General features: G+C 44.4%; 2 protein-coding genes and 1 pseudogene across 5 annotated transcripts; 2 read left to right on the top strand and 1 right to left on the bottom strand.

Moving 5' to 3' along the window:
* Positions 1-48413: 48413 nt before the first annotated feature.
* On the top strand, positions 48414-99333 carry Spin1 (spindlin 1). Of its 4 annotated transcripts, XM_075969660.1 has the most exons (7): positions 48475-48551; positions 50156-50266; positions 70237-70443; positions 74826-74874; positions 86760-87013; positions 91112-91345; positions 95736-99333. In XM_075969660.1, exons 3-7 carry the CDS (start codon positions 70392-70394, stop codon positions 95933-95935), a joined length of 789 nt encoding a protein of 262 aa, XP_075825775.1. In that variant the 5' UTR covers positions 48475-48551; positions 50156-50266; positions 70237-70391; the 3' UTR covers positions 95936-99333. The 4 variants fall into 4 exon arrangements, with proteins under 4 accessions (XP_075825774.1, XP_075825775.1, XP_075825776.1 ...); XM_075969659.1 differs by lacking the exon at positions 50156-50266 and having other exon boundaries at positions 48414-48551; XM_075969661.1 differs by lacking the exons at positions 48475-48551; positions 50156-50266 and adding an exon at positions 48908-49074.
* LOC142848760 (small ribosomal subunit protein eS27-like pseudogene) lies at positions 67615-67921 on the bottom strand (annotated as a pseudogene).
* Positions 99334-112352: 13019 nt separating the features above from the next.
* On the top strand, positions 112353-117656 carry Nxnl2 (nucleoredoxin like 2). Its single transcript, XM_075970945.1, has 2 exons — positions 112353-113009; positions 117112-117656. The coding sequence occupies exons 1-2, from the start codon at positions 112708-112710 to the stop codon at positions 117278-117280; spliced, it is 471 nt and encodes a 156-aa protein (XP_075827060.1). The 5' UTR covers positions 112353-112707; the 3' UTR covers positions 117281-117656.
* Positions 117657-144179: the final 26523 nt, after the last annotated feature.

The raw sequence follows: 144179 nt of genomic DNA, 5'->3' as shown, positions 1-144179 counted from the left end.
GAGAGAGAGAGAGAGAGAGAGAGAGAGAGAAAGAGAGAGAGAGAGCGCTCTAAGCTGAAGAGCCTAGCGCAAAGCATGAGTTCTCCGTTTGCTCAAAGCCAGTGTGCTTTGTGGAGTGGATAAAACTACAACAAGATAGACCAGAAAAGACCACAGGAATGCAAAGTAAAATTGCTGGATGTCTTCCAGCCACGGAAGTGTGGAGGCCGCTGCTGCCCTGGACTTCCAACCAGCCTGGACACGCTGTGATGCTCACTCTGCCTGCTGCTCCTCTTTGCTCTGTCTCTGCTGGACTGGCCTCCTGGTCGCCAAGGGGACCCAAGCCTCCCTTCAGAAGGGCTCCCTTTGCTGACTTCGTAGCAATTCTCCAATTCAGGCTACCCTAGATGTTACTGAGCTAAGTAACATCTTGTTCACAGCTAAGCCTGATCTAGGATTTCTTACATTCGTTTGTTCGTGGGAGGGAGGGGGTCAAAGGCCAACCTTGGGTGTCATGTTTGAGACATAATTTCTCACTGGCCAATTAGGCCAGGCTGGCTGGCCAGGAAACTCCAGGATCCTCCTGTCTCTACCTCCCAAGCCCTAGAACTACAAGCCTGTGCCGGACCCAGATTTGTTTACATGGATGTTAGGAATTGTACTTGGGTCCTCATACACGTGGGACACATGTGTTATCATCTGAGCCAGCTCCTCAGCCCCTTTTTTCTTTATCTCAATTGATATGAAATCTTTGTGTTTCTCAGAAGACAAATATGCCATTTGACTCAGACCCTGTGTTGTCCAGACCCCGTGCAAGTATTTAATTTAATGAGACCCGCTACTCACTGTGTTCCTGAAATCTGAAAGCTACACATTAGTGAAACGCTTCTAGTCCACAGGTCAGAGAAGAGATGGTGAACACCCAAGCCCTTTGCTTGCTCTGTGGGTGCACTCACCCTGCCCTGGCTCATGCCTCCATGGTGGAGGTCCTACTGCCCTGCATACTTCCAATCTCCTTTTGGGGACCACTATCTCTGCCTCTTACCACCAGCAAAGGCACTTTCTGATTGCAGCTAGTGTTCTGACGCCCAGGACCACAGGCTAAGTGTCCAGCTCACAAGACTACATCATCACAGACACCAGTTGCAGGTCCCACGGAGCACACACACTTCCAACCAGACGGCAACTTTGTGCTTCTCACAACCATCTCCTCCGTTTGGATAACTTGCTGCCATGAAGAACGTTTTACTTACATTTTCGTATGTCAAAGATCAAAATGGACAAGTTCAAAGATGGTCACTGGCTTTTGATTATAAAATTAAGCAACATTCTAACTCATAAAATACAACCAAGCTTCCACTAGCTGTGTAACTAGGCAAGGGCAAAAAAGGAGGCTGGTCACTTTAAAGTTCCAAAACGACTTTCCTTCCATGACAGAGATAGAGAGAACAAGAGAAAAACAGCCAGTTAGGGAATGCTGGGCTGCTTTCCGTGAGGGTTAGAGCACGGGGCTCCATCATCCTGCCAATGGGACCTGGGAAGCGGCGTGGAGTTCTCCTCCTGGTTTTGTGTGTATGGGCAATGAGTATGTTATGTGTGTAGTGTGCGCATGCATGTGTGTATGTGTGTAGTATTGTGTCAGGTGTGTGCATGCGTGTGTGTATAGTGTGTGTGCATGCATATGTGTGTTATTTGTGTGTACGTACATTTGTGTGATACCTGTTGTATTGTCTTTCAAGCCAAAAGACATTAAGGGAAGAGCAGCTGAGATATCTCAATATTGGTGTTGTGGGAAAGCCCATCAGACAGGACCACTCGGGTACAGGTTTGAGCCAATAGGAAGTCTTTATTAACCAGCTGGCAACTACACTGGGTATTTAAGATCCCAGTATAACCTCCAAGCCCTTCTCAGGGTGAACTTTTAAGCACAAAACCACATCCTGAGTTGACATACTTCAGTTAATAAGAGCAGTTAGACAAAAGCAGAACTGCAGATGCCAAAAAGCAAGGTTAGTACATGCAGGGACTTTCCCAGAACCATGGACATTGATGGATGAGGTCTTTGTTTTCATTTTGGCAGGTGGTGCTGTCTACGTGCTGAGTGTTACAGCCTGAATGGAACCTCCATCGGGGCATCAGCTATGCTAATGTCTAGGGACCTGCTAAGGCCTGGAGGCCTGTTACATTGGTTTTTGCAACACCCCTTTCCACACCCCAAAAGGCACTTGAGAGTCTATAGTCATTGACTTAAGCCTACAGTCCCCTTGGATCCCAGAGTCTTGCAGACAGATTACTCTCTGATGAGACTGCTCCAGCAGGACAATTGTCTCATAGCGCTCAGTTTATAAGGACTTCTTGGACCCACCAGAATCAGAACCAAGACAAGGATCTGTAGTGATATTTTGTTTATGATCTAAGAAGGAAAGCTTGCCTGAAGATCAGAGTACAGAGCTAAGCCAGTAGAGGCTGGGAGGGGTGGCACACACCTTTAATTCCAGGACTCAGGAGACAGAGGCAGATTTCTGTTAGTTCAAGACCACCCTGGGCCACACGAGACTGAATATGTCTAAAAGAGAAACAGTGCTCATACAAGGGTGATCCCAGCACTTGGGACCACACATTTAACCCCGGTACTAGGGAGGTGGAGACAGGAGGGATACGGCTGGGCAGAGAGAGAATTATAAGGTGGGAGGAGACAGCAGCTCAGGGCAGTCTGCAGTTTGATCGAGACAGATGCAATCTGAGGACAGGATAGCCCTTTCAGTCGGGCACTGGTAGAGGTGAAAACTCTCTAGTGGCTAACCTCTGCCTCTCTGATCTCTCAGCTTTCACCCCCTAATAGCTGACTCTGAATTTTTATTATTAAAACCAATTGGAATTCGCGCTACAAGGTTCAAGCAGACTACAGTTTGCCCAGGCCTGCTGAATTCTGCATACCTCTTGCCTCTGCTTCATCCTTCCTCTAGCTAACCTGGAGCAGGGCTGAGGACATAGCCCAGGGGCAGAGCACTTGCCTGGTATATACAAGGCCCTGGCTCAGAGCCCCAGCTCCATGAGAAAGCAAGAGTTGGCCAAACTGAAGCTCGTGGCAGTAGTTTTAAGATGGGTCTGGGGCCATGGAGCACCTGATCTGCTTTTTGTCCAGTCTCACTGATTCAATTTCCTTTCTCTGCCTTTTCTCATGTCTAGTTGCTTTAACCAGTGTGTTGGGACAGGAGGCTGAGCCTAGTTTGTGGAAGTTCAGTAGTGAGAGATTTCACCCTAAAACTCTGGTAACATGCTGTGATGGTATATGCTTTTCCTTCGCCCCTACCCCTCCCAGCCTCTACTAACTAGTCTCCCACACTTAGGTAGGCTTCTTTTTAGTTTCTGCATAAGAAGGAATGTGTGGTATTTGTCTCTTTGTGACTGTCTTGTTTCACTTAACATTCCAGCCCCACATATTCCGCTGCAATGTCAGTTTAATTCTTCTTCTAAGATTTATGTATTCCTATTTTATGTGTATCAGTGTGTAGCCTGTATTATATATGTGTACCACGTATGTGTCTGGTACCCATCCGGGCCCGAAGAAGGCGTCAGAGTCCCTGGAACTAGGCTTACACTTATGGGCTGCCTTATGGATATTGGGAATCCTGGGGTCCTCTTCAAGAGCAGCCAGTGCTCTTAACAGCTGAGCCATCTCTCTGTCCCTGAGTTTCATTCTTTTTACTGGCAAATAATATTTTATTGTATAAGTATAGCATGTTTTCTTAATGTGTTCATCCACTGATGGGCACCAAGGTTGACCCCGTTTGTCGGATATTATGAACAGTCTCCCAGTAAATGCCAAGCCACAGTCGTCTTTCCTTTTTAGACTTCACTCCCTTTGGCTACACCCAGAAATGGACGGCAGGTCTGTTTGGGTTTTAAGGGTTTGTGAAACCCCTCCCTCCCATCAATTCCTTCTTCTCTCCCCTTATTCCCTTTTCCTCTCCCCTTGCACTCCTTTCTCCTTTCTTCTTTTATTCAAGACAGAGTTTTACACGGTTAGAGACCAGGCTGTCCTGGAACTCAGTATGTAGCCAAGGCTGGTGTCAAACTCCAAACACTCCTCCTGCCTCAGCATCTTAAGTACTGAAATTACAGGTTTGGATCACCTGCTTTCTCCCCCTTAAAGAGATGCTGTCAAGGATTAGCTGAAGGAGCTGCGTGACCTGGAGCAGCCGTACCACTGAGGTAAACCGTACAGTTGACTTAGGCACCTAGGAAACCTCTCTGGCATTGTGCAGGTGTCAAAAGATATTTAATTGTGTCTATGATAGTATAGACAAGAAATTGACAGTTTCACTGGAGGATGGTTTGGTTTGTTTGTCTGTCTATTTTGGCTCAGGTCCTCTATAGCCCAGGTTGGTACCAAACTTGCTAACCCTTTTGCCTCTAAGTGTCCGAATTGTAGACATGTTCTACCATACTTGGTTTAAAACAGCCCTTTGTTTAGGTTGGAGTTTTTGGTTTTGAGATCAGGCTTTACTCTTAGCTCTGAGTGAATTAGAACTCACTATATAGCCTAGGCCAGCCTTAAATTTTCAGGGATCCTCCTGCCTCAGCCTCTCAGATCCTGGGTAGATCATAACCACTCCCAACTAGATTTTTTTTTTTTTGAGACAGGGTTCCTCTGTAGCTTTGGAGCTTGTTCTAGAACTAGCTCTTGTAGACCAGGCTGGTCTCAAACTCACAGAGATCCACCTGCCTCTGCTTCCTGAGGGATGGGTTTGAAAGTGTGCGCCACTACCGCCCGGCTCAGAATGTTTTTTAGTATAGCTGTCCGGAACAAGCATGACTTCTACCTGTACCTCTGGGAGTAACTGGAACCCTTTTGGGAGCCTGGCAAGAACCCAGGCCTTCACACCTTCCTATGTTAACTCTTTCCACTCATGAGGTAAGGGGTGGGCTGTGCTTTCCAAGGACAGCTACAGAAATCCCCCCACTGGTTACTCCTGTCTGGGTCTGGATATGCAGGTCCATTGTTAGCACACTTGCCTAGCATGCACCTTCAGCCCTGCTTACACTGGGTATGTACATAGCTGCAGTATCAGTACACGGGAGGAAGAGATAGTAGAAGCAGAAACTCAAGGCCTCCCTGGGCTACATAGAAAACTTGATGCCAGACTGGCCTACATGAGACTGTCTCAATGAAACGGGGGAGGGAGGACGTCTGTTTTCCTGGGTGTCCAGATTTGCACAGAACACTCCCAGCTACAAGGCAAGCTACATGCAACTGACCTATAGGTAAACCATTACGGTTGGGCGCCAGAGCATGTGAGTTGAGGACACATTGACCATCAGAACTCATGGGAGAGGGACCGCAAGCTTCAAAGAAGGACCATAGCAGGGGGAACTTCCTCTGAGTTTGGCAAGTCAGCCATGTCTGGAGTTGTCATCATGAACATTAAGCTTTGGAACACACAACCCAGAGGATCTAGAAAAGCCCAGTCTCCTTCCTCCACCTAGGGCTGTTTGCATATTGTGATATAGGGATTCTATTGGAATCGTTCCTGCTCCTGGGACCACATAGGATGGGGACTGGAGGTCAAGGGTGGATGCCGGCTCTACCACCCTCAAAACATATTAATGGAGCTTCTGCCCGTTTCAGTAGCTCGTCAAACATTCTGATTCTCTGGTTTCTGGGAATTCTTGGATGTAACATACTCTTGAGCATGCCTCAATTTATGGATGCTGAGACTGACTGCGGGGAGGCTCTGGGCTTGGGACAAGCCCAGTGTCAAATAGTAAGCAGGCTTTTCCTTCTCCCTGCAGACTCCCATCTGCAGTTCTGGTTATTTCACACCCAAATTGTCCGATCCCAGAGATCCAGAGAAGAAACAACAGCCAGTAACATTTAGGCTTTGCTCCTGCAATCTAAATTTAGTCCTGCAGGTTGCCAGCTGATGTGTGCCAGGTGGTCTCCAAGCAATACACCTGTGTTTCCCGTCACACCTTTCATTTCCATGGTTTCCACACTTTCCCATTTTGGGGACCAATTTCATTACCATGTCTAAGCGATTTTAGCATTAAGCTAAAACCAAAAAAAATCCTGCTAGAATATTCACAGTGAAAGTCATAGCATTCAGAATCTAATTTAATTATCCTCGTTATACATTATCTTTCCCAAATAAGAGGAGGCCTGACTACAATAGATTCCCGCACATGAAAAAAAAAAACATCCCTGGGATACACAGTGATGAGACTTTATTGAAGTAAGACATCACACACTAATAAAGCTGACATTTCCATCAACACAGGGGATGCTTAAGAACTCAAAACTATTAAATTATTCAGAGCCACGGGACAGCATGAAGCACGCTGTCACTGTCTGTTTTCAGTTGGCATACCCAAATGTTTGGGACCTATTGTTTTACAGAGAAGAAAGGTTTGTGTGCTCATGTTCCCAGTGGCTGAGAAGTCTGAGATACTGGCATGTAGAGAGGGTATTCTCACTGTATCCTAATATGGGATGGGCATCCCAAGGGGAGAAAGGGAGGGATCACCACCCCAAGTCCCTTCCTTTTCTTCTGAAGCCATAATGCAATCACAAAGGGCCCATTCTAATTCTAGTTACCTCCCAAGGGCACAGTCTCAACAAATACCACCAACATTTGGCATCCCACACATGAAATTGGGGGAATACATTCACATCATAGGATACAGCCGTCAGAGAAATGAACAATGACTTCTTGTTGACAGTCTCTTTTCTAAGCAGAGACAGAGAAGATGGAGAGGTCTGGTGTTGGGCAGAGAAACACTTAAAAAGGGGCAACTGGTTCCATTAGACATTTCGGGTCCTTCCTGAAGCTCGGGGTCATCCTTCTGAAGGCTGCTGGTGAGCTGTTCCACACTGATGATGATCTCAGGGGTGAAAAAGGCATTCTCTGCAGCCTCCGTCTCACGGGAGAAGTGAGGTTGGTGGGAGGACAAGCACCCAGAGTAGATGTCCAGGAGAAATCTCCACAGGGACCGACAGAGACAGACAACCTCTTCACTCCCAGCATTCTGTCTTATTTATTTATTTATTTATTTATTTATTTATTTAGTTAGTTAGTTAGTTAGTTAGTTATTTGGAGATAGGGTCTCGGTGTAGCCTTGACCTCCATAAGTAGTTGACCTGAACTTCTGATTTTCCTGCTTCTACCTCCCAAATGCTGGGACTGTAGATCAAATCATCAAACCCCTGGCGCTGGGGAGTAAGAGCTAGGCAAGTAGTCTACTAAATGAATGACATCCCAACCCTTTCCCAACATTCCAGATACTCCCCCATAGTACCTATGTGAAGTCACAGCACCCAGTGCCTTTGACCTGCATCTTTTAATCAGCTTTTATATATAGATGAAACACAGAAATCAAAAAGGCCAGGGATCCTAGATCCCTGGAATAGCTTTGTTTGGGGGCTAGTAGCCAAGCCAGTTTCTTTCCTTGTGTCTCTAGGACAAGGAGGGGTCTCAGCAGCTCCAGCAGAGTCCACTCCTGTTCCTTCCCCCACAGCTGAAACATTCCCAGCCCCCAAACCAAATATCCAGAATGTTCTAACTCTGACATGTTTTCAGTACAGACACAAAACCACAGATCCTGTGATTCAACACACATAATTTTTTTCATGAACAAAATCATAAGAAGAAACACCTTCAGGTACATATGTGAGGGGCACATGAAACTTAAATGACTTGGGTTCCTGCTTGTGTGTGTGTGGGGGGATCCCTGCAAACATCATAGCCTGTAGCTAAAAAAAATCTGGCTGAGGTTAAGAATGAAACTAGACCCAGCAAATCTTTAGCTGGTGTCTTAATTAAGGTTTTTATTGCTATGAAGAGACACCATAACCACGGCAACTATTATAAAGAAAACATTTAATTGAGTCTTGTTTACAGTTCAGAGGTTCAGTCCATTATCATCATGGCAGGGAGCGTGGCAGCATGAAGGCAGACGTGATACTGGAGCTGAAAGTCCTGTGTCTGCAGGCAACAGAAAGTTAACTAAGACCCTGTGTGCTATCCTGAGCATAGGGAACTTCAAAGCCTTCCCACCAACAAGGCCATACCTACTCCAACAAAGTCATATCTCCTAATAGTGACACTCTCTATGAGAGTATGGGAGCCAATTACCTTCAAACTGCCATTGTTGGTAATGGGCCAAAAAGCTGAACAAGAGGCATATATATATATATATATAGATATACATCTATCTATCTATATATCTATATCTCTATATATATTTAAACACAGTAAAACTTTGGGAAAGAGTAGCCATGTGACAATTATCACAACAAAGCTTTAGGTGTGGCTACATCAAAACTCCCCTGCAATCCCTCCCCACCTTATATCTCTTTAGCAAAGCCCTTGTGAGGCTGGGTTGATTCTATTGACCAAGAAATGGAGCTCAAGAGTCTGGGCCTAAAGGGGAAGCATTTGTAATAAGCATAAGATGGGGTCGATTGACTGACAGACAAGGCTCAGGATTCTGGGGGATTCGATGAAGGCTGACTTTACAGGAGAACAAAGATCACCAGGTATTAGCATTTCCATCCGCAGCTTTCCAGAAGGAAAACAGGCCTGCTCATCCCTTCCACTGACTAGAAAAGCCTGCCTGTCTGACAGTGCTGAGTTCTCTTATATATTTCTGGTTGTGAACCTTTAAATGGCTGAGCTGTCTCATTCTGATGCCTCCGGCTGTTCTCGCTCTCATATCTATAATCAAAAACCTTACCCCTAGCCATACCATAGGGCTGTCATGTCATCAGTTTATAGATTTGTGAGGTGTCTAAACTGGGTGTTGGGAACTGAACTCGGGTCCTCTGCAAAACAGTACTTGCTCTTAACCACTGAATTGCCTCTTTGGTTCCTGACCTGACTATATTTTTATACTCAACTCTCTTTCTTTTTTCTTTCTCTCTTTTTAAAGGCATCTCTCGGGGGTGGCGTTTCAAACATTCAGGAGAATGTGTGAGGGACCCCTGGCTAAGAAAGAACCCATGTGAGGCCATCTCAGAGATTCCACTGAGACCTGGAAGGACTCTCTTGGTTCAAAGTGTTTCTGAACCAGCCTCCCCTGATTGATGGCTTATGTTTAGCCTGAATTAAATAACTTCCAGAGGCAGCTCCGGCTCTCAGGGGAGCAGGACCTGCCAGCTCAGCAGTATTTCTACATCCGATAAGGTGGGGAGCATCATCGGTAAATAGCAGCTATTGATTGGTTCTAGGAAGCCTTAGCATTTAGGAAGAACTGGGTGACTGTGTCTGTAAAACACCAACCAGCTTGCTGCTTCAGTTCCCTCCCCCATCCCTTCCTCTGCCCTGTCCCACTCTGATTTTTTAAAAAATATTTATTTATTATGTATACAATGTTCTGCCTGAGTGTGTGCCTGCAGGCCAGAAGAGGGCACCAGACCTTATTACAGACAGTTGTGAGCCACCATGTGGTTGCTGGGAATTGAACTCAGGACCTTTGGAAGAGCTGGGATTGCAGTCCCATGGCACTGCTCAGTTTCGTCAATTTCGTCGCTGTCCACTTTACTTCACTGTTCTAAATTTTGTTTTATTTTTGACACATGGTCTCACTGTTTCCCAGGTAGGCCTCAAACTTAGAATCCTCCTATTTCATCCTCCTATTTCACACTTATACCCCAGAACATGTGGCGTCATTACATAGTCTGAAGCAGTGGTGTGGCCTCAGGATGGCCATGTGGGTGAGTTTAACATTGCACTACTGAGATCTGAGTGTCCACACCATCCCAATGTCCCCGCACATGATGGAGGCTTAGGGTTTTGCCTTCCTTCTCCTTCTCTCCCCCTTCTCCCTTCTTCTTTGTCATTTCTTGAGAGGAACCCTCCTACACTGGGCTTTCCTACTTTAGCCTCTCTTCTTTTCTGTGTTGTTCTTGAATCTTCTATCCTACACCTTCTCTCCTGTATTAAGTGACACATCTTTTTTTTATTTTTCTTATGTTTATCTGTTTATTTTGTGTGGCAGTATATTTATGCTGGTAAACGGTTATGCACTGTTTGAACTGAAAGCCTCGCAGGAGGTCCTGTGACCTGGCACCATTATTGAACTGCTGAGGGTGGACTTGGACTACAAGATGGGCATGATCCATGATGGATATTTGCAGACCATTCTGGAGGAGAAGCTCAAAAAATATTGAGCTAGCTGGGCGGTGGTGGCGCACACCTTTAATTCCAGCACTCAGGAGGCAAAGGCAGGAGGATCTCTGTGAGTTCGAGGCCAGCCTGGTCTACAAGAGCTAGTTTCAGGACAGCTAGGACTGTTACCCAGAGAAACCCTGTCTTGAAAAACCAAAAAATAAATAAATAAAAGTGTTGCCCTAGAATATGCTGCTTTGATGTGAAGAATGTTTTGAGCTGAACACAACTGAGAGGAGAGAGAGAGAGAGAGAGAGAGAGAGAGAGAGAGAGAGAGAGAGAGAGAAGAGAGGCTCTCTGCCTCCTCCTTGTCGACTGTAAGTAGGACATAAACTTGTTCTTTCCCTTCTCTAAGAAGGACAAGCTCATCCCAGACAGCTGTAGACAGCATTAGAGAGATGTACACAGCTAATCTTCTTAGCTGTAAATTGTCCTGTGTTGTCTGAGTTCACTGAGAAGCTGGCTCTGGAAGCAGAGGGCCCCTTCTCCTGCTGACACTTTACACTAAGTATGTTTGTCTCAAAGTGTCCTCAAGATTATCTGGAGATGAGTTGGTCCCCCTAGTTCTGTGACAGTGCACCCTTGAGAACAGCTGGGAAATGATCTGTTCCCAACAGGTCGCTCTCGTTTATCTCGTGGTGTGAACGCACCTGCAGTGAGAGAGATGAGCCTGAAGCTCAGCCATGGGAGACTCAGCCATCAGGAGAAAGCTCAAATGTGCACTCTGTCTGACTGCCTCAACTTCCCCAGTTAGTATCTGCTGGCGTAAATGGATGACGTAATTTGTTTTCTTGGAATTTTTTTCTACTGTAATTTGCTTTACTTGGGAACCTCACCTAAGTGGGACACTCTGCTCTGCCAGGGACTCTAAGTAGAGAACTCAAGATGGTTGACTGAAAGGGGCTCCCATAGTCCATTTCTGCTCAATGTTTGAACATTTGATTTGATGATATTTTGTAGACCTGTCTGTCTGTCTATCTATCAATCATCTATTCATCCATCTGTCTGTCTATCTATCTATCATCTTGTAAAACTACACCAGTTCCATTCCACACTCTACTTGCTAGCGCTACGGAAATTAGGCTGGAGAGTTAAAATCATACAGACACACACAGACAGAGACAGACAGACAGATGGGGACATGGGTCATCCTTGATACAAGAATGCCCACTTTATTGTCCTCAGGGGCAGCTTATATAGGGCTCTGGCCACACCCCAGCTCTTTGGATCTTTCAGCTGCAGACTCATCAGAACCCAGCCCCCTGCCATCAGGGTCTCGTGCTCAGAGCAGCTGAGGAAAACAAGTTGTTTACAGGAAATTCAGGGTCTGGTGGTCCGCATTCCCCAACATTATCTATTCATCCATCTACCTGTCTGTCTATTCATCTATCTATCTATCTATCTATCTATCTATCTATCTATCTATCTATCTATCTATCTATCTACCTATTTATCACCTATCATCTATTCATCCATCCGTCTATCTGTCTATTCATCTATTATCTATCTATCTATCTATCTATCTATCTATCTATCTATCTATCATCACCTGTTCATCCATCCATCCATCTACCTATTTATCACTATCATCCATCTATCTGTTTACTTATTTGTTATCTATTCTTTTACTTTGGCTTGCTATATATTTAATAAACCCATTCAAAACTAAAAACACGACTAACACCAGCCCACTCTCTGGCTCATCACCAAGCCCCAACCTTATTGTCTTTTAGTTTCCCCACAAGAACTTAGTCTTTTTAAGATTTATTTATTTATTTATTTATTTATTATGTATACAACATTCTGCCTCGATGTATACCTGCACGCCAGAGGAGGGCGCCAGATCTCAGTACAGATGGTTGTGAGCCACCATGTGGTTGCTGGAAATTGAACTCAGGACCTCTGGAAGAGCAGCCAGTGTCTTAACCTCTGAGCCATCGCTCCAGCCCCAGAACTTAGTCTTTCATTTATGAAAAAGTCTTGTCCCAGTAAATCTTTACTGAGTTGGAAACACCATTCTTTGGAAATGCATTGAGTCTACCTGGCCTAACACATATCCTAGCGTAGCAACAGGGAGTAGGGATGGAATATTGGTCACTGTTAACCTCTGTGACCACGCGGCTGCTTCAGAGCACATGAAGAGCGTCATAAGTCTATCATAAACCGAGACAAATCAAAATCCTGAGGGGGTCCCTGCAGATGTCACATAGGAATCTAACCTCTGAAGAGAGGAGAATGAAATCCCAGGCAGATCAACTTCATCAGCCTGGATCAGACTTCGAGGAGTTTAGTGCCAGGCGGCTCCTTGTTGCCATATTTTAAACAGTACAATTTGGGGAAGGAAAGGTTTCCAGGCAACAATCAGTCCAACCGTCCAATTCTAGGTTCACAATAAAGCTTGAGGCCTGACTACATCAAGACTCTCTGCACCGTACAAGTGACCACGAGGATGGGCTCTGTAGCTAAAAGGCCTAGAATCTAGTGTGGTCTCTGACCGATAGCATAGAGGTCAGCGGGGCATAGAGCACACGTGACATCTCCCCTAAGGAGGGGTAATGGTTTAGAGAGGGAAGAGTCTGGGACAATCGTTCTGGGGAATTTGGGTGAGGTCTGCCTCTATAATCAAAAGGCGGGCGAGGTCTGCCCTCACAGACAGCCAAAAGGTGACCCGGTCGGTAACAAAATTCACTCTCAGCCTTCAGTCTTCAGGTCGGGAAAGTGGGTATTTTATCTCCTCCATTGAGAAGAGGCCCCTGTGTGTTTAACATTCCTGGTTGCCCTAGTGATCTATGGGCTCAAGGACCTATGTGCTGAAAATAAACCCTAAAATCAGAAGTCCAGTTTCTATTTAGAGCACGCCACTTCCACTGTCTTAAAGCTGAAGCATTGTACCTTAAACCACCAGAAGCTGGCAACTGTCTGTGTTTGCATCTGTTTTCCAGGGTTCTCTACAAAAAACAGAACCAATAGAATTCTAATAAAAACATATTAAAAAGGAGAGAAAAACAGAATCAGAGCCAAAACTGTATTGAGACAACGGTCTGTCCATTTGGAAACAAAACAAAACTTACAGCATTTTGTTTGTTTGTTTTTGTTTGGTGGCTGGGCATTAAAACCAGGACCCGGGCCACCACTGAGCTCTACACCTAGTGCCCTTAAAGTTTTCATTGAGGACCTGAAGAGATAGCTCAGTGGTTAAGAGTGCTGACTGCTGCTCATCTAGAGAACCTGAGTTCAATTCCTACACCCATATTGGACAGCTCACAACTGCCTATTATTCCATACTCAAGGGATCCCACTGACACTGTCTTCCGGCCTCTTGGGCACCCACGAACATGGTGCTCACTCACACAAACACATATGTATGTGAAAAATAAAAATAAATCCTTTAAAAATTGTGTTGAACAAAGCCCTAAAATATATTAATTTAAAAGTAAATTACAGGGGCTGGAGAGATAGCTCAGGTTTTAAGACACTGAGAGGACCAGGGTTTGATTCTCAACACCCACATGGCTGCTCACAACCCTCTGTAAGCCCAGTTCTGGGGAATCTGATGCCCTCTTGGGTCCTCCACCGGGACCAGTACCTACATCCACATATTGCACTACACTCGCGTAATTAAAAATAAAATAAAGCTTAGCAACAATGGAAAAACACAGCCCGGTAGGAATTGACACCCTAGGAAGTGAGGAAACAGCTCAGATAACGAACGCTACAAAAGGCCCACGGGTGGGCGCGCCTTAATCGCCACGGGAGAAATATGCATTAAAACAGTGAGCATTGTTTCAACTAATTAAAAGGGCTAAACACTGAAAATGATCGCAAATGCAGTGTTGGCATGGGCATGTGTATCTAATTTATCCCTTCCAAGCACAGGTCTCACCTCAAAGAGAACAAGACAGAGTTTATTCCTGAGTTGCTACAAGTGATCACAGCCAGGGAGCACAGATTCAAGCTGACCCAAATACGTGTTGCAATGCGGAAGCTGGTTAGGGAGAACTTTACAGTGACAGCCCAAAGCTATGTGAAGTTCAGTGTGTAACAGGATCCAAGTGTATTGGTGGAGATAACAGGCCAGCAAGTTCCAGAGCAAACTGGGAAATCTCTGGCTTGGGGGCCTTAGAGGCTATCCCAGGAAGTTCCTTTAGGACAGCATAGCTTTAGGGCTGGTTGTCTGTTAGGACACCTCCGGTCGGAAAGATCTTATCTGACAGTCACAAAGGTACTAGACCAGACACAGAGGTAGACAACGAATAGCTGTTAAGGAGATTTAAAATAGCCCCAGACTGGCTCTGTACGTTTCAACTCTGCACAATCACTTACTTTCTAATTGGTCAATCTTCTAGACTCCACCTCAGTGGCTTTCTTCAAGGAACTTCAGTTCACAGTCTTGCATGGGGGAAAAGATCATATGCTCACGCAATTTTGATAGGAATGAATATAGATTCGTTAGCAAAGTTATTTGGAGGTATTAGCTTTATATGAATATATTTGATGAAAGCAATTCTATTCCTGCAGAGGTGTCACATAGAAACATCCATCTGCGTATCACAGGTGACTCTAGAAATAGTGTTCATGACATAGGACGAGGGAAGCAATCAGCGACTAGTCTCTAGGACACCAATTAAAGACACCAATAACGGGGGAAGGCTGAGAGGAAAATTATCCATTGTGGCCACACTGAAAAGAGGGACCCCAAGATCATATTCGAGGCACTGACAGATTTGGTTGAATACTTTTGTGGTGCCGAGGATCATACCCAGGCTTCTGTACCAGGTTAGCACTCTAGTTCGGAGCCACAAGCCCAGAGGAAGCTTGGATTTAAATAGAGAGCATGCGGTTCGCACAAGTGTCCAGCCCTGGCCAGGTGATGGTGCAGCCCATGGTTGACCTCGGCTCCGCTCTATCCTGCCACGTGGCCAGAGGAGTTAAGTTGTTATTGTATTAATTGCTGAGGGTACATTGTTTGTCTCTGTGTCCTCGATTAAAATGCAGGCATGAAATTTCATCTGCTGTTAGACACCTCGTGGACTCAAGTGAGGAGTCGATGGTTTTAGCAAATGCAGCTTGTAATGCTTGTTTCAGCTGATGGCATGCATAGCATTATCAGGACCCTCAATTCCAGCCCCAGCACATATCCATGTGAATGAAACCTTAATACTTATTGTTATAACCTGCTGCTCTGGTCTGTCACCTGGGTACCCTGTCCCTTTAAGAGACAAGCCCCGCCCTCTCTCAACCCCTCCCCTTAAACAAAGGGAAGCAGATATCCAGCCTCCTCCAGCCTGTGCTCTCTCTTTTTCAGTCTCTCTCCTGGAAAGGTAACTTTTGTGCTCTCTCCTCCTCCTCCTCCTCCTCCTCCTCCTCCTCCTCCTCCCTCCCTCCCTCCCTCCCTCCCTCCCTCCCTCCCTCCCTCTTCCCTTTCCTTTTCATTACCCACTGACTAAACTCTATACTCAAACTCTCTCTGCATGATGTATCTGTCTCTCACCCACTGCTATCTCCCACCTGCAAGGCCTCAGGGGACTCGCCGAGGCCTGGAGGACCCACCAAGGCCTGGGGTCACCCGCCGGTGGGACTGCCACCCCTCGTGGGACCAGTCTTTCCACCTTATATGTTTAAAAAAGAATACCACTTATCAAAAAGGATGCCCAAGGACTGGAAACTGGCTCAGATGCCAAACTGTTTGCTGCACAAGCGTGGGGACCTGAGTTCAGATTCACAGTGCCTATGTAAAAAGCCAGGCAGAGTGGCTATAATCTTGGGCAGAGGCAGGTGAGTCCCTGGAGTGTGCTATCCAGCCAAGGAACAAAGAACAAGGTAGAAAGCCACTGAGGAAACCATCTCGTGTCAATCTCTGGCGACACAAGCACGTGCCTGCACATTCACATACACGCAGGCACACACATGTACATACATTTGAGAACACACACTGAACCTTTAAATAAGCTATGGCATCTTCAGAGAATGGCAAACTGTGGAGTGGTTTAAAAGGATATGTCAAGTTCTGACTTGTGGGCTGGGGCAATGGCTCAGTGGATAAAGCACCTGCCACACAAGGATAAGGACCCAAGTTCAAGGATGGGAACCAACACAAAGCCAGGCACAGTCGTACATATCTGTGCCCCAGGCTCCTGGGTGAGGAGAGAGGAGAGACAGGAGAATCCCCAGACTCTAGTAGACCAATTTCATTCACAGCAGCAAGTAATAAGGAGATACCGTCTCAAACACACACACACATGCACGCACATATGCACGCACACACACATAGGTTTAAAAAGAAAGAATTCTAATTGAGGAAAGAAAATACCGTGTCCTCATCTTTCGTCTTCCTGAGGCTTCAAACACAAAACTAAGGGTTCTAAGTCACAACAGGAGTAACAAACCCAAGGCATGGGGGTAAAGGTGCTTACCAAACCAGAATTGATATAAAAGCTTTACTTAATATTGAATATACACCACAGATAAAAACACAGTGGATGACTTTTGAGAAAAATAGGGATGGGGGGGGATGGGTCCTTTCACAGCGGTTAAGCAAAGTGACCCAGCCCCACCTCTGGACCATTTGAGAGAGGCTGCATGGTGAGAAGAGTTCAGGAGGGGCACTCAATATCTCGAGGAAGTAAATCTTTCTAATGGCCACTTGTCCTCCTTCACTGCGGCCATTTGGGGTGAGGCATTAGGGGCCATTAGGAGTCAGGCTTTACAAGTCACGGGGTCAGGCTCTGAGTGTGAGGGGTTGGCACTAGGCAGTAAGGAATTTTGCTTTTAGGTCCTTTTGTTCTCGCCTCTTTGTCTCTACGATATTGAAGCAAGAATGAGGTGTCAGGACACAGAGGAGGGATGAGCAAAAATGGGAAACCGAGGAACTGCAAGGATTTGCAACTGGATACAAAGATGCTGTGACTGACAGCTGGGTACGACTTGGTGATGGGGTACGGTCTGAGGAACATCATTGGTTGATTCATTATTCTATGAACCTACTGTGTGCTTCCACAGACTCAGGTGGATCCAGATTTCTGCATAGTGGGAATTTCCAGCTCTATTCTAGTAATCTCATGTGTGGGTCTGCAGTTGACTAAGCCACTATGGGGTCCATGACTCAAGTTTTAGTGAGGTGATCTCAGAGTGAGAGACAGGATGCAGGGTGCAGGAAACACGAACTGCGACTAGATAGGAGAGTCAGCTGCTCTGGCTGAGTCTCTCAGTTGCTTCTCTTCCTACCACGGTAAGAAACACATGACGCATGATGGGTGTTGTCTCTTCAGGAGCAGGAAAGAAGTGGGCATTGGGGTTTTAGCATGTCACTTGGGTTACCTGGGACTTGCTCTTTAATTTGCACGGGCTTTGGACTCACTGTTCCCTTGCCTCAGCCTCCTGCATGCTGGATAACAAGAGTTTGCCATCATTCCTGGCCAGACAGTCCTCTGGAACCTTTGAATATGGGCTGGCAAGATGCTTGCCCCCAAGCCTGATGACTTGATTTCCATCCCTGGAACCCAACAGTAAAAGGAGAGAACCAACTCTAATACATTGACCTCTGACCTTCACACATGTGTGCCCACAGTCACACACACGTGCTCACACACACAACACAGTTTTTTAAAAACAGACATTTAGTAACAGGCAAAATTAGGGCTACAAATTCAGGTGGTGTTGGTCAGGAAAATACCACTTAATTTGTGACCCCCTAGGAACACGCCTGTCGGAGACCAACTTTAACAAGGATACCACTTACCAGGGTAGGTGCATGGGGATTAGAAAAACAAGTGAAGAGGACGAAAACAAGAGTGAAATAATAAAACAAGCATAGGATAATGTCAGGAGGGAGATCCAGTGAGTACTGAAAACAATGCTGGCAGTTAACTTCCCTTTGCTTAAACACCCCCACCCCAAAAGGTAGGAGTAAGATAAAAAACTGCGTTACCATGATACAAGGAAATAAACAGACCAGTTGAAGGATTATGGGCTATATTCTTAGTTGAACAATCTGTTGCCAAAACAAGACAAGGAACCTCTCACCTAAGACCAAAACATTCTGTAGGCAAAGGACTCCCTAGGTGGAGTTGATTGTTATCTCAGTAAGGGGGTAGGAATCTAGTTGGATCCTTGGATTTTTGTTTGAGGTAGAAACAGATCTACTTTCTCAAGCGGGGGAAATACCAGGTCGGGATATTAGCCACACCTGTTGTCTGAACTGTTGACAACAACCTTGAAGGAACTGAAGTAAGTTCCAACTCTCTGACCTCAAGGTAGAATGGACTCATTCCTATGGGCCCTGTCACATACCCTTTGGTGATGTCTGCCACCAGTTAGTGTGTGGTTCCCTGAGCCCCCTCTGCAAAGATGGAGCATGACTTTCTTACAAAACAATTCCAGGGGGCTAGAGAGATGGCTCAGCGGTTAAGAGCATTGCCTGCTCTTCCAAAGGTTCTGAGTTCAATTCCCAGCAACCACATGGTGGCTCACAACCATCTGTAATGAGGTCTGCTGCCCTCTTCTGGCCTTCAGGCATACACACAGAAAGAATATTGTATACATAATAAATAAATAAGTATTTAAAAAAAAACAATTCCATAAACTCCTGAGCCAACTTTTAACAGCAACCAAGGATCACCACACACAAAAGATGGAGAGGCGTGGAGAGCATGTACCAAGAAGTGGGGGCAGGGAGGAGAAGAGAACACAGGCGAACTTGGGGAACTGGTGGGTTTAAGACTCTCTGAATGCTTATCAGATTTTTCATCATAAGATAAAGCCAGGGTAAATGAGCAGTTTCTATTTAATAAGGGTAATATTTTATTTGGGCGGGGGATAAGACTACGACATCTCCAGAAGACACGGGTGGCAGCATATGCCAAACATCTTGATTTGCCTGAAACCTCTCTTCTCCTGAGACCTCAGCATGGAGACAGAACTGCAGAGGATGTGGGACCTCATGGAAACAACCCTTCTGTGCTGTCAATTTCTGCTTTGTATCTGCCCTCCCAGAACACGAGTGACAGCAGAAATTCTCCCTGTCCCCCTTCTTCTCGCACATCTATCTTTGATAAGATAACAGATAGACCTGATTTCTAATCACAGAGTTCTTGCACACTCCCAATGGGCATGCGCATCATGTGTGTTAATGTCCTTGTTTTTCTACTGCTAATCAGTATTTTGTCAGGTTAATTTGCAAGGCCCCAAGTGAAAAACCAAAGAGTCAACCTTGTTGACTGGCGTTTCTGTCCCACCTGGTCCTGCAGCTGTTCAGTCCCAAAGAAACATACAGAGGTCTACATTAATCCTAAACTGGTTGGCCTATTAGCTCAGGCTTCTTTTTTTTTTTTTTTTTTTTTTTTGGTTTTTCGAGACAGGGTTTCTCTGTGGCTTTGGAGCCTGTCCTGGAACTAGCTCTGTAGACCAGGCTGGTCTCAAACTCACAGAGATCCGCCTGCCTCTGCCTCCTGAGTGCTGGGATTAAAGGCGTGCACCACCACCGCCCGGCTAGCTCAGGCTTCTTATTAACTAATTCTTACATCTTAAATTAGCCCATAATTCTTGTCTGTGTTAGCCACATGGCTTGGTACCTTTTATCAGTGAGGTGCTCCCATCTTGCTTCCTTTGTGTCTGGCTTCCTCTGTGACGACTGTAGACTGAGCCTTTATTCTTCCCAGAAATCTTCTGTTCTCATCACCCTGCCTATACTTCTTGCTTGATTGCCCTGCCTATACTTCCAATGTGGCTACTGGCCAATCAGCGTTTTATTAAAACAATACAGTATAAGTGACAGGGTACAGGACCACTGTCCCACGGCAAAGGCTGAAGGAAAAGGCCTTTTTCCTCCTTCACACTGCAAATGGAGAGGCCACTGAACCACCTGTCAACAATGGCGACAGTGGTTCCATTTATATTACAAGCGTTTTATATTAAATTAATTTAAAACAAAACAGGTTATGGCCCTGGGAATTATAGCTCAGCAATAGAGAGCTTTCTTAGTGTACAAAAGTCTCAAACACTGCAAAAAGACAGACAAATATATACTTTAAAACGGTACAGTGGGGATATAACTCAGTAGGGTGCTTGTGGCAGAAACAAGGTTTGGTGCATTCTGCAATTCTATAGGTGGAGACAGGAGCAAGATATTTAAGATCATCTTGGGCTATACTGCAAGTCTGAAGCTAGCTAAGGTCATATAAGAACCTGTCTCAAAACAAAACAAAAGCCAACCAACCAACCAACCAAAAAATCAGCTCCTCCCTGTGTCTTCTGCAGGTGGTTTCAACAGCTATAGGGGACCTGAGGAAGCAATAGTAAGGCAGACGCCATGACCAGGGTGCTGAGCTGAGAACCTCTACCAAATACGTTATCCTAACTTTTGTTTTTTTCAGACAGAGTCTTACTGTGTAGTCCTGGCTTTCCTGCAACTTTCTGTGTAGACCAGGAAGGCCTCAAATCCATAGAGATCTGCTTGCCTTTGCCTCCCAAGATTTAGGAATAAAGGTGTGTAACACCTTGCCCAGCTTTTCCTAACGTCTTTTGGGTGTCTCTGTCACCTTTGAGCATGCTGGTATCGGTATCTAGATGCATGCCCGTTAGCCCACACCTGCGTCTTGGGTTTTCCCAGCAGCACTTCAAAAACACCTTAGCAGAACACTGCTGTCAATCATTTGTAAAATGCTCAGACTATTCTCAAGGTTCTTTGTTTATTTATTTAGTTAGCTGGTTACATTTAAGTGTGTGTTTCTTTGTGTGTGTGTGTGTGTACATGTGAGTACAGGTGCCCTCGGAGGCCAGAAGAGGCATAGGATACCTGGAGCTGGAGTTAAAGGCCACTGTGAAATGCCCACCATGGCTGCTGGGAACAGAATTGGGATCCTCGCTAGAAGGGCAGAGCAGTAACTGTCTTAACCAATGAACCGTCTCTCCAGTCTTGGGTTGGTTAAAATTTATACCCAACTAGAACAACAACTCCAAGACATGATTGCTCTTTAAAGACCAGCAAAAGAAAACAGGCCCAAAAAGGATTTCAGATGTCTAAGAGCCAACCCTTCTGGACCCTTCTATTGTGGTTTGGATTTAAAATGTCCCCCACAGGCTCATATGTTTGAATACTTAGTCACCAGGGTTTGGGAAGATTGTGGAACCTTCCGAAGGGGGAGTTTCACTGGAGGAAGTGGGTTAGTGATTTGTGCTTTGAGATTTGTTAGCCTAGGCCTGTTTCCTTCTGTTCTCTGCTTTCTGAATGCTGACCCAGCGTAACCAGCTGCTTCATGCTTCTCTGACCTCTGCACACATACTGTTCCACATGCATGGCCACATACACACACACACACACGAGAGAGAGAGAGAGAGAGAGAGAGAGAGAGAGAGAGAGAGAGAGAGAGAGAGAGAGATTTAATAGCCATACACTGTACCAGCTGTGAAAGTGGGAGCCTTCTATTCTATTAGCTGTCCTCCACATTTCTGAGACCAGGATTTGGGAGATGGAGAGAAGTTGGGTATAGCTCAGTGGCAGAAGATGGGTCTAGCATACAGAAAGTCCTGGGTTTGAGTCCTAATATCCTAAACAACTTGGACCTATAAAAACTAAACATTTATCAAGGTTTCAAGAGCTCACATCCATGCTTGGCTAGAAAGCCCAGTTGCCTAGAAATCTTTTCTCAGTAACTGCAAGAGGGTCTTTGTCCAGGAGAGAAACATCTGGATGCTTGACTGTACTTTATTTTCTTTCAACCAATCTGATATTTATAGCTTTGCCTTTTCCCCGACAAAGACTGTGGTTTTAAAATGAAAGCTGTGCCTCTTCTGTAGCTGCCTCTACTTCCCTTTTTCTTGCTTTTCCTTGACAGTTAGGATCTCTCTCCCAGTCTTTGGGTCAAGATGAAGTGACACTCACCAAAATGTAAAAGAACACTGGCCTAGCATGCACAAGCCCCTGGGTTCTATCTTAGCATCACATGAAATCCATCTATCCATACATATGCTCATCCATCTGCACATGCATACATTAAGTTTCAGTTCAGACATTTATACTCTGGTAATGGAGATTGTGCAAGTTGAAGACAGGCTGAGAAGCCACCCAGAGAAGAATGTTCATGAGCAGTGCACAGTATAATTTGCTTGCACAGAGGATCAATCTTCCTTAGCTGTGAGCACTGAGTGCCCGGACTTCATAGAGACTTAAGTCAGTGTCAATATTTGCATCTGATACACACAGCTTCGCTTAATTGACTGATCTGCATTACTGAGCACCATTTGGATGGTGGATTATGAAGGTAACATTGACATATCTATACCTGACTTGTGTCTGTACAGTAATGAATCCATTTTTTTATTTCTTTCTTGTCTTTTTCTTTGCAAAAGAGTTGTTGAATTTTTTTTCCAAGGGGGAGCAGTTGGAAAACTCTTCCCCATGTAATAAATCTCAAACATGGAGAGCAGCTGAGTCAGATGGAATAAATCTCTCCATGTCCACATGCTGGCAGCATAAACCCGGGGACTTGTTGTGCAGTGCACATGCACACACACGCATGTCGCTTGTACACACACGCATACACACCGCTTTCCCCAGCATAAACCCGGGGACTTGCTGTGCAGGGCACACGCACACACATGCATGTACTCACGCTTGCACACACACCACCGCTTTCCCCAGCCTTGAGTCTCCCCCACCTCCTCTCTCTCCAGCACCCCAGGCTTTACCTCTGACTCAGAATGAAGAAGTAAACACTTCAATTTGAACTTCCTGCTCTCCTACCAACCCCTTTGGGGATAACCACATCTGCCCTCCTAAATGCATTCTTTGCCCACTCACTCCTGGGACAGGGCATAGAAAAACATAAGAATCCGAGATCCATGCTCACTTACTGAGTAAAGAAACAGGCAGCTTTCTCCCCAAAGTCACATTGCTAGTGGTCAGTCAAGGGAATGAACAGAACCAGGAACACAAGCAGCCATTTCCCACTTCCTTCTCAGCCATGTGAAAGGAACATTATTCCAGTATGTAAGAGGTATACATATAGACATATATGGTACACACACACATATGAAAGAGAGAGGGGGAGAGAAAACTGTGTATTTGTGTGGGTTGTGAGAGGGAGAGAGAAGGTGTGTGTGCACGTGTGTGCCTGTGCACATGGGCACGCCAGAGTCTCTATCAACCCAAACTGGATTCACACTCAGGAATCCTGCCTCAGCCCTCTTAGGTATTTTTGGATTTCATGTGAATAAGGAAAACTTACTTTTCTTTTTTACAGTGTGTGTGTGTGTGTGTGTGTGTGTGTTTTCATGGGTGTATCTGTATAAGCATGTGGGTGAGCATGGTCAATGTCTGGAACCCTTATAGCCTTCACATTATTTATTGAGGTAATCGAGGTAGGCGCTCTCAACCAAACGCAGAGTTCTGGCTTGCCAGCTTGCTCCGGGGATCCCCTTCTCTGCCTTCCAAGACTGGAATGACAGGCAGACAGCCAAGCCCGCCTGGCATTTACATGGATTTTTGGGATGGAGTGGGGGTGGGGTCAGAACTCCAGTTCTTATACCGCTGCAAGCGCTTTAACTGATGAGCCATCTCCCCCGTCCCAAATATGGAATCGTTATTTAGGAGTATTGCAATAAGGAAGAGAGAATGGGCTCAATTCCCAGTTAAACAGAGAGCTCTGGGGATTTATAGCCAAAGCTCAGGGTAGGGGGAGGAGAATGGAAAATTCCTAAGAAGAGCCCTCAAGTGTGGGAGGCTTCTGCTCAGCTGCGCTGCTACGACTTGGGTGCTCCGAAGACCGGCGACTTACAAGTTTGTTCTCCAGGCTGTGGGGCTGCTGGGAGCGAGGGACCCCTTAGGATACCTGGCCTAGTCAGAGAAAACTAGGTCGTTGGAGCTGAGCCCTGAGGGGAACTTGGGGACCGGTGACTCTTCCTCCCTTTGCTTCCTCTCAGCTGCCCTGAGGAGAGCAGCCTCCTCCACCGCGCCCTCCTCCGTGTGCTGCCACCGGTCCGAAGACAAGGAGCCAAGAGACCGCGAACTGCACCTCTGACCCCTTGAGTCAAAACAAGCCTTTCTCTCTGCAAGTTGATTACATTGCTTTTATTGGAGGCGGTTGTTTGCTTGTTCGTGGTGGTTTTATGGACTAATCTGGGGCTTTCTGAATCTCTGGCAAGGATTCTACACTGTCAGCTCTTGCATATGTATTTTTCATTATTTTTTAATAAGGACTTAATTTAAAATATATTTATTGCATTTTATTTATCGTGTGTGTGTGTGTGTGTGTGTGTGTGTGTCACATTCCACAGAGAAAACATGGAGATCAAAAGACAACTTACAGAGATTGCTTCTCTCCTTCTACCTGTGGATCCCAGGGATGCAATCCAGGTCCTCGGGATTGTGTAGTAAATACCTCTACCCACTGAGACATCTTGCCTGCCCAAACCAACTTTTAATATTTTTTTTACTTATGTGTTTTTATATTTATTTTTATTTTATGTATGTTCGTGTTTTGCCTGCGTTAGCTCCAAGGTGGACTCTCCAAAATTTTCTCCTCCTTGCAATACCCAGCGTCCATTTTTGGAAGCCCCCTCCCCTGGGAGTTGCCTTGGCCCTGACTCCACCTCCAAAAAAAAGCCCGCCAAGCATTGACTCCTCCCAGGGAGGGTCAGAACCACTCCCACAGGCTATTTAGGTTGCTGCCCAAAAAAGGAACCCGTAGTCTTTGGGTTTTAGTGTTCCCCCGCCCCTCCATGCTCTCCCGGCCAACCGGGAGCACTGCAGTAAATGTGGGCATCTTTTATTAGGTCTAATTTGGTCTGATAGGAATTATTTGCGACGGCGGAGAGGCTCGTCTTATGATTATTCCTAACATCGCACCAGAGATAGCCTTGGCAGTTTGGTCCCTAACAAACCTGTCTTTCTGCCCAGAGTGGTCTAGCTCAGTGGTTTCACTGTGCCGGCACTTAGAGCCTGCGCGTTTGTACGTGTAACACACATGTGCCTGGTGCTCGTGGAGATCAGAGGAGGGCATCAAATGCCCCAGAACTGGAGTTACAGATGGCTGTTAGTCTTCATATGGTTGTTGGGAGTCAATCCTGAGTCCTCTGGAAGAACGGCTAGTGTTTCTAACCACTGAGTCACCTCTTTAGGCCCTTTTTATTTTAATAATAATGACAACAATAATTGTAGCTTGTTGTTAGTGTGTGAAGACAACGTTGTGGATTCGGTTCTCCCTTTCTACCTTAAAGTGGATTCTGTAGTCTGGACTCAGTTTACCAGGCTTGCGCACACAGCAAGCCCCTTTATCAACTGAGCCATCTCATGGGTCCCACTCTGGTTTTTAATACAGGATCTGGCATAAACCTCAGGTTGGCCTTGAATTTACAATCCCCCTGCTTCTGACTATCGCGATCACAGGCATATACTACCATATCTAGCTATTTTGGGTGTTTTTTCAAAACTGACATAACACACTGGTCCAAAAGGAATCTTGCCAAAGTCAGGCCAAGAACTTAGACCTAGAAATACCACTTCGCCCAAGGTGGGACTTGGAGGCTTGATCAGCTAGCTGTCGGAGTGGAAGGATTCTTGCTAAAGCGATGTTCTTGGCTCTCTCTCATTTTTTAAAAAAGATTTATTTATTTATTTATTTATTTATTTATTTATTTATTTATTTATTATGTATACAGTATTCTCAGTACTCTGCCTGCAAGCATGCCTGCCGGCCAGAAGAGGACACCAAATCTCATTACAGATGGTTGTGAGCCACCACGTGGTTGCTGGAAATTGAACTCTGAATCTTTGGAAGATCAGGCATCTCTCCAGCCCTCTCTCTCATTTTCTTTTTTCTTTTCTTTTTTTTTTTTTGGTTTTTCGAGATGGGGTTTCTCTGTGGCTTTGGAGCCTGTCCTGGAACTAGCTCTGTAGACCAGGCTGGTCTCGAACTCACAGAGATCTGCCTGCCTCTGCCTCCCGAGTGCTGGGATTAAAGGCGTGCGCCACCATCGCCCGGCCCTCTCTCTCATTTTCAAAACAAGATCTCTCTCTATTGGCCAGGCTGGCCTAAAACCCCCAGGTTCCAGTGATTGGCCAGCTTTTCGAGAATGTGTACCCACAATCCCTGCACCATGGGTCCATTTCATTAGGACCTTGGTGTGGGTTGAACAAAGACTTGTGTGAAGTATGCAGGTAGCCTGAGCTTGTTAAGAGACGAGTCCTTGTGAAAAGTAATCAGACAATGGAAGGAACTGGTGTGGCTCTGATAGCCCCCTGCTCAGTCCTGGAAAAGGCTGTAGGCTTAGAGGATCAAGACCGGCCCTCCCTGGCCTCCCTGGCCTCCCTGCCTCCCTGGCCTCCCTGGTCTCCCTGCCTCACTGGCCCTCCCTGGCCCTCCCTGGCCTCCCTGCCTCACTGGCCCTCCCTGGCCCTCCCTGGCCTCCCTGCCTCCCTGGCCTCCCTGGTCTCCCTGCCTCACTGGCCTTCCCTGGCCCTCCCTGGCCTCCCTGCTTCACTGGCTCTCCCTGGCCTCCCTGACCTCCTTGACCTCCCTGACCTCGTTGGCCTCCCTGGCCTCCCTGGCCTCGTTGGCCTCCCTGACCTCGTTGGCCCTCCCTGGCTCTCCCTGGCCCTCCCTGGCCCTCCCTGGCCTCTGTCTCACTATGTGCTCTCTCCCTTTCTGATGTACTCCCGTGACTTCATCCACCATGAGATTCCCAATAGAGCTGAACCAATGTCTATGTCACGTCCTTGAGCCTCCAGAACTATGGTCTAAGAAAATTTATCTTTTTTATAAGTTATTCAGCTTCAGGTATTTCATTATATGTGTGGAAAATCAGGCAAAAAGCATATGGCTAGGGAGCTCATGGTCCCCTGGGGTGAATATACTTTTGTTATATGTGGTACTATGCCTAACAGACATAGTACCACTACCCTTTAACTTCATATCTCTACACCACAGATTAGCGCAGCTCTTAGACCTCATCAGAAAGGTTGCTTTGTGTAGCGAATGGGGGTTAACTGGTTAAAGTGCAAAAATAAGTGACTGTAGAGTGCTCGGTCACAAGTGGGACATCTATATGACATCACTGCCCAAGCTCAGGGACCATTGCAGAAGAGAAGGTGGAAAGACTAAGAACCGGAGATTAGGGAGGTCCAGGGAACAGCAGGACAGTGTCTTCTAGACATGGAACAACTGCAGCACCCATGAACTCAGAGTGCTGTGAATGCCTGCACAGGACCCACATGGGATCACAAAGGAATTCATGGGTCCCACCTCTAACTGAGGGGCTTTGAACAATTTATGGTTTCTGGAGGAAGCAGAGTTGGCTTCCTTCCTTCCTTCCTTCCTTCCTTCCTTCCTTCCTTCCTTCCTTCCTTCCTTCCTTTCTTTTTTTCCTCTGAGATAAGGCTTCCCTGTAGCTTTGGAGTCCTGGAACTAGCCCTTGTAGACCAGGCTGACCTCAAACTCACAGAGATCCACCTGCCTCTGCCTCCCAAGTGCTGGAATTAAAGGTGTGCGCCACCACTGCCCTGCTAGAGTTGGTTTTCTTTAAGGTCCTGATAGGTCAGTCATGCCCCAGAGGACAGTCCCACACCCAAAGCATATGGACACTAAAAACTAGAGTTGATGAGTTATTAAATAGTAATTTAAACAGAGGACATAAAATTGAGAAGAGTAAGGAGATAGGGATGGGCCTGGGAGGAGTAAATGAACTAGAGGAGGGTGAGTATTAAGAAAATAAATTGTATGTATCTGACATGGTAGGACGCTTTTAATCCCAGTACTCAGGAGACAGAGGCAGGTGAATCTCTATGAGTTTGATCTCTATAATGAGGTCCAAGACAGCTAGGACTACATAGAGACTTTGTTTCAAGAGTGAAAAATCCCAAACCTAAACATACATAATAGAATTCTCAAATAACTCTTAAGATATTTTTTCAAAATGATTGTAAGGGCCAGAGGTTAGGGAGGACTTCTACAAAACAGAATTTTCTGGACCTACTAGGACCATTGCACATCACAAATTCACAGTGGCTGTGATTGTATATACAAGACATGTGCAAGATCAAGCCAGCCAAGCTTCTAGCATAGAGGAGGGAGGGATGTGTCGGGGACCGGCCTCCAAAAAGATACCGCTTGCCAGGGTAGAGACATGGCAACTTAGAAATATAGCAAAGTATCAGAAGACAGGAATGGAAATAATAAAATGGGGAAACACGGAATAGTATCAGGAGGAAATTCCAGGGAGTACTGAAATTCACCCATGTTTAATTTCCAATGGCTTAAAATACTCCTGGTCACAAAAGGTAGAAGTAAGATAAAAATTGCATTAACATGATACAAAAAAATAAAGAGACCAATTGAATGTTGCAGGCTGCACCCATCCATAGCTAAACATTCTGTTGCTAGAACAAAACAAGTCACACTTACACCCTAGACCAAAACATTCTGCAGGGTAACCACTCCCTGGATGGAATCCATTGTTATCTCCTTAAGGAAACTAGAACTTAGTTGGATCCATAGACTTTTATTTGAGGTAGGAACAATCTCCTTCTCTATTCCTAGAGCACAAGGTCTGGCTATTAGCCACACCTGTTGACAATAACCTCGAGAGAGCAAATCTCTGTTGTAAATCTAGGTGGGACCTTTGAAACACAATAACCTTGAAGGACTAGAGGTAAGTTCCAACTCTTTGACTTTTGATCTAGCCCTCTGGATATCTAACTTTAGAGAAACAGTTTCACTAGACATTTAAACAGAGATGTCTATGCTTAGCAAGTAGTGACCCTGTTTATGCTTTTCATGGATTTTGGAATAGGTCGTTTTCAAAACAGCATAGCTGGTGTCTTAGCTTGGGTCTCTATTGCTGTGAAGAGACACCATGACCACAGCAACTCTTCTAAAGGAAACCATTTAATTGGAGTTGGATTATAGGTTCAGAGGTTTAGTCCATTATCATCATGGTGGGAAGCATGGCAGTGTGCAGACAGACATGGTGCTAGAGGAGGGGCTGACAGTTCTGTCTCTGGACAGGCAAGCAGCAAGAGAGGAACACTGAGCTTGGCTTGGGCTTTTTAAACCCCAAAGCCCAATTGTAATGATTACTCTATCTCTTTAAGAGATAAGCCACGCCCACTCCCTCCCCATCCGCTGAGACAGGCTGATTTTCAGCTTCCAGCCCAAGCTTGCTTTCTTTTCCGTCTTCCTCTTGGAGAGGCAGCTTCTGCCTCTCTCCCCACTTCTCTGCTTCCCCCTTTTCTGTCTCTCTCTCCTCTTCTCTCTCTCTCTCTCTCTCTCTTTCTCTCTCTCTGCTTTTCTTCCCTTCTCCCTTCCCCCTCCATAACCTCCTGAATAAATATTCAGCCTCACTCTGCATGTCGTGTCTATCCATGTCTCTGTCTCTTGCCTGCCCGCCACATGTCTCCCTGCCTAGGACCAGCTACCGCTAGGGGACCAGCAGCCATCTCTGCCTGGGACTGGCTGCTCTCAGGGCCCACTGTCTGCTGCCACATGGCCCGCTACCAGCGCTTGGGGACCTACAGCATTTCTGCTGCCTACTGCTGCTGGGGATCCTGCAGCATTTTTAATTTTTCCATAGCACCAATGACACACTTCTTTCAACAAGTCCGTACCTCCTAGTCCCTGTCAAGGATCTCCACTCGCTAATGACCAATTATTCAAATATAAGAGCCTATGGAGGCTATTCCTAGTCAAACCTCCACAGTAGGGCAGGGGGCTCCTCGGTGTCTCACCACTTCATAGCTTGCTTTCTTTTAGTGAAGAACAAATAGTCTTTTGTTGGAAACACTGACTGTTTTTACATTGAAAATTACCTTACAAGGTTCTCTTTCCTTAGCCTTACAGAAAAATGTGCGAGAAACTAGAGGTGCCTTATTAGTTCCTTTTCTCCTCGCTGTGACAAAATTCCAGATGAAAGCAACTCTAGGAAGGGTTTATTTGGCTCCCAGTTCATGGTCTAGTTCACGGTAGCAGGGAAGGCATGGCAGCACCAGCTGAGGCAGCTGTCACCCTTTATCCAGAGTCAGGAAGCAGAGAGGTGAGTGCTGGTGCCCTTGCTCCTCCTGGGCCTCCAGTCCATGGTGCCACTCACACGCAAGGTCAGGCTTTCCCATCTCAGTTAATCTGTGGAAGCACTCTCATAGGCATGTGCAGAGGTGCATCGCCTCAGGGAAGCGAGGATTGGTCAGTGTTGCAGGAGAAGAATGCTGTACTGTAGCTCATGTGGAGTGTGTGTGAGCCTTAGGGAGCCCCCGTCTCTGTCCCCAACACCAGGGCTATAGCTAAGGATGCTGCACTCACTTTGTCTGTGGTACTGGGGATCCAAACTCAGTCATCCTGCATATTTGGCAAGCACTTTACTCACTGATCCATACCCTTTGTTCCTTTTCCCAATATTTTTTTTCCTTTTGGTTTTGCAACACAGGGTTTCTCTGTAGCTTTGGAGCCTGTCCTGGAACTAGCTCTTGTAGACAAAGCTGGCCTCGAACTCACAGAGATCTGCCTGCTTCTGCCTCCCAAGTGCTGGGATTAAAGGCGTGCATCACCAACACCCAACAAATAATTTTTTTGAAGAAGAAGAAAGGACAGAGTCTCAGGTAGCCCCAAACTGGCCCCAAACTCATTATGTAGCTGAGGATGACTTTGAACTTCTGATCCTTTGTTCTCTATTAAAGGATATTTCTGTATTGTACACCGCACCCACTTATAGTACACTATGCAGTGGTTGTTGACATAGCTGTATAATGGCTTTGGCAGTGCGGGTATTGAACCTAGGGCCTCAAGAGTGCCAATTACCAGTGAGGTCTAGCTAGTCTTTTTATTTTTTAAAATGTTTTTTTTTATTTTTTAAAATGTTGAGACAAAAATAACTATGTTGCTTAGGCTGGCCTTGAGCTCTTGACCTTCCTGATTCAGCCTTCTACGTAGGTAGAATCCCAGGACTGGCCGGTGATGGTGGCGCACGCCATTAATCCCAGCACTCAGGAGGCAGAGGCAGGCGGATCTCTGTGAGTTCGAGACCAGCCTGGTCTACAGAGCTAGTTCCAGGACAGGCTCCAAAGCCACAGAGAAACCCTGTCTCCAAAAAAAAAAAAAAAAAAAGAATCCCAGGACTGCACCACCAGGTCCAGTTACACCCAGTTCAAGTCTACTACTGCAAGAAACTTTAGAAATCTCTCTGTTACAGATTCCTTATTGGCCAAGGTCACAGCTGAATTAAAAACTAGTTGTAACAGCACAAAACCGTGACTCCAAGAGTCCCATCCTATGCAAAAAGTGTCTCTACCTCTACCTCTCCCCATCCTGCTCCACAATCAATCATCATCTATGAGTCTGTTTTCAGCCTCTGTGCGATTCTCTTCTCATTCAGGGATGTGCACTTTCTCTCTCTCTCTCCTTTTCTTTTTTGTGGTTTTGTGAACAGAATCTTAGGTTTGCAGGCAATAGACAAGTGTCCTACCCTGACTTCCCCAGCTACCTGGATGATTTCCAAGCTTATTCAGGTTTTTAACTCCTTGTAATGTTTCAGAGTTTTCAAGAATTTTGTACTTTCTTTGATGATGATGTGTGTGGGTGTGGGTGTGTTTCTGACACAAAAGCAAGTCTCCTGCCTTCATTCCTTAAGTGTGGGATTACAGACATGAGCTGTCATGCTTGTCTTTCATCTGTTTAATTTATTGTTGCATAATTTTATTACTTTGGAATTTATTAGTGAATGGAGCTATCTTATAATTTAATTTTCAACGTGCTCATTGCTACTGTGTAGAATTGATTTTTTTTCTGTATGTGTGTGTGTTTTGTCTTTTAAAAAAAACACGGGAACTAACTGTGAAGTCCAAGTTGGCCTCAAGTTTGTGGTTAATCCTACTGCCTCTGCCTCTGCCTCTTGAGTGCTAGGATTATAGGCTCACAGCCTGCTTTTGGGGGGCAAGGGGTGTTCTGAAATTGATTGTTGTATATTGATCTTACAGAGCTCAACTTTGCTGAACTCATTTAATAGTTCTAATGGCTTTTATTGGATTCCTTAGGATCAAATGACTTCCGCTTCTATTTTTTGTTTGCTTGTTTGAGACAAGGTCTCACTATGTAGTTCCGGCTATCCAGGAACTTCCTTCATAGTCCAGGTCGACCTCAAGCTCACAGAAATCCCTTTGCTTCTGACTTCTGAGTCCTGGGTTAAAGTTGAGCACTACCATGTTGGTCAACTTTCACTTTTAAGCGTGAAAAGAATGTGGCTTTTTATTGTAGATTTTTTTTTTAGGACAGCTACTCATGTAGTCCAGACTAACCTCAAACTCACTGTGCCATGAATTCCTGATCCTCCCACTTCCGCCTCCCAATGGCTGGGATTACAGCGATGTAGCACTAACCTCAACAGATTTTGTGGTTGGTGGTGTTGTGTGGGAAGGATGGAAGCTTTACATGTACACGTACCAGGCTTTGCCACCAGCTGGTCCCCAGCCCAATTCCTCACCCTCACCTCTTTGGTGATGGGTTGGTCAGGATCTGATATATCCCCTGCTGCTCTCTAGTAAGCTATGTAGCCCAGGATGACCCTGACCTTTTGATCTTCCTGTCTCCACATCTTAAGTCCTGGAATTATGGACATGCACCATCACACTCCACAAAAAACTCACCTAGCCACTGACGGAGAACTGACATTTTGCTAGCATTGTACAGGCACCTATTAAAGCAAATACTACCTGAGAAACTCCACTTCCAGTGTCAGTAAAGAGAGCATGGGCCGTGGGCAATTAGGATGTCCACACAAGATTTGTCCTTCGAATATGTTCAGGTTATTCATACAAACATTCCTTACCATGCTGTGCTACCATAGAAGCTATGCAAGCATCTCACCAAGCCAGTGACAGCTGATTGAGCAGGAAAGATGCTGTTCGGCGTTTCCACTGGAGAATCTGTGAGGGTTAACCAATGGCTTAGCAGAGCAAAGCCAGGTGGAAAATCTGAACAGAGATATGTAGCTCAAGTAGGCAGAGTCAGAGAGATGCCACACAGCTGACAAAGGAGACAGACTCTGAATTCTTACCAGTAAGCCACAGCCTCATGCCAATATACAGATTAATGGAAATGGGTTAATTTAAGATGTAAGAGTTAGTTAATAAGAGGCCTAAGCTATGGGCCTAGAAATGCTGTAATTAATATAATTTCTGTGTGATTATTTGGGCTTGGGCGAACAGGAAACAAATGAGCAGTCTACGCTCTTATGAAATGGCACCCAGTGTGGGGCCACTACATCCACATACAAACTGAGAGAGTGTGGGAAGGAATCCTAGACACAAAAGAATAGAGCTTTTGTTTTTTTTTTCCCCAAGGGCCCAAAGCAGTTTCTTTATTCATTAACCAATGAAAGCAACACACAAACAGAAAGAACTCCTACACCATTTCCCCTTTCCTGTTTAAACAAAAAGGAAGGCTTTAACATAGTAAAATTACATATAACAAAACAGGTATAAAGCAAAAACTACAGTTACAATATTTATATCTATTTTATCTTTTATCATAACTGAGGAAAACTATAATAATAACTATTCTTCAACTCCATCAAAGACCCCAGAAGGATATAATATTACCTAAGTAAACAGGAAGTGTATTGCAAGCAACTTCCAAAATTCTAGAATTGACAGAGACATCTTGCTGCCTGGACAGTCACCCAAAGTTTTTCTGTAGCATTGGGGCATCCATCTTCAGCCTACAGGCCCATAGTATCCAGCAGACTTTTCCATGAAATAGGAAATTTCAAAGACAGTTCCGCCTATATTGGCAGTTAGCCAGTCATTTTCTTCTGTATTCTGCAGAATGTCTTGCAGACTCTTTCATGAAGCAGCAACCCTGAAAGGATCATGTTACCTTTAGGCAAGTTCAGCAGTCATTTCTCTGTGGGTACTGCATGTCCAGTGAAGCAGTCCAGGGAAGAGCAGTTTCTTGCCCAAAAGGCTAACTAACTCCATAAGGAGCCTCCTCAATGCCCATCATCCTTATGAAGTAGGCTAGACACAAAAGAATAGAGTTAAGCACAGCTTCTTGGTAGCTGCATTTTTTTTTTTTTAGGTAGACTCTTTTCTAGAGGCAAGCAGAGGCACAGCTACTTTAAGAGAATTCTTCCTGACTCAGTGTTAGTGGTAAAAAAAAAATGCATGGCTTCTTTAAGATCCGGCTTCCTGGTTTGTGCTGGTAGCACAAAACTCTGGCATTTTAGGAAGTCCTGCACTTAAATGGGGTTTGTGAACTGCTTGCTACTAATTGTTTAGTGGTGACATAGACCTTCCTTTTTATTTAGACAGAAAAGGAAAGATGATGTTGGATGCCCTTCTGTATATGTATTGCTTTTATTGGTTGGTGAATAAAGCTTTTTTGGCTAAAGGCTTAACAGAGGAAATCCAGGTGGGAAATCTGGACAGAGATATATAGATAGAGTAAGCTGAGTCAGAGAAATGCTGAAGGAGACAGACGCTGAGTCCTTACCAGTAAGCCACAGCCTCATGCTCTTACACAGATTAATAGAAATGGGTTAATTTAAGATGTAAGAGTTAGTTAATAAGAAACCTAAGCTATTGGCCAAAAAATGTTGTAATTAATATAATATCTGTGTGATTATTTGAATCTGGGCAATCAGGAAACGAATGAGCGCTCTATGCTTACACTTTGGGAAGAATTTGAGAAGCAGGAAATTTGCCAGCAAGATGTGAAGGAAGTCAGATGTATGCAACTGAGAAGTAACAAGCCACATAGCAGAATGTAGATTAATATAAATGGGTGAATTCAAGTTTTAAGAGCTAGTTGGGAGCAACCATAAGCTAAGACCAAGCTTTCATAATTAATAAGAAGTCTCTGTGTCATTGTTTTGGAGCTGGCAGTTCAAAAAAAGACCTGCTACAAGAGTCACCGGGGTAGTATTGGTTTCAAAGGCATGAAGGGTCATGGAGAGCAGCTGAGGCTCGACACTGTACAGAATGGCTGACGTTCCTAAAGAGAGCCCAGAAGAGGGACCCCATCCATTTCGGGGATGCTGGTGCCCCGTGATGGCCACCAGGAACAACAGACATTGTGAAATGGAGCAGGTTGGGGTCTGGAAGTCAGGTGGTATGTGCTGCTGAGGGTGGGGTCTGAGAGGTGACCTGAGCCCCCTGGGGCAGAGCAGTGCATTGTGAGTGAATCTCAGGTGTTGAGCACTGAGTTGTTTGCACTGCTGGATTTTTGTTTTGCCTTGTCCGGACTATAGATGTGCCCTGTTTCTTCCCTCTTGTAGTAAAAAAGGTACTTCATTCATTTTTTGATACTGTAGGAGCCCACAGTTGAGAGACTCTAAAATTTGTTTTTTTGTTTGTTTGTCTTTTTGTTTTTTGAGACAGGGTTTCTCTGTAGCTTTGGTGCTTGTCCTGGAACTTGCTCTGTAGATCAGACTGACCTTGAACTCACAAAGATCCACCTGTCTCTGCCTTACAAATGCTGGAATTAAAGGCATGCACCACCACTGCCTGGCTGACTTGAAACATTTTTAAAAAGAATTTTAGGGTTTTATAAAAATTTAAATTAATAAACTGTATATTTTCTTTAAATATTTAAATTTACAAGGCTATGGAACATTTTAAAGTTTATAAAATGTTTTATATTATGATGTCTTTATTAATCCGTAATCTTAAAAAATAAACAAAAGGCTGGAGAGTTAGGTCCACAACTATAAGCACCAAACATTAAATACCAGAAACTGGAATATTCTGTAATGGCACACTATGAAAGGTTAAGGAAAGTAAAGTTGCCTGTTTCCCTACGGACCGTGTTCACAATTTACAGTTTTATTTTGATACTAAAAGAGCTTCAATTCAAAAATGGTTAATTTTCTTAAAGATACTAACTTATAAACTGCTAAAGATGATGAAGACATGCAAGCTCATGATCAGTCAATTCATACAGGACCACATTCTTTCCAAGACAGGGTTTCTCTATAGCTTTGGGGCCTCTCCTGGAACTCACTTTGCAAACCAGGCTGGACTTGAACTCATAGTGATCCACCTGCCTTTGCCTCCCGAGTGCTGGGATCAAAGATGTGCACCACCACCGCCCAGTAGGATCAAATTCTTTGATGTTCTCGGAATTATATTTATAGTCATGTGAAGTACAAATGTAATTAATTACGGGAGTAAGCTTTATTTAACCTCCTGTACGTTTTCCAGCTTACAGCTGAAGTAAACAGCAGCAACATCAACAACAATAAAAAACAAGTGAAGGTAGGTTGTTTAAAATCATGCATACTTAATCCTTGATCCTCATTGGGTAATCATCCAGGTAGATGATAAGTCTCTATCATTTCAATTGATACAGAGACCATTTGTTTTTGTTTGTTTTTGTTGTTCGTTTGTTTAATTGGTTGGTTGGGTTTTTCCTGCTATGAGCTATCCTTCTCAGATATCTGATGGTGTTGATGGCTAACTGTAGTTTTGTCAGTTTGGCAGTGGAAGGCACCTAGCTCCTTCAGCAAGACTGGAGCTACCTTGTTAGTTCATGTCATATGTAAAAATCAGGGCTTGCAAGCCAGGCGGTGGTGGTACATGCCTTTAATCCCAGTACCTGGGAGGCAGAGGCAGGCGGATCTCTGAGTTCAAAGCCAGCCTGGTCTACAGAGCTAGTTCCAGGACAGGCCCCAAAGCTACAGAGAATCCCTGTCTCGAAAAAAAAAAAATAAAATGCAAAAAAAGTAAAAAAAAAAATCAGGGCCTGCTTTTTCTAAAGGGACTAGGTCTCCTGCTGAGAAAGACAGACAAGTTTGCCTTACTAATAGGCTTCATATTAAAGAATAAATAGGTTTCGACTTTAACTTTTTTAGTACTTTATTTAAAGAAACTTGCTTTGCAATTATTGTTCTCAATAATCAACCACCCGTGTCTCACAGTAAATATTGTACGAAACAGGTTTTAAGTTTATATAAGTTCTGAGGTTCTATGAAAGCCTTTTAAGGTATGTAAATGTAAGCTGTAAAGGTATAAGAAAGTGATTTAAGCTAATAAAAAAATGTTTCAGATCCCGCCCCCATGATATTGCTATACTAAGACTTCAAAAGTTCAGTTTTAACATTAATCAGTGGAGTTATGATAAGCTATTAATCTAACCCTGGTAGATCACTGACTATATGATAGTCAAATGCTCAAAATTTCAAATTTCCTTTAGTTGTTTTCTAAGTATAAACTTAAAGGTGCTTCTCACTGGGCTAAAACATCTCTGTCCTGTTAATATATCCAGTCCTCTGGACAGAGGAAAGAATGTTCGTACTTGAGTCTCCTCCAACTGTTTAAAAGACAGTTAGCTGTTTTTTCTATAATGTGGATTTCAGTACAGATTATAAAAAGTGGTAATGATAATATACCTAAAACTTCTATCTCTTTTTGTAAACTAAAAAAATTCATGTAAGTTTTAAGAAGTCAGGGGAGTTGTAAGACCTGGTACTACCTTTCACAGGTGAACAGCCTAAGTTTCCCCATATTCCTATTCCTAAGTGTAGGATCTCTCTCTCCTGGTCTTGGGACTCCTTCCCTCCCCCAATTACCAGGAGTATGGGCCTGGAAGCGCCAAATGTAAGATTTCCTTTAAGTTCCTAAACTTTAACTTCTGTCCCTAGTCTATATCTGGTCCAGCAGATTCTACCTGGAACATGACAGACACCATCCAGGAGACAGATGCAGACTACAAACTGCTCCAGATCACTGTGACCCCTGGACTTGCTGAAAGCTGATGCGAACCAGTACAGCTGATGCGAATGCTCCCTGTCTCTTCATCTGGGTCAGTGACCCAGAGGCTGCTGCTGAATGCCTCACTGCCTGAATCCCCTCCTGACTTTTGACTAGCATCCCAGACTTTCTGGGCCCTGACAGTGATGTCCTAATTTCAGCAGGAAGTAGTTACAGAAGAGAGTACATTGCCCCGTATCCTCAACTAAAAGCTTGAATTATAGGTCCAAAGGAAACTCCCTGGCAAAGGGGAGAAAATGCCTACCTATAGTGCCTATTGGCATAGCAGGACTCATGTTGGCCTCTAGGCTGATTATCAGAAAGGTACCTGTTAAAAATGAATAGAACCCAGGCCTATCAACAGGTAGATTCATTAGCTGAAGTAGTTCTATAATATGATAGAGAACTTGACTTGCTCTTTGCAGAAGAAGGTTATATGGTTTTAAGAAAAAATTGCCATTTCTATGTAAACCACCTGGGAATCATTAGTGATAAGTTGGCTGTAGTTAAAAAAAAAATAAAATTGCTAAAACAGGATCTGATATAAAATAAATGACTGTTCTCCATTCTCATTTTCAGGCTCCTCCTGGAGGGTAAGTCTAACATCAGCCATGGCAGGGACTTTGACCCTTCTGTTTCTGCTAATTACTGTTGGCCGTTGCGTCATTGATGCCTTAACTGGATAGATAAATCCTGTCTAGGTGCACTGACCTGATGATTATTAGATCCCACTGTAAACAGGGTCCTACCACACAATCAAGGATTTGACTCAGAATACAATTTAAGGGGAGGGGGTGGGCTAAAAGTATGTATCAGGTTTAAATTACTGTGCTTACCTCTGGTGACATTTCATCTGTATTTTAAAAAATAAAGCTTATCTGAGGATCAGAAAAGAAAACCAGTCACACTGGCCCGCCTTACAGACAAGACAGCAATGGCACACACCTTTAATCCCAGTAGCCACACTAACTTGCCATAGAAACCAGGCAGTAGTAGTGCACCTCTTAATCTCAGAGCTAGAGAGCATTATAAAAAAGGAGGAGACAGCTCTCAATCTCAGTCTCATTCTGAGGTTTCCCGGAGGCAGGATCATCATTTCTGAACTGACTTTGAGGTAAAAGCCAGTGGCCAGCTGGTTTGCTTCTCTGGTTTTCAGGTTGAACCCCAGTATCTGTCTCTAAGTTTTTATTAATCATGCTTCACTTAAGAGATCTATAAAACAAAAATGCCTCTAACCTGTAAGCCCCACTAACTGAAGGACAGGTAACTTCCTGGAATACTGGGGGCTTCTGTTCACGTAAAATAAAGTCACCTTTCCCCTTCTGTAAACAAGGTTGATCATCCGAACTGCACAGGATGTGCTGGATCACACACAGGCGGGAAGTACGTCAGGATGTATGTTTACCCTTACTGGACAATGGAGGGAAGTACATAGCCTTGTGGGTCTTGCCTTTAGAAGCTCTGTCTAATGAAAGTTGGTGCCATACTCTGGGAATCCTGGGTATGGCGCTAACCAGTATCGGGGGAACTGGCTAGTATTTAATAAAGCTTGCTTCAAATTTGGCTCAAAACTTGTGGTACTGGTCTTAGTCTCGCCCGGTGGGATTAACAGTCTTTGGTGAGAACCCTTCAGAAGCTTGCAGGCTTGGCCTATGTCTGCTGTGACATCTGTGAGCTGTGGCAGGATGGGAAGACGGCATACTGATGGTGATCCAAAAGTTGCTAGTGCTGACAGGGCAGCATATGTAAGGCCAGTGAAGATGCTGGAACTTCAGTGGTCGCTGCCATGACCACATAAAGAGGCCAATCGCAAATCCTCTTGCCAATGGGTATGACCACAGAGATTAGAGGAACCTTGTCTTGGGAGTGTGGTAGTGTGATCCTAGAGACCATTTCCAAAGTTTTAATGTTGGTATCCTTTCATTGGGCGGTAGCTTTGTGCTGTAAGGGTTCACAGCGTTGGGTTAGCTGACTAACAAGCATGTCATAGCCACCTTAGGTTAATTCATTAGCATATCAGGGCCTGTCTTGGCTCTCTTGCCTAACTTTTTAGCAGTTTTCAAATCCAGGCTAACTTCAGATATTACAGAGCTCAAAGGAAAATTGTTGACAGACAAACCTGATCTTGGATTTCTTGTGTGTGTGTGTGTGTGTGCGCGCGCGTGCGTGCGCGCGCGTGTGCACCTGGGGAGACAGGGGTGTCAAAGGTCAACCTTGGGTGTCATTCTTCTGGAAAGCCACCCACCTCATTGTTTTAGACATAGTTTCTCACCGGGACCTGGAGCTTGCTGATTAGGCCAGGCTGGCTGGCCAGGAAACTCCAGGATCCTCCTGTCTCCACCTCCCAAGCGCTAGAACTACAAGCCTGTGCCATGCCCAGATTTGTTTACATGGATGTTAGGGATTGTACTTGGGTCCTCATACACGTGGGACAAACGTGTTATCATCTGAGCCAGCTCCTCAGTCCCCTTTATCTCAATTGATATGATCAGATAGGAGAGAGGCAAAATAAGCCAAGAGAACGTGCCTACAATAGCAGTAAAAAGAGGTTGAGTAGTTGTGAGGAAGGGGAACCCTTGATCTGGACAAGTTTAGGGTAGGGCCGAACCCTGGAATAGTACTTGTGATACTGGGGGAGCCTGGGGGCCAGCATGGGCTTTGCTGTGCTAATAGGCACCACCGCTAGCCATTTGTCCCTTCGGCCTTTTGGAATTTGGGGAAAAGGAGTTTCCTTTGGGCCTGAAGCGTATGCACACACATAAAACAATAGGCACTGTGAACAGAAACACAAAGGGTGTTCTGTATGGTGTGGAGAATGACCTACAACAGCCATACTTTGTTTTTTCGAATGAGTTTATTAGGTGTACAATAAGCTGAAGCAAGAGAGTAAATAAAAGAGCTGGGGAGATAGCTAGGTAGACAGACACATTGGGCATTAAGAACATCCCACAGACATCAACAGAGGAAGCCTCATGGAGACTGCCAGCTGGAGTTCACAACAGAGAATCCCCAGGCAGAGCAGTGTCCCTGCAGGGAAGCTTCCAAGGAAAAGAACAACCAGCACTAGACAGAGATAATCTCAAACCCTGTGCTCCCCTCTCACAGTAGAAGCTGACTGGGGGAAGCTGAGGCAGTTACCTGAGTTTCTAATTGAGTTTTCCCCTCCGTGGTTGGGCTTCCCAGGGGCGAATTTCTGCCCCGTCCTCCCTGCAAGTGTATTTGTAACCTATGCTAAACAATAGTAACCTCTGTTGGATGGTTCACTTTCTATCTCTTCTCAAGGACATAATGTTTTTAGTTTTGGACTGTTTTGCTCTTCTTTCTCAGGTTGGCCAGCCTATCCCTAGACAAGTGGCCTTGAGGATGCTTTCGGTCCAACCCGCTTAAAATTCTGGAATGGTGAACTTCTCGGTGAGCACAAACAGTGGTGACAATGACCATGCCCACCAGCTTGCACTTGGGTGCTGAGGACCTGAACTCTGGTCCTCCCACTTGTGCAGCAAGTGCTTCAGCCACTGAACCGTCTCACTAACCATCTGAACTTTTGATATTTGATGTAACTCCTTAAGAGTGAATAAGAAAAGCTTAACCCAATGTGCACTATTTTCTTAGGCTCTATGGCCTAACACACCCATGTGACTGGGTATTCCCAGCCATCTATGACAAAAGGGTTGATTCCCAACTGCTGTCTAGGGAGTGGACTGGCAATAAAACCAGATTTCATGCCTGTTCTTTGACCTTTATAATGGGGTGAAGGCCCAGGAAATAGAAAAGCAAAAAAACCCAAGGCTGGCATAACAGATGGGATCATTGCCATTCAATATAGGTAAGAGAAGTGGGGAGGGTGAGCTAATCGTGTGCTGTCAGGGGAAGCTTCTCTAAGGAGAGCACTTAAAAGCATCTGTGTGTGTGCTATGTAGAAGTAGCCCGGGTGGTGGCAGTGTATCAGGGGACACGTAAGGAAGTCAGCTTGCTGTGGGAAGGGCTGGACCATGCTATTGTTGTGTACATCTTAGAGTTCTCCTCCACTCAGTAAACATCCCCACCACCATGTGACAGTCCCTGAACACAGCAGAAACATGCCTGAACATGCACACTTAGTGTCCCCTACCAGGGATGGTGCCTCCAGATCTCTTGTGGTTCACCTTGACATATGTTTGGCCAGGATGTGGAAGGGCTGTGGCTTTCTTTATTTAGCAGTGATGCTGGGACAATGATGGAGGAAGGTCATTGGTTAAATAAAAAGAAACTGCTTGGCCCTCATTGGTTAGAAGATAGGTGGGAGGAGTAAACAGAACAGAATGCTGGGAGGAAGAGGAAGTGAGCTCAGACTCCACAGCTCTTCTCTCGGGAGCAGACGCCTCAAAGAGACGCCATGCTCCCAGCTCCCAGGCAGATGCACGCGATGAAGCTCTGACCCAGGATGGACATAGGCTAGAATCTTCCCAGTAAGCACACCTAGGGGCGCTATACAGATGATTAGAAATGGGCTAAATTAATATGTGAGAATTAGCCTAGAAGAGGCTAGATAGAAATGGGCCAAGCAGTGATTAAAAGAATAAAGTGTCCGTGTAATTATTTTGGGGCATAAGCTAGCCGAGCAGGCGGCCGGGGTGCTGGGAACGCAGCCCCGCCGCTCTTATTACTACAAATGGCGCCCAACGTGGGGCGACATCTTAGGGTTTCTGTTGTTGTAAAGGGACACCAAAACAATGGCACTCTTAGAAAGGAAAACATTTAACTGGGGCTGGTTTAGAGGTTTAGTTCATTGTTATGGCAGGAAGCCTGGTAGCATGCAGGCAGATGTGGTGCTGGAGAAGGAGCTGAAAATTCTGCATCTTGATCCATAGGCAGCAGGAAGAGAATTGAGTCACTAGGCCTGGCTTGAGCTTCTGAGACCTCAGAGCCCACTCCCAGTGACACACTTCCTCCAATAAGGCCACACCTCTTAAGAGTGCCTCTCCTGAGTGACCAAGCATTCAAACACAAGTCTATGGGGCCATTCCTATCCAAACCACCGCAAAAGGGAATCCTGGAGGGGTTGGGAATTGTATCTGTGTCTGCACAATGTCTAATAGCCAGACATTTGAGCTTTGATAGAAAATGACTGTTTTGGGCTGGGGATATAGTTCTGGTGTGAACCGCATGCATGAAACCCTGAGTTCACTTCTGCACTGCATCCACCAGGTATGGTGGAACACGCCTGTGATCCAACTCCCTCCATAGCCCAAACCATGCTAGCAGGCAAACTGGGGCAGAAAGCTAGCCTGTCTTTTATTCTAATGCAGGTGAAGGTTGTATCTGTTTCCTATAGACTGGGGTCTGGTCTCCCAATCTTTAATGACCAGATAGCTTTAAAAGAAGCAGCAGAAAGGATTAGAAGGAAACTGGGGGGACCATTAAATTCCAGGGGTATGGCAGGCCTAAAACAAGCTTTACAAAATGGGAGAGATTTATGGAATATTTGCTATGTTCTCAGCAGGCAGGGGAAAGAGGCTCCATTTCCTTCCCATGTCCTTCCCTATGGTTCCTTATTTTCTAACTTGCCTCTGCTTCTGTGGGATATACCTGAGGATCCATCTACAGATTCTAGCTGGCCTTTAGTAGTCATCAGTGAACCCTTTTGTTACCCAGTTTTGTCCCCTTTGATTGGAAATGTGGATCAAGATCAACTGAGTAGCAGAGAGACTGTCTCACACATCAAGCTCTCAGCCCTTGGGGTGATAGGCTAGTAAGGGGAGGAACAGCTATCTTTCTGGAAATGGGGGGACATTTTCCTAGCATTCAGACCCTGTTCTTTTTTTCTCTCCTTGTAGTTCCTTCCTTGTTGTCATGGCAATTGTCGACTACTGTGGCTTTGGAGGTAAGTCGTCTGCATGCAGACAGGGTTATAATGAAGTTAGAAGTTTCATGACGTCACCCTGGCATCCATCTTAGGCTGAAACTAGTTTCAGTCAGCCTACTTGAAGAGGAACTTGGGCTCACAGGCATCCTGTTCTCAAGGATGTGTAAGATCAGGGCTGGATAGTGTTACTGTCAACTGAAAGGCTGTGGAGTCTGGGAAGATTTGCCCTCTGTGGGTCACTGCTCTCTCTATTCCTGACTGTGACCACCAGCTTCAAGTTCCCTCCACTCTGACTTCCCCATCATGGTGGAACTGCACCTCAAACTGTCAAAAAAACAAACCCTCACTTTCTTCAATTGCTTTTGCTGGGATGTTTTATTATAGCAACAGACTAGTAAGACAGCTGCTGGTGGGGGGATTCAGGGTTAGCACCTGCTCTCAGCACAGCTTTGGTCTGGACACTGGAGACATCGCAGAGGACAGAAACAAGGGTGCTTATAGGGAAAGACCTGGGAGACAGAGGCCATTAATCCCACTGGGTGAGAATAAGACCACTACCACAATTTTGAACCGAATTTGAAGCAAGCTTTATTAAATACTGGCCATGATGATGGACACTGGCCAGGTCCACACCAGGGATTCCCAGAGAACGGCACTAACTTACATTAGGCTTATAAAGGCAAAGCTCACAAGGCTACGCACTTCCTGCCTTTGTCCAATCAGGGGCAAACATACATCCTGACATATCTCCCACCACATATGATCAAGAACATTCTGTGTAGTTGTGGCAATTGAGCTTTTTACAAAAGGAAAAACAGGTGACTTTTTGTTACCTTATGTAAACAGCCCCCACATTCCAGGATGTTATCTTTCTTGGGCAAGTGGCGCATCCAGGCTAGAGGCATTTCTGTTTTATATTTCTCTTAAGTGCAGTAACTGAAACATGAAACATAATTTTAGCCTTCAGTACACATCCTAACCTCCTCCAGCTTCCTATGATACCAAGAGTGACAGGCACCTGGAGAGAAACTGCTAGGGGTGGCTATGCCCAACTATGTTTGACCTCATTTTCTTACACTGCAGCCTTCTGATCTGAGATCTAATGACTTTCACCTACTCCCACCTCCCATGGTGCCCTTGTAATGAGTGTTAGAGAAAACTTGAGTTGCTAAAAGTCAACAGCTAAGCTGACAGTCCTGGGATCCATCCCCGATAGTGAACACACTTGCTGTGGTATTGTATATCTGTAATCCCAACACTCTTGAGGGTAGAAGCATTTGCAATAGAAATTCAAGTTCCTCCTTGGTTACATAATGAGTTGGAGGCATAGCCTTAGACTATGACACTATAGTCAAGCAATCAAGCAAGTGGTCAATGAGCAAGACAGAAGTTCTAAAACCAAGCACCACTCTGAACCAAAGTTGCTTTAGTATGCCTGGCCCTACCATATATCCACGTTATGCCTGTGGCTAGAGAAAAGGCAATGACAGACAGAAAATACCTTAGTAACTCAGAGTCCACATTTGCTTTATAGAGCTTGATGCACTCAGTAATCTGCAACCAGCAGAGGCTCAGCTGGGATGCGGCTGAGATTCGATTGTAAACAGGAGCGTGCTCCTGTTAGGTTAGACCTTATTCACACAGCAAGGGTGCAGTTGACTATTTTGGAGGCTGTTTTAGGCCAAGCTTTATTTATCCTTAGTATAGAGGTAGTTTTAGGCCAAGCCCAATTCAACAAAAGTGTATTGGTTGTGGGCTCTAAGAATTCTGTCCCTAGTATCTGTGCAGGCCCAACAGAACTGTCTCTGTCTTTGTGAGACCAGCTATACCAAGATCCTCTAGTGAGAGCGGCCTGACCAGATCAGTACACCTATAGCTGCTGGTGCCAGTCGTGGAGTTAGCAGGAACTTTACTGTAGGTCACCATTTAACTGTGAGAATCCTTGTCAGCAGGCAAAACAGCCCAGAATGGCTGCCAGCAGCCCGAGGAGTTCACTAATCCTCAAGAGGCCCTCAGGAATATAAAGCAGGATCCTTGACTTCATTGTAGAAGACAATTTTAAGAAGAGTCAGTAGGAAGCAAAGCTAGAGTTTATTAGATTTTTAATAAAACATTTTAGATTCTGTTTTATTTGGGTTGGTGTGAGTGGCGGAGTGCAGGTGTGGCGGTCAGGTGACAACCCCCAGAAGCTGTTTTTCTCTTTTCAGCATGTGGGTTCCAGATCAAACTCAGGCTGCCTCCACCTCCTGAGTGCTGCTGTTAAAGGCATGTGCCACCACCACCCAGGAAAGTTCAAGCTGAGTTGGATGTGGTGGCATATGCTTGTTATCCAAGCTCTTAGGAGGAGGAAGCAAGTGGATGAAGAAGGAGTTCAAGATGGTCTTTGGCTACATAAAGTTCAGGCCAGCCTGGGCTATATGAGATCTTGTCCCAAACAACCAAACGTCAAAAACCAACCAACCAACCAACAGCAACAACAACAACAACAAAAAAAAACCCAACAAACTAACATTGTCCCCAGATCCAATTTAGGCACCCACAGCTCTAGGGTGTGGCTTATATATTTTTGACAGTTTGCTGGAGATCACCAGTAGAGGCAAATTTAAATCAGGGGTTGGGAAAACAGGGGAGAAGTTTGGTTGGCCAGTATTGAGGAGAGTGTCTGCTAGTGGCCTCAGATGGGTAGAAGCCAGGGATGATGCCATCCTACAGAGCACAGGGCAATCATCCTTAAACCCTGTCATCCAGTCAGGCATTGGGGAGGCTTACACAGGAAGACCTTAAGTTAAGGCCTACCTGGGCTTTACCTAACACATCCTAGGTCAGCTAGACAGTGAGACCCTGTTTCAAGCAAAACAACCCAAAAACTCTATATTCTTCCCAATAACCAGGTCCCAAATAATCAATACTGCTAGGCAGATGTGATGTCTATTCTTGGTTGTCAATTTGACTACATCTAAAACTAAAAGCCCCACATGTCTGGGCACACCCAAGAGGGATTCTTGCTTACATCATTTGATTGAGATCTTTGAGGCGAGAAGATACAATCTGGATCTTTTGAGGTAGGGAGATAAACCTTTAATCTGGTGGCACACCTGCCAGCTGTCTATTTAAAGGACACGAAAGAAGGAAGCGTGTTGTCTTTGTATGCTTGTTCTTGCTCTCACTAGCAAGTCCATTGCTTCACTGACATTAGATCCCACTTCTTTGGGCTATCAGTGTATACTGACGACTATCAGCCTTGTGGACTGAACAACTACTGGATTGCAGGACTAGCTGGACCACAATCTGCAAGCTATTCTCATAAATCATATATATGTACACACACGTACACACACACACACACACACACACACACACACACGTTCCTCTAGAGAACCCTAACACAACAGAAACCCAGGAGCTTCACCAACGAAACAAAGTGTTCCAGACTAACCACTTGAGCCTTTTTCCCATCACACTCTTCCTTGCTCCTGTCAGCCTTCACTATCAAACATTCAACACAACAACAAAAGGTAATCATCTCTCAATGCTCACGAGGCTGGCTGTGTCTTGACTGAAATTAGCTCTCCCGTTGGTCGGTTGACAAGGTTGCTTCTGACAAGAGTGTCATCTGAGACAAATACTTTAATTTGAGCAGGCACGTATCAATATTAAAGAAAAAAAAAAGGTGCCCAAAAGAGCACTGCGAACTAACAACCGTGCTGCAGATTTGTAGTGCGCTAAGGGCTTTCCAATAACGTCTTGTAATTCGACCTGACAACACTCTGGCTTATGACAATGCCGCAGTGCAGGAGCACTCGAGGAACCAGGACGGGGACCGCCTGGCTCCAGAGACTCGGCTAGGGGTTAGGAGACAGGAGCACGCCAGGCTGGGTGAGATCCAGATGAACCACCAGGTCCCCACCCGCTCCAAACCAAACCATTCTGGATGTTTCCTCTCTCTCCCTTTCTGCACACAGCCAAGCAGATCTTCAAAAGGCGTCTTAACTCGAACCGAAGTCGCACGGATTTACGTGCGATCGGGCGAAGTCTTGGCTTGCTGCCTCGTGAGGAGCTCGGGGTGACTTCTAGGCCAGTGGCTGCAGCGAGGCCAGGCCAGATGTTTGGAGCAGGTGCTCTCAGCAGGTGTTCGCAAGGAGGCCCTGGGCTTTGCAGCTGAGCCGAGCTTCCAGGCCTCTGCGCAGTGCGGCGTGCAGTGAGGCGGTGTCTTCGAGGGAGTTTGGCGAGCCCATCCATATTTTTTAAAGGGCTCGCGTCCTGCAATCCAAAACTGCTGCTCGGCAGGGTCGAGGGTGCACCTGCGCTGTGCACGGTCACGTGACCCAACCCCCTGCATCTCCGCAGCTAGCCAGACCGGTAGACAGCGAATGTAACGTCCCAGGACAAAGAGGAAGGATAGTTCCAGAAACCCGTTCGGCTGTGCAAGTGCAAATGCCGGCGTCCGGACACCGGCGGCTCGCCGTACGCCTCCCTGATCCTGCTGCGCTCCTAAGGGAGATCGGGTCTGCGCGCGGCCCGCGGTTTCCCGGCGCGCACCTGGCGGCCACGGGTGCGCGCCCCACCCTCCAGGTGAGCAGCGCCAGGCCCCGCCCTCGCCGCAAAGCTCCGCCTCCTACTCGCGCCTGCGCAGTATCTCCGGCGGCGCCGGGCGCCGGGGCGGCGCGGCCGTAGCAGTTCGGCGGGCGCAGTGCGCGTGCGCCGTGGCGGCCGGGGGGCGGGCGGCGTCCGCGGCGAGGAGCGGGGGTGGGGAGGCGCCGTCTGGCTCGGGCTGGGCCGGCGGGGAGCACGAGCGAGCCACGGCGGTCCCGTGGGCAGCCTCTGCGGCCCGCAGGTGAGACGGGCGTGGGGCCTGGCGCAGGACTGTGAGGGGAGAGCGGGTGGGCCTCGCGGCGCGCGGACCCAGGTGAGCGCAGCCCGCGGGCCCCGGGCGCATTGTCCGCGGGCGGCGCCCCTCAGCGCCCCCTGCCGGCCGGGCTCGGCGGGGCCGGGGCGCGGCGGGCTAGGGCCGGGGCGTGCGCGAGTTCCTTTGTTTGTCGCCCCCGCCCGGTCCCACCCGCCCCCGCCAACATGGCGCTGGTGGGGTCCCTGCCCCTGCCCGGCGACCGCTTCCCGCGCGCTTTGTTCCGCGCCGTGCGGGGAGGCGGGGGCGGCGGCATTGCGTAACCGGGCGGGGGAGGGGCGTGGCGGGACCCCCGCGGCGGGTCACCCTGGTGACGCCCTGCCTGGGGGGCTCGGGGCTGGGGCCCGTGTGACCTTGGGTTTGCCTCCTCGTCCGCGCCGGGGTGAAGCGCGCCTCAGTGCGGGTGCTGCGCAGCGCTGGGGGTCGCGGTCCCTGGTGGCTTCCTGCACGGCTGGTGCGTTCTGGGCCTTTCCGGGAGGAGGGGGTGTGGGGTTGAGAAATGGCTTCAGTCAACCACGTCGTTGCCTGCGCATCACAAAGTTTGTTTACGCAATTGTTTTTATATTGATTTGGTTTTTATAATCAGCGAATTGGGTTTCGGGTTTTGTAAGGGTTATTCTGTTTCAAGTCTTACTCCTGGCTTAAAGGTTTATTTATCATCGTGTGCATCCACAAGCCGTACAAGGTACGTTTAAGTGTAAAGGATTTCAATGTGTCTAGTGCGGAAGATGGGATCCGTACCGAAATGCGAATGCCTCAGTAACTTTGCTTGGAATTTTCTGGAAGAAACTGCAGCCTGAGAGGATTGATGGAGAGTAATTGCCTTCTGCGTAGCTTTTGTTAGGCTGTGAAAATGAAACCCGATCTTAGTCGTTTTTACCTATATATCTTGAGCATACTTTTGAGGTGGTGAAATTTTGGATAGAGGCGAGGAGGCTCGTCTTTAGCCTTCTTTTTCACCCCTTCAGCATTCACCGGAAAAAAAAATCGATGTCTGATTTATAGGATGTTCATTAACAGGTTTGATAACAGTTAACGTTACCTAATAAAATTATAAAAATGTGTGGTCTTTTTTACAATAAGTAAAATGAAATTAGCTTAAAATCTTACTAAAATGCCTATGAAATGGATCAAGCAAAAGGGATTTCAGTCTAAATTAATTTGTATGAAGTCTCTTGTACTCTAGACTGAAGACTTAAACTCAATATCCTGTCTTGGCTGGGAGTACAAGCCGCGCTGTCATGAGGGACCATATTTTTATGCTTAGGGATTTTGAAATATATGTGAATGGGGTCTTTGTCTGCATATTTGTTTTATGTACTGCATGCATACCTGGTGCCCAGGGAGGCCAGTAGAGGGCTCTGATCCCCTGGGACTGAAGTTAACAGTTTGAGTGCTATCTGGGTGCTGGGAATCAAACCCGGGTCCTTTGGAAGGAAGAGCAGCCAGTGAGTGCGCTTAACCGCTGAGGCCTGCTTAAGATTGTTAAAAAATACTTTAACTGATTTGTAGACCTTGTCTGATTCCACTTTCAGTGTTCAAAGGAGATGGGGGATAGCTCAAGACGGTAGTGTGAGGTTGCTGTCCTGTGCTCCACATCTAGTCTTTACACTCGGTTGTGCCATCACCAGACCTAGCAACAACAGGCAAGTAACTCCAAGGACTGGTGGCAGGGGTGGGAAATTCAAGGCCATTTTGGGTAAAAGTCGGAAGGAGGCTGGAGGGGAGAGCTCAGTGGTAGAGCAATTCCTACCTGCGTGGTGGACTCCTGGTTCTGCCTCTGGGAGAACAAAGTGACTACCCTGTAGCTCTCTGGAAGTAGTGCAGATTGTTTAGGGAATGAAGTAGTTTCTTTCATGTTGTTGACCTGCCTCCTGCCTGCTCCCCGTTCCCATCGAGAGGGACTGACTCAATAGTGCCCTTAATTACGGGCTCCAAGCAGACCACAGTACAGAATGCCAGTCACACTTTGGGGGAAGTGTGTGCTCGAGGTGCCTGTCTTTCTTAGGGTCACAGTTCACATTTTCATTTGGGGAACTCTGAAAAATACTGCCGTTGTGGGCTTGGAACTTACTTTTATGGGACACAGAAGGGCTGAAAACAAAAGACAAGGGGATTGGTGGATTTTTAAAGTTACTTCCTCTGCTAAGTGGAAAGCTGGAGAAGTCAATAGAGAACCTACTACTACTACATCAGATCGCTTCAGGGCAGGGCTTACCAAGCTTTAAAACTGAGGGTACCTCATTGTGCAGGGGCCTGCTAGGGGAAATTGTTTTTTTTTTTTTCTGATTTTTCTGAAGGACATATAACTTAGTTTCAGTTTGGCTAACTTCAGTAGGAGTGACTCCATTTTGATTTGTAATCTGGTCTATTGAAGCCTAGTGCAAGATTGAGCTTGAAGACCATGGTGTAGTGACATTTCATTTGTATTTTAATAAATAAAGCTTGCCTGAAGTTCAGAGAGTAAAACAGCCTGCACTGATCATCTTTACAGACCAGGCAGTGGTGACACACACATTTAGTCCTAGAAGCCACACTAGTTTGCCATAGAAACTGGGCGATAGTGGTGCTTGCCTTTAATCTCAGCACTAGAGAGGAGTATAACATGGGAGGAGACAACTCAGGCAGAGTTCCTGGAGGTTCCTGGAGGCAGGATCACCATTTCAGACTGAGGTAGAGGTAAGAGCCAATGGCTAGCTGTTTTGCTTTTCTGACCTTCAGGTTGAACCCCAATTTCTGTCTTTGGGTTTTTATTAATCGTGCTACATTGTCTCTTTGTTAAAATTATTTTTTATTTGTTTTTAACTGTCTTTATGCTGTATCTTAGGCAGTAGTGCCTCCCATTACTTGGGAATGGTGGTGTTGGGATTGATATGGTTGTGTGTGTGCCTCTCTTGTTTTGTGGGTGATCCCAAAATTTACCCTTACCGGTTGATAAGTCAGTCTCCTGGGAAGAGTTTTCTTTTGTAGAGTCTGACCTTTGGGGTAGCTAACACAGTTATACCTGAGTTAACTGCAGTATTAATTATTTGCAGTATTTTTTTTCTAGTATGCTAGAAATACATGAAGGGAGTCAGGCGTGGCACACACCTCTAATCCCAACATTAAGGGATGGAAGAGACAGGAACACTAAAGTCTCAGGCAACATAGACCTATTGTGGGGTATTTAGAGGTTGGAAATGTCTGCATGCCCATTAGTAGAATCTCAGTTTGCTGAGGAACGTTTAAATACAAATTTTCAGCTAAATGTATATTCTTTTCCTCTTTCTAAATGAGAAGCTGCAAGATGCTGTTTTAACTAGCTGCTTTTTTCAGTTTGGAAGCCTGGTGTCATGAAAAGCATGTTTTGGAGTGGTGTGGCTGGAAGTCAGGATTTCCCCCTCTTGTGTTGAACTCACCTCTGCAGTACTGGTCAAACATGTGGAGTGGAGACTTTAAAGCCTTCAATTCCTGAGCTGCAGACTGGGAGGAAGCCTGTCCCAGTGTAGTTCCAGAAACACAGCTGGACAAGTCAGTGTTGATCCTTTTCCCTTCCTTCTCCGCTCTGCCACAGTTACTAGTGCCTTGTCTTTATGAGGAAGTAAACAGCTTGTTTCACACCCTTGTAATATTGAATCTAGTTTAAGTTAAGTCCTTATTGGGTGCCTAACTTAAAATGTTCCTAAGTCAGACCTGGAGAGGTGGCTCACTGTTAAAAGCACTTGCTACTCTTGCAAAGGACTCCTGTTTGGTACCTAGCACCCATGTGGCAGCTCAATGAGGTTTGTAGTTCCAGTTTCAGGGACTCCACTGCCCTCTTCTGGCCACCATAGACACTGCTTGCACATATATGTACATACAGGCAAAACACCCATGAATATAAGATAGAAGTAAATCTTTTTAAAAAAAAATGATAGATTGTATTAGGTTCTTTCCACGAGTCCTTTAGGACTTACGTACATGATAAGAAATGTGTCTGCAGTATAACATTTTTTAAAAAAAAATAATTTTATGTACATTGGTGTTTTACCTACATGTCTGTGAGAGTGTCAGATCCCCTGGATTAGAGTTACAGACAGTTCTGAGCTGCCATGTGGGTGCTGGGAATTGAACCCAGATTATCTGGAACAGTAGCCCATGCTCTTAATCTCTCCAGCTCCCAATCTAATAGTTTATTAGGAAGGTGTATATGCTTAGTGTGTGTGATGGACTTACACGTTCACAAATACCTGAGAAGAGAAAGATGTGTTACACAGGACTAAGAGTATTTAAATAGGAAAGAAAAGAAGTCCAAATAGTGGGTGGGGACAGAAAGAGAGTTGACATTGGTAGGAGTTAATAGTTTGCAGTGGGAGAAATTTTTCCATCTGTTCAGGCTTTGAATATTCAGCTAAAAGTTAGATGTTACCTTTTAGGAGGCATAAGTACCTTATCAGGAATAGGCTAAAGTTCATAACAGTTTATTCCTTGTTTTCCTGTCAGTTTAGTGGCTGCACCTTAATCTACTTATATTTTAACTACTGTCTGCAGTCAGCACCTGGCTGCTCAGACCATGGCCTGGTGAGATTTCCTGTCCCACTAGCACTGGCTCAGCACCAGCCACCAAATGTAGGTTTTAGTTAAGTCTGTATCATTTGTTTACCAATACTCAGGAGTCACATGTTGGGGTGAAAACCTACTAGATCAGAGAGGCTGAGAAGCAGTCAACTGGCCTTCCTTTTTGCCAGAGACCCAGCAAGAGAAACTCTCTCCACTCCTCCAAACCAGAAAGATTTAAGCAAATCCCTAAAGTTTTTCCCTCCTCCTTCCTGTGTTCTCTCTGTTCATATTCCTGGTTCCTCCATCCTTCTATCCTCTCTGGCTGATTCCTGTCAACTAGTTGCTGACTCTGCCCCCAGAGTTTAATTTTATTAACATAGTCTCGGGTTCACAGTGCCATCAAATATCCTGCAACAATTTTGTGGACACTGAACTGCATCATCACCTTTGGTTTCCTGTGGCTGATTTGTATGAGAATAAATTTGAAAAAAGATGTTGAATACCATATTTCACATGAATGTAGTTGTTACATATTTGTAGTAGACAGTAGTTGGTATTATTTGAGATACTGTCTCACTATAGTGCTGGCTAACCAGGGACTTACTATATAGACATTACTATATAGGGCTTAGAACTCAAAGATCTGCCTGCCTCTGCCTTGTAAGTGTGGGAATTAAAGAAACAAGCCTCTATGCATTGCCAGGTGTTCATTATGTCAGGAAGCCATCTTAATGTAGGACCAGTACTAGACTTGAGTTCTAGAGCAGTGTGGGAAGTGGGTTGACCTCTTAGGCAAGTGGTGAAGCCTACTGAAGTCAGGGTTTATCATACTCATGTCATTCCATGTGGGCCTTAGCCACATTTTGGCAGATTAAGTGGAAAAACCAAAGGTTATTTTTTCCAAGTGCTGAAGATCAGGTTTTGTGTTGGACTAGTAACTATTTAAAAAAATACTCTTTGAGATTTTTTTTTTAAAGATTGTAATTGTCTTTTTTCTTTTTCTTTCCTTTTTTTCTTTTCTCTTTTTGACAGGCTCCCATGTAGCCCAGGTTGGTCTCAAGCTTCTTTCCCTCCTACCACCACTTCCCAAGTGCTGATCCCAGGTTTGCACTGCCACACCTGGCATTTTGCCTGTAGTTACATCCTTGCAAGATCCAGACTTTATGTTTTTATGTTAAGATTGTATGCTGAAATTGCTACAAGTAGCTTGAGTTGGGTCCTAATGTAGGTGATAAAGAATATTCTTTTTCCTGTTTGTGATGGTTCCTGTGAATTGTCACCACGACAGAGCTACTGTCACCTGGGAGACAGGCTTCTGAGTTGCCTGTGTTTTGTGCAAGATTATCTTAATTAAGTTAATTGATGTGGGAGAGACCCACCCCTGACTGAGATTCTGGACTGGAGAAAGGGAGCGGAGAGCAGATGAATTCATCTTTTTGTTTCCTGATTGTAGTTGCCATGTAACCAGCAGCTTCAAGCTCCTGCTACCTTAATTTGCATTTGTACCTTTGAACTCTGACCTAGAACAAATCTTTCTCCCTCAAGTTGCTTCTGTCAGGGTATTTTATCACAGGAACAGAAGAAACTATGATGCTATGCAATAGCTGTTGTGGGGTAGTTACTTGCTTACCTCTAGGTTATTGTAGACTGATGGAGTTTTTTTCTTTTGTTATGTATGTATGTATGTATGTATCCAGTGTTTTAATCGTATAGTTACTCTTTTTCTACAGTTTATCCCAACATGGCTATATTGGGCCTTTCTTTGACATGCCATGACAAAAACCTGTTTTGGCTTTTGCTTCCTGATACTTTTACTCAAATGTGGATGTTGTTTTAGCTCCTGTGGTTGGGAGTGGAGTTTAAGCCTGTTATGTCCTTAGTGCTTCTGCTACTGTCCCACTTCCATTGGGCTGACTTGGGACATGTACACATTTTGATGCTATGTGAAATCCTTTAGTTCAAGGTTAGTTTTTTAAGGTTTCACACTGAATGCATCCTTTTTTCTCTAATATTGAAATGTGTAGTCTTAGCAACATCAGTGCAATTGCATTATTCTACAACACAGATAATAGACATTTGAAAAAAAATTAGTAAGTAGAGCAACAGTGGTTATGTTTGACTGACAGTTCTTTATGCCTTTACAAACTTAACTGCATAGGATGTATTTGTTGATATTCTGAATCTTAAAACCATTTAAAAATATTAGCTGGCTGGTAAGAAGAAGTACTGAAAAGCACTATTTCTTCAGTCAAACTTGACGACCTGAGTTCCATCTCTACGTCTCACAGTAGGAGAAATCAACCTTCCCCCCCCCCCCCCCCCGTACACACACACACACACACACACACCCAAATACTGCCTTGAAAAGAAAATTTCAGTTGTGCTACCAGCTTGATATTTTATTTGCATTAAATGCTTAAACTTTCTTAGCTTTAAGGGTTAATGTAATGTTTTTAACTGTCAGTCTTTTGAGAGAGGGTCTTGTAACCCTCTTGGCTCAGCTCCTCCAGTTCTGGGATTGCAGACTGGGCCACTGCTGCTGCTTGCTTTAATTTTCTTGCTGTCTTTTTGTTTGCCTTTTTGGAGGTGGGGTCTGTGTCACATATCCCTGTGAACATTTATGTAATTCAGGAATCAGAAAAATTTTCAGAAGTCATAGTGTCATTTCCATTGTCTCTTTATCAGTCCCACCTTCCCCAGTAATATGTTTCTGTTGCTTCTTGGGTGTTGGAGTTTTGAAAATAGAAATACATGCATTCTTATTTCTTTTTTTCAGTATGGTAGATGGTTGCTTGATGTCAGCAATTCAGGGACCCATGGTGAGTCTTCTGGAGCAGTTGAGGTGTTGCCAGGTTGGAAATGCTGTTTTTGTTTCTCCATCGACAGGGTTAGTGCTTCACTCTGCACTGCATTCACTGCGCATGTCCCTGCACTGTGACAAACGTTTGCAGTTTGAGATTCAGCAGCAAAATTAGCATGAATCTGTTACAATTGCACTGAAGATCTTATGCTTGTTTTTTGAGACAGAGTTTCTGTGTGTAGTCCAGGCTGTCCTGGAACTTGCTCTGTAGACCAGACTGACCTCAAACTCACAGAGATCCACCTGCCTCTGCCTCAAGTGCTGGGATAAAAGGTGTGAACCACTATTGCCTGGCTACTGAAGATTTAAAAAAAAAGATTTATTTTTATTTTCCTTTCCATAGAAATGTGTTTGTGATATGACAGTATATTGTGTGTGGTTCCTGATGGAGGCCAGAGAGAGGGCATCAGATCTCTTGAAGGTAAAGTTAGAATCAGTTGTGAGCTACCCTGTGTTGGTGCTGAGAACCGAACTTGGGCCCTCTGCAGAGCAGTCCTGGCTTTTAGATACTGAGCCATCTCTCCAGCCCTAGAAGATTCACTCTTACCTGCCAGTTTTGGCATACTGTTCTGTTTTTTTCTTCTCCTTTAAGCCTAGAACTTCTACCTTTTTGATAAAGGAAGTACTTGTGACTTCTTTAGCATATTCAAACTGAAAACATCACTGTATTTGTACTCTAAGTAAGATGTGAACATGAGTTCTCGGGTGCTGCAATAGGAGATCTGAGGGCCTGGTACCTATCGAGTGATTCATGTGTGGGTAGTTAGTGTGCAGCATGGGTAGTGAGAAGGAGGGTAATGACTGTTCTGAGCAGCATAGGGCACGATTTTATCTTGCTGTTCAGTAGTGTAGAGTTTATACTGTATGTTTTCAGCGCTCAGTTGCTCCGGTGGTTGAAGCTGCGGGGAGCCTGGGTGTCTTTCCTGCTATCTTCTTTACTTAGGAGAAGTTCAGGGATCTTGGTATTTTGGAATGCCCTTCTTTAAACTCTTCATCTTCCCTTGGGTGTTCTGCTCAAGCCTCACTTTGTTGTATATGAATTAGAGTGGAGATATTAATTTGCCCATTACAGCTCCCAACAGTTTTCTGCAGTTCTTGCCCTCTCTGAAGTAAATACTCCTGGTTCTTTTCAAAATTAGTGTTTGCTTGATAAAATTTCTCAAAACGGTTGTGCTCTATGAAAGCAGAGATTTAGTTTCCCAATAATTACTTTTCTAGTAGTTCACTGGACTTTGAGTGCAGTAGCTAGGGTTAAAGTAAAGGAAGTCAAGGCTGTGACTTTAAAGGCTGGAGTCTACCGTACAGGTATTCACCGTGTGGTGATGGTTAAGTAAACAGTTACAGCTTCTATTATTTTTTGCAAAATTGGAGTTTGACTTTGTTGTCTTCCTATATGCCTAACACTCTGCCTGCCTCTGGTCTGCAGTATTTCAGAATCACATAGTAAGGAGCCAGCCATTCAGAAGTAGCACCACTAGGATAGGTAGGTGGGTGAGGGGTATGCTCCCAGGGGTTTGTTACAGCAGGTTGAGTTGGCAGTGTAGGAGACAGTAGAGAAGCCACTGGGAGACAGGTGTCTCTGTGTCCTCTGTTGGAGTTGGAAGCCCACAGGCGCATTTGGAAAAGAAGATAGATGTGTGGGAAGTGGGAGAGCAGGAGCCTGTTGGGAGCTGCTGACAGTGTTCATGCCATTTCCTTTTGTCTCTGACCTTGCTCCTATGTGGCCTGCAAAAACAGAACTTTTTGCAACCGAGGTAGACGTTCTAGCTGATGTGATGGTGCAAATGGAATGTTGATGGTATTGCACAGCTTTTCCTAGATGTAAAGATGCATTCCTCCCAGCTAAGAGGGCGCCAACAGACCAAAGAAAAGGATTTTGTTAACCAGAGTTTATTTGGGTTTCTTTACAAGAGCTTGGGTCACTTCTGCAGCTCCACCACTAAGAATTCCCACCCTGGTCAACTATTTTCTTCCTCTTTCCTGGTTGTTGGGAGGGAAAGTTGTCTCCTGAGTCCTGTGACCAGCTCTCCAGGAGCGAATGTTACTGGCTAGGGGAACTGAAAAATAGTTTAAAACAGCATCTAATGTGCAAGAGTAAACTCAGTGGTGGCTGGTGAAGGCCCAGGTCTCTAGCAGGAATAGCTTAGTCAAGGCATTCCAAGTCAGATTTTGGTGGACTAGTGCAGAAAGGGTTCCTCTGTCTGAGGGGAATGGGACTTGGAGCTCAGTTTCAGGGCAGAGTAGGAAAGCAGTTATTAAGCAAAAGTACCTTCTCTTCCTGTGCTTAAACAGGAGTTGCCTAAATGCCTTTCCGTCCTAACAGGTCACTGTTACTTATGATAGAAAGGATCTTGCCCTTGCTCTGTCCTGTTGAGGGAGATTGCCCATTGTGTGAGGCAAGAGGTACCAGACAGGCTGGAAGCCAGGAGGTCAAACTGCTTTCTTGTGTCCCAGCATGGCCATGCCTGCCCTGGAAGGCACCTTAATTTTCCTTAGTCTCATTTTCTCTTCTCCGTATGTAAATATTGACTTTGAATTTATCTGGCTTTTCTTCTTAAAAATTCTTAATTGTAGTGGTGATGAAATTAGTTAAATCTAAAGTATTTTTGACCAGCATGTGCAGAAATTAGTCTCAAACTCCAAATGAACTGAGATTTTCAGACTCTGGTATCTTTATTTAGTGTATAGCTGTCCATTCTTGCCCTACTGGTGAACCTCAGTTTCAGTTTCTTTTGACAGGAATAACCTTGAACCCCTGATTCTACTGTCTCTGCCTTCAAGGTGGTGTGTCCCTTTGAATATCAGTCTCTCAAACTAGTTCTTAGGCTGAGTTTTTAAGTTCTTTATTCCCTTTTGATAATCATTGGTACTTTAAGCATATATTTTATTTATTCTTAGAGTGCAGGGGTCTGTGAATTGGGCACCTGTGAGATTAGAGGACAACTTTTGGGAGTTAGTTCTCACAATGGGTTCCAAGGATTCAACTCACTCAGGCTTCCTGAGCCGTCCTGATGGCCTCTTTTATGTAACAATGATCTGCATGCAGATGCCACTGGTGTTTAATGAAAGGGATTCTGAGCAGAAATCTTGTTCAGTATTTCCAGTATTCTCTTTCCTAATGTTCTCAAGTTTAAAAAGTTAAACATTGTTTAAACACCTAAATCCACTTGGTTAAATAAGGGTAGAAGCCTATTAGATTTTCTTTATTTTTGAATTAATATGATTGAAAGCTACAGGTCATTTCATTTGTTTACTCAGGTGTTACTGTTCAGTCCTGTGGGTTTTTTTTTTTCACTTGAAGTTTTCTTTAATCTTTCAGCAAAAGATTAAAGTCTTTTTGGTTGGTGGGATCTTAATTTGGTGTGGAATCTTTTTAGAGGATGGCTTCACAGAGTTTGATGTGCATATATGTTGTTTCCCAGTAGCACACTCCTAGGCATGTGCACAGATGAGTATGTGTAAGGTTCTTCATCGTGGCCATGTTTGTGATAGGGAAGAATCTTGGACAGTTGTTCAGTGGTGGAGTTAATGTAAAATAAAAGGTCGTTATATCCTTTATGTTCCTGCCTCTATCAAAAATGAGAGATTGGGATTGGAGTGTAGCTCAGAAGGAAGTGTGTTGGCCTAGCATGTGGGGTGCTCTGGGCTTGATTCCCCAACACTGAATACAGTGAGCCTGGTGGTGCACTCAGAAGGGGAAGTAAGAAGAATTTAGAGTTCAAGGCCATCTTGGAATATAGGGGACCATGTCTAAAATACATTAAGTACTTGAGGTTGATAAGGAACACAGTGTATTGGGCGAGAAGCTTAACACTTGTAGAACAAAAGCAAGTTGCAGAACTGTCTGTTCTCCATGCTACATTCATGTGACCTTCTGAGTTTTTTGAGAAAGTCTTGCCGTGTATCCCAGGCTAGCCTGAAACTTTCCCTCCTCCTGCCTTAGTCTCACTAGTGCTGGGGTTTTAAGCATAAGACATCACACTCTGTTTGAAGAGTCTTTTTTGATGTGTATAGAATTGTGCGTTGACACTGGAACTGCATCTCCAGTTTCTGCTGTTCTGTGAGTGTACTGTCAGTTGATAGTTGAGCCGTGGACGGGAACTCTTGTTTATTTTCAGATTTTTCTTTTTAATTATGTATATCTCTGTGAGTCCATGTGTGCAGTTGCCCTCTGAGGCCAGAACATGACTCAGATCCTCTGAAGCAGGAGTTACTAGTTGTCACCCAACATATATGCAGGGAACTGAATCAGAGTTCTCTGTGAGTGAAGTATGTACCCTTAACCGGTGAGTTTTTCTGTAGCCCTCTCTTTTACTGTGCTTTTGTGGGCTCTGTCTCTGATTTTCATGATGTGGTGAGAGAGACAGAGACAGAGAGAGAAGGTAAGGTCTCACATTAGTCTAGGCTGTCCTTGAACAGCTGCTCCTATCTCCACCCTCATTACTCAGATAATAGGCATATGCCACTACATCAAACTTCCTTGCTTATATTTCTTTGTTTTTACTGAATCTATGATTGTGTGACTATAAAGTGTCTCCAGAGGCTCATGCATTTGAACTGTGTCCACAGCTGGCACTGTTAGGGAGCTATAGAATCTTTAAGGGTGCAGGGCTTTGCTAGAGGGAAGTGGGTTTGTTGCTAGAGGGCAGATCTGGGAAGTTATAACTGTTTCCTGGTTGTTGGAAATTTAATGTAACAAACCTTCGTGTCAGCTTCCATAACCAGAGGCAGAGCCCTACTGTCACTTTCATCCATAAAGCAGGAAGTAAAAGGTATGGAATCTTTCATTCATCTTAGCTGCCCCCCCCCCCAAGATGTGAGAAAAGTAGCTAGTAGGTACTTAATTAGTTTTGAAGACCATCTGTTCCAGAAGTTTGACTCTTCATGCAGGGTCGTATAACAGCATGGGGGTGGGAAAATCTAGTAGCAGCAAAAGGTTTCGGAGTGTGTTAAGGCCAGAAATACTCAGAGTGAAGCAGTGAATGAATCGGGGCATTGGACAGTGCTCACCTGTTTGTGTTGCAGCTTCGTTGTGTCCTTGGCTCCAAACATTGCACCTTTGCTCTTGGTTGCGTCACCCCACACAGGTAAGAGACACTGTAGGATAGGAATCACGGTGTTTTCACTGTACACGCAAAGGTTTTCTGCTCTTGCAGAAGACAGGTGCTATTTTCCTGTTGTCATTTCTTAGCTTATAAACATCAAATCATTATAGTCTTGGTTTATATTTTGTTAGCATTTGATTTTTTAAATTGCTGTTTGGATTGTTTTATTTTATAAAAAATCATTAAGCAGATTTTGGTTTAGGGTTAGGACAGAACTTTAAATGAAGTTGCACCATTCTTTGTACTGTGCCCTTCTGTGATGCTGTGCTCTCAGCAGTGATTATAGAGTTAGGAAACCTGGTCTGTGGTGAAAACATGGTGATGTTCCTCATCCCGCAGTCTCAAACATGTCCGCTAAAATTCCATTTTGAGTAAAACATTCTTCTTATTAGTATGAAAGTTTGTTCTAATTTTTTTTTTTAATTTTCAAGACAGGGTTTCTCCATAGCTGTTTTGTTTCCAGTCCTGGAACTAGCTCTTGTAGACCAGGCTGGCTCGAACTCACAGAGATCCGCCTGCCTCTGCCTCCCGAGTGCTGGGATTAAAGGCGTGCGCCACCACTGTCCGGCTTCTAATTTTTAATAAAATTAGAGTATATTAAATAGTTGCTCCAAAGTAAATTTCTTTATGACTTAATCAGCATATGTGATTTAAGTACTTTATACCCTTGTACCCAGGGTCACGTGAAATGTCTCCCGCAAAAGTTGAGGAAGCCCTGAAATAAACCTCACCGTTGCTCTGTACTCCTTGCGTCATTGTGGTTCGATAATTCGCAAAGAAGCCACAGAGAAAGTACAGTAATTCGTGATTATAGCTTTGTGTCAGAAAGGATACAAAGGACCAGCCAGAGGAGGTCTTCAGGGTAAGGTGCTGAGGGCATCCTCCTGTGGAGTCAGGTCAGATGACTCCTGGCACAGCTATTATATATATATAACAGCGTGCAGAGCTGTCAGTCAACCAAGCTCACATGAGCCTGTGTGTCCAGACTACTGATGGTTCGCATGTCATCTTGATTGGTTGGATACTTAGTGCCTCCTTTCACTAGATACTTGGCTGTTGTCTAGAGTTCAAAGCTCCAGCCTCTGGTCCATTGGTTCATCTTCCTGGTGTGGCCAACCTCCCTTCAGTTCAGAAGGGATTTAAAAAAAAAGAGTGTAGCAGTTTTTCCTGCTTCAGTTTCTGGCCCTTGTGATTTTTGTTCATGCTTAAGAGCTTCATTGTTAAAATTTGGTGCCTGTGTCTGTGGTTTTACACTGAATGATGAATTTGTTTAAATTGGTAGGAGTATTTTAGTCTTTGAAGAACTTAGATAACTACTTACAAATGTATGGTTTTTTTTTAAGGATTGGGTATTCAGTGTTCTGCCTGCATGTATGCCCACCCACCAGTAGAGGGCATCATATCTCATAGATGGTAGTGAGCCACCATGTGGTTGCTGGGAATTGAACTCAGGACCTCTGGAAGAGCAGTCAGTGCTCTTAATCTTTGAGGCGTCTTGGCAGCCCTAATCCACTGATGGCCATTTTTTTCTCGCAACTTGGAATAATTTAACCACTTTCTCCCTTTTGTATATTTATTTACTTAGTTGTTTATTTATTGGTGGTGCTGGAATCAAAGCCAGGGTTTTGCACACGGGAGTGACCTGGCATTGAGGTACTGTATTCTCCCTTGACTGTTCACGTTAACACTGAAGTGGATGTGCAGTTATTTAGCCTTCGGCAGCATTTGTCAAAACAGTTTTACTTGGATTTTCTAGTAAATGTTATTTAGTTCCTAAGAAGGTTCTGAATTGCATTCTCAGAATTACAGAATCTAAAACCCATTGACCCCTTTTACTCTTGACTTTTGTATTCTCCAAAGTGATGGTCTCTCATCCAAGCTGGCGCCTGGACTTAGGTGACCTCTTAACTCCATCTCCAGTGCGCTTGTCTTTATGGTGGGAAATTTCAAAACTGAAGTGAACAGGTAAATACATGTACATGCTCCCTCCAGATTCCATTTGGGCACATGTCACAGTGCACATTTGGAGGTGAGAGGGCAATCTTTCCATCTTATGTTGGTTGTGGGGCTAGAATCCGATTGCCAGGCGTGTGCAGCCCATGTCTCTACTCACTGAACCATTTTGCTAGCTCCAGTTTTTTAAAAATAACTATATTAGGAGTAATGGAATGGAGATGTAGCTCACTTAGTAGAGTGCACACACATAGCATGCATGTGGCCCTGGCTTCCTTCCTTCTCATTATAAGACCAGGTATGGTGTACATCTGTGATCTCAGCACTGGAGGGAGAGGCAAGAGAATCAGAATTTCAGAAGCATCCTGGCCTACATGAGACCCTGTCTCAAAAAAAAAAAAATCTTAAGAATAAGTTATATACTTTAAAACATAGTCCCCTGTGTTGCTGAAGCCAGTTCTAAAGTTGGCTGGGTCCTCAGTCTTCTACCACTGAGTTTCTTCTTCATCAGGCTTGAGAGGCAAGGACTTTAACACACTGAACCATCTTGCTGGACCCCTTTATTGAATTTTCCGTATTTTAAGTTTATTAGCATATGTTAAATGTACACTATGGGGCTTTATTATGACATTTGTATACCTGTCTATGAGGTATCTTACTCATTCCTATCACCCTCTCCTGTCTGTCTCCCACTCTGCTCATTGCCTTCCTCTTCCCAACTAGTTTTCTTTCTACTTTTCATGTCTTTTTTACAACTCACTGAGTTTATTTAGGCTTACCTCAAGGAGGTAAAGGGTCATTTACAGGAGCATGGGCAACTTATCAATGGCTATATCATCACTAAAGAATATTTTCTCCTCTCTAACATTAATGGCCTGTAGATACTTAGAATTCTTAGGCCTCACACCTCACGGCTTTTCCCCCTCTAGGGCATAACTGGTTGGCTCAGTCTTGTGCAGATCTTAGGCAAACAGCTGCTAAAATTCAAGAGTGAAACACTCACATTGTGCCCAGAAGTGTTCTATAATACTCCTCCCTTGTTGTATTATGGAGCGGCGGGCGCCACTCTGTAGTAGTAAGAGCGGTGGGGCTGCGTCCCTGGTACCCGGCCGCCCACATGTCTAGCTCTAGCTTATGCCCTGAAATAATTACACGGAAACTGTATTCTTTTAAACACTGCTTGGCCCATTTCTATCTAGCCTCTTCTAGACTAACTCTCGCACCTGGACTAGCCCATTTCTTATAATCTGTGTAGCCCACGAGCTGGCTTACCAGAAATGATCTTAACCTGTGTCTGCCTGGAGTGGAAGAATCATGGCGACTCCCTGACTCAGCTTCTTCCTCCCAGCATTCTGTTGTGTTTACTCCACCCACCTATGTTTTAACCTATGAGGGCCAAAGCAGTTTCTTTATTGCTTAACCAATGAAATCAACAGATTGATATATGACACTCCCACATCACTCCCTTCTAATGTTTACATTCTTTCAGCAGCAGAGAGAATGATAAAAGATGTCCTGTTTAGGGTTAAGCATTCGGTACTCTTTTAATACCAGCACTTTGACCACGCGGGGATCGCTGTGGTAACTGGTCCACTGCAGAAAGCACCTTCTGACCAAAGCCAACACCAGCACTATTAGCAGGTCATCAGGTTATCATCAGGCTTTTGCAATTGTGGAACCAACAGCATGTGCTTCCCTACTAGTGCCTGTGTTGATTTTGTTTTTAAGGTAGGGCCTATGTATCCCTTACTGGCTTGGAACTGTATGTCAAAGGGAGATTTCCTGCCCAGGAAGGGTTGAGATGATTCTTTGTGATCCAAGCTGTGAACTTTTCATCAAGATTACATTTGCTGCTGTGCAACTTTACCTACTTTACCAAAGATTTTGAGAGTTGTCTTAGATTGCAGACATCATGGCACTTTTAAGACAAATATTTTACTCTTTGTAAATGAGTGCCATAACCTAAGAAAATAACTCTTCCTTCTTTTCCTGGTAGATCTTGTATTTAGATTTTTTAACCAGTTGCCCTTTGTCGTGTAAATGTTTTTGATAATGTATGTTCCTCCCACCATGCTAGAAAGAAAAGGTTTTTTTCCCTCTGTCACTCAGCATAGAATGCTTCTGTCACCCAGTGTGTGTGTGCTTTTTTTTTCATAGCTGCAAGTTCTCTGTGGACAAGGATTGGTGGTTGGTTTTACAGTTTTACTCAGTTATGACACTGTTTACATGGAGATGCAGTATCAGATCCCCTAGACCACACACTCTATGCTAAGTTGTGTTGTCTAGGTTGTCGTCTTTGTTTCTAACCCATAGACTATACCTTACGAAGTTTAAGAATTTGCTAGAATAGCTTGGGCCACAGGAAAGGCGTGAATTTGCTAGGTTTCTGGTTTATTACAAATGCCCTGGGATACCTACTTCAGATACCTGTATGTTCTCACCTACATGGAAACTGAACTGAGTATTGGATTTTAGTGAACCCTCATTCCCTGGGCAAGATTGGTACATTGTTGGGCATTGGTAACTGACTTAGTCTTTAGCCCTTTTCCCCTCTCTGGAGGTTTACGTTAGAAGTTGAAAGTTTTTAACCTCTCATCTTGGTAGTTGCCATTCTGGGAACCAGCTCCCATCCCAAGGCCACCCAAGGCCTTATATTACAGCCTTCAGTTATCTCATGAAGTGAAAGGGCTTTCACCACGCCATGTTTTAACACAGCTCGTTAACAGCTCAGACTTGAGTCGATATATGTTTCTGCCTGTTAGTACTTCTGTACGCTTCTTCACCAGGGGACCTGGTGTTAAGATTGTGCGTCAGCAACTACCAGATTTCTTTTTATAAATAAAATAGCGTTTGTGATAGCAGCTGGCAGAAGCCTTTTCATGCCCCTTCTTCACATATGGCTGTCACTGCTTGTTTATTTGGACCCAAATTGGCCTACTACTTGAAATCTTCCTGCCTCGGCCCCTTGTGCTCATATTATAGGTGCACAAGCCATCATGCTTGGTGTCTGAAAAATTGAAATACTCATTTCTTTTTTTTTTTTTATTTTCAAGACAGGGTTTCTCTAGTTTTTGCTGCCTGTCCTGGAACTAGCTCTTGTAGACTAGGCTGGCCTCAAACTCACAGAGATCTGCCTGCCTCTGCCTCCCGAGTGCTGAGATTGAGATTAAAGGTGTGTGTCACCACCGCCTGGCAAAATACTCATTTCTTAACTTCAAGGTAGAATACATGTCATTTGGTTTGTGGTGTGCCCACTGAGCCCACGTTATCACTCTGCAGTCCGGACTCTTGAGGGCACTGTGTCCTGCCTTAGCACCTGCAGTGCTGGGGTCACAGGTAGGTTCGACCATGTGCTTATGTGCTTGCTTATTTATTTCTTTACAGCAGAGCATTTATTTCAGCAGTGCTGCAGTAGTGTGTGACCTTGACAAGGTTATTGTGCTCCAGCGGCCTCTCCAGTTTGCAGAACAATGCCATAGTGGTGTGTGGTATGTGCAGCATGTTGTGTGAAAGGCATGGCAGAGTCCACGGAAAGCTCATGCAGTAGTGTTTGCCATATTATGACCAGTCAGTACAGGGTTTGTGAATCGCTTCACATCTTACAGTGGACTTTGGGATCATTACTAAAGGATAATCATTTGTTTTATTTCCCGGAAATGAAGGCCCTGTTTCCACTGTAAAACCTCTCTCTGCCCCCCTCACCTCCACCCCACTGTGTGTGTGTTGGGAGAGTTAGCAGGTAACCTTTCCCTTGTTTGTGTCAGGATTGTTCCCCATTCCTCTTTTGTGTCTGTGTGTGTGTGTGTGTGTGTGTGTGTGTGTTTAAATATATTTATGGGTGTTTTGCTTGTCTTTGTACCACATGCTAGAAGATGCTAGAAGAGGAAGTCAGGTTACCAGGAACTGGAGTTACAGATGGCTGTGAGCTGTATTTGATATGGGTACTGTGAATTTAACCCAGGAAGAGCAAACAGTTCTTTTAACCACTGAGCCATCTCTCCAGCCTCCTCATCTTTTTCAGTGGCTTATAAGTAAGTTCCACTAGTTGACTGTTTCCTACAGCACTGGGGTAGGAGAGGGGACCAATATAGTGTCTGCTGTCCTAGAAAGGACTAGATTTGTTTACTTCTTCCTTCAGTTTTTATTTACTAAACTAACCACATAATACAATAACTTAAAGATGATCTGTATCTTTAGAAAATGTGAATGAATTAAATGAGTTCCAGCCAAAAGAACAGTTCTTTTTCAGAATGCCCTTCTTTAACTGGCTTTTCAAAGCCCCCGGTGGCTCTCTTCAGATAAGAACAGGGCCCAGCAGCTATACTCAGTATCTTGGGGAGCCAGCTGCGTTTTTGGATGGTTTTAAACGAGTTCAAATGAGATTAGACTGTATTCACTGTTTGTAACTCAAGAATGTAGACGTGCTGCCTTGTTATTAACATTAAACACAACTCTTACCTCAAAGGGAATATGCGTTAATTTCTACAGCTGGCCTACGTATAGAGATTAAGGCTATTCCAAACACTGTTCCAAGTCAGTATGGAATTGGTTTCATGGATTTTTTTTTTTAATCCAAAATGTGTTTATTGGGATGGTTCCCACTCATCTCGAATCCGGTGCTTTTCAGTGCTGCTTCCTCCTGAAGGAGCATCCTTCTGTCAGTCTTGCTTTCCCACCTGTAGGCTGACAGGACAGTGGAGCAGCCGACACACAGGACTGTGCATGGCTAAAGACCGTGGTGATTTTATAGCCTCCTGGGCACTTCACATCCATAAAGTAGGAATTGGGGCTCTACACCAGGCGCTTTTTCTTGTGTTTCCTCTTTTCCTCCTCTGGAGAGGGATGAAGGAGATCCTTTGCGAGAGGCATGCATGTTCTCGTAGGGAGGTTGTCACCGCCGGAAAGGCGGTTTCATGGAATTTTTATAGTTTAGGAACAAAATGAAGTTATAAACCAAGACATTTTAGTGGAAACATCAGGTAGGCAGGCTGCAGCAAAGTAGAGGAGTCTGTTAAAGGTTTCAGGTGCTATATGAAGACATTCTATACATTATAAGAAAGGTTTATCTGATAGTCATAAGGATGTTCGAACAGACACTTAGGCGAATGGTCAATGGTTTGTAATGGTTTGTAAAGATAGGCTAAGATTGATTGGATCTGTAGCATTCCAGCTCATTCCACAATCCATGAAGTTCAGTCTAGTCAGTGGTGGGTGTGACTTTCTTCTAGGAACTTTATGCACATTATTTTGCTCCAAAAGTCCCCTGTAGAACTAGGGGAAATGACTCAGTGGTGAAGAGTGCTGGCCATGTAAGGCAGATACAGCATGGGTGTCTAATCCCAGCTGTCCTATGGAGAGGAGGGGACAGGAGAAACCCTGGAAGCACTGGTCAGGTGGAGGTGAAGAACAACAGAGACAGACTGAGAGGGCGGGGGAAGCTTCTCGCCCAGGCTGTCCTCAGACCTATGCCCACCTGTGCTGCATGCAGGCGAAAGCAGAAGACTCCATGCTTGAACTCCTCAGTCTCTCTTAAAGATCTGTTAAATTCATCTTGAAATAGCAACAGAAAATGTTGCTAAGATAGACATAATCTCCTAGTGAGGACACACATGCACTTCAGAACATTAGTAACCTTAAATTTCATATCAGGAATGACCGTGTTAATATGTATATGTTACATTTTTTCATAGTTTTTGAAGTTTTGTAAATAAAAACAGAGAAGATGGGTGGAGTCTGGGTAGCTTTTTTTAATTATTATTTTGATTTTAAGATTTAGTTTTAGCCAGATGTGGTAGCACCCGCCTTTAATCCCAGCCCTTGGGAGGCAGAGGCATCTGGGTCTCTGAGTTTGAATCTAGCCAGGGCTGTCTTAAGATAAGACTGTCTCAAATAAGCAAAAAAGATTTGCTTTGTGTGAGTGTTTTGCCTTCCTGTGTGTTTACCACGTGTGTACTTGAGGCCCACGGTCAGAAGTGTCAGATCCCTTGGAAATGTGGGTTCTGTGTGGTTGCTGGGAACTAAATGTGGCACAAGCGAGATCTCTTAGGGGCCTAGCCATCTCTCCAGCCCCAGGGGTTAGCTTTCAGAGTTGGGAGCCACTATATCTTGTTTATTGTATGCCACCAATACTCTAGTGGTAAAATTCATGCAGAGGTATGTTGGAATTGGTTGACCCAATGACAGGACTGAGCTTGGAGGGCTCATGACATTGCATCTGTGTTATAGTAACCCCGGGGCTCTGGGCAGCTGTCACTTGGGGTGGTGGGAAGTTCTTTGCAGTGCATGTGGTAAGCTGACTAGCAGTGCTGAATGCTGCTCAGGTTACAAGAGAATTTGACATAAAAACTTAGATGTTTTACCTTCACGTTTAGTGCTTTATCTGTAAGCTCAGCAGAAAGGGTGCCGGGCAAGGGAAGACTTGACCAACCATTGGGTTGTGATGAACCGTCCTTGTAATCTCAGCTAGAGACTGAATAGGGAAAGATGGTAAAACAATGGGGAGAGGGGTGATGGTGCACAGATCTCTGGAATTGTTTATTTAGCAGTTACAAGAAGCCTTCTAAAATAAAAGACTGGCCACAGGGGCAGTTATCTAAGCCAGTAACAATCATGCGTGACTCTACAGCCGTTAAAAATGTGTCTGATTGTGATGTCTATGGTAATGTTTTACTACCTGGACTGTAGTGTTCCTGGAACCAAATTTGATATAAATGGTACTACTTTAGTGAAGTGATTTAGCATCTGTGTGGGTGGGAAAGTTTCTTCGGGAGTTCTCTTGGGTTTGTGGAATCTTTTTCTGAGAGGTTGGGAGCAGGAAGGGAGAAGCCAAATTATATCCCCCTTTTCCCAGCTGCATCTGCCCTTTCTGAGTACCTGCACTATTGCTATTCCCCCTGCCCCCAGGAAAAAGGCCATGCTCTAGTACATCCTGGTGTTCATTGCCCTGGTGCTTAGCAGCAAGGTGTTTTTGGCTATAACAGGAAAGAGCTCTCATCTCTGCGTAGACTCTTCTCCCCACTGGGTCTGCACTCGGCCCAGGTTTCCCCTTCACACTCGTTGCCTTTGCTGGGAACCACATCATTGCTTCAGGGATTAGTGCCCTTTACCTGAGAACTGTGCTTTAATTTTCTGTCATTTAGAGGCTCACTGGTGTTTTCTTGTCTTGATGTTTATTTTACAGAGTGCTTGGGAATCCACATGTTTTTGCTGAACTTGTAGAAGAGACACCTGGATGGTGGGTTAACAAGAATACTGACCTGTGGGAAGCTTCATATCTGAAAATACTGGATTTTCACCCTAGTCCAGCAGCTCTGCTGCTCACATAAATACAGATGAATGAAGACCCCATTCGGGAAGACACCTGGCCAGCGGTCTAGAGCTGATGCAGGTAAGCAGTGGAGCTCTGTATGTATTTCAGTGTGGTGTACATTTTATTTTATTTTATTTTTTTATTTTTTTTGTTTTTCGAGACAGGGTTTCTCTGTAGCTTTGGTGCCTGTCCGGGAACTAGCTTTTGTAGACCAGGCTGGCCTCGAACTCCCATAGATCCGCCTGCCTCTGCCTCCCGAGTCCTGGAATTAAAGGCCGCCCTTTAATCCCACCCGCCCGGCCTGGTGTACATTTTAGAACATAGAACAGCGATTTCACATAGTACCTGGCAGTGTGTTCTTCTCCATTCCTGGTGTTTTATACCTTGCTGCATGTGAAGGAAGAGCTTTGATTTCCTGAAAAGGGAACCACCATGCTAAATACTGTTTTCTGCATAACCTAGCAATTTATAGGTAACTGGCAAAATTAACAAGTGAATTTCAAGATTCTGTTTAAGAATAGAATAAAATCAAGGTTTTATTTTTACTTGAAAAACTGAAATGTTAGGATGTTGGATTTAGTGAGATTTAGGAGATTGAGTAGCTTTGGGATGAAAGGGGGATCTTAACTCACTTTTTAGAATGTTTATTTGGAACAAGTGCACTGGTGTGAATCTAAACTGAAAGAGTTCTGTAATTCCAGCACTCTGAAGTGGAGTCAGGAAGACCAGGGATTCTAGGCCATTCTCCATTCCATAGCAATTTCCAGGCCAGCCTGGGCTACATGAAATCTTGTCTCAGAAACAAAACTAAACCAAAAACTAAGCCTGCACCCTTGCCCTGAAACAGGAATCTGTTCTGATTTGGGGGGGGGGGGCACTTGGCACATGGCTGAAAGTAACAAGAATAAAAGTGTAGGGTTTTTTTTTGGGGGGGGGGGTGGAACTTTCGAGACATGGTTTCTCTCTGTATCCATGGCAGTTCTGGAACTTGCTCTGTAGATCAGGATGGCCTGGAGAACTTGGGGATCTGCCTGTCTCTGCTTTCCAAGTCCTGGAATTCAAGGCATGTGCCACCACTGTCCAGCTTAAATATGTTGATTTTTAAAATTCTCTCTTCCCCAAACAACAACAACAAAATAACCTTACAGAATGTTTTACAAATTAGTAAATGAGCCAGCCAACATCCTGATCCTCCTGTCCATGGCCCCTAGGGTTAGGATCAAAGGCATTTACCAACCTGCTGTACTGATAAATAAAACTCTTGAGTATGTAACCTTCTAGGCATTTGACCATTGAAAGAAGTGCATGATAAAGTTTAAATGAGGTTATGTTCCAGAACTTGTTGCTCAGGCCTGTGACCAACTTGCAGAGTGTTTTCAGTTTAAAGAAGCCCAGCTTTTACAGATGTCACCTTGGGTAGCCTTGAACTTACCATGTAGACTGTGCTGATCTTGATTTGACATGTGGTCTTCCTGCCCCTGCTGCCAACTTCTGGACTGTAGATGTGCATCCATGCCTGGCTTCTTTCATTAAAAAATGATTTCATCTTATCTCCTACCTATCTGGTTTTGTATGTTGCTCATTCTTTCCATTAATTCATTCCCTGGTCATATGATTTGCTCAACTTCTTGGGCACGAATGCCGTGTGTGATCTCAGCCACCCTGCCTTAGGAGCACAAGGCAGCTTGTCCAGATTATCAGCCTTTAGAGGTAAACTAAAGTCTAGGCCCTTTTTTTTTTTTTTGGTTTTTCGAGACAGGGTTTCTCTGTGGCTTTGGAGCCTGTCCTGGAACTAGCTCTTGTAGACCAGGCTGGTCTCGAACTCACAGAGATCCGCCTGCCTCTGCCTCCCAAGTGCTGGGATTAAAGGCGTGCGCCACCATTGCCCAGCACTTTTTAAGAGCAAGTAAGCCTCAGTCCCACTGTCTGACCGGGCTCTAGTAACTCCAGCAGCATCAGTTGTGAGGTTCCTCCTGCACGGTTTCCCGGGTGGGGTCTCACTGCCTAGGTGCCATCTTCTGTTTCTCTCCTTCTTTCTAATTTACGGACAATTGCTGTCTTGTAACTCTGCTCAGTCTAAGAAGTACTGTTGAGATTTTTAGTGTTTTGCTTGTGATAAGGACAGAGGAGCAACTTAAACTCTTTATGAGCATGACCCGATTGTCTTGGTTACAATTTAATTTTCAGGAGCTTAGGGACTCCTTGCATGGTCTCTCACTCGTCATCAGTCCCTTGACTGCACTGTTCCCAGTCACCTCTGATTTTTCAGATGATCCCAGGCAGCCATGTTGCTCTTCTCCAGCGCCTCAGTCTCACTGTGTGGCTTCAACCATTTCTTTATATCTAGGATTAGACAGTTATTTTGGCATATGCTTAGTTACCTTTTCTTACCTAGTGAAAAAGCAGGGTCTCAGTGAGAAAGTCAACACTGACATCATACATGGTGTACAGGGAACTGTTCTGGAATAGAGTATTTGTTTAATAAGTAAAAATTTGCTACATTTGTTTGTGTTGCAGAATAATTGTTCAACTATGTGTTGCTTTTGTTTATGCTATATTTGTTTATTATGTAAAGATGTGTTGCTGTTTCTCCTTGCCTGCCTGAGATACCTGATTGATTAGGTCAGGGCTGGTGGGCAGAGAGGAAAGGGGACAGACATGGAGAAAGCCGGATGGAAAGTACTTAGATAGGTACATGAGCCCCAGGGTAGCACATAGATTAAAAAGTCTCTGTGTTACCATTTGGGGTCTGGCCGTCCAAGAAAGCCTGCTTCAGTGAAGTTTTTCTTCAAGGGTCAGAGGCAGTGGCCTGGCTGTGTGGCATTTGAGGTACCCATTTCTAGAAGCCAGCATGCTGTGTGCCCAGAGTAGGATCATGAACGGTGGGGATGGGTTATGAGGCTTGGGATACTATGGGATGGGAGAGGGGTGGGAATGTTTGGTACATTACATATAGTTCTAGCATACCTTGAGGAATCCTTCCTTTGCATCTTGTCACAGGTGTCTAGGGACATGCCAGGGATGTCTGCTCCCACTTCTGGCTGACTCTGGCTGACTCTGGCTGACTTTGTCGCTCTCACACACTTCCTTTTCTTGTTATCTTGTTCTTGCCTCAGTGAGTCCAGGTGGCCCTCCTGGCACCAGGTCCCAACATGCCACTTTGTCTCTGCGAGCTGCAGTGTCTGCTTTAGTGTTGAAAAGCTGTAGAGGCTCCACTTAAGGAAGGGAGAAGGGAGTTTGCACAGAGTGAAGAAGCCTCCCAGAAAACATTCTTCTGCCTTGTGTTGACACCTTCTTCATATTTGGCCCCACTTACGTAGGCATCCGATGAGTGAAAGTGCTGCGCTTTGTGGCCCCTAAGCTCAGTCTGTGTGTTTATTCTGCTTGAAACACGCGTTCAACTGTCAGGACTGTTTTGTTTCTATGTAGTTTACTGTGACCTGGTAAGCAAATACATTCTGTATGATTTCAGGATACCTAAGCACATGCTTCATCCCAGCTCTACCTGCCATTGCTTCCCGTGCTCCTCTTTATTGCGGTCTAGTTTCCCATGTGCTAGGTATCTGGTTTCATTTCTCAGTTATTTCTTTTTGTAAGTTTGGGGGGTTTGCGTCACTGTGGACTGACCTTACTGATCTACATAGCCTGCTAGTCACCCCAGTGGGTCTTCAGTGGGGATGACTTACTGTATCCTGGTTTCACTTGTTTTCTTGATACTTCCTGAGTCTAGGGATCAGTTGGATGTGTTTACCTTTTAATATCCTTAAAATGTAAAACAAAAACAACTAAACATGTTGTTTTGCTCATAACCTCCTTGCTGGCATGTGGCACCAAGCTGGGTTACTGTGTGTGTATCTGTGTGTTGGAGAGCAAACTGACAGCCTTGAGTTAGATACTTAGACCTTTTTTGTCTTATAACTTTTAAGAGAAGTAGTTGGACATTTTACATTTTAAAAAGCATTAAGTTTATCAAGCAAGTGTTGAGGATGGATTTTTGATATTCTGTTTGTGTAGGCTTCTGTGAATTTCTTCAGTCTTTTTATTTTGTTTTGTTTCTGATTGCCTCATTAGTCCCAGAAGTACCTAGATGGAATTTGAATAGCTTTATCGATTTGTGATTTCTCAGGATTTGCTTACATCCAGATTCCTGTTTAGCCAGAGTGTGGACCCTTGCTAACCCCCAGCTCACTGAGGTTTGGAGTTCTCTTCTAAGTAGCTCTCCCTGTGGTCAGGCATGTCACTTACTAATTTTGTACGTGTAACTGGCTTTATTTTTATGTCTGATCTGGAAGCAAAGAACCATTGGGATTGTCATTCTGTCTACTCAGTATCTCCTTTTCAGAAGTCAAATAAACATGTGGCTCTAATATGTTGGTGGTTAATGACCTGTTCTAGGATTTACGCAGTAGGCTTTTGTTTTTAATCCACTTTTTGCTGACTGTCATTTGCCTCTCTTGCAGGTCATGCTGGAGTATCTGTAAACATGATGAAGAAGAGGACATCTCACAAGTAAGCCACGCTCACATCTGTGTTTGGATCACTAGCACCAGGACTACCTCTTAGCTCACCTCCTAAAAGTCTTGTAATTGTGTGTGATCACCCCTGTCCACTTCCTCTCTTTGGTTTGGATGAAGTGTGTCAGCTATGCACTTCAGCTGTTAAAAGCCTTTGAGTCATGGCTGTCCTCTATCTTAATGCGAGCCAGCTGCATGGGTGGACGGGGGAGGGGGCGACATACACACGGATACGCACATGTTAAGACCTCTACAGGTCTTGATAGCTGTTAGCCAAGAAGCTGAGCAGACATATCTGATACTAGGGTCCACCTAACCAGCTACCATGTTCCTCTTTGTACTTGTAATTTATAGAAAGCATACTCATTTAAAATAGAATTAAACATCTTTTTACTATTCTCTTTTTTCTTTTAATGATCTTCTCAATGTATAGTCTGAGCTGGCCTAAAACTTGTAATTTTCTTGACTCAGACTCCAAACTGCTGTGGTTACATATGTGCTAGCATATGTCCTCAGGCCCAGCAGTAGACATGTGTTTAAAGTGACAAGTGTGTTCTAGTTCTGTAGTCGCCATGAAGTGGTGACTGTACGCCTGAGTCACGGATGTGCCACTCTAACTGACTTGAGTGTAAGGGATGTAAGTTACTGATGATGGCCCTCCTCCTCCTCCTCTTCCCATTGCATAAGCAGCCTGCAGCAGTTGCTCCCAAGTGATTCACAGTGGATATTTGAGTGCTCATTGCCTCAGTGGAGCTGAAGAGAATAGGAGGTCTCTTGGTCATGGGAGGTCTCTTCAAACAAGAGTTCCCTCAGTAATGATTGATGATTGAACCAAACTTGTCTCTCATTCAGATGAGTGCATAATATAAATATAATGGTCATCTTAGGAAATGACCTAGAAAACAAAAATTTGGAAGTTAGGTAAGTGTGCCATTCCCTGAGGACAGAATTGACCTTACCTTGTCTCATCATCTTCCTGCTTTTGCTGTACCCAGTGATGTGATCATTTATTTGGTGTCTCTACACATTAGTGTGGTATAAATGGTAAGCAGTATCTTGCCTCAAATAGAGAATAACAGTAAGGCAGAAATACAAACCACAAATATTAGACAGTGAGTAGGTGAGGGACAAGTAAAATACCACTATTGTAAGACCAAAGTAGTTTGTTCAGAATAGAATAACCTAAAAGAAGTTAAGAATATTAAGGTACAGTGTTTTAGCATCCCACACCCTTTTAAAAACCTATTTTAAGTAATTACCATTGGCTAAACTTTCACTGACTTAACCTTAGACATTTGTTTATTGTGGGATATTTGTATACTGTGTGAAGATATATTGCTGTGATTGGTTTAGTAAAGAGCCAGATGGCCAATAGTTGGAAAGAGGTTAGGCAGAACTTCTGGAGATTGAGAGAACACTGGTAGAAGGCAGAGTTGCCAGCCAGTAGGAGAGAAAACACAAGGTGTAAGATGGAAGGAGAGGTAACGCCATGTGGCCGGACATAGATTAATATAAATGGGTTAATTTACATTATAAGAGCTGGTGAGACAGACCTAAACTAAAGGCCAAACTTTCATAATAAGTCTACCTGTTATTTGTGAGCTGGCAGCCCAAAGGAAAGTCGGACTACGTTTGTTTGGTCCCATAGTTGTGTTCTGGATGCATTTCATGGAAGGGATTTCTTGTTGCCTTTCCTAAGTAATGCTGAGCACTTATTGTCTTATGGGTTTGACCCCTTCAGGCACAAGAAATAAATACCAACTGCTTAAAACTATCAATGTAATTGGTTGAGATACATGGTAGACATGTATAAAATTGTCAAAAAATAAATTATCCCTCCTCCCCCCCCAGCACACAGCTTAGGGTCCATAGGCATACCAACAAAAAAACTCATGTTGGTTGTTCCACATTGTAGGGAACGTCATCTGTTGCCTTCATAGGCTAAGATCCGAAGCTTTGAAGCCTTGAGTGCTTTGTTGTGCTCCAGAAGGTGAAATGAAATTTTCACTGCAAATCCAAAGTTACCTTGTTGGGTGCTGGCTATTAATGTCTTGAGTGATCTTGGATGGAGTCAGCAGGGACACAGAGCTTTGCAGATTCCTTTGTGTTATGGCTGCAGCTTGCCCATATCTGAAATCAAGGGTTGAAGCAGATCAGTGAGTGGTTCGCTTTTCAACATAGGCTTCTTCCTACAATAGATTTTTTTTTTTTTAATAAAAACCAAATACCAAACAGAACCTGAGTTCCTCAGCTCTCGCTCCTCCATCCTCAACAGTCCCTGTCCTGTTGTTCCTTCTCCACAGTGTGGGGAGACTCAGGGCGACCCTTACAGTTAGATGCTGAGGTAAAATCAGGAGAGCTGCAGTCAGCGCATGCGCGCGCGCGCGCGCGCGCGCGCGCACACACACACACACACACACACACACACACATCCCTAGGCCATGATAGGAGAATTCAGGAGTTATCTCCACAGAGGAAATGGCATGTGTGTATTTTGATCATTGTCCCTGTTGGGGATCTAATCCAGGGCCTTAACAGGCTAGGCAATTGCTATAGCTGTGTTCTTCATTTTGATGTTGGTGGAAATCATCTGTGTAGTTGTGTGCTGAATACCTGCTGGGTTTAAGAGGCTAACATCAAGCAAACCTTTCTGGAATTTGTTCCATAAAGTTGTTTGGGATGCTGTTAAAGTTGTCTTGAGTGAAAATACAGTTGGGAAAGCATCTGAATGAACTTAGTTACAGTGGCTTGTTTTTATTCTTATATATTAAGTTAACTCTCCCTCCTCCATTTGAATGGGGGATAGATCTCCATTTCAAGGAACTGTCTTTGAAAAGGGGTGTCCTGTGTTTTACTAATTTGTTTAATCCCCCCTCCCTAATACAAAGTCCCTCTAGTATGAATCGCTAGCTAACCTGCAATTTATATAGAACAGGCTGGCCTAAATCACAGAGATCCTTCTGCCTCTGCCTCCCAAGTGCTGGGGTTAAAGGCGTGCACTACCATACCCAATCCACTAATTTGCTTATAAAGTTTGCCTTGCAAGCAAGCATAGGAAGGACCCTAGTTTAACTTCAGCACCCTTGTAAAAAGTCAGCTGCAGCAGTGGGAAGGTTCAGTGAGAGATCTTGCCTCAAAACAGAGGAAGACACCAGGTGTCAGCTTCTAACCTCCATACACATGTGGATGCACGTGCTCAGGCATATGTATCACCTACAGGAATATACATACTCAAGGAGCAAATTGTAAATAAGATTGAAGCACCAGTCATTAATGGAGAGCATCACTCACTACCCCTCCTTGTTGATCTCTGGTGTGGTCTCATGTCATTTTCATGGTACCCTTGTCGAGCTGGAGTCATGAGCTCTTGTTACAGATGTGAAAACTGATGCCCAAAGAGATTAAGAAACCTGTCTGAAGCATGACAACTAATCAATAATTGAGCTATGTCTAGAAGTGGGTTAACTACCACACCATATTCATTGAGCTTTCTGCTTTCTTCCTCATCTTGAAAATGGGTTATTTGTGTCATAAATCCTGAGGTTAGACAGGCAACCACGAGGTATCCAAGGTATCTGGGAGGACAACAATGTTAATGGTCTTCAATCTGTCACAACATGTAACCGTTCTGTCACCTTGAGTTAACTCCATGTTCTATTTCATCTTGCTATTTTGCTGTTATTTTACACCTAGAAATTACATAAAACAAGCCGCCAGAGAAACAAGTTTCTAATTGTATCTTGCAAAAAGACCACAATTTTTATTTAACTATTTTCTTCTAAATTTTGTAGAATCCAAAGAAAAAATTGCTTTGGCATAACAGTACCAACTAGACTGGAAAGAATCACCAGTAATTCATCCATGCAGCCAAGTTCAGTATATGGCAGACAGACTAATAGAACTTATTGTATACACATGGTATATTAAATATTGGCTTCCTTTTTTATTTTCTTTTTAGAGTTAGTAATGGATTTTATTTTGGGATTTTCGTATGTACTTCATTTTGTTTGATTCTTGTCCTCCCCTACCATGTTTCCCTCAGACCCCCTCCTTCAGCTTTTATGCCATATTTTTTTCTTGTCCCCAGTCTACTCTTAAAATCTCTTTTTGCCCCTCTCACTGTCTACTTTCTAGTATTAGCTGTACTCCCTCAGAGATGGAAAACTTAAAATCTAGGGACCACATATGAAAGAGTGTGGTCTGGGGACCTTTTACTATTTTGCTTAGGTGGTACTGCTCTGGTATTTGGGACCTTTGTTGCTTCCATATCAGTTTGGGGATTGCTTTTTCTAATTCTGTAAGGAATGTCACTGGGATTTTGATGGGGAATGCACAGAGTCTGTAGGCAGCTTTTGTTTTCACAGTGTGATTTTTGTCAGTTTGTGAGCACGGAAGATCTTTCCACTCTCTAATGTCTTTGGTCTTATAAAGCTTCCACTGTATAAGTCTTCCACCTGCTGGGTTATTTTTCTTAGTTGGTTTTAGAGCTGGAAAGATGGCTCAGCAATTAAGAGCACTAAATGCTCTTGCTAGAAAATGGGGTTTAGCTCCCAGCAGCCACATGGATTAGGACCAATGCTTCTAATTGCAGTTCCTGGGGAGTCTGACTACCTTTTCTGATCCCCGAGGGTTCATGCACATACACAGACATGTAAGATAAATGGTTTTTTAAAGGCCTTTAATGTTCATCATCCCTTTTCACATTCCTTTCTCTACCTTGCCCTCTCTTCCCTGACCCATTTAATCCTTCTTGTTCCATTATTTCCTTCCCCTTTATGTATTACATTGTCTCACTTGAAAGATACTCTCTCCCCAAAGGTTTCTCCTTTGAGAGCTTCATACAGAGCTTTCGTCTGTCACTTGTTTCCAATATTGAGAGAAATGAGTTTTCTTTCATCATAAGGGCAAATATTCTTGCATCAGTCCTTCAGCCTTGTGTATGTATAGTCAACATGCTTGGGGAGGGGCATGTGTGTGCATGTAGGTGCTGGTGTTTTCTGTTATATATTGCGACAGAGTTCTTCATTGAACCCAGAGCTTGCCAGTTCAGTTAGTCTAGCCATCTTGCTCCAGGGATGTGAGTGCTGGCACGTTTCCCCCCTGCTAGTTCAGGAGGCTCCTTACCCACCGGGTCGTCTCTTAGCCACTAAATTCTAGAACAGATCTCAGTGTTAACTTGCTATTTCAATGCTTATTTTTAATTATTAGTTTTTATTAATTCTTTGAGAATTTCATAAATGTATTGTGATCATATTCGCCCCTCCCAAAGATCCATCTTCTCCACCCTCATTTCCCTTTTGTCTTTCCTTTTTTTTCCCCTGACTCTTTGGGTTTTGTTTGTTTGTTGTGTAACAGCCCTGGCTGTCCTGGAATTTACTCTGTAGATCAGACTGACCTTGAACTCAGAGATCCATCTGCCTCCACTTCCCAAGTGCTGGGGTTAAAAGATGTGTACCCCTCCCCCAGCTGCCTTTCTCTTTTTTAAACAATATTTTTATTAATTACTTGATGATTTTATGCAATGTAGTTATAATTAAAATATAGTTAAATCACTCCCCCCCTTTTTTTTCTTCTTCCAGCCCCCTCCATCCATATCCTCTATCCCATTACCCCTGAGCCCTCTCAGATTGATAGCCTCTTATCCATTTTGCTTTTGAACAAATCTGATTACTAAATTGTGCTTAGTTCTTGGGACAAGATGTTACATTCTCTTGGATCCCTTCTGTTTCTTCTTTGTCTGGAGTTCATTATATAGTAGACAAAGCACAGAGATGCAAAGAATTGCTTGAACCAGGGCAGTGACCCTCAAACAAGGCCTGCAAGCAACCTGCATACATCTCTACCCTCCTTAGAAAGACCCTGGAGTTAGCAGCAGAATCTGAATACATCTCCACCCTCCTTAGAAAGACCCTGGAGTTAGCAGCAGAATCTGAATACATCTCTGCCCTCCTTAGAAAGACCCTGGAGTTAGCAGCAGACTCTGAATACATCTCTCCCCTCCTTAGAAAGACCCTGGAGTTAGCAGCAGAATCTGAATACATCTCTCCCCTCCTTAGAAAGACCCTGGAGTTAGCAGCAGAATCTGAATACATCTCTCCCCTCCTTAGAAAGACCCTGAAGTTAGCAGAAGACTGGCTTACATTTGTGTTTTTAAAACATCTTTAAATTAAAAAAAAAAATGTTTCAAGCAAATGGGGACAATATCTTTTAATTTTTACAATTTTAGATTTCTTTCATAAAGTTGGTGATTAAACCTGTGGCTTGTGTATATTTGGTAAGCACTCCACCAATGAGCTCCATCCTGGGTCTCTTTTCCTATAATTTTAATAGTTGTATAGTTATTTCAGTGTAGGGATAGACCTTAATTACTTGGTCAGTAAGATGTACTGCTGAACATTATCTTTCAGTAAAGCCCTAGTCATACTCCTTGAGGTATTGCTGTTCTTTATGGTGAGGCTTTGGTATGTTGTGCCTTACTGATCCAGGAGAAGGATTCCCTCTGTAAACAGATAAAAAATGGTACCCTGAACTGAGCATATGTCTTAGTTATTGTACAAAAGCATTTATTTGAGAAATTACTTGAAGTTTCAGAAGTTAGTCCTGGTTCTCATAGTGGGGAGTGTTGTGGCAGGTTAGGCAAGCATGCTAGAGCAGTGGCAGGCAGGTGCACCAGTAGTAGTGAGAGCTTGCATCATCTTATCTACATACCTAAAACAGAAAGAGTGAGACATGGGCTTTTGTTTTTTTTTTAAATATTTTTATGGTTTATTTAACTTTATTTTATGTGCATTGGTGTGAAGTGTCAGATCCCCTGGAACTGATCTTCAGACAGTTGTGAGCTGCCGCCACGTGGGTGCTGGGAATTGAACCCGGGTCCTCTGAAAGAGCAGTCAGTGCTCTTAACCACTGAGCCATCTCTCCAGCCCCAGACATGGGCTTTTGAAAGTTAAAGCTCACCCTCAGTAACACCTCTCCTCCAACCAGGTCACACCTCCTAATCCTTCCTAAGTAATCCACTGGGAACCAGACATTCAATCAAATATATGAGCTTATGGGGCCATTTTGATTCAGACATCCACAGCATTGTACTGTATACGTGTGCTCCTAGCACTCAGGACTCTGAAGCATGAGAATCAATGTGAGTTCAAGGCCAGCCTGGGCTATTGAGTGACCCTCTGCCTCTAAAAATTGAAAAGGGCTGGTGAGATGGCATAGCCAAAAGAGACACTTGTTGCTAAACCTGATTGATGATTTGAGTTCTGTCCCCAGTATCCACATGATGGAAGGAAAGAACTAATTCCTGCCAGCCATCCTCTGGTCTCTACACACAAACATGGCTTATATATACCCACACATGTGCACATAAATCAAAAATAAAACAAAATGGTGCCCAACTATGGTTTGCATTAGAATAAACATTTGGAGTGAAATAGAATAAGGTGGAAAAGGCCTACCTACCTTTAGATACTGACTTCCTGTTTTATTTAATGATTTACTTGGACTGACAGAATTCCTCCTGTAAAAAACTGGATTCAGTGCAATCCCCATTAAAATCTCAGTGATATTCCTTGCAGAACTGGAAAAACACCTTCAAGATTCATGTGGAAGTACCAAAAATCCTGAATAGACAAAGCAATTGTAAGCAGAAATAACAATGTCTGTTACTTAGGGTTTAGGAAGTGGTATGTGTGCTGGTGGAATCCTTCACATCCTTTCCTCGGCGAGGTACCTCCCACAGCCTCTGTTGTGAGCCTGTTCCTGTACAGGGGAGTTCTCTGGGACATGGTCATAAAAATTGAATGAAGGCTTGTGAGTGGGTTGCATGAAGACAGAGGTAAAAAGTGTCGATGAGAAGATTCTGGTGTTACAAGACAAGTGTAATCCCTTAGAAGGGCAGATATTTGTCCCTAGAAACTGCACGTATTTAGTAGTCCTCTTGGGTCTGAGGGTCTGAGTGTTGTTTAGTAGTTACAAACTTTTGATAGCTTTATTGAAGCTTTTCTTCTCTTTTTATCATCTTGGTTCTGTGAGAGAGAGGTCGGGAATTGTGCTAAATCAGTGTCAGAATAGGTGGCAGTTGCATATTTTTTGTCTTCTCAGATACTATGAGACTGACCTGTGAGTCACGCTACTAAAATTTCACAGCCCCCACCCCCTTTAGATTTTTTGAGACGGGCTTTCTTTGTAGCCTGGAACTACTCTTGTAGACTAGGCTGGCCTCGGACTCACAAGAGATCCACCTGCCTCTGCCTCCTGAGTGCTGGGATTAAAGGTGTGTGCCACTTCCACCTGGCCACAAAAGGACTTTAAAGATTACTATTTTCAGATACCATGTAAGCACAGGCAACAGCACACTGTAATCCCATCAGAGCCAGCTGCTGTGCTACTGTAGCCGTCTCAGCCACTTCCTCTTGCTGCTGGGGGAGCTCAAATCCTATGAGTTCTGCCAGGATCATACCCTCCATTGCTGCTCATCCTTGAGGTGTAGTCGTCTTCCCTGAATTAGCAATATAAAAAGTGATCATATGGGAACTAGTAAGGTAGCTCAGAAGGAACAAATGCTTGCTAAGCAAGCCTGGTGGCCTGAGTTTAATTCCCAAAGCCTATGTAATGTGTAAGGACAGAACCAACTCTGACCCCCACAAATGTATTGTGGTGTGCTCATGCTTGTGTGCATGTATGCTGTTTATGTTGGTATTATTAGAAAGGTAGTTAGTGGGAGTTTCTTTGCCTAGTTCGTAGGATAAGCCTGGAGCTCCCTGTGTACTCCAGACTAGCCTCAGACTTGGCTTCCTCTGTCTCGGCCTCCTGGATGCTAGGATTACAGAGGGTGTCTTCATTCCTGGCTAAGGTTTTTTTTTTTGGGGGGGGGGGGATCTGAGTCTTACTGTATAGTTTAGGCTATCCTAGAACTCCTGACTCTCCTGTCTCAGGGTCTGAGTGCTAGAATTAAAGGATGGTGCTACACTGTCTGAAACTTTGGGGGTTGTCAACTGTGGTTGACATGTGCCTCCCTAAGCACCCCTTCATTGTTCAAGGATCACTGTTTCCTCTCTTCCTCTGTATTGTTCTACAATGACTGTATCTGTTACTCCCTGTCAGTCCTGAGTTGAGCTGTGTGTCAGCCTTTAGTGCTACATTTAAGGGACACATAGAGATGAAAAGAGTGTTCCCTGCTTTTGGACATGCTTACAATTTTCTACTTGTGGTCTTTCTGCTTGGAAGTCAGCTTGCCCTTCTGGCTCTTTGTTTCTTTCCCAGAGGAGCCCCAAGTTCATTCTTCTGGCATAACATGCTGCTGTCCAGATTTCATTGTTTTACTGTACATGTGATTTGGTGTCTTTGCCTGGATGTACAAAGGATGTGTTTTATGTGGCATGTCTCAGCATGAGCCATTCTTTTTCTGACTTCCCAGGGATATAGTTTTTGAGATGTTTAACTTGGAGCAGTTTTGGTCCTTGGCATTTGATTGTAGTCTGTGGACAACTTCTGTTGAAGTCCTTCCCCACTGCCATGTGTTTATTCCTCAGTCTCTGCCTCCTGCTGCCTTTGTCTACTCATTTCTGTATTAGCCCCCACATTGTCATTTCTCCAGATTCTTCTCTGTTTGTCTCATCACCAAAACCTTCAGGTTGTCTGTTTCTTACCTTGCCTAGCTGTTTTCACATTGTCTCATTCTCAACTTTTCCATTCTGTGATACATATTCCTCTGTCAGGATCCTCTGGAGCAAGAGAACCAATAAGAGCTAGAAATAAAGATTATGAAAAGTTGAGTCATGTAATATTGAGGCAAGGAAGTTCCTTCCCTTGCAGTCCGTGAGCTAGAGATACTATGGAGCTGATGGTAAAGTTCTGATGCAGAATCGGAGAACCAGGAGCCACTGGTGGAAGATCTAGTCCAGAAGCAGAAGAAAACTATGTTCCTGCTTGGGTCCACTAGCAGAAATAAAAAGATGGTGTGCTCCTGTTTGTTGTTGTGTGCAGCCCCTCAGCAGATTGAATGAAGCCTGTTTGCACTGCTGAGGACACATCCTTTTTCCTCAGCCCAGCAGTTCAAATACTGATCTCTTTCCAGAACATTCTCAGACAACCCCAGAAACAGGCACCTGTTGGCACAATCATCTGGACAGCTTCTCTTACCTGGCTTCTGTTATTTGCTTAGTGCTGGTAATAGCTTTATCTACTACATGGATATATTTTTCTGGCTAACCTCTACTACCTATCAAAACTCAATCAAGAATGTTTTTTTCTTTCTTCTTTAAGCTACTTTTGTATATTGTACATCAGGATCCCTGGGCTGGGGAGCAGGTGACCTTAGAAGTTCCTATGCTTCCTTAGCTCTGCTTGGGTGTCCTCTTTAAAACAGGATTCCCTTTAACCACCTGTGTCTACTGTGATCCTGTCTCTGGACTTTCTTACCTGACTCTAGTCACTCCCTGCTTAGTTAGGCTTTTGTACTCATATGGCCTGGGGACATGACTCTCCCTCCCTTGGAGGAAGGTGTGCTGCTTTCTCAGAAGGTTCTGAGGGCATAAGATGGTGAGGAGAGTGTGGGAGTGTCTGGTTTAGAGATTCTACACATGGCCTCAATCCCTTTCCTGGTCCACTTTGCCTCAGCTCTCATTCCCTCTCGGCTCAGTGCTTAATTGCCTCAGATGTCCTTCTTTATGTTTGCAACAGACCCACTGTTTCCAGGACCTCTGTCAGGGCTAAGTGCTTGTAAACAGTAAATGCCTTTTTATTATATGTATATATATAATAAGAGCTATATATAATAAGAGCTTTAGCTATTGTAATGACAGTAAATTTGTAAGAAATTATGAAATGCCATGTGAGCCTCTTCAGCCCTGTTTGCTCTTGGCACACAGCAACATCTGTCAAGTTGGTTTGGCCCAAGTTACATCCAAGCCAAGTCTTATCCTTTGTATTTGTATTTCAGAGTGTAATTAACCCTCCCACCCCCCTATCAAGAGCCAGGATGGGCATTGGGAAGATGACTGTGTAAAGTGCTTTCTGAATAAGCATAAGGAGCTAAGCTTGGGTCCTCGGATGGGGCATGTGTCTGTAATCCCCGTAGTTTAGGGGCAGGGCTAAGATAGATGGATCCTGGGAACTCATTGATAAGCCAGTCTAGCCTAAATGGCAAGTTCTAGATTCAGTGAGAGACTGTTTTGGAAAATAATGTGGAAAGCAGCAGAGGAAGACACTTGGTAGCAACTTCTAGCCTCTACATGGATACACATGTTCTTATATGTACATGTGTGTACACACACAAACAACCAAAGTATTAGCATTTTGTGTAAATATTTAAATCACTGGTTTGATGTTGCTGCAGTATTTCTAATATTACATTATTATTTGTCATAAACTGTTATAAGGTGCTTGTGAATTATTCTAGTATGTGAGGAAATTTGCTTCTGAGCGAACTCTGTAGTCCAACTGTGTGTTGATTAGTTTATTTCAGGGTTACCAGGGCATAAAAAGGAATAAAACGTTAAGTGGTGGGTTTTTTTGTTTTGTTTTAATTTTGTGTTTGGGAGTGCCTCCATCAGGTATGTTTGTGCACTCCATGTGTGCCTGATTTCCTGAGAAGGCCAGAAGAGGACATTCACCATATAGATGGCTGGAAAACAAACTTGGGTCATCTGCAAGATTAGCCGATGCTCTTACCAACTGAGGCATCTCTTTAGCTCTTTGTTTTTGCAGCACATTTGGCTCTGCAGTCCAGACTGGCCTGAAACTTGTGGTCATTCTGGCTCACCAGAAGGAGTTTGCCCGTGCCTTAGGGTTATGTGTAATGATGAACATGCAAGCTAGTGACTGTATTGAGTCCCAGATGTGCATATTTGTGAGAATAATACATTGTATGTGTGAATACAGAAAACATCGGACCAGTGTGGGACCAAGCAAACCTGTGTCCCAGCCCCGGCGGAACATCGTAGGCTGCAGGATTCAGCATGGGTGGAGAGAGGGCAACGGCCCTATCACCCAGTGGAAGGGGACTGTCCTGGACCAGGTGCCCGTGAATCCTTCCCTGTATCTTATAAAGTATGATGGATTTGACTGTGTTTATGGACTAGAACTTAATAAAGATGAAAGAGTTTCTGCACTTGAAGTCCTCCCTGATAGAGTTGGTAAGTCTTTAAAGTTATTCTTTTAAAAACCTTATTATTTTAAAAAGTGGCAATTGAATGCTTTTTGATTCTCATTATTAGTGTTTGTTACTTCTGTCAGACCTCAAACACCTCTGATAAACATGTACCACTTACTAACACAGAAACTGACCCGGAGAAGATGATTTGAAACCACAGTTAAGGGCCTTATGACAGATATAAAGATGGATCTTTGACCTAGAGATTTCCAGTTTTCCAGTTGCTCGTTTTGTCTGTGATGGTCATTGGCTCACTGATATGGCCCCTTGACTTGACAGCTCAGGAAATAGTAGGTTATTTTGGCTTGTTGTCTATTGTAAACACTAAATGTCCTTGGAAGCATCCAGGATGAGAGTCCATTTTTCAGTAAGCTTTGCAAGGGGAAAAATTGTTCTGTCCTGTGGTCTCAGGGTTACCTTATAAATGTTCCTTAAGGCACAAAGTTTAAGTTAAAGGTAATGATTATTGATGGCAATTTTAAGTAGGACATTCACAAGTTAGTATTACTTAAAAGTATATGTTTCAAAATGTGTTGCTGCTGCTAACTGCTGCTTCTTAAAATACTGATGTATATTCTTTGAAAGTTGCCTTTAAGTCTTTGTGCCATTTGAAAATTAGGCCCCACAGTTGTGAAAAGTCTTCTCATTCTCTGTGAAGTTACATTTTCACAGAGTTTTACATTTTCATCCTATATTTTCAGCATTTTTTTGAGACAGGATCTAAGGCTATAACACTTTATAGGGCAGAACTACTAGCTCACTTGAGCCCCATGGTCTCTAATGCATGAGCTCATATGGTCGGTCCGCTTGTCTCGGCCTCCTGACTGACTAGCTGGGATGGTGGGCATGTGCCACACACCTGGCTGTCAACTTCTCCTGGTGTAACTGAGGTCAGACTTCCTCCCGGAAATGTGGATGTTAAATGTCTTACTGGCTCCTTAGAAAACTGTAACTGCATGCTTTGGTGGTGTTGCACGGTGGTAGGCGTCTTCTGACCCAGGATTTCAGTCTATCTGCTTTCTAGGTCAAAGCTTCTCTCGTGAATACTCATAGGACAGGAGCAAATCTTGTGAGCACCCGGGCTGTATGTCATCAAGGGTGGTGTGTATTCTTTATAGATCTGGGTTGTCTCGTTTGTCAGAGGACATGGATTATAGTTGTAAATTAAAGCACTTTGAAGAGAGGAGTCCAAATGGTGGTTCAGATTAGCAAGATACTGTGTCCAATACAGTTAGTAAGTAGTCCACTGCCTCAGACTCTGGAGGGCTAGGATTATAGATGCAAACAACCATACTTGACTAGACATGCACTCTTAACTTTAGTGTTTACTATGAGAGTAGAATCTAGAAAGTTACTTGCCTTTTGTGTTCTGTGTAGGAGGAAACAGTCTTCTAGCCCACTTCAGTGTGTACATTGAATTTTAGTTATAGTGATACTAGAGATGGTGAAAAAGCCAGGTGAAGAGACTGAAGAACATGTGATGGTGTCAGTGGTTCCCAAGGCAAGGTCTGTGGACCCTTAAGGTCCCTAACCCTATTATTTCCCCAACATTAAGATAAGAATTTGTTCTCCTTACCCTCAGTTATTCACAGTTGCAATGTGGAGTTCCTTCTTCTACAGGAAAAGTCTGCATAACTCATCATGCATACACACATAGACAGACAGACAGACACACACACACACACACACACACACACAGACACACACACACGAACCAAGCTTGATAAAGAAAATTGCAGAATTTATTGTCTGCATCATTTTTGTACATGTGCTCTCCATTCTTGTCTTTAGGGATTTGACCACTCTGGATATTTTTTTTTCTGTGACTTACTCCATCCTTCCACAAAGTAGCACATGGCAGGAATGCTTTCCCTTTGAACACTGGCAGTCATACTCTGGTATAAACCTATGTACCCCATTTTGTTTTTCCATGTTGGAAGCTGCTGTGGATGTGGCTATCTGTGACTTCTCTGAAACTTTCCTATTCCTTTGGGTGGTTTCCCCCAGAAGTGGTTTTGCCTGATTATAGGGTCTTATAATTCATGTTTTCTTAATGGAATTGCCACAGTGTTCCCTGTGTTGTTGAGGCTTACAGCTCCAGCAGCAATCCACAGCGGCTTCAGCTCTTCATCTCTGCCCCCATCACCTAGTGATTTCTGTTTTGATAGTAACCATCTGTAGGTGTAAGGATAACAGTTAAGGCTGTGTTGTCCCTGCATGCCTGTTGCTATTTGTATATCATCTTTGGAGAAATGTTTCTTCAAGTTTCATATTTTTAATCAGAAGAATTTTGTGTGGTTGTTGTTGTTGAGTTGTAGTGTAACAGTTTAAACAGTTTGAAGAGTTTAATGGTAATTGGTTCAGACTGTTGCTGCTGACCTAGGGAGTTACTGTTTGCATACTTTGTAGTATTAGGTGAGCATCTAGAATTATCTGGGGGAAACTCACATCATTGTGAGGCTGGATCTCACGTAACTGGAAACAATAGTTTGAATGAAGTTGTTTTTAAAAAAAAATACACATTAAGGGAACTAGAGTGATGGCTTAGTAACTTAAGAATGCTTGTTGAGAATTAAGAGGACCATATCCACTGAAGAGGACAGACATCCAGCAAGTGCCTATCACAACAGTTCCAAGGGCTCCAACATCCTTCTTTGGCCTCTGCATATACCCCAAAACATACTTGTGTTCATCTATACACAAAGAAAAAATACTTTTAAAAGACATTTTAACTAGGTATTAAGGTTTGCAAAAATATGTTTTTTTTTATTTTTAATAGTTTTTATTGATTGCTGGCTTGAAGAAGCCATTGATGTGTATGTGCCCCTGTATGTTTTAAGTGTCCTGGGGGGGGGGGGTGATTTTGTGCTGTTTCTGATTACTGTTACATATGTAACACCATGAACAGGTTGTATGTGTGTCCTAATTAAATTGAGTAGCAGTATACTTGCCTAGCTAGAAAATCTGAATTTCTTTTCCTTTTGATTTTAATAGAGAAACTGGATAAGTGACTAGAGAGGAGATCTGATTATTTTGAAAGACAGTTGTCTAGAATGTGAGGACTGGTGAGACCTTAATGTCAATAGGACCCCTTATAACCTGTCTAATATTAAAAACAGCACGCAAACAGAAAGCCTGGCATTTTTTACACACACACACACACAAATGGGCTATCTCATAATACCACACAGGCAGTCTGAAACTGCTAAGAGCTAGAAACAGGGAGCAAGCCTCTGCTTCATCGCAGTGTCCAGATACCTACAATGTCAGCAAATCCATAAAGTAAGACAGCTTTAGGTAATAAGGACTGTTAAATAAGAACAGAACAACACATGATGAGGCTGGTGGTGCCATTTGTCCCTGGTTGTCCTGTTGAGCTCTAGAGACCTTGTGGAAATAGCCTGTCCCCTGAAGAAGGAAGAAAGTTTGTCTGGGTAGATGGGGTATGCTTCGAAGAGAGGATGGACTTAGGGGCTGAAGGATGGCAACAAGGTGAGAAAATTTTAAATGATAAATGACAGTTTTCTCTAGAAAGTGCAGTGTTCACTCTGGTTACTATGGAGATTAGATTCTAGGCATAAGAGTAAATAACTACAGAACATGAAAATAAAGTGATAAGCAAACTCCCAGTTTCTTTTAAGACAATAACAAAGTGTTATTAATTTTTGCTATTTATGTGAGGGTGGGTGGACTCATGGAGAGTTCAGAGGACTTCATCAAATGTTACTAAGAAAGGGTCAGCACCATGTGCTGTGTGGGAACTCTGCTCTTTCTATCTGTGAATCAGATACTAACTCATAGCTTTAGGTAACTGCAAAATAAGCAGTAACAAAAACTACTTAAGACCTGTGGTTTAGGTGTAATGCTGAGGAACTAAATCTAAAAATAAGAACAAAACAGATTGTTGTTCACCTTAGGCCAGATTTCTTCCTGTTTAGTCCACATGTGTGCCAGCCCTGCCTTTTTGTTTGGTAGCTGCTTAGATCTCTTGGCCACGCTCATGTTCACTAATGATTTGCATGGGGAAAGCTTGTCTCTGTTAGTAAACACTTGCTCAAGTGTTTTGCTCTTTTAATTCCAGCCACATCTCGGATCAGCGACGCACACTTAGCGGACACAATGATTGGCAAAGCAGTGGAGCACATGTTTGAAACAGAAGATGGCTCTAAAGATGAGTGGAGGGGGATGGTCTTGGCACGGGCACCTGTCATGAACACATGGTTTTACATCACCTATGAGAAAGACCCTGTCTTGTACATGTACCAGCTCCTAGATGATTACAAAGAAGGCGATCTCCGCATCATGCCTGATTCTAGTAAGTTGGCCACATCAGCAACTTTTGGGTTTGGTGATTTGAAAGGAATTAATATTTTAGCTAAAGTATTTGAGTAATGGGTTTGCAGGTGTGTTTTTTTGTGTGTACAAACTTTTCCTTGTGAGTTTTAGATGATAAAAATGTTAAGTCTTTTGGAAAGGTTATTTAAATTTTTAGAAATACTACAATGGGATTTTTTATTAGTGGAAAGTATGTGACCATGTAGCGGATCAGGTAAATCCATTCCATTATTTATAGATAGCAGCTGTTTTCTCACTGTCAGTCTGGCTTTTCCTACTTCTTCCTGATTTATTTTGCAGCTGGTCATCTACAGTGATAATTTAATCTGAATATTAGACTTCAGAGAATAGTAGTTTCAGAAAACTTAATTGGAGGCTTAACTCAGTGCTACAGATGGGGCTTGCCAAGCATGAATGAGGCTCTGAGTTGAATTCCTAGCACACAACAAAACAGAACTGAACCGGGGAGGGAACTTTCCGTAGCAGCTAGATCACAGACAAAGTGAGAATGGTGGAGCTAATGTGGGGTGACCTGGTTTTGGAAGCTTGGTTTTTGTTTTTTGAGAAAGTCTCATGTAGCAGAAGTTGACCCAGAACTTACTTTATAACTCAAACTGGCCTTAAACTCAGTCCTCCTGCCTCAGGCTCCAGAATGCTGGGACTAACAGGAATGCATCCCTGTGCCCAGGCAGGTTTTGCTTTAAACAGAGCAGTTTTCATTTTGCTGTCATTTTTTGTGCCCTGAAGTCAATGCAGTGCTTTTTAGTGTGGTCACAGATGTGTGTGCTCATTGAGGTAGTTAGCTTCAGAACACTGTTCCATCAGAAACCGCCCGTCACCACACCCCACCTTTTGAGAGGCACGTCTTGATTTTTCTGCTTAGTTGAAGATGACCTTGAATTCCTGATCGCCCTGTTTCCACTGTGCCCAGCTTTTTTATTTCTCATCTCCCTATCTTTACTCACAGCCTAAGCAGCTGTGGATACGTTGACTTTCTGGATACATTTTCTTGTTGTGGACTCCACGGGAATGGATTTTATGGGACCTTTTGTGACTTAGTTTTTTTGTTTCACATGATTCCAGGGTTTCCTCGTGTTAGACCATGCTTTAGGATTTCATCCTTTATAAATAGTGTTCAAGTATAAATTATTATATGGAGTATACCCTATTTCATTTGTTTAGCTGTTGATTCATATTTGGGTTGTTACTATGTTTTGGTTTCTATGGATATTGGTGTTTTATAAACATTTGCATCTGAGATTCTCTGTGGGATTTTGAAGTGGAATTGCTGGGTCTTAGTGGCAACTCCAGGTTTCATTGTTTATTGTGTCCTTCACATTGCCTTCAACAGTGGGTGAGGATCTGCTCTCCTCATGTTCTCACCAGCACTCTCTTGTCTTTAAAATTCATCCCAATAGTTCCTCTAGTGAGGATGAAGTAGTCTCCTGGGTGGTTTGCTTTGTTTCCCTGGTGACTACTGATGTCACAGGGATTTTTGTGTGCTTACTGTACATTTGTGTATCTCTGGTGATAGGATTGTTCAGAGTCAGCATTCTAGATACTAGTCTTTTATTAGAAATCAGGTTTATTATGTTCTTCTGTGGGCTCTCTTTTTCACTTGGCAATGTCCCCCAGAGTTGCAACAGAATCTTGCTATGTCGCTTAGGCTGGCCTGCACTTTGCCATACAGTCCAGACAGGCCTCAAACTCTCCATCTTCCTACATTAGCCCCTGGGGTGCTAGGATTACAGGTGTGCATTGCCATTTCATCTCTCTTTTCACTTCTTTGATTGATCTTTGATACCCAAGTTTTTAACTTTCAGGCCCAGATCATCTGTTTCTTTTGTTAATTGTGTTTTTGGTGTCTTAAACATTGCAAATTTTGTAACTGGATTTTTATTATTATTAAAATGTGGTATAGCGTGAAGTGAGGATGTAAGAGTTCAACTCATTCTTTTTCATGTAGCTTCCCTTGGACTCAGCTCTGCTTGTTGAAAAGACTATTCTTTCCTCCATAGAATGGTTTTGGCACCTTGTTGAAAATCATTTGGCTGTGGATACGTGAATGTGTCTGGACCCCAGTTCTGTTCTCCTGTTTCTATGTCTGTCCTTGCAGATCCCATACTGTCTTCATTGCATTGCTTTGTAGTAAGTATTGACATCAGAAGTACGAGACCCCTCTCTACTGCTTCTTAGGACTGTCCTGGCTGTTCTCGGTATCTTGCAGTTGCATATGAATTTTAAAATTAGTTTGCTAATTTTCATAAAGAATTCTGTTGGGGTGCTGATGACATTGGTGTTGTCTGTCTGCAGAATATACTGCCCTCTCATGTTCATAAATAGTAGCAAGTCTTTCAGTCTGCAAGTGAGGATGCTTTTTAAAACTTTGAGCTTTGTGATGGTTTTCAACCAAGTTTTATAATTTTCAGAGTCTAAACATTTCCTTTCTTTTGCCACTAACAAATTTTTTTAAGTTACTATAAGTGGAATTGTTTTCTTAATGTGATTTTTGGATAATCCTGTTTATTTATTAATTAGTTTTTGTTTTGTTTCGAAACAATGTCTTGCTATTTAACCAAGACCTCAAACTCAAGATTCTCTATCCCAGCCTCCTGAGAGCTAGGATTGGAGGCATAAACCTCCATCTACATCAGGCTGAACCTTTTCTGAAAGGACTGTTTCCTCAGACACGTGGACCCATGCGTGGCCTGAGACATTGTGGTTAGCAAACACTGTTAGTGTTATGATGGTCATTTCAATTTCTTTTTAAAAGACGTTTTTCTATGAAGAAGTCCGTTAAGGAACTTACTGATATGCTTATCTGGTCTGGAATGACTACTTAATTTTTTATTAAAGTTTGTTCATTTTTACAAAGAAAATTATTTGTATACTCTAGGATTTATGTTCTGAAGAGTGTTCTTTAAAAGCATTCTCCAACTGTAGAGGAAGATCCATCAAAACAAGTGCTGTTGTGCTAAGAATAGACGTGCAAGGCCTCCACACATAATGCTACAACTTTTCCAGCCACTTCTTGATCTTCTCGTGCCTTCCCAAGCTTCTTTGTTTCTTGTCAGTTGTGTGGAGGTTATCTCCTGTTAGAATAGTACTGATGTTCTGGTAAACTCTGAAGCAGCCATGTCCCTGTGGTTTGAATCCGGTCCCTTTGCTGGCTAAGTAAGCTTCAGTAGAAGTGTAGACCCTCGGAGCTCCTGTCAAATCAGCTGGCATCATGCTTTTGGAATCCCTTGGTAAACTTGGAAGTTTCTGTGGAAATGTGAGGTGATATAGAGCAGTGCCGCCTGCAGGAAAGGAAGTTTTGAGGAGAAGGTACTTCTTTTTTCACTCTGCTTTAAAAGAACTGATCATGTGCAGGGTTCAGTTTATATTGTGTATTTGTACCAGAATCACTGTGGTGGGTCTCAGATAGTCATTGAGTTAGCGGCTTGCTGTAGTTGGAGGGGAGATGTTAATGTAGACATGCTACATACACCACACTAGGAAGCTGTGTTAGTAGACTTCTGTACCTCAGCCATGCCGAGGTCACAGAGACTGTTTGCTCACCTGAGATCTGGCCAGCCTGAAGCCCATCTGCTTCTCTAAAAGCGTGGCTCTTCTCTGAACCTCTAAGGAGTGCTTTAAAATGTCTAGTGATTGCTTTGTGTCCCAACCCCCCTTTGTTTTGTTTTGGTTAGTGGTGGCTTGTTGTCATTCTGTGTTTTCCCAGAGGTAACTGCAACCTGAGGCTCTTGTGGATGGATGGTACAGGTACCTGGGCCGTCCTCAGAGATCTGTTGTTCTGTTTTCCTGGTCTGGGTGGAGTTCACCTAGTGCTTGCTTGTAAAGTGTGGAGGTTTTATTTCTATTATTCTGAAACTGCGTGGAAGATGGTTAGAATACATTGAAGTTGAGGAGAAGGAGCTTTCAGACTCACAGGTAAACCCCAGTGATGCCTCAACATTTTAAGCGAGCAGCATGTTCTCAGGAAGCCCTGCAGGAAAGTCAATTTCAAAGCCATTTAAGCTTAATTTTAGAAAATTGCAGTTATAATTTAATTTGATCCCAAGGAGTTTGGGTTATAATTTTAAAATCATTCATATATCTGTCTGGATGAGGTTCAGTAAACCATGTGAGTGGTGTTTTGCTAAAGTACATCTCAGCTATTAATTTCTGGACTGCCTTGGCCATTTTGGTGCGTTCTCATAGATGACTAATTGGGATGTTGACCATGTGCCTGAAATATTTAGAGAGTGACCCTTTAAGAAAGTGTTGACCAGATCGTGATGAACTCAGGATATCTTAAGTTTTATATTTGTTGCTAAATGCAGTGATATATCTAAATATTGACTATTTTTTTTTCCTTTTAAATACAGATGATTCGCCTCCAGCAGAAAGGGAGCCAGGAGAAGTTGTGGACAGCCTGGTAGGCAAGCAAGTGGAATATGCCAAAGAAGATGGCTCGAAAAGGACTGGCATGGTCATCCACCAAGTAGAGGCCAAACCCTCTGTCTATTTCATCAAGTTTGATGATGACTTCCATATTTACGTCTACGATTTGGTGAAAACGTCCTAGATGTCATCACAAGCTTTGCCAAATTTGTGGAACTATTAAATGTATAATTTGTAGACATAAAGACTTGATTGCTTTCCAGTTTAATGAAAGCTTAGATGTCCCTGCGAACCCACAATCTCCACCAGCGGAGCTGGTGTTGTTCTGAATAGTGCAGACTGATTCGAACACAAGGCATCTATGAGGGGAGTCCTCCCTCTTCAAGGCATCTATGTGAGGGGGGTCCTCCCCCTTACAAGAAGGCTGTCTGTTGGGGGTTACAAGCAAGGTGGTAAAAGTTAAGCTAGTATTATAGTCATTTAAATCTGGATAAGTTGTAACCATTTTCCCCATCACTTTGACACACTGTCTTATTCTGCTGCCACAATGCAAGCATAGTTTGTTATTTTTGTTACTGCCTTTTTTGAGAGATTATGTATCTATAGCTACCTGTCTAGATCTGCATCTGTGTGCCTATGTATATATTATACACACACACAGGCACTCACCGCTGGCACTCCTTTCCTTGTGGAGTGTGTGTGTGGGGGGAGTGATAATGTTTTCTCCAGTTCAACAGGAGTGCTTGACCCAAGTCAGTCGTATTTATAATATGGCTTTGTTTAAAATTAAATTTGGGCACGGAAAGCACACAGGGACATTAGGTTGTTTCAAAGGTCAGAATTCAGAGTACCATTTTAATCTGGAGGCTTTTAGCTATGAGTCCAGGTATAAATTAGCCATAAACCGTCAACAACCCACAGTAGAATTTAGTAAACTGTTAAGAAATCTGGGTAAAAGGCTGCCTTCAATTTGAAGCTTTGTTTTCTATGTTTCGTTTGTTTCTTGTTTCCTTTTTTATTATTATTATTATTGTTGTTGTTGCTGTTGTTACTCTTTAATCGTAAGTACTTTTAAAATAAAGCCCAGGTCCTTGGTTCACATGGAACAATGTCAATGTGCTTGTGGACGGCACATTGGTCTATTTGTATGCTTCCAGTCATCAGGATTTTAGTACATGGATTTAGAAGGCAACAATATAACAGTGGTTTGTATATGTGGTAAATTCCTGCAAAAACAGTACATTGGTATTAGAAATGTGAGTTTTAAAGTATGGCACTGTTGCCTTCTGCTAAGTTCTCTGGGGCTTTTTAGTTTTTATTACTGTTACTGTTGATATATGATTGTGGTCAGAAGGCCTCTTCTCCCCTTCCCTTCCTGCTCTTCTTCCTCCTGGCCCTTCCCTCTCCAGTGAATGTTGGACAAATATGGCTTCTTGCCTTGACCCTGTTGTGGCGGTGTCTGTTCTTGCTCCAGGTGTGCTGTTCATGCGGGTTTATTCCCTCTGTGGCCCTGGGCTTTGCATGTGCATTATATGTTATGGTGGAAGGCTGTCATGCTAGCTGGCTTGTGGGTGAATAGCAGCTCTTGGCCACTGGGTGCATTTGTGATTTGTTCTGTAAGGTTGTTTGAAGCTGAGATGGAACTGAAAATGTGGTTGATTGACTCACCTAACATCTGCTTGGTCTCGCTTGTTTTGGAAGATCCCCAGTGACCTGTCAGCTGGGAGAGAGATGATTTGTAAAACCAGTCTCTTGTAGAGATTGAAAGTCCTTTCTGTGCCTGGACAGGTGTGGATACTGTCAAGCACACACCAGAGCTTTGGCCTAGTATAGGTCTGCTACCTTGTTGGGGCTCTTCCTGATGTAAGAAATCATTCCATGATTCAAGGAGCATGGTTACTGGATACCCATGTAGTCTTCACAGAGGCTAACAACCTCATGCTTCTGGATGGTCACAGCTGCTCACCATGTTAACACAGTACCTCAGTTCTGTCCCTGGCTGCAATCACCCTGTGCTCAGTGTTTTCCCAAAGGGACCCAGGGACAAGCTTCTCAATGCAGTGTGATATACCCTAGTCTTCAGTGCTTCTAGCGTATGTGACCGGGTGTCGTCGTGCATGTGAATCTGAGCTGAGTCTGACTCCTAGGGCGCATACTGACATCTGTGCCACAAGTGGGTGCGTGTGTCCTGCATGGACTGACAGTGCAGAACATAGCGTGGTGACTGGAAAGGAATGTTCATTTCGAAATGTCCCGAGGGCTGGATCTGTTTAGACGTGTCTGCCATTATCTGATGATTGCATTGTGGTTTTCTGCAAGCAGCCCACATTAGTTTGGTTACCCGTGAACTCCTGGTCCAGAGGAATACAACATGATGATGTTGATAACTTTGATCACTATTCTATTTATTGCCTTTACGTGAGGCTGAGGGAAGGGGAAGGTTTTTGTTTGTTTGTTTGTATTTTTATTGTTTTTCCATCCCTCCCCCACTCTTCTCTTTTGGTGGCTTCCACCACTCTCCTCCTGAGCCTGCCACCTCGGGCTTCCCTTAGGCTCACAGTTCAGATCTGCATGCATTGCTTGCATTGTTCTGGTATCTGAATGTTGATTCCTCATTTAGGAGTTCAACATTAATTTCCAAAATTATGGGGCTTGTGGCAACACAAGGCGTGAATCTGTGTATAAAATTTATTGGCCTTCCTCACTTACCTGCTCTAGTATCGTATCGTGTGTGCGTGCGTATGTGACGTCAGGCTGCCACGTAAACTTCAGAGAAGAACCTTAAAGCAGACCATCCTTTTTTGCATGCTCTCTTCTAAGTAGAATGTTCAATGTAACTAAGTAAAATTGCATGTTAAAGAGACTTAGGTTCTTTCTTTCTTTCTTTCTTTGGATTTGCTTTTGGTTTCCTGTATATTTGCTTACTGTGCTGTTCTAGTGGTTGTAGGGTAAAGACGCACTGGTGAAGCAGTCGTAGCGCCGACAGAAGGTGATTCCAGTTGTATATGTCACACAGCATTCGAAGGGACTGTGCACGCTCTAAAAATCACAGTTGCTTCTAAGCCAGATTTCATTTCTTTTCTTGTTTTATGTGCCAAACCCCGAAGTGCATTGGGCCTGAATCTCTGAACACTGTTGACCCATTAGAAAGAAGACTGCGCTGATTGTCACAGATTGTAGTGCCTGAAAACACTTATGCTGATTGTCCAAGAGATGAGAGTCCTCCAAAGATGACACAGGAAAAATTACTCAAAATAATCATGGTTGAAATTTCTGTGTTCCTTGGGAATGCTGCACTCTGTGTATTCTCCTTCATTGGTGCAGTTCGGATGAATGAGTAGAGTTCAGAGGTCTTCGTGTTCACGTTTAAAACTAGATAAATGACCTCATTATTTTGAGCTTGAATTCATTTTTAATTTTAACTTTATTTTATACAACGTGTAGACAGTTCCCTGTTCTCTGCATTTAGAAGTATACACAGTACAACTGTTAATTCTGTAAGTAATTTTTATAATTATGATGTAACTCTATCCTTCCTCAAAACATTCAAAATAAACCCTTTATGTGCAACTTCTGACTGAACTTTGTGCTGCTGTGTTGAATCTCTTTCTGAAGTCAGATGGCGTTTCCACACATGGCAATGTCAGGCTTGACAGCAACAGAAGGAAATGTACGTTTGCTCAAACAGTGACAGTAGTCCAGTCAGTGGAAGGAAGTTGTCAGCATTCCGTGCACCTAAGTGATATTAATGAGAAATGTTAGTTAATTGTGACTTTAAACTTAAAACATTTACTATACATAGAACTCAGTAATGTGTCTTGAATATTTTCTAACCTCCCCATCCTTTGATTACTGACTATAGTGCTTTCATTTATATTTAAATACCAGTCAGTGAGACTTGGTAGTACAAGATGCCTTTATTACCTGTGTCTGTCTCTTGGTGATTTTAATTCATACTAAGTAGAGAATTAATAATGTTCTTAAATAGGTTTTTTTTTTTTTTAAATGTCTCTTACTAATTCTGACAAACGTAACTCGTGTTTATGGCGTGGTTGGGGAAATCCATGCATTCCTCTGCTGTTAGAATAGTTGGTACTTGGTGGCTTCAGGACTTGATGCTGCCATAGCCACAGTGCTTACTGCGTGGCTGAGGGTCAGGCCTGCCAGGCTCTTGGGTGGGGGAACTGCAGTGAGAGAAAGTAATGGGCTTTGGGATTCAGTCTGGCTTTCATAACTTTCCTTGCTGAAGGCACATGGCTCACTGATGTGTACTGAAGGTGCAACTCAGTAAATGTTTTCTGGAAAAAGGAACAGTTTAGTCTGCAGGTTGGGTACCGAAGGGCAGTGAAAATCACGTCTGTGTTTGAGTAAACTGTGACCCTGTGGGAAACTTGGAGTCTTGTTCTCCCTTCTTCTCTTGGTGCAGCTAAAACCTGGTGGTGAAATCATTTGACACTAAGACTTGAATGGATCCTTAGAAAGGGCCTCGCTGATAGCTTGTTTTGTCATTTCGTTACCAGTAGTCCTTTCCGAAGGCAGGACAGGCATGGGGGCTGTGTCAGGATTTTAGGGGCGTGCAGACTTAGCCTGTTTTGTTTCTCTCTCAATGCCAACCACTTCAGTCATCAGTAGTATGATATCCTCTAAAGCGTCTTTTTGTAGACACATGAATTGATGCATATGTGTATGTCTGTATTTTGAGGCAAAGATTCGCTTTAGCCCAGGCTGGCCTTAAATTCATGACTGTCTTCCTAGATGCGGAGCTTAAAGGTATGAGTCACCACCACCCTGGCAAAAAAAGTATTTTGAACTTAATTTAAAGTTGTCTTGGTCTCTAGAATCCAGGCCTTTGTTTCTCTATATTATTAAGAACTTGTTCCAAAGTTGCTTTTTATCCGTTTGCTCTCCGGGTGGGTTTGTGTGTGTTCTTCAGTTGGGTTTGTGTGTGTTCTGTGTGTACTTGTTAGTGGGGGTGCACCTGGAGGTAGGAATCAGGTGGGTGTATCTTGATTTCATGTTCTGTTTGAAACAGAAGAGCTTTGCAGTCACCAGTTCAACTAGGCTAGCCGGCCATGTGTTCTGGAAATCCAGACTGAAGTCCTGCGCCAGACACTTTCCAGACCAAATTATCTTTCCAGCCCCCCCCCCTTTTGACTCTCTCATGTAGCTCAGGTTGGTCCCAAACTCCTAATCCCCCTGCTTCCACCTCCTGAGTTCTGTGATTGCAGGCATGTACCACCATACCTAGTCCAGTGTTGTTTTTATATCATATGATTAGAAGTGAATTTCTTAGGCCCAGGCTTTGCCTTCTCGTACTAATTTTTATGCTGAGTGGTTTGTCCTATGTCCTACACCAGTTTCCAGCCTGCAGTGTTTCAGAGAAGCAGCCATTCCACATTGACAGCTGCCTTTGAAGATTGGATTTAGTAAACCATGTAGCAGGTGGGTCTGATATTTTCTCGACACCTAAGATTGCCTTAAAATGATGTGTTTTCTACTTAGTCGAGTGAGATATCATTGTCCCTGCCAGCCCAGCATGAACAATCCTCTACCTGCATGTCCTGACATCCGTTGGCTGTCACAGTAGTTGAGTAGGCTTGCTCAGCTGAGTGTTGAAATGTCGTAGCTCCTTTCACTTTGTACTTCCTCAGAGAACTAGGTTTTAGGTACTGCATGAACTACCCAAAGTCTATTAGAGTAAGAGTGGCCCATTGTATACATGACTTTAGAGTTCTTTTTATGCATTGGAACTGATGAGAAAGGGTTGGGGGCTATTATTAAACCTCGAAATTCACATAGACAACTTTGCTGATGACTCAGGATTGGGGTGCAGCCTTCTGAATTGTCTTCATATACAGATTCAAACCTGCAAAATAGCATTGAAATTTCTTGCCCTGAATTTGGACTTTGTAAGGTTTGGCATTCACTGGGACAGCCGGGAAGAGGGACAGCACCTGCAGCTTGTTCTTGCAGTTTGTCTTGGTGCTGTGTTAACTCTGGGTGTGTGCTCTTTACCAGGAACCTGTCCTTTAGTTTTGTTTTTAGTGGGGGCAGGGGAGGTACTCTTGTGCCACAGGTAGTTGTGGAAGCTGACAGTGGGGGCACCTGGCTAGAGGCCGAAGCCTTTCAGAGTGTCATTCTGACCTCTAGAGGAGAGCCGCTTTCCTCCAGGTGTGGCACAAGAGCACGGCATCCCCCTTGATCCATTGTGTCAGCCCTCTGGTAGATTCCAAATAGCTCATCCTCGCAGAGGTTTGAAAGTTTGTGCTCCTAGAAGCTCCTAGAAGAAAATTCCCTGAGTCAACATTTACCTTAGATTGGACGTTGATGGCTGAACATGAATGGTATGCATTTGTTGTGGCTCTTCTCTTCCCAACTGGAAAACTAGCCGCTTTGTTACAGTCTCTTTCTAATTTAATGGATACCTCAAGTGCTTATTTTTTTTTTTAATTTTAAAATTCTGAGGTGTAATTGTAAAACTGCCATATTCTTCCCCTGGGGCTTGGTCATGTGAACCATGTATGCGGGTAGCAGCAGCAGCAGCAGCAGCAAATGTTTGGTCCTTGCAAGAGAAGACAGTAGATTGCCTCTCAGGAGGATTAACAGTTTCATGGTTTAGAAAGCACAGCTGGAACTGTTGAGACTTGCTTAGGGTAGAGTTTCAGATGTTAATGTCCTCCAAGTCTTCAGCAGCCATGTGCATGGTGTCAGACAGTTTGTGGGAGTTAGTCCTGACCTCACACTGAAGTCAGGTGTCAGATTTGTCAGCCAGGACCTTCCCACTGAGCCGTCTTGATGGTCTCCCTGTGTGACTTCAGTGCTCTTCAGATGCTAAAACTGTTTTGTTTGCTGCTTTGGTTTATTCATTCTCTCCTTTTCACTTTGTATACCCCTATCCCTCACCTCCAATTCTCAGACGACCTCAAACTACCTCCTGTGGTAGAATACGAGTGTTGCTATCACATTCAGGTGCCCTGCCAACTGAGCTACATCCCTTACTAGTGCTCTCTCCCAAAGGTCAGGCATATGCAAATAGTTTTATTCACTTAAAATCTTAATGGGCTTTTCTAGAAGACTTGGATTCAGTTCTCAGGACTCACATAGAAGCTCAGAACTGTCTGTACCTCCAGTTCCAGGAACTCTGACATCTTACACCAGTGCACTAAAATAAATTATTAGAAATTAAAAAAAATTTAATGGAACAAAATAAATACGGCTATTCTTGCTAGGTCTCCATTGTGAATTTTCAACTTGAATGTTGAAGATTACTTTTTGTCCCACAGATAAATGTGAACTGACAAAGTGTAACACCATTTTCCCTCAGAGGCAGTGAGCAGAAATGGCTTCTGAGATTGTTTCTTGCATGATTTGAGGGGACTTTGTTCTTTTGAGACAGTCAATGCTTGATATATTCTAGTCTGGCTTTGAACACAAATATATTGCTAAGGACAACCTTGATCCTCTTGCCTTCACCTCGTTAGTGCTGGGATCCCCAATGTGCACCAATATGCCAGGTTTCTATGGTGTTGATACTCAAACCAGGGATGTGATGGCAAGCACTCTGCCCACTGAGCCACAGCTGCTGTCACATGTTGGGCATCTTAATCCCTTACCTCCTTCAGCACAAGCCTCGGTGCAGCATTAAATTTCTGGTGATCTTTTTCTCCTTGGTCTGTTCATTTTACATTTTCTTTTTCTGTCCTGTTTGCTATTTTTCATTATAGATTTGCATAAGAATGATTACCAATAACCATGTGACGGTCAATATGAGGCTGTCTTGAGCTCTTCTCCACTGAAAAGGTTACTCCGTTATTTTTAAATTTAGCCTTGGGCATGTTCTCAGGACAAAGGCAGAAAGAAGCCACTTTCTTTGCCAAAATATCACAAGAGTGGTCTCAGCCTGTTGCTAATGTTGTCCCCTCCCCCCCCCATCTGAAACCTCTTGAGCCAGGCCTCCAGAGCCCACATAGCTCTCAACACTGCTGCCTTTCAAGCTGGATAGATGGCCCGTTGAGCTGTGCTGGCAGCAGTCAACCACTTCCTGGTGCAAGGTAGCAGAGCCCTCCACACCTGCATGCTCAGGCATTCCCGACAGTGCTCTGTTCCTGTTGCTGTGATAAAGTGAAGGCAGCCTGTAGAAGGAGGGGCTTTATTTGGGCTTAGGGTTCCAGACTTAAGAGTCCATCACATCATGGTGGGGCGGCAGCAGGTAGGCATGGCAACTGAACTAACAAGGTTTATATCTTGAACCACAAGCAAAGAGGGGTAAGTTGGAATTGGGCGTGTGTTTTAAACCTCAAAGCCCCCCTCCCCCCAATTGACATACTTCATCCAGCAAGGCCACACCTCTTAAACTCACCCACACAGTGTCACTGACTAGAGTGAGTATTCATATGTTAGAGTCTATGGGGGACATTCTCACTTAACCCACCTTACTGTCCGTCTTTGTGTTTTGATACATCATCTCACTAAATGTAGAATTTACTGTTTTCTTAGGCTGGTTGGCAGCAAGCTTCTGGGACCCACCCATCTGCATTCCCCCAGCATGGATTACAGATGTGCCGCCCACTACCGTACCCAGCGGCAACCAGCTTTCATAGGTTCTAGGGTTCCTCACTCAGGTCTTCATGTGTGTGTGGCAAGCCGTTTCATCCACCAAGCCAGCTTGCTGGCGCGTGTTTCCTTATCCTTTTAAACCACTCTGGTTTTACTGTGTCCAAGTGGGTCAGAAGAATGAAGTGCCGGGGTGTGTGTTTGGCTGGGTGCCATATTCAAGGTGACTGAACACCACTACCTGCTTTTGCATGTAAGTTCTCACTCTACCCCACCCTGCCTCGGCCTCTCCTTTGTACAGGGATTCTGATGCACTACCCTGCTTAGCCTCGTCCTTCTTAGCGCTCCCACTTGTGGAGATGCCAGCTTGATCTGAAACTCACTGCAAAAAGGTTAATACATCCTGAGGGGAAAAGCCGTTATAGGGACTTCGGAGAACCAAGGCTGTTTTCATATTTTCTTTACACTGGAGAAAGAAGTGTGGTGGCTTAGACCTGACCTGAGTCAGGATCAGCTCCAGACCTGATGGTTGGGGGTTGTCCTCTCAGGTCTTGATGCATTTGTCCTGTCAGATACCCAGGTTAGACATCCCAGGGAAACTGTTTGCAGAACTCTTTCTTGATGAGTTTCTGGAAGATGAAGAGGACTGGGAAGAAAAGGCTTCGGGTCTATTGACGGGACGACTCTGTCTAGATCCTTTTGGTCTAGAACTGACAGGAAGAATAAAGAATTACACATTTACCTCAGATGGTTCGTTAATGAGAACTGAATACATTTCTTGATTCTGTGAAGCCAGTTATACCAAATCCAAACAAAACATTATTTAAAAAAAAAAAAAGAAAACTGTAGGCCAATATCCCTAGGAATAGTGGAGGTAAAACCATGAGCAATGGCTTGGAGAAAGGCTAAGGTATACAATCAAGTGAGATATATTTAACATTTGAAAACTATTTAGAAAGTCAGCTAATGTATATTAAATATGTGAAGGAGCAGAAGGCCTGGCTGAGCTGGAAAGGGGAGCACGTTTGGTGAGAACAAGCATCTGTGATGAGCCCTGGAAAAGTTAGAAGGGCGTCTACAGCTGACTGGTGACTGAACAGGAGAGGCTCTTGCTATACAAGCCTGACAGCAGGGCAACAGTTTTTATCCCTGTGGAAGCTGTGGCCTGTCATCAAACTGATGGAACCAAGGTCATATTTCAAGACACAAGTTCAAAGCAGCCAACCCAGAAGAGTCAGCCACCATGAGGTAGAATGCTTCTCAAGTCCTCTGTGTCTGTTACAGGAATTGGTCATAAAAGCTACCCAACCTTTAAAGTTCAGCCTTTTGAAAATGTGTTCTTTGATACGCTGCTAAAAGAAAAATCAATCACAAAAGCTGCAATATACCTTGATTTTAGCAAATATTTTTTCATCAAGATTTATGGTCTATAACTTTCAATAGGAACACAAGACCTTAAGCCCCAAAGAGCAGAAAGACACTTGGGACTGGCACAGGTCTTAATGAAAGCCAGGCTAGGTTGATAAGAGGCCATAGGCAGACACGGTGGCACCCAAGGACTGTGGAGGCTGAACAGTCTGCTCGGCATACCAAGGACCTCAGGGTAGGCGGCTTCCTCACCTGTGGGATCCGGGTTCAATCCCCAGCTGCTGCAGTGGGGAAAGAGGGTGGGGCCGGAGAAATGGCTAGTGGGTAACAGCTCGTGGTGTTGTACAAGAATCGAGTTTGGTTTCCCAGCACCGTCACCAGGTGTCTCATAGGACCCTGGCCGCTCCTGGCACCTGCAGTCATCCTCTCTCACCCATAATTCTAAAGGAATACAGAAACAATTTAAGAAGGGAGTCCAATCATGGCTAAAGTATTTTAATAGGAGATTATTATCAACAATTTTATGCTCTTTAGAAAAAATAGTCATCAAAAAGTGCAGAAAACATAATTTAAAAATCCTCATATATACTTACTTGCAGCTATTAAGCTAAATAGCAAAGCCTACCCATAGAGACAGGAGTCAATAAGAGGCCAAAAGAGATGACTTTGAGGATATAGACTACCAAGCTTTCTCATAAACACTGTTTTGATCATCAGCCAAATGGATCCTAATGACAAAATCACAAATCTCAGTTCCTACTTAGTTTTATTAGATTTGCCTGGAAACATACCTGGAGAAAAGCGTAGTCAGAACCTTCGGTGGGGAAGAAAACAAAATACAGAAGTCATTCAGAAGACCAAAAAATTTTGATAAACCTGTAATTTTAGGTCTGAATTTTAAATACCTTAGGTTTTGAAATTGGAAATATCAGAATAAATTAACTATTTTCTCTTTGTATACTTTTCCGTCTTGACCATAAAATTGCTTAGAAACAATGAGAGCTCAGTGGCAGGGTAAGAGGTGAGAGTCATGCCGGCGTCAAACCCATTCCCTGCCATCCTGCAGGGTAGGCAAAGCCTGGCAGAAGTTTGTGAACTGACCTATCCTGACTCCTACTCCGACGTTAGCGGAGAGGGAAGATGGGATTGGAGCAGATCACAGCAGTGTGTCTCTGGGCCAGTCTCAGGAAGGTCCCCTTCAAGACTGGCTGCCTTGGAGTAGTCTAGTCAGCCGTGACCTTAAGAAGTGGGACTTTATCTAAATTGTCCAGCTCTCTGGGCACCCTTGACCGAGCTCTTTCTGGGCTCACACCAGCCCAGGGCAAGGCAGATATCCTGGGAGTGGGGAAGGGATGAGTCTGTTCCTTCCTGCCATTCCAAAGAACTCCTTTGCTTGGAGTACCTGGCTCTCCACAGCACATGAGGTCTCTGAGCTGAGCTATACTGTCCCTTAGGAAGGATGCTCCCACTTCGGTCCTCGTCCCCTCCCTGCCATCCAGCCTCTCCTTCAGGAACTTTAGCTTAAGTCAGGACTCTGCATGCAAAATGTAAATTGCTTACAGCTCCTCTCAATCCCTTCCAGTTGTCTGTGTCCTTCCTATTTCCAGAAGGACCGCGAACCATCATGGAACAGCATCAAAGATCCCTGGCTAAGCCCATGTGACCAACACCAGACAGGCTGTGCCAACAGTAAAAGACTTCCGGCTATTTCTGTTTTATTCAGTGCTGAGATGAGAGGGAGCCTTTCAAGTTTGTTGCCTGGACCCCTCTGGCCACTGAATATTAAGTCACATTCTTCCCTCTGGCTCTTTTCTTTCATACAATGTTCAAAATACCTCCCCCTCTTCAGTTTTTTCCTCAGTAAGGTCTCACAAAGCCCAGGCTGGCCTCACTCACTTTGAACTGATCCTGCTGCCTCCACCTCCCAAGTCCTGGGATTACGGGAACATGCCACCATACCTGGCTTATAAAGAGAATGGGATGAAACTCGGGGCCCTGTGCATGTAGGACAAGCAAGCCCTCTGCCGACTGAGCAGTGTCCTCGGCTTGCTTCATTTTTGATTCTCTGGCCTGGAAGGCAATCTGGAGATTAGTTCAGACAGAAAGACTAGAAACAGGCAAATGTGGGAAGGGAAGAGTCCCATACCCTCACCACCTATGTCTGGCTGAGTCACCAGTTTTGACACAGCTCGCTGGAGACTCACCCACACAGAAACTACACACACAAAGAACACTCCCTGAAAATATCGCAGGATGATTAAGCCATCCAGTGAACATGCTCGGGTCTCTTTCTGGGACCTTGAATAGCAAAATTACTTTGATTTTTAAAAGTTGTTTTGGTTCAAGGTTTATAGTAACCACATTTTCCCCTTGGATACCGCCCTGTTCGTGAATCACCTTATAATTTCACCTAAAGAAAAAAAAATTGTGGGCTTAGAGAAATGGCTCAGCCTCCCTGCTCTGGCAGAGGACTAGAGTTCCTTTTCAAACACCCGCACCGCATGGCTCACAGCTGCCTGTGTAACTCCGGCTCTGGGACAGCCAGTGCTCTCTTCTGACTTCTCGCGGTATTTGTACAACAAAGAGACACAAATAAGACGGAAATAAACCTAAAACAACAACAAAAGCCCAGCATCTTCCTGTAAGGAAATAAAACCAACACTTTAAAATTCTCCCTCAGCCTTGGTTGATAGAGAACCTTTCAACAGTGTAACTCTGACAGCCCCTAGACCCTGTCTACAGCTGTTGGTTCTTGTCCTCATGCCTGCATTTGACTTTGCTTAAGTGTTTGTCCTTCTGCCTAATCAGTAGACTTGAAGCTTTGCTTGGGGCTCTGACTCTTTAAGTCCTGAACTTTAATTTTTATTTTATTTATTGTTATTTGTGTGTGTGTGCGCGCGCGCACACGCGTGCATGCCATGATTTGCATACTGGGGCCAGAAGACAACTTGGGAGTAAGATTGCTCCTTCTACTAAGATCAGGAGGTTGAACTCAGGTGGTCAGGCTTAGATCTTAACCACAAACAGCTTAAGCCACGGAGCCATCTTGGTGGCTTGAAGTTTGTTTCTACATAGAAAGGCAAGACCCCTCCGTGTCTCAACACAGGCCACTGAAGCTCCTCGGGGGACTCCTCAGGGTGTGCACCCAGGCAGTGTAGAGTACTATCCTTCATGTAGATGACTTGGCCGATGGTGGGGGAGAGAAGCTGAAGGCTTCCAGACTCAGGCCGGACAGACATTCCATGGTGGCTCCTGAGTCAGCTGACACTTGGCAGGTGCCTGGGAGAAAAACCACGTTATTAACTGTTGGTGTGGGAACAGGAAAGTGACTACCCGTGGGTGTGATGAGAGCTGCCCCCGTGGGGGAAAGACGGGCGCAGTTCACTTGCTGGAGATCAGCAGGTCCTTGGAGGAATACACAGGAGATTGAGGAGGCTCTGCCAGTTTGTCTGGGGCCTGTGAAAGTCCATCTTCTCTGGTTGATGAGTCTCTGTTAATGGCAGTCCAGTCCCTCAGCAAGCCCGCCTCCAGGCAGCTACGGGGAAGTGCAGAGGAAATCTATGTTTGCTGTTTTCCAAGTGCTTCCAATGCAAAATTAAACAGAGTACCAAAATGGCATATTCTTGGGTCCTATCTGCTGGTTTCCTTCACCGCCGTGTACTTCACTGATTGAGAATAAGACCACTGCAGTGTGTAAAGCCAAATTTGAACCAGGCTTTAATCAAATACTGGCCAGGTCCATACCCAGGTTCCCTGGAAATGGCCCAGAATCAAGGATGGCAAAGGCTTAAGAAAGAAAATTAATAAATATGTTTGGCTCTAGTGAAGGAAGAGCCACAAATCAACTCTAGATCCAGCCTTCACACGAAATAGAATAGTATGAAACAAGTTTAATATTATCTACACCAGAAAGACACCCAAACTCCTTCCTGCTAATCTGAATCCAGTGATCAGAGAGCTCAGAGAGAAATTCTGAGCCCCGACCATACATGCAGCCCCGTGGTCACTGGCAGCTGCCACTCAAAAGCAGCAAAAATATCTGACGTATTTCTGTCTCAGCTCCATGCTTGCAACAAAACTTACAAACACACCAGAAAACAAAGACAAAACTTTCCAACAAAACAGGGAGACACAACTTTTGAGAAAAATAGACAGACAAAACTTCCCAAGAAGACAAGCAAAACTTTCCATGGGAAACAAAACCTTTCCAACTAGAACCAGAAACAAATGGGTCGGTGCTGTCTAGCTCTACGCCCTGGATGGGAGAATCCTGGGGTCTTGTTGAACCCCTCCACATCTGGGTGCCGTCTAGCGCTATGCCCTGGATGGGAGAATCCTAGGGTCTTGTCGAACCCCTCCACATCTGGGTGCCATCTAGCGCTATGCCCTGGACGGGAGAATCCTGGGGTCTTGTCGAACCCCTCCACATCTGGGTGCCATCTAGCGCTATGCCCTGGACGGGAGAATACTGGGGTCCTGCCGACCCCCCTCCACATCTGGGTGATGTCTAGCTCTGTGCCCTGGATGGGAGAATCCTGGGGTCCTGCCTACTCCCTCCACATCTGGGTGATGTCTAGCTCTATGCCCTGGATGGGAGAATCCTGGGGTCTTGACGAACCCGCTCCACATCTGGGTGATGTCTAACTATATGCCCTGGACGGAAGAATACTGGGGTCTTGACGAACCCGCTCCACATCTGGGTGATGTCTAGCTATATGCCCTGGATGGAAGAATACTGGGGTCTTGACGAACCCGCTCCACATCTGGGTGATGTCTAGCTATATGTTCATAAGCTTTTAATATGTCTAAAATTTCTTTCTTTTCAAAAGCTCCAGGGAGCCAATTGGACCTATCTAAACGGACCAGACTTGCCCAGGATAAGTATCATTTAATTCTTCCCTTATCATTCCTGGTCTTGGAAACTCCTGGGAAATTCCCCCCTCCTCCCTCCCCCAAACCTCCATCTTTCCATCTTGGGACTCTCTTCCCTTAATCACCAGGATCTAAAATTTGTCCAGTCATAATTTTCTGCCTTTACAGCATCTTGCGAGGTCCAACCTGACGATGCCCACAAAATCAGCAGGAAGCAGTCACAAGAGACCTGACGATGCCCCATTAACCCATTAAAGACCCCAAACTCCCCAAATTTTATAATAAACAAAAGGGTGGAATGGTATGATTTTAGCTAACCAGCATGGCTGGCACTTCCAGGTTGCAGGGCCACATGTGCAGACAAGCCCTCAGGCAAGAATATGTGCGGCATGGATGCATCACCTACGTATGACGCAGCTACGTAAGCCCTCGCTCGCATGTGAGCTCTGTCATCTACGTGTGATGTAGCTACGTCATCCCCCTGTGCACATGTGCTAGGCAGCCTTTAAAAGCTGGACTCGCCTTCTTCAGCCCTCTGCACACCGACTTCACCAGGCCTGTACACATCTCCTCTAATAAACTCCTAAGCGGGTTTGTTGCGTGTTTCGTGCTTCCTTCTCACTCGCACCAGGCAATTTCACATGTGATACTTGATCACTTACATCCAGAATGGATCGAGCCAAACAAACTTGTTTAGGGAGTGAAAATATGTGGCTTGTCATCACCCGTAAACAACAGCCTCCAGTATTTCAGGAACTGTCTGTCCTTGGGCAAGGGGTATTTTTGTTTCGTGGATCTCTACGGCATAGTAATTGAAACTTAAAATGCAGCTTTGACTCTTACAACTGCCTCTAAGTTTTAATGTTTTTCTGCAACGTTTTGCATTACTTTTTATTTTTGTTTCATGTGTCTGAGTGCTTCGCCTCCACGTATGTATGTGTGACTGGTGCCTGTGGAAACCAGAAGATTCCAATCCCTTAGAACTGGAGTTCCAGAGGTTTGTGAGCCACTGTGTGGGTGCTGAGGACAAGAGCAGTCAGCCAGCTCTCTTAACGACTCTGAGCCATCTTTCCAGCTCCCACTGTTTAATTTTTAAAACACAGCACTTGGGAGTTATTTATCTCGATTCCTGAGGTTTTGGGTGTGCCGGTACATGCTGACCCACAAGACTTCCTCCTCAAGCTTGGCAGGGAATTGGAACTCTCTTACTGTAGAAAACTTCTGGACCCGCGCAGGGCCTGCACAGCTTTAACACTCTGGCTCTACTCCTGCAACATGAGACCTGCCCTCAATTTTCTTCCAGAACTCCAGGATATAGGCGATGGAGGTACACACGCAGAACACAAGGGCCCTGGCTCTCTACAGCAGGCCTATTCTGGCTAGGGGCTGAATAGCCCTTCACCTAACTCATCCCTCCTCGGAGGCACCTTCTAGACTGGACTGGAGTGTCCTTAGGCAAAGAGGGCGGTGCCTTTTGGCTTGGGAGGGCTGGTCAGAGATGGCCGGCTGCAGCCTGGAAAGCTGTAAGGCTTTTCTGGAGAGGGGAGGGGCGTGTTTGGAGAGGTGGGGGGAAATGGGCATGGCAGAGCCCTAGTGGACGGAGTAGGCGGGTGTAGGATGTAGCTGGGCGCTTTGCACAAGGGTGGGACTCTGCTCCTGTGGACGCGGTGGGGTGGGGCTGGTGGGCGGGACAGAACTCGGGTCCACGGAACAGCACAGGGGTGTACTCGGTGGGGTGGAATGGGGCGCTTGCGTGGGGTGGGGTATGGCGGAACTGAACAAGTCATGGGTGTCTGGACAGTTCCTGGGTGAGCGAGACAGGACGCAGGTGGGTAAGCTGGAGAGAGGCAGGGCTCAGGTGGATGATGTGGGGCGCGGGTGAGTAGAGGGGGTCGCGGGTAGGTGAGACAGGATGGGGTTGAGTAGAAGGCAGGAGGGGTTGATGGCGTGACTGCTTCTGTCACTGCTGCGGCCGCAGCTTCTGGAATAAGTGGTGAATGCTAGCTCCTCCCGTGGGCTCAAGGTGAGCTGCTCCGCGGGAGGCGGGGCTGCAAGGCGCCGGGTGCTGCGCGAGGTTCTGCGTGCTCTGCCCCCAGACGGGTGGCAGCACAGCTCAGGGACTTGTCTCTTAGTGGCGTCTTCCACAAACCAGGGTTCAGGGCTATGGTGGACGTGCTGAGCGGGCGGCGCCTGGTGACCCGCGAGGGCGCTGTGGTGGAGGCGGAGGCCGCGCTGCAGAACAAGGTGGTAGCCCTGTACTTTGCAGCGGGCCGATGCGCCCCCAGTCGCGACTTCACGCCGCTGCTCTGCGACTTCTACACCGCGCTGGTGAGCGAGGCACGGCGGCCTGCACCCTTCGAGGTGGTGTTCGTGTCAGCGGACGGCAGCCCCGAGGAGATGCTGGACTTCATGCGCGAGCTGCACGGCGCCTGGCTGGCACTGCCCTTCCACGACCCCTACAGGCAGTGAGTGGGGACCCGGTGGACGTGGGCACCGGACCGGAGCTCTGGCTCGCCAAGACCTCCTCTCCACCATGCTGCTCTTTCAGACTCTGGTCCTTAACTTCCTACCCCGCCCTTTTTCCTGTTCAGGAAAAATAGACCCCAATGCGGGTCAATTCCACGGAGTTTTGGTTTCAGCATCCACGGGAATCCAGCCCTCCCGTGCTTCTGTCTTTCACGTTTGGGATTTCAGAGATTCCCCACGCCCGAGGAGCTCCGGGGCTGGTTCTGGTGCTAGCTTGCATCCCTTAGTTAGTCATCTTGATAAGTGTTCAGGAAGAAGGGAGAGAAGCCACCGACCTGAGTGGGAGCTGCTGATTGCAACCTGTGTCCACAGAGCTGCATCGGGGGCGGGTACTCTGGGGAAGGGGCGGGGCTCAGAGCGGGAGGTGTTGACCATCTTTGAGATTTTAGTTTTACTGATAACGATGAGGCTCGGTAACTATAAGTTTCAGTAACATGAACGCTATTGCAATACATGTAGGAGGAAAGAGGGATGGGCAGATCTTAGAGCAGGCAGGGCTGGAGAGTTCAACAAAAAGAGCCCCCCCCCCCCCGGAAAGAGCAAAGCATGGCCCGGTACTGGGAGCACCACGGTGGTGGTGGTGGTGGTGGTGGTGGTGGTGGTGGTGGTGGTGGTGGTGGTGGTGGTGGTGGTGGTGGTGGTGGTGGTGGTGGTGGTGGTGGTATCTCCTGTGATGAAAGAGTTCAGATGGAGGTCTCAGCACACGCCCCCACCCCGCCCCCTTCTAGAACAGATGTCAGTTTATGGGTATCTTCTGGTTCTGGGTCTTGGGCTTGTTATCCAGCTGGAGTGCTACCTGTGAGTCCTTTCTGAAAAACGAAGCATAGGCAACTTTGTGACATTCCGTAGATTCATAACAACTCTTATTCTGTGTTTGTTTGTAGGTGCATTTGTGGGTGCATGCCAGTAGAGATCAGAAGACAATCTCTGCGTTATTTCTCAAATGTCATCCACCTTGTTTTTTGAGACAGGGTCTCTAACTGTCCTGGAAATCACTGAGTTGGCTAGGCTGGTGGGCCAGGGAGCTCTAGAGATCCACCAGTCTCTGCTCCCTGCCCCACCTCCTGCGCCAGCTCTGGGATTACAAGCCAACCAGCTTTTTATGGGTTTCGAGGTCTGACTCTATGTCTGCATGCTTGCAAAGCACTTTACTGACTGAGCCATCTCCCTTGCTTTTCCTAAACGCATTCTCTTTGGTGATTCCCGGGGAGGTGGAGAGCCCAGGGGAAGCTGCTTAGCCTTGGAGGTTATGAGACCTCACTCACTCTGGCACCGTGAAAATCCCATTGATAGTAAGTCTAAGTGGCAGCTGATTACCTTTGTCTGAGGACGCACTTGAGGAGGGCTTTGCGTGATGTGCTTTGAAATGGGGTCTGATTACGACAGACACTCAATTATGCAGAGCTTCTGGAAGGACACACTTGTTTTGCAGTTGAGATGGTGATGGTGTTGGTAATTAGGCAGAGAGCTCAGGCTCCACCCCCACCCCCACCCCCAGAGACTAAGGCTCTGGGTTCCCCATGAGGATTGTGGGAAAGCAGTTTTATGGCTGAGTAAAGAGATGCATGAAGAATGGGTTGACCTTGGCTGTGAACGGGATCTGTATTTATTCCTTTTCTAATTGCTGTGACAAAGTATTTGACAAAGCACCTGCAGAGAACCTGGGGCGGGGGCTCAGTGAATAAGCATGCAAGTCTGAGTCCGTGAGTTCAAATCTCCAGCACTTAAATTAAAACACAAAGCAGACATGGCTGCATGTACTTGTAACCCCGGCAATGGATGGGTCTAGTCAGCCAGCCGCAGTGGTTCAGTGGGAAAACCTATCTCCGGAGAACAACGTGGAGAGTAAAAAGACACCTGCTGTATCCCTCTGGCCTCCGCATGCACGGGTACACCACCCTCCCCACGGAATAAAAGAAACTAAGGGAGAAGGGTTTATTTGGCTTCACAGTTTGAAAGTGGTCTGCCACTGTGGCAGAAGTGTGAGGAGGGGGGTCACTTTGTGCCTGCAGTCTGGAGCCAGAAAGATGGAACGCTGATGCCAAACTTACTTTGGCCTTTCCATTCATTTAGTCAGGACCCCAGCCCGTGGAATGGTGCCTCCCACAGTTAACGGGGTTCTTTTGAACTCAGTTAAAACAATCTACAAATCTCTCCACAAATTTGTCCAGAAGTTTGTCTCCTAGATGACTATAGATCCTGCCAAACTGACAATTGATACTAACCATCCCAGGCTCCTCGCAGGGTCAGCTAGTGACAGATCAGAGTGCTGGCCTATGCCCTAATTCCCAGATGTGCCGCTGAGACAGTCCGGTTCTCCTGAAGTCTCCCTTTGTGCCTTGGCTGAAGTCCTTTCCCGGGGTGACTGGCCACCCCATCTGAACACTGACTCCCTTGAGAAGGGTGTTACTCTGGAGACCTCCTCGCTCATCTGCTCCCGAGCCTTGGTACTCCAGGTGACGACAAATGAGCCGCTGTGAGCACAGGTTGGCCTGGCTCGCCTGGTCTTCATTTCCAGCGGGATTTTTCCTTTTGCAAACTTAGTTATCTGTCCTTGTTCTTCCTTAACCCTGATGTTGCTCTGTGCAGACCAAGAAGTAGAATATTCTGAGGGGATGCTAAGTCAGCTTGGATTTTTGGAAACAGGTCATGGGCCAAAGGAAAGAGGCCACCACTGGGGAGAAGGGAGCATTTCGTGGAACATCCCGGAGGTGTTTGGGGAAGCTGCCCTCTGCTGTAGGGGGCAGGGCACAGGAAGATCATAGAGGCTCCAACTGGGAAGTGACCCAGGAAGGGACCCTTCTGTAGCTTTCCCTCAGAAGCCTCTGTTACCTTCTACTGTCCTCAACTCCTGAAGAGGCACCTGAGCGAGGAGAAGGGAATTTCTACTACCAAGAAAATCACTTGTGGCTGAGATTACTGTGGCATGGCTGTAGGAAGGAAACACTCCAAGCCCTTACCTTGCCCTCTGAATTATGTGTCTGCATTCCAGTGTAGCCCCATCCTCTGACACAGCAACAGGTACTGTATTCAGTCCAGAGAGGCCTCTGTTTATTACCAGTGTGTCCCTGAAATGAGATCTGGGTGCTGTCTGGAGCTGTCTCCTCTGCACAGATGTTCCAGTACAGGTGACTGAGAAGAGGGCCTATTAGCATGAGAAGGGTTGCAGGGGCATGAACCAGTGCTCCCTGCAGCCATTTTTTTTTCAGAGTGATGGTTCCATCTTACCCCATTCTCTGTGACTGAGATTATCTGTCTAGGAAGAGATCCTCCTGCCTCAACCTCCTGAGCATGGGCTTTACGGTTAGGCATATGTGGTAGAACCAGGTCTCAAAGCAGCTGCAGGCATTCGTGCTAAAGGGTGCCACTCCCAAGCGAACCCTTGAAGACCTTACAGTGACCTCCTTGCAATGGTGGTCCTCAAGGGCCGGGATGTGGACAGATTCCAAGGTGTCTAGCAGGCATCTTCCCCTTGTACCAACCCACCCTCTGACCTGCTTTCTTAGGATGTGGCTGGGTGCTGGGGAACCTCTCCTACCCGCTGACATGTTTGGAACTGTAGAAGAGTAGACCAGCCTGGACTTCATTTCTTGGGTAGACAGTGGCTCGGGGTTGGTTCTCTGATTCAGATCTCTAGGTCTCCCAGGCCTCCACTTCACTGGCTCCTGGATCCAAGGCAGCTCTTATCTGCCTCAACCTTGTTCCAAGTCCTTTATAGATGAGGTCTCACAGTCTCCTTCTGTTGCCCATGCTGGTCACAGCTGCATGAGCTAAAGTAATCCCTCTGCCTCATCAAGTAGCAGGAACTATAAGCTACTTGAGTTTTAGATAATTGCATTTATTTATAGTACCACAACAATTTCATTGTATCTTCAACATGAGATTTATATATCTAAAGGGAACTGGTTCTTGGATCCCCTGTGGATGCTGAAACCGAAGGGAATTCACATCCCTTTATAAAACAGCGGAATTTGCACAGAACCTACACACACAGCCCCTTCTTCTCAGAGCAGTGCTAACCTTCTGCTCTCCTATCTTTAGTGAACTGAAGAAGAAGTATGACATCACAGCCATCCCCAAGCTCGTGGTCATCAAACCCAATGGAGCCATCATCACCAGCAAAGGGCGGAAACAGATCCGGGAGCGCGGGTTAGCTTGCTTTCAGAACTGGGTGGAAGCAGCCGATGTTTTTCAGAACTTCTTGGGGTGAATCTGGAGGGACCAGGGCAGACGCTTGCTGCAAGTGCAGACCAAACACCTTCAAAGGGGGAGTTGCTTGTTCTTTTCTCTGTTGGGGGATTTCATAGTAGCGGCACGAAAGTAGGACAAAGGGCAGGTGCTGCCCAGGAAAGAACTACACCCTCCCTCTGCGGGTCCCAGAGTTCCTCTGGTGTGGACTTTTGTTTTTATAGCTTTCTCCACCTGTGCCTAGGCCCCAGGACACATCGACAGTGTGCTATCAAAAATCTATGCAAGATGCTCATTTCTACAGGCTTTTTTTTTTTTTTTTGGTAAATTGATCTATGAGGTGACGCATTTTCTGATGACATATCACATTTTAGTGATGCCTTGGTAAGTGTATTTATTAATCACGTTTGTAGAATGTATAGTTTAATAAACCAACATTCACACCTTGAGCAGCTCAGTTTTCTTTTTCCTTTCAAACCATACACCAACAGAAGGACTAGTCAGTAAACATCGTGCTTAAGCTGGCATTCACATGAGGGGGTGGTGCTAACTGTGTACTTGGTCTTGTAAGATTTTTCTAACCTTTATCTTCTCTCTCTCTCTCTCTCTCTCTCTCTCTCTCTCTCTCTCTCTCTCCTTTTCTTCCTCCTCCTCTTCCTTCTTCTTTTCTTGTTTTTCTTCTCTTTGGAAGGCTTACTTTTTGCTTTTCCTCCTACTATCTTCTTCCCTCCTTCCTCTTTTTTTTTTTTTTGAGTTAAGGATTGAGTCCACAGCCTTGCCCCTGCTAGGCAAGCGCTCTATCTGCCCCTCTGTGAATGTGTGTGTTTTATATATGTACATGGTTTGTAAGGGGTATGCATGTACATGTGTGAGCATGTGGGCAGATGTCCAGTGTCTTCTTCAATAATTCTTCACCATTTTACATTTTGGTGATTCTTTTTTAATAATGTGTGCATGTGTGCCGATGTGTGTGCATGTGCCGATGTGTGTGCATGTGTGCCGATGTGTGCGCATGTGCCGATGTGTGTGCATGTGTGCCTATGTGTGTGCATGTGCCGATGTGTGTGCATGTGCCGATGTGTGTGCATGTGCCGATGTGTGTGCATGTGCCGATGTGTGTGCATGTGTGCCGATGTGTGTGCATGTGTGCCGAGGTGTGTGCATGTGTGCCGATGTGTGTGCATGTGCCGATGTGTGTGCATGTGTGCCGATGTGTGTGCATGTGTGCCGATGTGTGTGCATGTGTGCCGAGGTGTGTGCATGTGTGCCGATGTGTGTGCATGTGCCGATGTGTGTGCATGTGTGCCGATGTGTGTGCCGATGTGTGCCGATGTGTGTGCCGATGTGTGCCGATGTGTGTGCATGCGCCTGTGGAGGCCAAAAGAGGGCATCAGATGCCCTGGGTCTGGAGTTAGAGGCGATTGTGAGCTGACAGATGTATGTTAGGAACTGAACTCTTGTCTCCTAGAAGAGCAGCAGCGGCTCTTAACCACTGGGCCATTTCTGCAGCTTCCTCGTCTTTTTCTTTTTATATCATGCTGAGGAATCCAGGGCCTTGTGCATGCCAGGCAAGCACACTACTGCTGAGTTTCACCCCAAATCCTCTTTGTTCTGAGAGGCCCCTCACCTGGACTTCACTGATTCAGCTAGGCTGGCCAGCCATAAGCTGTCTCTACTTCCCAGAGCTGGAGTTACAGATGACACTGTCACCTCTGGCTTCACATGGTCCTGGGGATCCATTCAAGTCCTCATACATGTACAACAGACATGTCGCCGAATGAGCCATTACCCCATCCCTTCACCAACGAGACCCTCCCTTTTATCTTTTTTTTTTAATTTTAATTTTTTTTTGAGATAGCTATTCTTTGTAGCTTTAGAGCCTGTCCTGGAACTAACTCTGTAGACTAGACTGGCCTTGACCTTACAGGGATCTGCCTGTTAAATCTATGCTATTTGTACTATTCTAAAATTACATCCTTTCCACTGTGTGTCTTTGGTGGTTAATACTGGTAGGTGGACAGGATCTAGAATCACTCAAAGGACAAACCTCTAGATATATCTGTGAGGGAGTTTCTAGGTTGGGTTAACTGAGGTGTGAAAACTCACCCTGAATTTGGGTGTCACTGTCCCGTGGGATGGGGTCTGTCTTAGTCACTGTTTTATTACTGTGATGAGACATCATGACCAAGGCAACTCTTATGAAAGAAACCTCATAACTGGCGGCTCTCAGTTTCAGAGGTTTAGTCCATTATTATCATGTACTAGGTAAAGGGCCTATAGAAGGATCTGTCCTGGTCTCAGTCATACAGATAGCACGGAGTTCATTTGAGCTGTTAGCCACCTCTGGTTCTGGTTGTGGGAGCTTGGGGAACCCCTGGCTGTAAGGGTCATTTAGATTACTAGCCACCTCTGGTCTTGTTTGTAAGAGCTTGATATGGCCTGGCCCAACAGATAATGTAGATTACTGCCAATCACCTCCAATTCCCAGCTTTCTGAATGGAAAACAGGTTTTATGTCCACTCCTTTTCTGGTTTCTCTGGAGATCTGGGAGTGCAAAGACCTTTGTGCTGTGATCCCAACATTTTTGAACACATATTCTTCGAAGGTAAGCACCCCTTGCATGTGGATTTTTAAGATGGTCATTTATGTGTGAGCCATAGATTTCTTCTAAAAGGTGGAGAGGGCTCATTCAATAAGGTGCTTCCCATGAAAGAAGGAGGACCTCAGTTCAACCCCCAGCCCCCATAAAAAGCCGAGTAAGGTGGCACAAGCTTGTAATCTCTAGGGAAGTAGAGACAGATGGATCCCTGGAGCACACTGGTATCCGTGGTAGCCTACTTGGTAAGTTCCAGGCCAATGAGACATTCTTAAAAATTGAACTAGGTTTAATATCAGCACTAGGGAGGCCAAGGTAGCAGACCCCAGGGGCTTGTTGGCCAGCCAACTGAGCCTAAGTGTGAAATTTGAAATCTGGTCTTAAAATAGCAAGGTAGATGGCACTTGAGAAATAACAGCTGAGCTTGTCCTCTAGTCTCCAAATCATAATCCGCGCACATGCACACACCAGAGTATAAACAGGGACCTGTGTTTATCTTTAGGGTGGTGGTTTATCTGTCTGTCTCTACTTACAAAGTAATCTTTGTCCCACTAATACAGTGTGACACTAACATAGTAAGATGCTAATCTCCCGCTAAAATAGTGAGGATGCTGAGCTGTGAGTCACGTGGCAGCTTTCCTGCACTGTGTAGCGGTCCATAGGCTTCTGCTCAGGACTTGGCTGGGCTAGGCATTTCTTCCAGTTTGGGCCACTGGGCAATTTCTTTTGAGTAATTTCATGTGTCTATGGCCAGTGGACATCTTGGTCCCTCTGTATTTTTTTCTGGCAGACTTGTTTGGGCTAATTCTCATGGTGGCTTCAGAATCCCAAGCAGATGGATCCCTGTTCCAGTCTCTTCTGTGTCACCTTGGCTCCCATTCTGTAGGAGACCTGGCTAGTCTATGTGGGGGGTAGAGCTTCGGGGGTGGGACAGGTGATGCAGTCTCTGTCTTGGTGAGGATGTGCATAAAGGAAAGATTGCTGTGTGGGGATGCCCCCATTGCCTCTTTGTGAGACTTATGATGAATACCTGCACTATTTTCTCAGCTTTTCTTTTGGGTTGATCTCTTGTGTTATGGATGCAGAGCCAGGGGAGAGAAAGAAAAACAAGGTAAAGAGGGGAAAGACTTATTGCTGCATGCGCATGCACATTGTATGTGTGTGTATGTGTGTGTGTGTGTGTGTGTGTGTGTATACCTGTGAAGCTGGGTGTCAGGGGTCTTCCTTGATTGCGCTCCACTTTATTTGTTGAGGCAGAGTATTTCAACTTAATTCAGAGTCCACTGAGTAGTCTAGTCTAGCTAGCCAGCTTGTCCACAGTTCCCATATCTTTGCCAGCTGACTGCCACGCCTACCCAACTTTAATGTGGGTTCTGAGGATCTGAACTCTGGTCCACATCCTTATGCAAATGTTTTGTCCACTGAACCATCTCTTCAGATCTGACTATTTTAAAAGTGTATTTTTTTTTGAGACAGGGTCTTATGTGTCCCAGACTGATGTAGCCCTTGCTCTGCATCCAAGGGTGACTCTGCACATCTGCTTCCACTTACTAAGTCCTGGAACTACAGGGATGTGCCTTTGTGATCTGTTTATACAGTGCTGAGATCAAAGCTGGGGCTCTGTTTGTGCTAGGCAATCACACTCCCTACCGGGCTATGTCCCCAGCCTAACACGCAACCTCTTTAGTGCCTCTGTCTCACTCTGGAACTTTAACACATGACTTTGGGGACACACAAACACCATCTCCCTGCAGTCCCGCTGTAGTGTGTAGCAGTTATAAATACCTCGGAGAGTGCCTGGCTCACAGTGACCCTCAGGAGATGTTAAGTGCCTTTGGTATTAACAGTGCCAATGTCCTTTTGGCTTTGGGGACCTTCAGGCTTGTGTTAGCCTTCTAGGAAGAGCGTGTGGCTGCCAGGATTCCTGGGAATGCTGGACCGTCCTTCTCTGGCCTTTAAAGAAGCTGAGCCTGCACAGTTGTCTGTGGCCATGATGACTCCTGGCAGCTGCTCTGTGCTCGGGCATCCGGAACTCCCATCAGGCACCATGGCAGAGGTGGCGCCAGCTCTTGTGCCCTGAGGTGCTTTCTTTTCACAAGAATCCTGCCTGCTAGTCAGAGCCCATCTTCAGGGAGGTCAGTATTTCTTCAGTAAGGCTGTTCTGCTTTTTGCTGTACTAACACACACCTCATTTCTCTAGCACCTATTAAGAAGTAGGTGAGATAATTAAACAGAAAGATTAACATTACGATCCGTGGCAAAGTAGGAGAGTTTCAGTTGGCTTCTTTGTTTTTGAAGAGGGTGGCAGCTGTACCCGTGTGAAGGCCTGGCATAACATGAAACAGCTACCAAAGAGCCAGAGAAAATTCCCTTCATCCCCTGTCGTGTAGATTCCAGAGTTAACTTGCTATGTGCTGTTTGGGCTCACTGAGACCCTGGCTCTTTTTAAAAAAAAAAATTTATTTATTTATTATGTATACAATATTCTGTCTATGTGTATGCCTGCAGGCCAGAAGAGGGCACCAGACCTCATTATAGATGGTTGTGAGCCACCAAATGGTTGCTGGGAATTGAACTCAGGACCTTTGAAAGAGCAGGCAATGCTCTTAACCTCTGAGCCATCTCTCCAGTTCGAAGACCCTGGCTCTTGAAGGAAGGCTGCTGCCAGCCCTATTTCAGATGCAAGCACATTTGTCTCAAAGTAACCTTTAAGGTCCCCTGTCTAGGGATGGCCTGCCCCCACCCCGCACAGTGACAGGGAGGAAAGAAGAGCGAAACAGCCCAAGAGTTAAGTGGCAGTGCCCTTGAGAACAGCTGGAGAATGAATCATTTCCAGCAGATGTTACTGGTTTTTTTTTTTTTAATCTCTGGTAGAGAAGTGCCTGAAGTTGGAAGGGCAGCTGGTAGCTCGCCTGTGGGAGGCTCAGGCGTGGAGACAAAGTGCAGCAGAATCCCAGCTGTCTGCCCCCTTCCCCGTTGAGTTCTGCTGGCTGTCGTCAGTGCCTGAGTTGATAGTGTTATCTCTGTTGCTGCTATTTGTCCTTTTCCTTAGAAATCTCACCTATGGGGGCACTCTGTTCTGTCCAGGGCTACTAAGAGCTCCAGCTAACTTACTTAAAGGAGCTTCCTCATCTGCTAGATGTTTCAACTGCCTGATTTGGTCCTCTCTCCCTCATCCCCTTCGCCCCTTGCTCCCTTTCTTCCTTCCTTCCTTTTCTATCCATCACTTGCTACTTATTCTTTTGCATTGACTTAAACTCACTCGTTCCAAATTAAAAACAGAGCTATCATAGATCATTCTGTGTGTAGGGGAAAGCCCAGCCCAATGGGGGGTGTGTTTGCCTCGGGCTAATGTTTATGTATAAATCTGGCAGTGTGAGCCCACCGGTCCTTGTTTTTGTATTTCCTGTTCATCGCTGGATCCCTGGTGTTGTAAGCTATCCCTTCATTAAAATTTGCTGTTTAATACTAAGGTAGCCTGGTTATTACGCCATATACAATTCTGTGGACCTTATGGAACATCTCTTTATCCACACAGTCATGAAGCTGCATGTTAATCTGCCCCGAGATGGACTACGTTGCAGGGTCCTGCTCAGCATCACTGACTGAGTAGGGTGTTGGGAGACTCAGAGGAGACATCAGTGCACGCAGGCATTCCCACCTGGCAGGATCAGATGTCAGGTGGTACCAATGTGGTCCTGGCTCAGGGTGGAGGCTAGACTTAATGGTGTTGGGGTTTGCTGGTTATGTCGTCACTGCTTGTTGTTGAGCGATTTCCTCTCAGTTGAAACACTCCATTCTGAAGGGAAACTCATGAAGACCCAGGGAGTTCCATAAGGAGGTTTGCTGAGACTCACAACAACCCACAAGTCTCAGGAAGTCCCTAACACTGACCAGATAAAAAAGACTCCTCCAACCCCAAGGTATATAAGGTCTGCAGTGGAGACTCAGACCAGCAGAACCACCTGGAAGGGACATTCTGATCTGTCCTTCTGCTAGGCCATGCAGAAATCTCCAGGGCTCCCAATTTCACTAGTCACCACTGTCAAGAAATGCCTTATTGCCGGGTGGTGGTGCACGCCTTTAATCCCAGCACTCGGGAGGCAGAGGCAGGCGGATCTCGGTGAGTTCGAGGCCAGCCTGGTCTAGAAGAGCTAGTTCCAGGACAGGAACCAAACGCTACAGAGAAACCATGTCTCGAAAATAAAAAAAAAAAAAGCCTTATTGCTATTAAAGCATTTTAACAGGCTGGGAATTATCATAAGTAGGTGGCAAAGTTTTCTCTATCCTGTTCTTGTAAGGTATAGTAAAAAAGAACTGTTTTAGATCCATCACTACAATAGGCCAAACTTTAGGTAATAGAGAAAGCAAGAAAATTCCAGGCTGTAAAGAGCCCACTGGCAGAATCACCTTATTTATGGCTCTTAAATCTGTTATCGTTATCCATTTTCCCAGACTTCTTTTTAATGACAAACAAAAGAGAATTTCAAGGACTGGTCAATTTTTCAATACGTTGAGCATTTAGCTGCTCCTTAACCAGCTGCTCTAGTTCCTGTAATTTTCTCATGTCAGAGGCCATTGTTTCACTCAGACAGGTTTATCAGTTAACCATTATAAAGGTATGACCGTTAAGAGATTATCAGCTGTTGTGCCCTGCTTATGTACAACTTGAACTGTCTGTGACTATTATTGATAATACCTTTTACTATTTTTCTCAGAAGCATTCTTTTTTATGTTTTGTTTCTGAGATTGGAGAAATGTTAATCTGTGTTTTCCATGGCTGCAACAAATCACATCCCCATAAATTCATTGGTATGTTAGCTACATATGATTTTAATGTTCCTATCTGTCCTTCTAGCCCTATTTATTTGACACCATCTTGTACTTTATCTTACCTGAGATAAAGTTTCAATCCCTAGAAGCTGAATGTTTACCTCCTGAAGAGGCCTATTTAGATGCCAAGATTTTGGTAAAGTTATTGTTACATTTGTGTCTGTGTCTAACAGATCCTCAGTTTCAATGCCATGTATTTGTATTTTAAGCTTTGGTCTCTGATAATTTATAGAAGTTTGTCAAAAATACTTGTATTATTGTCTCTTCTTAAAATTTTGTTTTAATAATAATTTATAGAAGTTTGTCAAAAATACTTGTATTATTGTCTCTTCTTAAAATTTTGTTTTAATCTATTGAAGCTGTTCTGTCATTCATAACAGAATGGTTTTAACAACAGGTATTAGATCCTTTAATTGCTCTGTGGAATGATTGAGCTAAATTTGATATCAGGGCTTGTGAGAGCTCCCCCAAGGTATTTCTCAGTGGCAAAGGGTTACCTTGCCTATCCTTTGTTGACCTGCATTCATTAGTCCAATGCAGGCCTTTGCTGTACCTTCTGCATATTCCAAAAGGCTGGGCTCTTCTATTTGGATTTTCTGTAGAAAAAAAATCCATCATTTCTAGGAATGTCTTGCTTGAAATACTTTTTTAGGTAATCTTGTTTACCACAATTAAAACATCTGACATTTTGACTTTTCTTCAAGTTTTTGGAAATCACCTCTCCTATCCAAGTTTCATCATTAGTAATGGGAATCAATATTGACTGTATGTTGGATCCATTTATCTATGGGTGCTGATCTTGCTTCTAAAGGCCTGATCACCCTCTTGCATTGTTAACTAGCATTTTCAAAAGCCAAAGATTCAACTGATATTTGTCTAACTTTTGGATCTGATATCATTCTATTTACAGCTGAAGTCGATCTTTGTATAAAAAAAAATATCAATGAAGGCTTCCTTTGGGCCCTGTTTAATTTTAGTAAATGATTTAGTTCTCTTTTCTGATTCTCCAACCTTGCCCCAAGTATTCAGAGCTGCTGTATGGCATAGAGCCATGGTGTGATCATCAAATATAGACAGTACAAATCAGTGTACTGACCTTCACCAAGAAGCTAGTCTTGGAAAATTTCAACACCTCTAGCCCTACTTTATTGTTCTATGATTCTAGCTTCATCTCTCCACCATGTTTTCCATTGTAACTGAGGACCAGCTTCCAATATTGCTGTAATTAAATCTTTCCAGTTTTGTGGAACAGTTCTGTTCTTAGTTGTTTAGTTGTCCATGAATTTAACATCTGCCTCACAAAAGATGAATGCATACCATATGAAGCTATTGCTTCCTTTAGTCTCCTCAAATCTAACATTTCTACAGCATCCCAGTTAACTTCTGCAAAGCCTTCGGGGTGCATATCATTGGTGGTCATTCTTGTACGGTAACTGGATAAATCAAGGTAGATTTCCCAATAACTTTGGGTCACTGCTCTTCAATTTCATAATGCAATGATGTGATATGTTCTGCCCCAAATTTCTCTGTCTGTATCTGAATATTTTTCTTATTTTCATTAGTAATTCTTTCTAAGCTGTATATTTTGTTTATCAATCAGTAGTAACTCTTTCTAAAGCTTATATCTTATCAATAGTAAGTTATTCTAAGGTTTGTCTCTTTATCAGTCAAATTTTCATATTTGGCATAGTTATCAACCCATTCTAAAGGATAAAATATAAATTACTAACCTGATAATAATTACGATCAATATTATGTTAATATCAGCTAAGTTGTTTATTCCTCTTCATTGTGATATTTCTGACTCATAACATAGGAGAGATTGCCCCCTCTTTTTAAATTAATTATTTTATTTTTTAAGCCTAATTTCCTGTTTAAAAATCCCCCAGTGTCTTACCAGCTCTGATGATGCTGACTGTGTAGGCAGAGCTAAACAAGGGTAATCAGTTGTGCAAGGGCAAACAGCTGCAGTGACAATCTTTCTCTGTGCCATCAGGCAGGTCAGGCACCGAAGCAGGAGGGGAGCTGTTGCTAAAGGAGAGAGAGTCGTATGCAAGAGTATGCAAGAGTATCCAATGGCCCTGGCTCAGCACCTGGACCACGGAGACCAGCCAGGCACAAATGAGCTCAGGGCAGGGTGGCTGTGGTAGTGGCTTGAGGCAGCAATGACTGGTGGAGCAGAGGAGGGGAGATGGCCAGGTAGCCTGACTAGTATCTTCTTTGCTGCCAGCTCTACAGGGACCAGGAGGAAGACGCCTCGGGAGCAGGAGCAAGGGGAGAAATGAACAGGAGAAGCCCCTTTAGCTAAAGCACAGCATGGGAGGGCACAGGTAGCTGACTCAGGCAGCTGCAGAGCCAGAGGATGGCTGTGCATATTGCAGTGGGAAAGTCCCTGGCATGAAAAACTGGTGACCCAAGGTGGCATGGAGTCGTGCGGGGAAGTGGTGGCATTTTGCCGCTTGATTTTGTCCCATGCTGGATGCCAGATACTGCAATTTTTAGTTATTTATTGAAAAATAAAACTTAGGGATAAATATTAAGGAATAAACCTGATAAGTCCACAGAGTGACCAAGACATGATCCTCTCTCTCTCTCTCTACTTCCTTGATCCAAGAGACTTCACCCTCCAAACCAAAGTCATCTCCATTGGTGCTCTTGGAGCAATCAACATGAGCAAATCTCCCCAGACAAAAACCACGCTCTCTCTCCTATGTGGAATTTAGCCAATGCTTATTTAACACATGTTTTCTTGAAGAAAACCTACCAAGAATGGCTAGATATAAGGGGATGAGGAAAGATTGAGTCCAGATGATGGACACCAGTTATGAAAGAGGATATAAAATTTGTCTTTGAGTTCTAACTCTGTCATAGATATTTTTTGGTTTTCATGGTTGTGGTTTGAATAGGAATGGCCCCATAGATTCATGTGTCTGAAGGCTTGGTCCATAGGAAGTGGCACTATTAGAAGGTATGGCCATGTTGGAGTAGGTCTGGCCTTCTTGGGGGAAAGTATGTCACTGTGGGGGGCAGGCTTTGAGGTCTCTAAATATGCTCAAGATATGCCCAGTGTGGCACACAGTCTCCTTTTGCTGCTTACGGATCAAGATGTAAAACTCTCAGCTTCTTCTCCAGCACCATGTCTGTCTGCGTCCTGCTATGGTTTGCACTATGATAATGGACTAAACCTCTGAAACTGTGCGCTAGCCCCAACTAAATGTTTTCTTTCCTAAGTGTTGCGGTGGTCATGGTGTCTCTTTACAGCAATAGAAATCCTAACAAAGACAGTGATGGATAAGTGCAATAGAGAAAGTATAAAAATCCACTGTACAGTGCCACGGCTTCAGAATGGCTGTGCTGACTGTCCAGGGTTGACATCAGCTTCAGAATGGCTCTTCTAACTGCACAGTGTTGACATGTACAATTTTCAGCCTGGTAAATTTTGGTGTGTGATTTTTTTATTTAAAAGTTTTAAAATAATATATATATATATATATATTTTAAAAAAAGCTGTATGTATGTGGGCCTGTGTCTGTAAGAATGTATGTGTGCAGGTGTCCTGAAGGTTAGAAGAAGGTGTTGTATCTCCCAGAGCTAGAGTTACAGGTGGTGTGAGCCACCAGGTATAGATGCTGGCATCTGAACTCCAGCCCCCTGCAAGAGCAGCAGGTGCTCTTAATGCTGAGCTGTCTTTCCATGATCACTTTGGCTGTTTCTTTGGTGAGTCATTTCCAGGCTTCTAGCCAATGGGCTTATAGTATTATTTTTTGATCAGTGCTAGACATGGTAGGCTAGATCTCCATAGTAACATATTTTTAAAATCTTGGTTTTGTACTTTTGATCATATTTTAGAATACAGTTAAATCAATATACATGATTAGGAAATTGATAATGAACACTGTTCACTGAGGCCCTCTGGAGTAAATGTGTATACAATGTGGATGTTTCTGCCTTGGAGAACTTTTGTTTCTTTGACCTTTCTAATAGTCTTGTTGTTCTCCACTTGTACAATTTTCTACCTACATTAAGTTGTCTCAAAATGTTTGATTTTTAATCCTTTGCCATTTTAGTTTTTCTGTTTCCCCAGATACCTTCACTTCTGGAAGCTTCTAAAAACTTACCAAACTGGACTGTTTGGTCTCTAGGTCTGTGGCATCTTTTTTTTTTTTTTTCTCCCTGGGGCTTCTCCTTAGCTTTCTCAGTTTAGACTCAATGTTTCTTTGCTCCTTTGTTTTCTTTTTCTTTTTTTTTTTTTTTTTTTTTTTGGTTTTTCGAGACAGGGTTTCTCTGTGGCTTTGGAGCCTGTTCTGGAACTAGCTCTGTAGACTAGGCTGGTCTCGAACTCACAGAGATCCGCCTGCCTCTGCCTCCCGGGTGCTGGGATTAAAGGCGTGCGCCACCATCGCCCGGCCTCTTTGTTTTCTTAATTTTGCCCAAGATCACCTCTAGTAGCTACATAGGGAAGATGCAGGAAAGGTCAATTACACATGCTTAGAGGTGTGGAAATGTCTAGCATTTTTACATAGAATAAATGTGTTGTTGGTTCTAGACTCCCGAGTTGAAAAGAAATTTCCTCAGAATTTTGTAGGCATTAGATCTTCACAGAGACTCAAGGGAATCAGCATCTTTGCTGATCCCAAGGTGCAGAGTTTAAGAGTCCAGGGAGGGTCCTGGTACATTCCACCCTACAAGTCATTCACCAGGTGACGTGACAGAGACCAGGGCCTGGTGTGTCGGAGCAGTGGTCTGTACCTGTTATGTTACAGTTTGCCTGGACGGCTGCTGGGTGCCACAGAACACAAATCATATTTGCCTTTGTCATGATGCTTAGCGACTGGGGAGATGCTCAGTCAGGAAAATGTGTACCACCCAAGCACGAAGACTTCAGTTTGACCCTTACATAAAAATCTGGGCATTGGAAGCCTGGTGGTGGTGGCGCACGCCTTTAATCCCAGCACTGGAGAGGCAGAGGCAGGCAGATCTCTGTGAGTTCCAGGCCAGCCTGGTCTACAAGAGCTAGTTCCAGGACAGGCTCCAAAGCTACAGAGAAACCTTGTCTTGAAAAACAAAACAAAGGGGCTGGAGAAATGGCTCAGCGGTTAAGAGCACTGACTGCTCTTCCAGAGGACCCGGGTTCAATTCCCAGCACCCACATGGCAGCCCACATGGCAGCTCACAACTGTCTGAAAATCCAGTTCCAAGGGATCTGACACCTTCACACCAATGCACATAAAATAAAGATAAATAAATCATAAAAAAAAATTTAAAAAAAGAAAAAAAAAACCCAAAACAACAACAACAAAAATCTTGGCATTGGGGCACATAGTAGGGGAGATAAAGACAGATAGAGTCCCTGACCTGTGTGCATCCGGGAGCTCTTTGAGCAGCGAGTGGAGAAAAATGGAGTCCAGGGCAGCATAGCCACGTGGAAACTCTTGCCAACCAGTCCTTGGATTTCCCAGGAAGAAAATACGCTCACAGTAAGGCAGGCCCAGGTGTTTAGGCATTCTGGGACTAGAGTCCTGACATTCTAGAACAACTAGTCTGTCCCTCGGGCACCTATCCAGAGTCAGTGGAAGACAGTGGCTGTGTCCCCAGTGCCTGTATCTGCTGCTTAGGTTGTTAAGCTCCAGGCTGGAGGAAGAACAGGGGCTGGGGAACATTTCATGTTCAGAGTCTGGTTCAAGAAGGCAAATTTCTGAGAACAACAGGAGAGGAAGCAATCCATGTTCCTTCATTCTTGGGATTCTATGCAGTGAGTCCAACAGTCGTAGCTGGCACAGGCTCCTAGCAAATGCACTCTGGAGCAGCAGGCACATGATGTCCCTGTGACTTCTTCCTTTTCTGTCCTTTGGGCAGGTAAGAGAAATGTGTGGGGATAGTCTCACTTCCCTGACACATGCAGGATAAAGAGCCAGGTCTTGTGTTGGGGTCTACAAGAGTCTCTAGGCACCTTAGAGCAGGGTCTTGGGGGGGATACTCCTGGGAGCCACCAGGCTTTCCTTTGCCTCTAGGAAGGCAGCTTAGAGCCTCCTTCTCCTCCGTCCATCCCTTCCCTCCTCCCCGCCTCTAGCTTCCTCTGTTTCCCTTTCTGCTTCCCCTTGTCCTTATTTCTGCCTTCTTCCTTTTTCTTTCTTTGACAGAGTCTCCTATAGCCCAGGATGACCTCAAACTCAACTTGTTACATAACTGAGGATGACCTTGAATTCCTGATCCTCCTGCCTTCACTTTCTGAGTGCTGTTATTACAGGTGGGTGCCACTGGTCCTGTTTATATGGGGCTGGGGAGGAACCCAGGGTGGTGTGCAAGCTAGGTGAGCATTTTACCAACTGAGCCATGCCACTCCAGCCCTCTCCTGCTTTCTTACTTAAACAACGCCTCCAGATTGTCAGACAAATAACCAGCCTTCTCCCCCTTGGGTTGGTGGAATTAGATGGAATGATATGACCCCATCATCCCAAGAGTTTGATCCCTGAGAGGAGACTGTGCCTTCACTAGTCAGGAAGTTCTGAGGGTTTTGGGAGAACACTCTACCAGCAGGGGGCCCATCACTCCAAGTTAAGAAAAGAATCCCCCAGGAGAAAAAAAAAATTGCAAAATGCCGGAAATACAACAAAGCCCCGAGTTCCCAGTCTGCCCAGTCTCCTCAGGCACATGTTCTCAGAAGGTCTGTCAGCTCACAGGGCTCCTCAAGCTTGCCCTCAGTGTACTGTCAGAGGGTTAAACAATGCCCATTCTTTGAACTTCAGATGCAGAATCTCGTCACACCCCTTGTTGATACACATTTTAACTTTATTTCTTCATTTCCTTTGTGCGTATTTCCAGAACTGGAACCAGTAGGCCAGAAAATTTAAAGACTTTTATTTTTTAAAATTAACATTTTGTGTGTGTGGCATATGTATATGTATGCATGCTTATGTTGAGGTCAGAGGTCCATTATCTTAATCACATATCCATTTTTTATCTATCTATCTATCTATCTATCTATCTATCTATCTATCTATCTATCTATCTATCTATCTATCTTTAGACAGGGTCTCTCTACATAGCCCCATTTGTCATGGAACTCACTATGTAATCAGGCCAGCCTCAGACTCACAGAGATCCATCCACCTGCCTCTGCCTCCCAAATGCCGGGTTTAAAGATGTGTGTCACCATGCCCAGGATTTATTCATTTAGGGTGTGCATGCATGTGCGTGTGTATTTGCACACAAGTCACAGCACCCACGCAGAAGACTTAAGACAACCCTGAGGAGCTGGTTCTCTCCTCCGCGTGAGTTCCTGGGATAGGACTCAGGTCATCAGGCCCTGTAGCAAGCATAAATACCCGCTGAGCAATCCTACCAGGCTGTATCTCTACATTATTTTTTGAGGCAGGGTCTGTCATTGGACCCAGAGATCACCATTTGGTCAGACTGACTTGCAGGCTCCTCCCCTCAGTGCTGGGCTGCAGGTGCTTGCCACCACAGCCAGATATTCTGTGGGTGCTGGGGACCTGAACTCAGGTCCTCAAGTTTGCACAATCAGTGCTTTGCCCGTGAGCCAAGTCCCCAGCTCCAGAAGATTTAAAAATATTATTTTTATTAATTTTATGTCTTGTGAGTGTATGGTGTGTGTGTGTGTGTGTGTGTGTGTGTGTGTGTGTGTGTGTGTGTGCAAGAAGAGGGAGTCAGATTCTCTCCAGCTGAGCTGGAGTTACAGGCAGTTGAGTCCCTGGTGTGGGGTGCTGGGAACTGAGCTCAGGCTCTCTGGAAGCAGGAGCTTTTACGGACTGATCTGTTTCTTCAGCCTCAATGTAAGGATTTTAGAATTACTCTTTTCTTCCCCCCTCCCTTCCTTTTTTCTTCCTTCCTCACCCACAGTGCCCACCTCTTTCTGTGGTTCTAGGGATGAAACTCGGGCCTCACGCCTCATTCATGTGTGACAAGTGTCCACCATGGAGCCACGCGCCAGCTCCCATACTGTTCTCAAGCTAGTAACACGTAAGATTACGTTCTAATTGTCAGACGTGTTCATTTGTAACTTCATGGGCAGCAGAAGGCACATACAGGGGTGGTCTTCCTAGGGTAGCCTTTCTGTCGCAAAGGCTTGGCATTTTCGACTCTTACATCTTAGAAGATAAAACCATTCTAAGCTCAGCACCGGGACCCCGAGAAGGCACGGGGTTCCCTCTCAGAAGCTGGAGGGGAAAGCCGTCTCAATGAGGCCCACATCACCAGCCCTGGCCCTATTTAATGACTGTGGCCAAACATTTTTATGCTTATTTGCGGGATCCTACAGTTCTAAGTCTTTTTCAGTTAGGTTCTTTTCATTTAACTCGTGAGTTCTTGAAATACAGTCACCATGGGTTGCTTGAAGGGACTGGTCCCTGGATACTGAACGTGGTGGATGCTCAAATAACCTGCAGGGAATCACGGGACCTGCATAGTCTCCTCCCATGCAGCAAAGGTAAGTGTTTACATGCTGTTTGCTCGATTTTTATGGTATCAGGTTTATGTTTAAGGTTTTAATTTATTCAGCCTTTACTTTGATGTATATCATAAAAAGCTCCAAATTGATTTATTTTCCAAAAAAGAGAGAGAGAGAGAAAAAAAAGATTAATTTTTCCCAGCTGCACTTACTTTTGGTTTGTGAGTCTTAAAATGTGTTCTATTCAGAGATGAGAAGATAGCTCAGAGAACGGAGTTCAGTCCCCAGCACCCACGTTGAGCAGCTCACAACCACCCATGATTCCAGCTCCAGGGCATCAGACGCCCTCTTCTGGCCTCTGTGGCAACTCCCCATACATGGCACACATTCATACACACATAAATAGAAATAAATAAAATTAAACGAACATGTGTTGCATTCTTATCTGTAGAACTGTTGTGGAGGACAGAACTGGAAGACACCATGAAGACTGTCCTTCCTGGGACAGTGAAGGGGATGCATTCATTCCACTTGTGTGACTGGGTTGTATTACATGGGTCAGGGAGACTGTTTCATGGTCTACCCCACCACATGGGGCCTTCTCTAGCTGTACTGGCCCTGAGAGGAAGCAAGACGCCATCAAAGGAGGCAGATGAGAGTCTGTCAATATGGAGATGGGCGTCAGTGGGTCCAATCAGTGCTGCCTGCTAGAACGTTCACTGGCCTTTTAATTTTTTTAAAGGATTTTATTTATTTATATTTTATGTGTAGTTTTCTGCCCGCATGCATGTCTGTATACCACAATACAGACAGTGCCCACAGAGACCAGAAGAGGGTGTTTATCTCCCGGAGTTGGAGTTATGGAGGTGGGGTGGGGGTGATGAACTCATGAGTGCGATGTCTGTGCCAAGTCTAGAACACAGCCCTCCCAGCCCTCCTCCCTATCCCCAGCTCTTACATCCTCTCTGCCTCCCCGTCCAAGGTGTTCCCTGAGCCTTTTGGTTGCACCTTTATATAGATGTCCTGTGCCCTAAGTTATACTTTTATAGACTTTCTCCCCTTGTTTCCACAGCAACAATTCATCTGGGGTTAATTATTCCCCAACACAGAACCAGAGTTTCTGTGGGATTCTTCCTCACCGGCTGGTGAAGACATGGTAGTCTTGGCTCTGCGTAAGCATTGAACACCACTCTCTAAATCCCTAGTTGATCTTGACTGTGGTCTTCCTTTAGAAGGGGCAAATATTCAGCGGAGTTGTTGAGCTAACTCTCCATAGGGCTCTGGAATTCTCTTTGTAGCTCTCCTTGTCAGTCTGTTTATGGCTCTAGCTGCCTCATCTCAAACTGAGGAGCCCGCTGGTTTCTACACAGTTCTTCCAAGCTCTAGGCCCTTGTGGGTTGGGATAACTGAGTGTTCACCACAGTCTTTCATTATCTATGTCCAGTGAGTCTAAGTATGTATGTGTATCTGTGAGTATGGACATGCTGTGCGTTTATACAAACATGGGTGCTATTCCTTAGTAACACTATCTACCTTGTTTGTTTGTCTGCTTTTTGAGTCAGGTTTCTCATTGCCCTGGAACTTACTGGACAGGTTAGGCTGGTCTAAGTGAGCCCCATGGATCTGTCTGTCAGCTTCCTCAGTGCTGGGATTTAAGTGTGTGCCATCCCACCCACCTATTTTAAATGTGGGTTCTAGGACTCAAACTCAGGTCATCATGTTTGTAAAGCCAGGGTTTTACTGACTGAGCACCCTGAACTTCCTCTTCTGGGAAGTCATGGCTGCTAAGACAGACAGCCTCACCAGGCTGATCCACACTCATGATCGCTATATTGTAACCCCGATGAGAATGTGTATTTCAGAAGAAGAAGAAGAAGGAGAAGAAGAAGAAGAAGAAGAAGAAGAAGAAGAAGAAGAAGAAGAAGAAGAAGAAGAAGAAGAAGAAGAAGAAGAAGAAGAAGGTTTAAGCACATCTCTATAAGTGTGTGATCTAAAGGAGTGGTTCTCAACCTATGGGTTGTGACCCCTTTGGGGGTTGAATGACCCTTTCACAGAGGTCACCTAAAACAGAAAACACGGATATTTACATTACAATTCATAACAGTAGCAAAGTTACAGTTATGAAATAGCAATGAAAATAATTTTGTGGTTGGGGGTCACCACAATATGAGGAACTGTACTAAAGGGTCACAGCTTTAGGAAGGTTGAGAACCGCCTGACTGGGCACATGGTGGGAGTGCATAGGTAAATGCGATGGACTCTTCTGTACCTGGGAAGAAACATCTGGGTGTGTTTGACTAGACACAAACCTTGAACTCTGTGAACCTGATAAGATGGGCTGTGCTTTGTACCAGGCATGGTGCCACATGCCTGTATTCTCAGAACTTAGGAAGCAGAGGCAGGTAGATACAGAATTCAAGGCCAGCCCAGGCTAAACAGTGAGTTCAAAGCCAGCCTGGATTACACAGCAAGACCCTGTTTTAGTTGCTTTTCTGGCTGCTGTGATAGAACACCCTTCAAATTAAACTTAAGGAAGGAAGGGTTTCTTTTGGTTCATAGTTTGAGGGTCCTGTCCATCATGACGGGGAAAGTATAGGTGGAGAGAACTTGAGGCAGCTGGTCTGTTGCATCAGCCAGGAAGAGGAAAAGTGAATGCTGGTGCTGAGCTTGATTCCTCCTTTTTAGGACAGGAAATGGTGCTTCAGGGTTCATCTTTCTAACTCCACTCCTGCCTAACCAAGCTCCTAGGTGTCTCCTAGGTGACTCCAAATCCTGTCAAGTGGACAGTTAACACTAACCACTGCAGACACAGCCTTAGAGTGTTATTATCCAGGTCTGGCTAGACATGCTGTTCTCTTACCCAGCCCTAGGTCACCCAGGAATAGTCCTGAAATGTGAACACTGAATTCTGTACTTTTACAATGTGCCCGTACACCCCCACTCCTACACAAATTCAGTCCCCATACATGGACACAGAGCTAGTTCCCCTGGCTTCACCCCATGGCCAGGTCACCATGTTCCTGAAGTCTAGCTTGGCTCAAATATCTTTACCTACTATGGTCTTTTCTTTCTCTGTGTGGTGGACCTACCATTTTCAGTAGCTGAGAGAAATTCAGAATTTATTTTTCTCAGTAGCAAACCCTCAGTAGAGTGAGTGTTGCTGAAGCTGCGTTTGGTCCACTCACTGTCAGTGTTCTCAAATAAATGACCACAATTAATAATGGGATTTAAAGGCGTTCATCTCATTCAACGAGATGTAACCAGTGGAGCAGATAGATACAATTCAAGGCAGGGAGGCAATAAACAGGGTTGCCTCCTGTCCACTATAATTCCCATATTTACGGCTGTGGTGTGTAGAAGGCAAATGAGCCGTCCAGTAGCAACTGGATAAAATTCCAACTGGGAGATTTATAACGGCTGCTGGCAGCAAATCGCAGCTGATATTCTGGGCCGAGTTTATCCCAGCGTGTGATTCTTACTCAGATCCTGCTAAATATAGACTTGGAGCAGCTACGTGGGGGAACATCCAGAGAGACAAGGAGCTGCCATCTGGATTTTCTATGTCCTCTTCCAACAGCAGTGAATTCTTCCCAGAGTGCGGTTTCCTTAAAATCGAGCAAGGGAGCCATGTCTTGCTGATTCCTGGAGGGAAACTCAGACTGCTGGGAAAAGAGAGCCCCACTGACACTTGGATTTCTAGGGCTCTGGGACAACATTCTGCCCTGTTCTACCAAAAAGTCGCCTTCCCCCACACCTGACAAAAGGTCACCATTTATGAGATTAACACTCATGATTATGTTCATGAAGAGAAACATTAGTGAAGACTGGGAATGGCATCACATGTTTAGAGCACTGCCACTGGGGATGGTGGCACATGTGTATAGTACCAGTCCTAGGAATGACATCACATGTTTATAGTACTGCCACTGGGGATGGTGGCACATGTGTATAGTACCAGTCCTAGGGATGACATCACATGTTTATAGCACTGCCACTGGGGATGGTGGCACATGTGTATAGTACCAGTCCTAGGGATGGCCTCACATGTTTAGAGTACTGCCACTGGGGATGGTGGCACATGTGTATAGTACCAGTCCTAGGGATGGCATCACATGTTTATAGCACTGCCACTGGGGATGGTGGCACATGTGTATAGTACCAGTCCTAGGAATGGCCTCACATGTTTAGAGTACTGCCACTGGGGATGGTGGCACATGTGTATAGTACCAGTCCTAGGGATGGTATCATGTTTAGAGTACTGCCACTGGGGAGAGGGGCACATGTGTATAGTACCGGCACTGGGGATGGGACACATGTCTATAGTACCAGCACTGGGGATGGTGGCACATGTGTATAGTACCGGCACTGGGGAGATTGAAGCAGGAGGACTGCAAGTTTAAATCTCTACAACAACTATAAATAAGAAGTTCAAATCTAAACAAAGGCATGAATACGGATGCATCTTCTGAGCTTTCTCTACGTGCTCAGAGATTGCAAAGGAAGACCTCAGAACTTTAGCGTTTACCAGAACATCAGAGATGTTCTGTATGGGGGTTTGAATAAAGTTTCTCCCATAGGGTCAGGTATTTGAACACTTGGTCCTTGGTTAGTGACGCTGTTTGGGGAGATTATGGAGTTTTAAAGGGGTGGAGTCTTTCTGGAGGAAGTACATCACTGGGAGCAGGCTTCAAGAATGAAAACATGGTCATCTAGCTCCCCAATCCTGCTGCAATTCTTTCCCAACCTGTAACCATGCTTTTCCCATCATGATGGACTGTGTCACTTTAGAACTCTGAGTTGCCAGGCTATTTTATCATAGAATCAGGAAAGAAACGAATCCATTCTGTATTGACTGTTGCCACTCTAACTCTCCCTCCAGCCCATCAGTTACCTTCAGGAAGTGTTTTTAATGGCTCGCTTTTTAACAAAACACTAGTCACAAAAGGGAAGGATATTTCAAGCTTCCTTAACAGGAACCAAGGCCCAGGCCCAAGAATTTTGAATTCTATAGCTAATTAGGAGCAGATGAAGGCCTGGTTTCTTGGAACCTGAGGATCTTTCTTATCTGGTATAATGGCTTTCATTGAGTATAGATTTAAATCTCTTACCTCCAGTTGTCACATTGAGATAACTTTTAAAACTTTTCCCACTTAAGAATGGAAAGATCATTTGGTTGAAAAGGGGTGAAGGGAGTAAATTTAACTGAAGAAGTGAAGGAGGAGAATCCATTAGGACGTGAATGCAAGAGCTCAGGGAATCCATGGGAAGAACTGGGCAGAGAGACAGTGGAAGGATAACCGGGGGTTTGGGGACCATTTGACGGTAGAAGGATAACCTAGGGTTTGGGGACCATTTGATGGTGGAAGGATAACCTAGGGTTTGGGGACCATTTGATGGTGGAAGGATAACCGAGGGTTTGGGGACCATTTGATGGTAAAAGGATAACCTAGGGTTTGGGGACCATTTGATGGTGGAAGGATAACCGAGGGTTTGGGGACCATTTGATGGTGGAAGGATAACCGAGGGTTTGGGGACCATTTGATGGTGGAAGGATAACCGAGGGTTTGGGGACCATTTGATGGTGGAAGGATAACCGAGGGTTTGGGGACCATTTGATGGTGGAAGGATAACCTAGGGTTTGGGGACCATTTGATGGTGGAAGGATAACCTAGGGTTTGGGGACCATTTGATGGTGGAAGGATAACCGAGGGTTTGGGGACCATTTGATGGTGGAAGGATAACCGAGGGTTTGGGGACCATTTGATGGTGGAAGGATAACCGAGGGTTTGGGGACCATTTGATGGTGGAAGGATAACCGAGGGTTTGGGGACCATTTGATGGTGGAAGGATAACCTAGGGTTTGGGGACCATTTGATGGTGGAAGGATAACCGAGGGTTTGGGGACCATTTGATGGTGGAAGGATAACCTAGGGTTTGGGGACCATTTGATGGTGGAAGGATAACCTAGGGTTTGGGGACCATTTGATGGTGGAAGGATAACCGAGGGTTTGGGGACCATTTGATGGTGGAAGGATAACCTAGGGTTTGGGGACCATTTGGATCCTGAATGTTGAGGAGGGAGAGGCCAGTAGAGACATCCAAGACCAAACCTTGGATACGTAGGTCAGGTTGTGTAATATTAGGTGTGTAGTTAAAACTGTCAAAGGATCGCAGCAGGGTGGACGGTTTGGGGTAAAAGATATTAACCACACTGAACTTGAGAAACTGGCCCTATTCAGTTTATGTGGATGAGTGGGCAGAAAGATGCACGGTTCCGGGTGGGAGGGAAAGATGGGTTCTGGGATAGAAACAATACAAGTGTTGGTCACACAGGAATAGATAACTTGTAGTTCTTCTGTGTTGCTGCAATGAAATACCATGTCCAATAGCAACGTAGGGGAGGAAACGGCTTTTTGGTTAAGACTTCTGGGTCACAATCCATTATTGAGGGAAGTCAGCCAAGGATTTAAACAGAATCTTGAAGCAGAAACCATGGGGTAACTGGATCAATCAACTAGAACAAACCATTTCTGAGATATTAGACTTCTACTTGTTGGCTGACTTCTGGATTGTGCAATGGCTCATGCTTAGCTAGATTTCTTTTTTTAATTTATTTTTTGTTTTTATGATTATTGAGCTATATATTTCTCTCTTCTTCCCTTTCTTTCTCCCCTCTCTCCTTCTACTTTCTCCAGTGACTCCAACACTCCCAATTTACTCAGGAGATCTTGTCTTTTTCTACGTCCTATGTAGATCCATGTATGGTCTCTCTTAGGGTCCTCTTTGTTTTCTAGGTTTTCTGGGGTTATGGACTGTAGGCTGGTTTTTCTTTGCTTTAAGTCTAAAAGCCACTTATGAGTGAGTACATTTTATATTTATCTTTCTGGGTCTGGGTTATCTCACTCAATACGGTTTTTTTCTAGATTCATCCATTTGCCCGCAAATTTCAAGATGTCATTATTTTTTTTTAACCACTGTAGTACTCCATTGTGTAAAGGTACCACACATTCTTTATCTAGTCTTTGGTAGAGGGGCATTTAGACTGTTTCCAGGTTCTGGCTATGACAAACAATGCTGCTATGAACATAGTTGAGCTACAAAGCAGTTATAGTCTACCCCAGCTAGAACATTAGATAAGCCCTGCAGTTTCCCATGACACAGAGACTGGATAGCCAAGTGAAGAAGGACGCTTAAAAGAAATCCCACACTAGCTCAGGACTGAGAATAATAGATGGTTATTTATTTAGGGGTAGACTCACAAATCAGAATCCTCTGCTGGAATGGAGAACAGCAACTGAATCCCACAGCTGGAAAAGAGGCCGGACACACGCTTTACATTGGCATAAATAGTATAAGAGGCCACGTCCCAGTGGACAGGTAATTCAAAGGCTACTGGCTGTAGGATTTCCTACAGCAGCAAAGGATAAAGTCAGCTCTCCCAGGACTTGACCATTATCCCAATTTTTTTATGGCCCCCTTAAAGATACCATTGTCCCTAGAGAACAGGACATAATTTTAAGAACATGCTGCCCATATTCCCAAGAGGTGGGATTTGGTCATTCAGTGGGTTATAGATGTTTGTCATTATTTAGAGGGGTTGGTTACAAGTTGTTTTTGGTCATGGTCATGGAGGAAATTAAACAAAGTATGTTAGATTCTTTTCTGAAAAAAAAAGGAGGCATATAAGAATAGTAGGATAAAAGGGTAGATTATTGAATCTACTTGTAGACTAAAAAGCAACTACTAGTCTAAATATTTTACATTGGTATAGATTTTTGTATATTGGTATAAATTTAGTGTTATTTTTGTTGCAACATACTGTAAGATATTGTAACTATGCAACTCATTTAAAATAGTAATATAAAGTTCTAGTCCTTGAAAGCTATTATTAAAGCTTTTTAAGAAATTAAGGTAACAATTAAACTTGTAGTCATATTAGGTATGTTTTCAGGGTCAAACAAAGATATATTTTAGATACATGCTCTTCAAATGCTTCAGAGACCTACAGATATGGCATTAAGATGTTTACTAATCTAAGGCTTTTAATGACAATGAAACATGTCTGCTCCTGAAAGCACCAATTTACTTCATAAGAGAATGATGGGCATCGAAGAACCTCCCTATGGAATTTGTTTTTAATGTGACAAAAATAGTCATCTGGGCAAGCAATTGTCCTTCCTTGACTGATGACTGTATTCTGTCCAAACTGGACAAGCAAGACACAAAGGAAAGCTACTGAAAAATTTTGCCGAAATAAGGTGGAACAGTCCTTCAAAATTCTTACTTTATAGAAAAGTCTGCCAGATATTCTGCAGGACACAAAGGAAAGTGACTGACAAACTTGGTCGAGACAAGGTAGGATAGTCTTTCAAAATTCCTGCTTCATATAAAAGTCTGCCTATAGGCCAAATATGGATTCCCTGAAGTTGTAGAGGAGCCTTGGGTGACTGACCAGGCAGCCAGATGTCTCTGTCATTTCTATATTTTTGGAAGTGTCTTGCACTGAACTTTCTGTTTACTCAGGTAATATATCTTTCTGTGGTCTTTGATGGAGTTGGAGACTAGATAGTTAAAGTTACAGTTTTCTTAGTTATGATAGATGGTAAATTAGATGCAGAGCTTCGGACTCACCAAGATAGGATAAATAATGAACAAGTATTTTTCTCTGAACTTTCCAAATGCAAATGAACTAGATATTGTAAATGTAATTCTTCCTTGATAATTGCTCTTGTTGTATATAATTTATGTTAAAGTTAAAACCTTTCTTTTTATTTAGACAAAAGGGGAAAAAGTTGTGGAATATTACTTCAACTAGGCAAAGATGTGTTACTTTTGTTTATGTTGAGGAATATTATTTTAAGTGTGTTATATTTGTCCATGCTGTGTCTGTTTAATGATGTAGAGACATGTTAAGTTTGATTATGTTACATTCGTTTAATTATGTAAAGATGTGTTATTGTTTTACCTTGCCACTTAAGGCACCTGATTGGTCTAATAAAAAGCATTTATAGCCAATATCTAGGTAGTAGAGAGATAGGTGGGGCTACCAGGTAGACAGAATAAGTAGTAGTAGGAATCTAGGCCAGAGAGAAGGAGAGAGAGAAGAGAGAAGAGAATAAGAGAGAATAAAATGAGCAAGAAAGAGAGGGAGAGACCCATAGCTAGCCCTAGGCATCTTTCAAACAGTCAGTCATGAATAGGACATATAGATTGAAAGAAGGAAAAAAGTCCTGGGGCAAAATGTAGATGAAAAGTAATAGACGAGGTTATAAGAGCTAGTAGAACAAGCATAAGATAAGGCTGAGCTTTCATAACTAATAAGAAGTCCCCATGTCATGATTTGGGAGCTGGTTGGTGGCACAAAAGAAAACCTGCTACAATATATAAAGTTTATAAGGTTGAGAGACACAAAAACTTAAGTTGTTTAACTAATAAAATGTTTTAAGGTCTAAAAAGATATTTTTAGGTTGGTAATACAAGTTTTGAAAGAAAGTGGTTTAGGTATAAAACTTTGAACTCATCAAGAGAGAATAGATAATAGAGCACTTTCTCTGAATTTGTCAAATACTAAAGCACTGGGCATGGTGAATGTATTTCTTACCTGATTCTTACTGTATATAGTTTACTGTGTTAGAGTTGAAACTATTTTATTTTATTTAGACAATACCTGATAGTTGTTCTTATTGTATATACTTTTATTGTGTTAGAGTTAAGACCATTCCTTTTTATTTAGATAAAAAGGGAAAAATGTTTCAGTATATTTAATCACATAGTGAGACTCTGTGACTGTGTTAATAAAATTAATGTTGGATCAGGGGGCAGAGGCAGTGACTAGTTGGCGAGAATTAACCATAGAGAGTAAAGAGGATCTGGGAAGGTAGATAGAGAGATGCACAGGAAGGAGTAGGGAGGGACTTAGAGATTCGTTTGGGATGGGCATTTCTTGTTGGGTCTCCAGCTGGAAAGGAAGGTCAGCTGATAGCTTCTCGCCTTCTCTGATCTAGCAGACTTCCACCACATCTGACTCCTGAGTCTTTAATGGTAATAGAACCACCTAGATAAAAACAACTGAGCTGAGTGTAGCGTGCTCTGTAGAAAGCTTCGCTCTCTAGAGAGTAGGCATGTGGAGACGAGGGCACGTGCAGATTTAAAGGAGAAGTTGAGCATGTTTCTAAAATATGGTAAGGAAATCACTGAAAAGAGAAGGCTTAATTTTTTATTTATCACATCTTTCCAATATCTTTATCCTCCGCCTCTGTGTGTGTGTGTATGTGTGTGTGTGTATGTGTGTGTGTGTGTGTGTGTGGGTGTGTGTGTGTATGTAGATCAGAGGTTAATACTAGGTGTCTTCCTCAATCGCTCTCTATCTTATTATTTTTGCTTTGATTTCATTTTTTTGTTTTTGTTTTACTGTCTTATTGAGTTATACATTTTCTCTGCTTCTCTTTAATTTTTATCTACAACAATTTATTTTGTTTTATGTGTATGTGTATTTTACCTGAATGTATGTCTGTGTCCCATGTATATGCCATGGTCAGGGAGGCCAGAAGAGGATGTTAGACTCCTGGAATTGAAGTTACAGATGGTTTTGAACTGGTTGTTAGGACTTAAACCTAGGTCCTCTTGAAGAGCAACCAGTGCTCTTAACCAATGAGCCATCTCTCTAGTCCCTACCTTATTTTTAGAAACACCTCTCTCACTAAACTTGGAGTTCACCGATGTGTTGGTGTGGAAATGAGCTGCTGGATTTTGCCTATTTGATCACCCAGCTGGAATAACAAGCACATGCCTCCAACTTAACTTTTTTATGTGGTTTCTGGGGATCCAAATTCAGATCCCTGTGTCTGTGCAGCAGACGCTTTGTTAACTGAGCCATGTCCGCAGTCCCACAGCGTATCTGTTCTCTAACGGCGGTTGTCTCTGCTGACTGCATGTGAGCAAGCGAGCAGTTCAGTAGAAGGCCTTTCCTTTCGTGCCGCCTCCTTTAGTAGTTTGTACAATAGATGTTCACAATTAAATATAATCAAATGTTTCTGTTATATAGTAGACACTACAAATATTCAATATTTCAATGAGTCTGGGGGT

The sequence above is a fragment of the Microtus pennsylvanicus genome, chromosome 4 (genome assembly GCF_037038515.1).
Source record: "Microtus pennsylvanicus isolate mMicPen1 chromosome 4, mMicPen1.hap1, whole genome shotgun sequence".
Classification (NCBI taxonomy): domain Eukaryota; kingdom Metazoa; phylum Chordata; class Mammalia; order Rodentia; family Cricetidae; genus Microtus; species Microtus pennsylvanicus.
The sequence above is the reverse complement of the archived record's forward strand: the minus strand, read 5'-3'. Positions and strand labels throughout refer to the sequence as shown.

Bases quoted from the DNA above. Each gene is read 5' to 3' on its own strand.
- Spin1 (XM_075969659.1), top strand. From the start codon at position 70,392: ATGAAGACCCCATTCGGGAAGACACCTGGCCAGCGGTCTAGAGCTGAT. The intron at 70,444-74,825 runs GTAAGCAGTGGA...CCTCTCTTGCAG, and splicing joins GCGGTCTAGAGCTGATGCAG to GTCATGCTGGAGTATCTGTA. The intron at 91,346-95,735 runs GTAAGTTGGCCA...TTTTAAATACAG, and splicing joins CCGCATCATGCCTGATTCTA to ATGATTCGCCTCCAGCAGAA.
- Nxnl2 (XM_075970945.1), top strand. From the start codon at position 112,708: ATGGTGGACGTGCTGAGCGGGCGGCGCCTGGTGACCCGCGAGGGCGCT. The intron at 113,010-117,111 runs GTGAGTGGGGAC...TCCTATCTTTAG, and splicing joins TTCCACGACCCCTACAGGCA to TGAACTGAAGAAGAAGTATG.